Below are 144,179 nucleotides of genomic sequence, written 5' to 3'. Positions count from 1 at the left end.
AACTTTTTCACGTTCGATGTGAGACTAGCAGCCGAAAAAAAAAACCGGATGATCATTTGTCCGATATTCTCAATGTGTGTACGGGGTTTAAGCATATACACTGTAATATTTATTTTATTAGAAGTTGCGTTTGCCCATTTCCCCAACAATTACAGCACTTGCACAGGTGACCTTTTTAGATTTGATCATAATTTTCAAATGAGGCATTCTGGAGAGAGATCTTGGATCTTTTCAGCATTTGCACTGTATACTTTTGGCAGCAGTCTGCTCGGTGAACAATTCCTTTTTAGTTGTTGTTCCCTTATGACATCCTTAAACATTCAGCCTAGTTAATGATACAGGAAGTGGCACATTTAATCCATTAGTTTTCCTGTTACTGTAACAGGTGGTTATGAGTGTTATTCATCTCTCCACAGGTAGGAACAATGATCAAGTGGGATTATAGTATGGTTTCACCTGACATGGGTTGAGAGCTTCCTCTCTCACTGTAACACTACTAGTGGAAGTGCTCTAGACATCTGTTGTATGCTAGCTTTAGTGTGTATGCTGCTTATGTTCTCTGCAGCCATGAATCTTCTGCTAGATCGAAGTGCAGTGTCAAAGTAGGCATCACCTAGGGTTTTATTTATAGGAAAAACAATTGCTGTGAGAATGTCACAGCATTAACTCAAAAGTCACAAATGATAGCTGTATATGTAAAAAGGCAGTTTTAATTTGTTGCCTTTCTATTCTAGGAGAAAAATAGCCCTGAGGATATTCCACTAGAAGAGGTGAAGAATTTTTAGCAATTGAGAAAAAAAGCCTAATACTATAGGCTAAGAGCGCTCGACTAAAAGGGAAAATCTGAGGGAGCGGTCTACAGCGTAAACAAGGGGGTTGATTTATAACCCCTTGAAGACCTACTAACATACATATGCATTGCGGTTTGCAAAGGGTTTACTGGGGCTATGGCTGCAGCTATCAGCCATAGCCCTGGTATTAAAAATTTCACCTGTGATTATCTTTTTTCTAAAAGCAATCCATGTGTCTGATTTTAGGGTCATCCCCTGTTCCGTTGTTTACCGGTGTTTTTCAGGCTTACCCGTGGCAGCAAGAAGCTCAGACTACCATCTGGTGGTTTGCATGATTGGCCATAGAGATGAAGAGATACCAGATTGTCTGTGATCACCTTTATGATTTAGGTGGCTGGAAATGACATTGTGATGTCACTTCCCGTTTGACAAATACGAACATGTTATTTTGGGGGGTTTGCTTGAAACATCAGCCTGTGCTCGGTTGCATCAGATCAATTTTTTTTTTTTTTTTTTATCTGATGCTTTCAAGGGTAGAGTAGACATCTGGAGTCTTATAGATCTCAGATTTCAACATAAAGAGGACCTGGCATGCTTTTCTGTTGCCACAAGGGATGTTTACATTGCACCCACATATGTAAACTGTGTTCACACCAAACATGTGAGTTAGTACTGCTAACGTTCTAGCGAGAGCAATAATTCTAGCACTAAACTCCCTTTGTAACTCTAAACCGGTAACCTGTAAAAATGTTTAAAGCATCACTTATGGAGATTTTTAAGTACCGTAGTTTGGCACTATTCAATCGGCGTGCGCAATATGAAAGCTTGGCATGTTAGCTGTCTGTTTAGTTGGCATAACATCAGCTTTTATTTTTTACCAGAAAATTTGGTAATCTATTTTCTTGCATTAAAATTCATAAGTATATTTTTTTCCTAAAAAAATTGCATTTGAAAAACCGTGGTGCAAATATCGTGTGACAATAAAAATAGCAACAGCCACCGTTTTATTTTCTACGGCCTCTGCTAAAAAAATATGATTGGTTCCAAGTAATTTTCTAGCAAAAAAAAAAATGGTGATTTTTACTTGTAAACAAAAATTGTCATAATAGGCCAGGTCTTTAACTGGATAAAGAATTGACATAGCTATTTGATCTGTGGAAGTTCATGTTCATTTATTCTGTGCAAATGGGACAAAAAATAATCGTATATCCTGTGCTGTTTGAATGTAGATCATTAGTTGAAAATGGGGCAAATGCTGCATTTGGCCACTAGATAGAGCGAAGTATTCGTGTATAAACCTTTGTTTTTGTTTTTTTTCAGTCAAGGCGCCCTTTAAAATTATTTACACTTTCAGGGCACCCTATTCTGAAATGTGAAAAACGGCAAATATTTTTACATCAGCAGTAGCATCTGCACACATGGGTCTCTCAACATTAGTAAGTAACTAATTCTGCATCTTTGCAGACTGGTACTGTCTAGTATTCCAGCATTTCTCCTCTCCCTCACTTTATCCTGACCCCAGTGCTGACAGAGAGGGGCAAACAAGCATGCTATCAACTAATGATGTTGTTGGGATGTCAGTGGCTGGCTTGTGTGGTGCCTAAGATTGTAAAATGCTGCATAATACTAACCTGTGGCTGTTTGTAACAAAAAGGCAGGCTTGAACCGCTTGTTGGCTTGTTAATAGTTTTTACCCAGTTTTTAGTCATTTTGCCAAGGCACCCCTAAAGAACCCGGAAGGCAACCTGGTTGAAAAAAGCTGGTATAGACATTCCTGTGGTCACCAACACAGTGTAATGCATCAGCATTTGCACAGTTGACAGTTATATGGAATTGATAGGGTTGCAGAGACTAAATTTGTTTGACAAGTTTACGAGCTATAACTTTTTAGGCCTCTTGCACACTGCAGCTTGAAAAAGCTCAGCACAGCATTTTTTTGTTACTGATGTAAAATATAGCCCATTATTTTCAATGTGCCCTTGCACACAGACGTGTACTGTATTCTTCAGTAAAACAAAAAAAAAGGAAAATTTGCATTTCTGGTCAGTAATTTACGCCATGTTTGCGCATTTGTGCTTGAATATGCGTAAATACGTGCATATGAGCATAAATGTTTTTGCCTAAGAATATATTGTGCATGTATATGCGCACAAACATGCGAATACATGCATGAATACACGCAAAACAAATATCTGTAATTACGTCCAAAACAGCAGATTCTCAAACATCAGTACCGTGTGCTGGAGGCCTTGCAAATGGTAGAGAGTTCTGTGTCTGCAACATTGTAGCTGTTCACTTTACAGTAGCTGATTCATTAGGTCCCATATACACGGGACACTTCTAAGCAATGGAAACTGCTGGAAAACGTAGGTTAAAAAACATCTGTTTAGCCGCATTTGCATAACGCGTTTTGTGTGTTTACGCGTTTTTTAAAGATAAGGACAGGAGAACTTCCCGAATGCACTGAAAAGTGGTAAATTATTAACTATTTCAGACTGTTTCAGAGAAACACAGAGTAGAAGCAGAGACAGCAGTATGTCTTGAGATTAACTTAGGTGTGAGTTGCTCATTAATATTTTTTTTGTTTCCAAGGGTGGGAAAGGTGTCTGGTGGAGGGAGTCATTAAGGTCACCTGGCAGGGGGTCTGCATGAGGAATTTGAGGTGTGAATGGTCATTAACATATCTTTTGTTTCCAAGGGTGGGAGAGGTCTGAGGTGTGAATTGGTCATTACAATGCATGACAAGCTTGGTAGGAACATCCTGTGTTCAGTGTTTTGTCCATCTGAGTACCTTGAAAAACGCTTTGCATGCATTTTTCATGATGGGGGGGAAAAAAGGCTCTGGACAGCATCAGGAACTGGAAGAGTTGAAAAAAAAAAAAAATTTTAACCGCTTATAAACGCAATTTGCCATGTTTACAAGCGTTTTGCGTTTGAAACGCTGATAAAATCGACTGCTGAATGCAAGTTTTCTGCGTTCCAACAAAAAAATGTAAACTCAAATGCTTGTAAATGACTATAAACGAAGATGTGTACATGGACATATAGGAAAACATTAGGGAGAGTTCAGGGGCTGCTGAAAAAATGCTGAACAGCTCCTAAACATGAGTTTATCAGCTGCAGTGTACATGAGCCCTTCCTGTGTGGAAAGCACAGGAATCTCCGTACACTTTGAACATAGGGAAGAGGTCTCCCTTATAATAGTTTCTCATTTGAATGTTTTTAGCACATGGTGTTAAGAACATTCAACCAGTAGAAAAAATTGGTTAAGGCTTTTCACTTGAGATTGAATGTTTGGGAGCATTACAGTCTACCTGCAGAAGGTATCATATAGAAACTGGCATTTCACACATATTACAAACATTACATGTATTAATTTGTGACTTTTATGCAAATACAGAGTTATTTGAACAGCAAATTTATTTATATATATATATATATATATTAGACCCTCGTTGGACTGGGTAGATTGATTGATTTTTAAAGAGGAGCGGGTCAGTGGTGGGCTCTAAACATTTTACATTGGCATGATGACATGGTAAAATATATCCACATTGCTGCTAGTGATGTCCCTATCACAGCAGCTGTATATGATTAGTTCTTGTTGTGTCTTTTCTATTTGCATAGCGTAGATTGCTGTAGGGGTTATATAAGTTCTCAAGGCTGCACTGTTTATTCTTTTGGTTGGGGATCCTTTTGAACTGCAAAAATCTTAGGCTGTAAACTCCCAGGGATACTCTATAAACTTAGTAGCATGCTACAGGGGTAGCAGTTATCTGACACACAGAAGTATACAGATGCTGAAGAGAACCTTGGTATCTGTAGCTCTGCAAGGGAGTAACAAATGGTAATATGAATGGTAAGTACATTCTTTTACAAGCTGCTTTTGTGTGTGTATTTATTTTTTTCCTAGTGATATGGTCACTTTACGTTACATTTTTACTAAAAACTTTGCAACAGTATTTTTCTGAAGAGTCTACAAAGGGGGTAAATTCTCAAACCTGTGCTCAGTTGTATGTTTTGCAAATGTCTTTGCAAGAGCTCATCTAATTTTTATTCCATTTAGTCAGTCATAGTCCCCTTCCCTATTTTCTAGATGGGTAACCCATTAAACATATATGCTTGGGGAAGTCTGATACCTCATTCTCACATTTTCACAATCCATACACAATTAAGATGTATACTTGCCCTTTGGTTTGAAGGTTTTGGGGGGGGGGGGGGTTATGTTTAGTTTCTTATGTATAGCTTTTGGGGAGAATCCCTTTTAAATGTGCCTTGTCTTTCTCAGGCCCCGGCGTGGTGAATCTGGCCCTGGTCCTCGCAAACAGAAAGAGCTTCCTACAGACCCACCTTTCACAGCATACGTGGGTAATCTTCCATTCAATACTGTACAAGGAGACATAGATGCCATTTTTAAAGAGTTGAGTGTGAGGAGTGTTCGACTAGTCAGAGACAAGGAGACAGATAAGTTCAAAGGTAACCATATGCTTCCTTCATCTTCAGATATCTTTAAGATTTAGTTTTTGAAACGTATGTTGTGTTATTCCTTGATATTGAATGACATGCATTTATCCCCTTTTTATGCGGAAAAAACTCTAAAATGGATATTAACTATTTTTACGACTTGTTTACACTAGTAGTTGGGGAGCAGTAAAACCCTCTGGTTGAGCTACGTTTTTACCTTTTCCCCCTTTAGCTGCAGGGGCTGGGGGCGTGCATATGCTGTGGCTGCAATGCTTTTCTATAAATTGTGGCGTGTGCAATCTGAAGAGCAATCCGCGTTTAATAGCAAAGTTTTTGTACAAGAGCCCTCACTCTGTAATTCAGTTTGATCAAGCTTTCTGGCCTATTGACCTTAGAAGCACAGTGTCTAATCTTTTATAAAGAAAAAGCCTAGTTTATTTTTGATTTTAGAAGTAGACTTTTATAGTAATTGAGTCTAAGCTTCACTGCCCAGCATGTGGCAGTGAATGAGATGATGTAGAAGACCCTTTCACACTGTTGCACAGGTTTTTAACATGCATTGGTGTAATGAGGGGACACTCATTCCAAACAAATGAATAAGCTGCCTTAATACGTTGTGTAGTTTAATGTATGTGCACTTGGTCAGCACAACAGTATGATCAGGGCTTCAATTAAGTCCTTTTTATTCTTTAAATGAGAAGTTCTCCTTTTGGGAACATGTTACATGTTTCATCCGTTTTTAACATGGCAAATGTAACATGTTCCCACTCCTGCAGCCTCTCCACTATTTCCCCAACCCCCCCTGATTGTGACAGCCAGCTGTCACAATTTTGAAAAGCACAGGGCCGGGCTCCACCCATGCGGTCACATCATTCACAGAGATCTGTGCATGAATGAACTACAAGTACTAACAGCTTTTGTAGCTGATGGCTTTTAGTTCTCAATAAACTACCAGGGTGCCAGTGAGCACTCTAGCTGGTTCATTGAGTCTTCCTGTCATTTAGTAACTGCCCGCCTGTACGAGGAAGACAGCTTACACTGACAGTCTGTAGGAGCCTGCGTTGCACTTTTGATCTGCTGTGTTCTGCCAGCAGGGAGGGCTAACCACCAGCAGAACACAATGATCATATCCACCAGCAGTAACTGCATGAAAAAAAAGCTGATAGGCTGGTTGTACTGAAGTCTGTCAATGGATAGACTCCAGTACAACCAGCCTGTTCATAGATGGTTCGAGTATCAGCTGGTCCCTGCTGAACCGGCTGAGATTCAATCTTTTTGAGGCTGACTTAAGTGCTGCTGTACAAGAGGCTAATATCTATGTATTTTCATGTTCGTGCATTAGTTGCATTTGAAAAATAAATGTAAAAAAGTGATATTATTTTGGCAGCACAATGGCAGTGTACTGAATACAAGCAACTTTCCTTAAACTAATTTCCCGAATGATCTGTATACCGTATTTTCGCCGTATAAGACGCACCTGACCATAAGACGCACCTAGGTTTTAGAGGCAGAAAACAGGAAAAAAAAAATTCTGAACTACAAAAAAAAAATCTGTCGTGTCCCAGGTACCGCCTTACCATTCACAAAAAGCACCGCTTCTTGCGCATGCGCACTTGGCACTCGGCTGTCATGCCCAGTGCCCACACTACAGAAGCCAGGAAGACAGCACGCCGCTGGATAGAGGAACAGGTAAGGTCCCGCTGCAGAGCTGAGCAGCCGGCCCGGTATTCTGACACGGCCACGGTGGAAATACCGGACCGGCCGCTCCATATTCGCTCCATAAGACGCACTGACATTTCCCCCCCAGTTTTGGGGAAGAAAAAGTGCGTCTTATACGGCGAAAAATACGGTAATCTGTTCATCAATTTCCTTATACTGAATAGCATTATGCAATCATTTTATTTCACCTAAGAGTCATAGATTAAATCACATTTTACCAAAACATTGGTAAAATAGTATCCGGTAGTCCCATAGGGAGAGCTATGCCAGAGTTCACTTCTTGCGAGGGAAGAGTAATTTTTAGGATTCAATCAGGGAGGCATAAAGCAGCTAAATATACACTCAACAGAGGAGTTTTTTTTAGATATCTTATCTTTATGGCTAACGGTGGTACCACTGAACGTGTGTCATGTTCAAATAACTAAATTGCAATAAAGTCCCTGGAGTAGTTCCCTTTTTCAAAATACTCATAAATATTTTAGGAGTTTGCTTTTCTTTGCTGCTTCCTTTCATAGGTAAGAAGAAATTTAAATGAAGACTTAATGCGGAGATGTGCACTTTTTTTGTAGATCATTCCCCTATTGACTTTTTTTTTTTTTCTTTCTTAAATTAGGGTTTTGTTATGTAGAATTCGATGATCTGGAATCCCTTAAAGAAGCCTTGACATATGATGGTGCAGTAAGTTTCCTCTGTTATCATGTAGTTTTTATTTTATTTTTCTTTTAAATTTTGCTTACATTTTTTCTCCTTTTTACCATATAGCTTTTAGGTGACCGTTCCTTAAGAGTGGATATAGCAGAGGGCAGAAAACAAGATAAAGGTGGCTTTGGTTTCAGGAAAGGAGGGGCAGATGAGAGAGGTGATTTGTTTTGCTGAGTCTTTGAATTCTAATCTTAATCTGAGTTCTTTTCAGTCTTTTTAACATTTCTTAATTGTCGATTGGGATTGTTCAGAATGTATATCTTGTATTCTAAGTATAGCTCCACTTTTGTTTTGGGTTTTTTTTACACATGCAGGGCTGTAGATCATTTTCTAATTCATGCTCAAGAAATTTGAAATCAAGCAATAGTGTACTTCCGTAAGGCATGCTTATAGGAAATGGGTTTCTAAAGCCATTTAAAAAAACCTACCCTTTTGAGTTTGTGTGCAAATATTTCCAGAATAGTATCATTGTAATTTAAAATCCATTTAGGTACAGCATTTATATCAAACACTGACTTCATGTGTATTGCACAAACACATAGGAGGTGATTTTACTAAAACTAGTGCGCACAGAATTTGTTGCAGCTGTGCATAGTTACCAATCAGCATCTAGGTTTTATTGTCAAAGCTTAATTGACCAAGCTCAAATTAGCTAATCGGTTGCTAAGCACTTCTGTGCCAAATTCTCTGTGCACAGGTTTTAGTATATAATAAGAATATGCAAGCGAGCGCTAATTGAAAAATAGATGTAAGTATTAAAGTAGCTGCTAGCACTCAGGGTGTAGGCAACAATCCCAATGTAAACATGTATATATAAAAGTGCAGCGCTATAAACGCACAATCTGTAGATAAATAATGATACAGTAATATAAAATATTCTCTTTTATTAGGTCTCTTTGTGTAATCAAAGATATGTAAAGTAGAATAATGTGCCAAACGGTGCAATAAGTGAACGGCCACAATATTACTAGATATCAATCAGCAAACAATAACAATCGATAATAGTTCTTAAATCAATCGCAATGTATCCAAGTGCAAAAGTGCATGTGTCCACGAAGGGAATCCACCACCTTGGACAGATGGTTACACAGATTTTGTGCGTACTACCTCCAGGCCAGCTCTCCATATTTTTTTATTTTTTTTTCCCCTGCAAAGCAGCAATGAACAACAGCATGTGTTTCAAGGATACTCCGGTCCTCTTTATCAAGGCATGTCTGATATCCTGCATACCCTCAAAATGTGCATTGGTGATTGCTATTTTGCAGTAAAAGGTCTATGTTACATAGTGCTGTCATTTAGGGCTCGTTCACACTTGACTTTATTTCTAACTCTTGCCAAACGCCACTTTAGTGTTTGACAAACGTTAGACAGGGGTTTGTGAAGCGTTTTTAACGCTCCCAAAACGCCCTATGTGCGGTTTTGAGGCGGTTGATAGGCGTTTGCCGAGCGTTAAAACCACACCACAAACTCCTATAATGAAGTTTAAATGGTATTAACGCTCCGCAAATGCCTCGCAACCGCACCTCAAACGCCGGCCAGGCGTTTGCGGAGCGGCACCATAGACTTGAATGGGAGGCTTCAACTTCTCCTGACTCGACCAGAGGCGTCAGTTTTGCTGCAACACTTAACGCTTCCATGTGAACAGCACTGTGTGCTGGCATGTGCAAAATTTTCATAGGCGTTTGAGAAGTGTGAACGTAGCCTTATTTTTACTGTTCTTGATGATCTTTGTTTAGGAGAAGAACATGAGGTTTGTGCTACCTCTGTTCTGTCCAGTGCTAGGCTAGGTTCACATCTGTGCGGTAGAATGCGTGTAAATCGCACGCATTCCTGCAGCTGAACACAAAACACAGTTCATTAAAATAATGCATGAAGGTGCCATTAAGAGTTAATGGCACTCCCACGCACTGAAAAAGTGATTGTTTTCTGCACTTGAATACACATAGCACAAAAGCACCATGCGATTTCCTTGTGGCAACATTTCAAAAAGATGCAGGGAAATGAATGGATTGCCATGCCCATGCAAATGTGGCATGCAGAGCCGCATAAATGTTAACCTGGCTTTAGGGAAGATTTGAAACCTGGCGGATCTCTCATTGCATATTTGATGAGAGATCTGGCTGTGGTTAAAACATCTTAGATGCCACAATTTAGTTCAAGGTACATAACACCTGCCTTTTAGGGACACAATCCTCAAACCATTTTTCAGTGTCTCTAATTTACTGTGTAGTTTTTTTTTTTTAAGAAAAAGTTTAACCAAAGTTAGGTTTACCCCAAAAATCGGAACTTAGAAATGGCACTTAGAAACTGGAGTTGTTCTTTTTGGCAATTCTGAAGTGTATATTCTCTGGTTCCTGTCCTTCCACATTATTGTTGCATCAGTAAGAAAGTAAATCTACTTGGTATGTTGTATCAAAGCAAGCTTTCCTCCAAGAATTGGTTTACTTCACAGGTATTTGCATGGCAGAATTGTTACTTTTAAAAAGGTTACCTAACTAAAGTAAGGAGAGGTACTATTCTTGATGTGAGCACGTATTAGCAGGGGCAATGTTTTCTTTCTCTGACATTTTGTGTAATGGTTTTTAACGCAATGTTTTTATTGCTAATCATGGCAGAATGCCTACCCTTCTAAAATCTGTGGCCTTTTTATGTAGAATAAATAGTGAGCAATTTTTGTCTTTTTTTTTTTTTTATTTTTTTTTTCCAGTTGAAAATGTTTTGATGTGTTTTTTTATTTTGTGCTAACTTCTTTCACACTTGTTGGCTAACCGATGCAGTTGGGATTTGGCCTCCAATTCCGCTTTAAAAGATAAATAAATGCATAAATCTGCTTTTTCAGCATTAATTTCATTTCGATATTGCCTTGTTTTTTCAGGACCTGATAGTTTCGGCTCTAGAGGGGCTCCAAGAGATGACTTCAACTCTGGTAAAGGATACATTTGTACTTGCTGACAACCTTCACGCGTATCACTATGGTGGAAAATTCTGTTTGAGTACTGACCTTTTTATCTGATCTAACACTTTATTTTCCTATATCTCCTGGCTTTTAATTTTGTGGGTTTTTGTACTTCACGACCATTATTATCTTTACTTTCAAAACTATTTTTAAAATACTGTTTTCTGATCTTTAAACCTTCTAAGGGTAGATATTGTACCCTTTCTGGTGTTTGCTGGAATAAAACATAACCTTTCCTACTTTTTTGTTGTTGTTTCTGGTGGTGGACAAGGTATGTCTGGGTTTTAGTTCTGTGATCCAAATGTGGAACCCACCATACCCTGTCTGTGTAAATGCTTTGTTTTCCAATGGAGAAGATCTAAGGGTAAGAAACAAGCAAGCACTCTTAAGGTTGAAAACCCCTTGGTTACGCAGCAGTTTGACACAATCGGTGTTACTTAAAGCAGGTAATGTGGTGATGTTTGGAACTTTTGGACCCTTTTCACTTGTAACTGAGCAGAAGGTTTTTGGTGGAGTTCTACTTTATTATCTGCTTCTGTTTTGTGTTTTTTTTTTTTTTTTTTTTTCCTGTAATTTTACAGTAGTCAACTTTATATTAAATATTTTGTTTTGCATAGAAGTATGTAGAGGTAATAACATGTAAATGTACAACAAGTATATAGTCCATCTTCCACTCTGCAGAATTTCTATCTGCGGTTCTATCATCCATTTGTGGCTTACATGTATAACTTCTGATTACAATACTTAAAAACTGCAATGCTGAAGTGCTACAGTAGCATTGGCTGCTTATAAAGGCAGCAAGAACAGGTGCCTAAATTATTCAGTATAAAAATACAAACTGAAATCTGATTGCGATGTGCAATAGCTAGTGTTTAGTCATCTTTGCGTTGAGTTGTCTAAAGCTGTGGTAGCAAGAAAAAGAGAGGAAGGCGCCTCTAAGTGCAGTATTGACAATTTTTATTTAGTAAACAATGGATAAATTGCACTTACAAGATAAATAGTTAAAGACTCATCGTGTGGTAATTAGATCCAGGTGGGACATCAGCCATCCAGCAGCAAAATCTGTCTTTAGGATCAGGAAATAGAGTCCAGGATGTGCCTGTGCATCAAAATGAAGCTAGGAGAGCAGAGTCAGATGTAGGAGGTGAAGGGGGTGGTAATGCATTTCAGAGCATGCTCAATAGGCTCCTTATCCTACAGCTACAGAAGTTGGGCTCCAACAAGCACACCCTATATAATATATATTTAAAGTTGTGGTAGACCTTTTCTTTGGTAACCAAATCCAAACCAATCTAAAATATCTTAAAGTAAAACTATGGCCTTCCATGTAAAAAAAAAATGTTTTACATGCATCTGCACTTACTGTTTTCCCTTGGACTGCCTGCAAAATTTCATAACTGCTGAACTTGCCAAGGAAGATCACCTCACGCAGCTTCTTGTGGTAGAGAGACAACCCTCCTGCACTTAATAAATTGAAAGCATCATGCAGGCTGTGACTGCTTGTGCTTCAGTAAAAATGTTACAGGAGGCATGGATATCAGCATTGTCTTTGCTGATTCCAAAGTAAGCTGCAGAGTTTGCAATGGTGGGGGAGTGGTAAGGCATGTGAAACAAATTAAGGAAGATGTGGCAGATTCAAGGGAGGTAATTTAACTTTTAAATTTTTTTTGTTTTTTTTTTGTATCCATGAGGCTTTTTTGTCACTGTAATTAATAGTAATTTTAGCATAGTAATTAGATTTGAGACCTGTTTAGACACCTGGTTTTAGATTGCCATATAGGACTCTTTTAGATATACTTTAATGTTTGTTTTTTTCCAGATGCTCATAAAAAGTGTTTGAGAATTGAGATGGTCATTGGCTTATGTTGTTCACCTTTACTAACCTTTGCCTCAAACCTCATTATGCAGTGTTCTCAATCCATTAACATGCAGCATACCGGGGGGGGGGGGGGGCAATGAAATGAGGGGCTGAAAAAAATAAGCATTTTTGGTTTGTGGCAAAAGTCAGTAAATGTGAACTAACTTATGTGCTTTGAAAATGATAGTTAAAGGCGAACTAAACCCTCCTATCATTTTCAGCCAAGGAAGCTGCTGTCTGCTTGATCTTCAGCTGCCATGGTGCTGCACCCTGTGATCAGTTATGACACCAGCCATTTGATGGTTTGGTTGAGACCACAAGCAAATGTGACAGTTACATTTCTGGCACATGACCTAATTAGGGAGGTTCGCTCTCATTAATTGGCCTGATCACCAACTGGGAATGAAAGTGAGGCTAAATCTAAAGTTTGTGTTTGCCACAAGAACGGGTATTTAGGGGACTCCTTCCAGAGGGAGCACATGCTCTCCTGAGAACTGTTATAGATAGGGATGCACCGAAATTTCGACCACCAAAACATATCGGCCGAAAATAGCCCTATCAGCATTTGGCCAATAGGAAAAATTTAGATACATGAGACTGTGTGTACTGCAGATGTGAGGGGGTGGAGGGAATGGCTGAGAAAGGCAGGAGAGGAGCAGTGTATACAGTGACTGGCTGTCGCTATATGTCAGTGCCGATTTTTAAATGTAATTACCGCTTTTTTTTTTTTTTTTCATTATAGCTCACAGAATTAGCTGTCACTTTTCCCCCCCAGCTAAAAGAAACAAGTTTCCTTTTTAGTTTCTTTCCCCGAGTTAAAAGAAACAGTTTCCTTTAGCTCCAGGGAAAGTGACAGCTAATTCTGTGAGCTATAGTGAAGGAAAAAAAAAAAAGCTGGCAATTGCATTTAAAAACCGGCACCGACATAGTGACAGCCAGTGAGAGAGCCTCTCTATATACACTGCTCCTCTCCTTCCACACACTGCCCCCTACAATGAGGGCCTGTCACTCATATGCTGTCACATAGGGGACTATTGGTCCCCTATTTGATAGTAATAAAAGTTAAAAAAAAAGTACAAATATACATGAAAGTAGAAAAAAAAATAAAAAAAAAATTGGAGCCTCCCCACCCTCACATACGCAGACATTTTGGTTTGGTTTTTGGCTACATGCATTCTGAATTTTCGTTATCAGTTTCGGCACCAGAATTTTTATTTTTGGTGCACCACTAGTTGTAGACCTAGTTTACACTTGAGGATGGGGGCTGGTAAAAATAAGCAGTGTAGCTGTGTTTTAACTGCCCCTCTTAAGCTGCTAAAGCAGTCATATGGGGGTGTATATATGGTGTGATGCTTTTCTGATTGTTAGAAATGATCTCCCCTCTCTTGTTCAGCAGGCAGTACAGCTGCCATACCCCACATATTCAATTGAATGGGGCTGTGCTACAATCGCGAACCAAATGCTAGGGAAGTGGATGTGGCACATTGTTTCTATTAAAAAAAAAAAAAAAAAAAAAAATTGGCTGGAAAAAAAACGGGCACTCAGAGGGTGGCTATATTGCCTCTTTGAAAGACTGCCATTTGCCCCCTTGCTCTCTGAAAAGAGATCCACTGTGAATCACTTTTCACAGAAACGGCAAGGGTACACAAGCCCTTAGAGAGGATTCCTTGCACATTGCTTCCTGTTGAGTCTGCAATACAGTAAGTGGAGAGGAATCTCAATATCTTAAATGGATAAGAAAAAAAAATACTGACAACAGATTCATCCTGTTCTAGTCAAAATGATGGAGGGGGTGCTGGCTTTAGATTTATCTTTTTAACTTTTAAACTGCATTCATTTTTTAGTCATCCTGGACTTCAGCTTTAAACTGGTGGTCATATCTACTTGTTTTGTTCTCCATGTTTTTTTTTTGTTTTTGTTTTTTTCACTGAGGATAGGTTTAATGCATTTTGAACCATTCTTTGATGAAAGCTTGCTAGATTTTGAGATGTTACTTTTTTGTGTATGTAGTACTTACTGTCCTTACTGATTGTACAAAGTAAAACTATGTCTTTATTGTGGCAATGTAAATAGAAAAGTATGTTTTGAAAAGCAAATCTTACTAAAGTTTTATTTTGCTGACTACAGTAGTTTAGTATGTATTCTTCAAACCGGTGTCCACATTTAAGTTGTAAAGCTTCAGCAGGCTATAAATTGATTTCTTGTGTTCTTATTTTTGGTTTAGGCTTTGGGGGTGATGACTTTTTAGGAGGCAGAGGTAGAGGAGGTCGCAGTGCACCTGCTGACAGACGAGGGCCTCCACCTTCAGGATCTGGCCGTTACAGAGATGCACCACGTGCTGGCTCCATGGACTTCAGAGAACCCACAGAAGGTTGAAAAGCTGTCGTGTGTTTGTTTTGTTTTTAACAACTGTGTTCCTAATAAGAGGCCTATTTGTGAAGCAGCAGTATGGTCTTACTGTGTCCATACTGCTTCTTTATAAAAGACCATAGTTAAATTGAATAGAAAACAAAAACTACAAGCTGCAAAAAGTGCCCAGTCACATGACCTGTTGGTCACGTGACCAATCTCTTCACCAATTGTAAGTTGCTATCTGCTGTGTTTATGCAGAGAATACTCTGATGGGCTCCGTAGGCTACTCGCAGCATCCTGTGTTTAAGAATTGAACAGACAATATGGAAAATGTAATCTGCAGCATTATGCATGGAGCGGAGGTTCATGGCTGCTGTTCACATTGGGCAATGAGAAGAGCTATATCTTGTCTTGTTGATCCATTCACTGGACAATCCCAACCTGAATCAAAGCGATTCTAAAGGTTCATTTTTTTTTTTTTTTGTGTCAAATAACAAACATGTCTATATTTACCTGATGTGTGCAGTGGTTTTGCACAGAGCAGCCTGGACATGCAAACACTGATTTTGCGCATCTGTGCCGTCCTGTAGCAGTACTTCTGCAATAGGGTGGATGTCAAGTGGTTAAAACGTCACCTATGGATATTACAAATTTTTGCAATTTTAAAACCTGTCATGTTTGGTATACATTGACTCATCGTAACATCATCCTTTATATTTTATCAAACACTTGAGCAATATATTGTGTTTTTGTGCATTAACTGCTTCCCGTTCTATGTGAGTGTATAATGTTTGGGGGTTCAAAGTAATTTTTGAACAAAAAAAATGTTTTTCAAGTAAACCAGTGTCAGAAAAGGCTTGGTTTTCAAGTGGTTAGAAGAGCGGGTGATGTGTGACGTAAGCTTCTAATGTTAGCCCTGAAATGGCAGGATAGTAGAAGCACCCCCTCAAATAATCCCTTTTTGGAAAGTAGACACTCCATGGTATTTGCTAAGAGGCATGGTGAGTATTTTGCAGAGCTCATTTGTTGCCACGTGTTTTTGGAAAACAGAAGGAAAAAAACAAAAATATATATATTTTTTTTTCTTATTTTTCAAAACCCTGTGACAAAAATGATATCTGAAAAATATTTCCCATGCCTCTAATCAAATTTCCTTGGGTGTCTACTTTCCAAAAAGGGGTCATTGGGGGGGGGGGGGGGGTTTGTACTAGCACTTTTTTATATTTTTTATAAAACATTAGTACTATATTGCATTTGTCTGCTACAAAAAAAAAATGTACTTGCTACTGACATTTGCAATTGATAAACTGTTACGCTTATATGGGTCCAAAATTGGAACAAATTTTTTATTTATTTTGTTCTCCGGTGTCTGCTTTCAGAAATTTTTTTTTTTAATGTGCATAAAAAACACTGCGCTGGCATCAAAAAGGGTTTACCGTAAACCTGTTCCATTCTGCATTGTACTGGCTGGGTAATTTTTAACTGTTTGCAAGAATAACTATGATTTACTATATGGTCCACTGCTGCTAAAATGTAGGGAAATATTTCTACCCTATAGATGAGGATGTCCCCTTTTTTTTTTTTTTTTTTTTTCCCCCTCTTTAAGCTACCTGAGGTTTGTGTAGTGTAGTTGAGTGGTTTGAACTGCTATGACCATATTTGTTATTTCTCCCAGAAGAGAGAGCACAGAGGCCACGTCTCCAGCTTAAACCAAGGACGGTTGGAACTCCCCTCAATCAAGTAGCCAATCCAAACTCTGCAATCTTTGGTGGCGCCAAACCCAGAGAAGAAGCTGTAACAAAGGAAAAAGATTGAGATGAAGGTTGGGAGGGACAGAGGAGAGAGTAAGCTGGTCACTCTGGATCATCAACCCCGCAGTTACCATTCCTGCCTCCTGACATTCACTCCTCATTTCCCTCCTGTCTGAAACTGAACACTGAGCTTGTGAATGCATGTCAGCTGTTAACAAGTGGTTTTTAGTACGTTCTCTGCTTTTCTGTATCTAGTACCTGCATTGTGCTGTTTCCACCTCTATTCCTCTTGCTAGCTGCAGGATGCCATCCTGCAGGGAAGGATTCCTCTGAAAAATGAAATTCATTTTGGACTTGAGATGAATTGCAGTTTCTTCAGTACATTTTCCTTTTCTGTTTAATTTGGGGGCACATGTGTTATTATGCCAACACTCGAATTTGCTGCCCCTGAATTACCTAGTGCTTTGCTTCACTTCTAACCTGCATGTTTCGTTCTGTATTGCCAAGACTCTGTGAAATGGTAGAACCTGGCACGTTTATGTGCCATGGATTAAAGAGCCCGCCACCTGGTATCTTTTAAACTTGACATGACTACGTTTTTTGGCTTTAAGCCTTTACCACGAACACCTCCCTATTACTCTGTATACAGTGTACTATACACTTTTCCATGTGGAGAAGATTTGTCTAAATATCTTGTTTTATTTTTATTTAACTTGATAAATAGAATTTACTTATATATGGCTTAACCTATCACATGTGTCTAATTTACTCTGAAATGTATCTCACAATTAAATAGACACCGTGCTGTATTGTGATAACTATATATAAAATCAGCAAAGGCAATTTGTGGATTGGGTAAGAGTTGGAAAGAAAACTCGCACTAAAAATTTTCATAGGAAAGATTTTATGTTGCTGCTACTTAAGACTTTCTAACATACAGAAATAAAAGATATATATTTTTTTTTTATAGGTCTTCAGACGCTAAGTTAAGTTAAGCCTTAAGTATACTGCTTTTTTTTTTTTTTTTGTGCAGTTTGTCACTTTTACTCTGAATAGCATCCAGCACATTGCCAGGTCTTTACATCCTTTTGATTAATTTTTGGAGTCTGCATCGTTTCGGATCTACTACTAGCATTTGTGCTAGTTTGGACAACCTCCATAGCATTATGCACTCTGTACCCTTGCTGCTTGAGCTCCTGTTTGTAGAAGCTTTAAAGTGGACAAAAACTCCATAAAACATGCCAGCATTTACTGCTCTTCTTGTTACCCTATGCCCACAACAGCCAGGAACACCCTAGGGATACTTATCTGGTGAAATGACTGGACTCCCTCTGTGTACTAGGCTTGTGCTTCTTCCTGATTCTCTTTGGTTTACTTGTGGCCAGGGGTGGGATCACACTCCTTTTTGAGGAAGCAGTCTTACACAGACACTAAGGGGTTGATTTACTAAAACTGGAGAGTGCAAAATCTAGTGCAACTGCATAGAAACCAATCAGTTTCTAGGTTTTATGGTCAAAGCCTAATTGAAGAAGCTGAAGGTAGAAGTGGATTAGCTACCACGCAGAGCTGTACCAGATTTTGCACTCTCCAGTTTTAGTAAATCAACCCCTAAGCATATAAAGGGTCTTGTGGGCTGTTTTTTTAGTAAGATGCAGCAACAGGCATAGGGGAGGTTCTGTTTTAATGGGTTTAGTTCTGCTTTAAAATGGGGCATACAGCACGTGTTTGTAGTGCCTGCCAAGCACCCCCTGACTTCAGGGGTGAAAGGGTCAGCTCAGGTATGTAAACACTCAAATGATCCTTTGCTTTACACTGTGTCATGCTGCTACGAATGTTGCCTGCAATGCCTGGCCTGTATGATGATGCAGATCCAATGGCTTTCATCGTTCCAATGCTGTGGAGTGTTTAAAGGCCAGGTGACACACTACCCGAGGTTGTGCAGGCTTCTGCTTCTAGTGCCTATGTGAGCACGGCCTTAGAGCAGTTTCTTACCAAATTTGTTCCTTTGTTTTGTTGTATGAAGTGTGTTTTGGCAGCTTTTTTTTTTTTTACCCTCCTCTGGCCCTAAAAGTTAGCTTCTTAATACGAATTTAGCAATTGTGGCAGAGCTTAATGTTAGCATATTTTAAATATATAGACTCTCTTCACTGCCACTGGCAGCTGGAACATGCAGGTCACAGGCAGTAAGAGTTGAAACCAGTATTAAATAAAAAGACAATTAACATTTTACCTCCAGTGTCTCAGCAAACATGTTCTCTTTACTCTCCTTTCTTTTCTTCCATACATGCTCAGTGCTAATAAGAACCATTTGTCTAACACTAGTCTATAAAATAAGACATGCTTTGTTTGATATTCTAAAGATGAGAACCATCCCCTCAGATTTATTCTAGATTTATTTCAGTCTGCTGTGTGGGAAAGCTTAAGACAGAACAAACAGACAACTTCATAACTGGTCTATACATTTGACTATTTTTAAATGACAATTCCAAACACTCTACACATTCTGCTTCATGACAGAAAGTACATAAATGGACATGGTATTTTGTGGAAGATCTTTTAAATAAAAGAAAACCTTAATGAAGTAGTCTGTGCTTTTACATTTGTCTCTTACAATGCATATGTCCATTGCATTGCTGTGTAAAACGTTACTGTGATTAATTTGATGTGACAGAATACTTTTGATGATTAAATGTATTTTCATTAAAGATGACCTATATTGAGAGAAATGTGTATATAATAGGCTGCCATTGCTGACCTGAAATGTTAGGTGCCTGTCCTACTGCAAGTGGAAATAAATTCTACTGGGTGGGGGGCTCTTGCCATAATGTACAACTTTGATCAGCATACTTTCATGTTTTCCTCTGTGAACCCTCCAGTGGTTACAGGTCCGTGCTCCAGTCTCCACTTCTGTCTTCCACAATACTCCTGTTAGGCCAGGGTACAAAGGAAAACAGAAGGAGAATTGCACAGTCTATTTTGCGAAAGAACTCCAGCTCTATGCAGTTTTTAAGTAGAACTTTAGTTCTGCTTTCATTTGTGTCATCACCAACCGTTCTTGGTCATATGTGTATTTAAACTGAACATATAAAAGTGCAGCGCTGAGTGATCAATTAGAAATAAAGCATAATATAAACATAATGTGTGCTCATGGGGATATACAAGTCCCAAGTGACATGTTCTGGGTGAAACAGAAAACTCTTTAGTGATACGGTGTGATGACCAGTAATCAAAACAAATGTGCCATCCACGAGGGCAAACAAACCATCCGTGGCAGTCGTCATCCACCAATATGCACTCACCAGAAATAAGAGCAGAGAAATCCCTCCAGGAAATGTAAAGCTCCTCAGCCATAGGAATCTTATGGTGTACCAGAAGCGGAATGGAGCAAGCTCTAAACAGATCTTTCCAAGCCATAAATAGCTCCTCTGCTATAGAAATATCTAGTGTACCAGTAGTGGATCCGGGAAGAAGTGGAGGAATATTCCCAGGAAGAGAAGTAAAACGGTGAGGAGGATAACCAGAAGGAGGTTCTTCTATCTCTTCCAGAGGATGGACTTCGGTGTCTTGTATGTCTCTGGACTCATTCCCATTGCAGTGAAAAATGTTGGACTCCCCCGCACATCTTCATTCTCAGGGTGACAAGGAATGTGATTCTCTCCAGCAGGCGCACACACCGCAGCCCGGGCCAGGAGGAGGAGGACTGAGTTTGGGATGAAACTGCAGTGTGTGTGCCTGCTGGAGAGATTTACATTCTTGGTCACCCTGATAGTGAAGATGTGCAGGGGAGTCCACCATTTTTCACTGGAAGGTGAATAAAGGAGTCCAGAGACGTCTCCATACAAGACACTGAAGTCCATCCTCTGGAGGAGATATAAGAGCCTCCTGGTTATCCTCCCACGTTTTTTACTTCCTGGGAATATTCCTTCACTCCTTCCTGGCTCCACTACTGGTACACTAGATGAGATTTCTATAGTGGAGGAGCTATTTATTGGAAAGATCTCTTTTCAGAGCTTGTTCCATTCCACTTCTGGTACACCATAAGAGATTCCTATGGCTGAGGAGCTTTACGTTGCCTGGAGGGATTTCTCTGCTCTTAGTCTAATCTTTTATTTCTGGTGCATGCATAGTGGTGGAGGACTGCCACGGATGGTGGGTTTTTTTTTTGCCCTCACGGCACATTTGTTTTGATTACTGGTTATCACACCATACCACTGAAGATTTTTTCTGTTTCACGTAGGATATTTCACTTTCACATATATAGAAGTTATATATATATATTACCCATGAGCGCACGTTTTTATATTATGCTTTTATTTCTAATTAATCACTCAGCGCTGCACTTTTATATGTTCATTTTTTTTGTGGCTGAAGGGGTTCATCTCTTGTGCTAGCTGCTTTTTATTGGCTCACTTGTATTTATATTTATTTTTTGTGTATTTAAACTGTTGATTAGTGTGACAGTTGGGTAACTAATATTTTCAGATGGAGAGATCAGCTGTAGTATTTTCTTTGTACACATTCATATTTACACTTTGTTGCAATATATGCTAACCTTGAAAAAATTTTTAATTATCACAGTATCAGTATTACAGTATATCGATTTGAGTTGAACAACTCTCCTGTGTCATAGCCGATTGATGGCCATGGACAGAAACTCATCATCCCCACCATTTTTAAAATGGTAGGCTTCCTTAATCTGTTTCAATGGGGTTTTTTTTGTTGTTGTTTGCAACAGGATTGAAAGAGTAAGAATAATCGCCCCGTGTATAGCTGCATTTACTTTATATTTCTAAAACTATTACAAAGTAATGTCTCTGCGCAAGATATCTACATATTTTCAGACCAAATTCTTGTTTAGCACTATAGGAAGTTTTTAGTATTGAGTTTTTATCTGTTGCAAACCTAAAAACTTGCTTTGCCTTAAAAAGTTTATATGTGGCCGTGCCCATTCTGATAGCTCAAGGATTTAGGGTGAGCTGAGAACAAAAGATGACTGACTTTAGGGCTGCCTATATAATGGCATGCTAAAGAGCAGAACTACATTGGTGATTTTGGTACTTCAATTGTGCTACAAAAATCAATTGAGAAGAGCAGTGACTGAGCTGACACATGACTCTCCTTAGTGGAAGTAGCATGCAGTAATGATTAAACTTGCATAAATAAGTGCTCCGATTGTGTCCAAGTACAAATTAGTTCTACTGGTGTTGTTAACATGCTATCTGTTTAGTGATCACATGCTACTCCTAGTAATTTTGATATTGTAGTTCTAATTTAAATTTGATCATAGCCACATCATTTGGATGTGGCTTCAGGGAGACCACTGCTCCTGAATCAGTTATAATTAAAGGATAAGTTCACTTTTGGGGAGCAAGTTGCATGTTTTTAAGGTGGAACATGTAACCTATTCCCACTGCTGCAGCCTCTCCCTCACCTGCTGTCTCTGGGGCTCTTTTCCCTGAACTTTCGGTCACAAGAAAAAAAAAAAGGCCAGTGGGGCTCCGCCTACTCAGCCCCCTCATTCATTCAGAGTTCTGTGAGTGGGAAAACTACAAGTGCTGATGTCTTGTAGTTCTCGGTTATCTACCACCACACTGTTGAACTCTATAAGTAGTTTGTTTGTTCCTTTCCTTGTGTATTTGGCTGCCCATACAAGGAGATTGCTTACATGACAGGCTTCATGAATCTTGCATTAAATCTGTGATCTGCTGATTGCAGGCGTAATGCTTTGCAGGCTCCTAGTAAAAAAAATGTATTACAGGTACTTGCATAGTGCTATCAATTCATGCAGCATTTTATAGATGCATATCAGTCTCTAACCCTCAAGGAGCATGCAAGTGAAGATCCTTAACTCACATTCATACATGCACATACTAGGGCCAATTGACCTACCATGTCTGGAGTGTGGGAGGAAACGGGAGAACCTGGAGGCAACCCACACAGTCACATGGAGAACATGCAAACTCTATGGAGGTAGTGCTGTGGTTGGGATTCGAACCAGCGACCCAACTGCTGCCAAGTGAAAGTGCTAACCTCTTAGCCACTGCGCTGCAAAAAGATGTGCGTTTTTATTTACAAAGGTGAACTTAGACTTTAAAGCAGTATAAAGTTCAAGATCAAACCTTTATTATACTGCAACTTACCACTTCTTAGATATGGTAGCTCCATTAGGTCTCTGTTACTTTTACCTGATGATCTGACTAGTAAGTCTATTTTCCAACAGAACCAGCTGTGCAGCAGATGTAGCAGTTAGAGGGCTGAGATAAATCATTTGACAGTGCAGGGGTTGCTTCCATAAAAGCTGACCATTGTACAACCTTTATCCCAAAAGGAATAAAAAGTTGCTGTAACTGCCTTTAAAATTTGGCTTCAATTTGTTAGATGTATTTGCAAATTTACATACACGAACGCAACCCTCTCTTTAGATTAGCAGTGCTGCTTTCCAAAGGTGTCTCTTTGCTCCTCCAGCCAGAGTGGGGGAAAAAAATTAACTATAAAAGTTTACTAATACAGTTACCACATGTAATGATTGGTAAGCTGCAATATGTAAATTTTTTTTTTTTTTCCTGCTTTTGGGTTTAATACCATGTCAATGTGTTATACTGCCTTTGAAGATTGCAAGACAAAAGAATCAGTACCAAAACATTCTTTGCATTATGAACATATAGAATACTTGCGCGTGTTTTATCAATTTTACCACTTTTGTGCCAATGTGCATTTTTTTTTTTTTTGTAATGGTGGCACTGAATAAATATCTGAGGGGCTGGATAGCATGTGCACGCTGTGATTGATCATCACAGTAATCACATGGTCCTTCCCCTTCTCAAGAGCAATCAGACTGTATGGGCACAAAATGAATGAATCGGCGAACACCGTGTTCTTTTTATTTATTCCTTTTCTGACCACACATATACACTTAATATCTTTCATTCTGTGCCTAATGACCTGTATCCTGCCCATCTGCACATGAAACCCTTCACATCCATCTGACCAGTTTATTAATTTATCCAGGCTACCATTATCAAGCTCTGTTTTTAACATCCTCATTAATGACATACCTACTTAAAAAAAAAAAAAAAAAAAAAAAATGTGATTTGGGGTTTTTTTTGCTATTCTGGAATTTTTATGTTAAAAAGGTAAGGGAGATTTTTTTTTTTTTTAATAAAATTAAAAAATGATCAGTTGTTAATTCCCACCAAAAGGAAGCTCTGTCTTGTGGGGAGGGGTAAGGATTGTCAGTCCTGCCCACTTTCTCTTGCCAACCACTCAGACCTCAATCAAGAAAGTATGTTAAAGGTTCCTTTTAAATTGGGTGACTATCCACACCACTCAGACCCACTTACTTTCCCATCTGTGCAACATAAAGACTAATCATGCTGTAGCGCTAAGATAAGGGCCAAATACTCTCCTTAACCACTTGTCCTCCGGAGGATTTACACCCCCCCCCTTCCTGACCAGGCCATTGTTTGCAATACGGCGTTGCCTTTAAGTGAAGATTGCGCGTTCATGCAACACTGCACCCAAATTAAATTTATTACCTTTTTTTCCCACAAATGGAGCTTTCTTTAGGTGGTATTTGATTGCCTCTGCGGTTTTTTATTTTTTGCGCTATAAACATAAAAAGAGCAACAATTTTGAGAAAACTTTTTTAAAACCTGTTCAATAAAAAAATTTAGATTTAATTTCGTCACACATTTAGGCAAAAATCCCAATACATGTAAATGAATTGGTTTACATAAAAGTTGTAGCGTTTACAAATGGCAATATACTGAATTATTTATTTATTTTCTATACTAGTAATTTTGGCGATCAATGACTTATAGCGGTACTGCAGGGGGTAGTCTGATACTAGGGGGGAACTGACTGTCACTAATACAGTGATCAGTGCTAATAAAAAGCACTGTCGCTACTAATGGCACTGGGCAGGAAGGGGTTAACATCTGGGGCGATCAAAGGGTTAACTGTGCTGTTTTACTGTGTAAGTACATTGCTTTGTATTGTTCTGCTATGCAGAACAATACAAAGCAGTGTGCAGGAGTTGACACAGGAGAGTGTTGTTTATATACAGACCTCTGCCCCGTCAGTGATACTCGGTGATCGCCGGGTGGCGGGGCAAATCATCTGTCGGGACCCGGTGATCGACAGCTGAGGCCTCCAATGGTGATGTGGGTAGGACGCGTGGGCATCCCCTACCTGGAAATACAAAACGCACATATATATGTGATTTTGTGCCGCCCTGTAGCAGTATTTCTGCTATAGGGTGGTGGTTAAAGTGGTTCGAAAGCCTTAAGTTTTTTTTCACCTTAATGCTGCTGTCAATCATATGCTGGGGGGGGGCTGAGCCACGCGCTCTGTGTCAGTAGATGCAGAGGGTAGCTCTGAAGCAAACCTGCACAGGTGGTCCCATGGAAAGCGGCTTTCCATGAGGGCACCTGCTGCAGAGAAGGATCAGGGCTGCTCTGCAGAACCATTGCACAGAGCAGGTAAGTATAACATGTTTATTTTAATTAACAAAAAATCCGGAGCTTTGACGCTTTAAGGGCCAGTGATTTCTGTGCGTTTCCCATACCACATCACAGTTGGTGTTTATAAAGGGCCCTGCCAGGTGTGGTGTGCGATTTGAGCTATGTAAAGTTAATGGCTCAAATCACACTGCAAAATAATTGCAGTGTGATTTGAACAAGAATGCAGTATGATTCCCATCTGAATCGCATGCAGTTTCCTGCACTGCACCAGTGTGACTCAGCCCTAAAGCTAACCTCCATGTTTCTTTTAACATTAGTTTGTTTGGACCAAGCTGACTCAAATGAACTATTTACTTCATTAACAGTGCTGTGTAAACTGTATGTAGCCTTCGCTATATACAGTACTCAGCGCTGTGTTCCTACAGAATTTCCTGTCCTACTGGAAAAAGCTGAACTGGATGAATGATATTATGAATTCCAGCTCAGCCAGAGGACACTTTGTATTCATTCATAGAATTCTGAGTAGTGCTCAGCCCAACCCGCTTTTGTTGTGGAAGTGAGATGGGAAGTTCTCGTCCTGCCAGAACACAGTGCTGTATACTGTATGTAGAGGTTTTTTGTTTTGTTTTTTTTACTGATTTGAATTTATATGCTTTGTTGTCTATGGAGCGATTCTCAGTAAAGATCACTAATGCAACTAAGAGTACAGAGCTGTAAAACCAAAATAGAAAATTTACATTTGAGTGTGGTAACTTACTCAAATACACATGTTTACGGATGGCAATGAAGAAGAATTGTACTCGTCTATGGGCTTACATACCTTTATGCACAATTACTCGAAAAGGTCTTTAAAGAAAATTCCTGAGTAAACATCAGTACATTTTGACAACCATGTGCATGGGGCCTTCGTGAAGTAAATAGTTTGTTTGAAACAGCCTGGTTCAAACAAACTATTTAACATCAATGAAACCTGGAGATTCTCTTTAACCATTTGCAGACTACTCGCCCGCAATGAACTGTGGTTGGGTGTCCCGTACAGGCACAGCAACATACCTGTACACTGCTGCCTGTGTACAGGTACAGGGCGCATGCATGCTTGTACACAGTGGGAGTTTGTCAACAGGTCCTGGCCACTGATTCATGGCTGGGACCTGCTAATTGGCTGTGTCCTATCATAGCCCAGAACTCTGTGTTGACATTCAACACAGGGCTCTGTACAGAGAGAACAATCTCGCCATTTCTTCTCTCTTGCTCTCTCTATGACACCATTGTTTATAGACGCTATAACTTTCATGCAAAACAATCAATATACACTCTTTGGGATTTTTTTTGTTACCAAAAACTTGTCGCAGAATACATTTTGGCCTAAATTTATGAACAAATTTGATTTTTTTTTAAAAATGTTTATGGATATGTTGTATAGCAGAATGTAAAAAATATTGTTTTTTCCCCCAAAGTTTTGGTATTTTTTTTGTTTATACAATAAAAAAATAAACAACCCACTGATCAAATACCACCAATATAAAGCTTTATTTCTGTGAAAAAAATTATATAAATTTTGTTTGGGTACAGCACTGCATGACTGCAAATACCAGTTAAATTAGCACAGTGCTATATAGCAAAAAAGGCCTGGTCATAAAGGGGTTAAACCTTCCGAAGCCAAAGTGGTTAAAACAACACAGTAAGTGAGCACTAGATATAGGACAGATCTGAATTTCTGATAAGTGCAAAGCAATACCTGCTAATCATATCAGATAAAACAAAATTCTTTCAATAGTATATTTGACCAAATAGATAACTGTGGACTATATGTGCCACATCCCCATTTTACTAGAAAGAGTTAAACCCCATTTGACATAGTGGGACTTTCAAGGCACAACAAAAATTAGTTAAAAATATATGAAGTTTATATAATAAAAGTCTTTAAAAATCAATTTCCAATTACATACAAAGTAAAATCATAATAGAATATAATTTATCCCCACTTTGCATTCAATTTATTTTAACTTAGTATTACATATGTGCAGGCTAGCATAGTCAAATATTATTATTATTATACAGGATTTATATAGCACCAACAGTTTGCTCAGCGCTTTACAATATAATGGGAGACAATACAGCAATGATACAGTTCAATACAAGAGGGATAGGAGGGCCCTGCTCCTTGGAGCTTACAATCTAAGAGAGAGGGGCTGGTGGTACAAAAGGTAATAACTGTGGGGGATGAACTGATAGGAGGAATAGAAGATTCCGTTATTAGCTGAAGGCAGGATAGGCTTTTTTCAGAGATCGCCTAAAAGTGGGCAGAGTAGGCAATAGTTGGATAGATTGGGGTAGAGAGTTCCAGAGGATGGGGAAGGCTCTGGAGACTAGCATGGGAGGAGACAAGGGAGCTAGAGCGCAGGAGGTCGAGGGAGGAGCTGTGAAATATTGTTTTTCAGAAGCTCAACACATTTCCTGGAATGTATCCGCTTCATCAAGAGCTATAAACAGAATAGATGAAAATTTCTAGGTATAAAAGTACATAAAATTACAACATATTCATGAAATACATATATGTAGCAATACCTCAGTGCATGTCATATGGGGGTTTAGGTACTAAAGCTCGTTGACTCAGAATCTCGTGCACGTGTGCATAGTAACCAATCTAATGAGATTCTGAGTGAACCAGCTTTGGTAAATCTCAGAATCCCGTACATCTCTGCATGGTAGCCAATCAGCTTCTAACCTCAACTTGTTCAATTAAGCTTTAGCAATAAAACCTGGAAGTTAATTGGTTACTATGCAGAAGTGCACAAGATTCTAAGTGAACGTGCTTTAGTAAATAAACCCCATGCGTTTACAATTTACCTGAATATGCACCAAACAGAGAAAAACAACCAGAGACCCAAACAGGAGCAAAATCAGGGAGTGAGGTTCCACCCAGGGCACCACACATATGAGGATCCCATACAGGTCAGTTAGTTACAATTGGATGACACTGGCAGATTTTATGAAGGGACTTTGAGAGCAAAGTTGTCTGCTATAAAACAAGAGGGGAAAGAAAGAGGGAAGGCTTATAAGCAAGGTAAGTAGATAAGTATAATAGAGTATGCATAGAGATATAACAACACACCTACAAGTGGGAGCCCAGATTGAGGCTACCAGATTGGTCCTATTAAAGAATTGTCATCAAAATTTGTCCAAAAAGGCAATAAATTGTATCAGACTCTTATACTGATTGCTGGGAATCTATAATAAGAAAATGTGTGTATGTGTATATATGTGTGTGTGTGTATATATATATATATATATATATATATATATATACACACACACAGTTGTGTTCAAAATAATAGACATCACTTACCTGATCAATCACTGTTTTTGGTAGAAATGATATTTCTACATGGCAAATAATTTACTAGCAGGTGTAGTAGAGTAATAGAAATCCAACAGACCCAACAGTCATGACATGAATGCTGCGGATTCTGTGTAATGGAATCACTAATTGAAAGGGGCATGTTCAAAATAATAGCAGTATGGAGTTCTATTAGTGAGGTCATTCATTCTGTGAAAAACAGGTGGCAATTATTGCCCTTATTTAAGGAAGGAAGGCAGCAAATGTTGTACATGCTGGTTACAGTGCATTTCTCTCTGAAATTCTGAGGAAAATGGGTCGTTCCAGACATTGTTCAGAAGAACAGCGTACCTTGATTAAAAAGTTGATTGGAGAGGGGAAAACATATAAAGAAGTGCAGGAAATGATAGGCTGCTCAGCTAAAATGATCGCAAATGCTTTCAAATGGCAACCAAAACCTGAAAGACGTGGAAGAAAGCAAAAAACTACCATTCGAATGGATAGTGGAATAGCCAAAATGGCAAGGACTCAGCCAACAATCAGCTCCAGGAAGATCAAAGAAGGTGTAAAGTTACCTGTGAGTACTGTTACAATTAGTAGACGCCTATGTGAAGCCAAGCTATCTGCAAGAAGCCCCCGCAAAGTCCCACTGTTGAAAAAAAGATGTGCTGAAGAGGTTACAATTTGGCAAAGAGCACATTGACTGGCCTAAAGAGAAATGGTACAACATTTTGTGGACTGATGAAAGTAAGATTGTTCTTTTTTTTGGTCTAGTGGCTGGAGACAGTTTGTCAGACGACCCCCAAACACTGAATTCAAGCCACAGTACACTGTGAAGACAGTGAAGCATGGTTGCGCAAGCATCATGATATGGGGATGTTTCTCATACTACAGTGTTGGGCCTATTTATCGCATACCAGGGATCATGGATCAGTTTGAATACATCAGAATACTTGAAGAGGTCATGCTGCCTTATGCTGAAGAGGAAACGCCCTTGAAATGGGTGTTCCAACAAGACAACGACCCCAAACACACCAGTAAACGTGTAACATCTTGGTTCCAGACCAACAAGATTGACGTTATGGAGTGGCCTGCCCAATCCCCGGATCTTAATTCAATAGAAAACTTGTGGGGTGACATCAAAAATGCAGTTTGTGAGGCAAAACCAAGAAATAGAGAACTGTGGAATGGAGTCCAATCATCCTGGGCTGGAATACCTGTTCACAGGTGCCAGAAGTTGGTTGACTCCATGCAACACAGATGTACAGCAGTTCTCAGAAACAGTGCTTATACAACTAAATATTAATTATGTGATTCAAAGGAAAGCAAAATCTTCAAACATTTTTCAGTTTATATAGTGAATGTTTGAGTTTGTAATGAAGAATACAAACACTGCTATTTTTTTGAACAGTCTAATATTCACTTTTCTTCAATTTTTTTAGAGGAACAACACAAATTTGATCTACTTTTCTTCATGTTTTGATTTAGAATAGAATGTGTAGTGTTCCCAATGCATTTGTGTGTATGGAAATAAAAGCTATTAGAAGGATTTTGAGCGTTATTCACTTTTTTCAACACACTGCTATTATTTTGAACACAACTGTATATATATATATATATATATATGTGTGTAAAGGGAACTTCTAGACACTCCCATAAATATATGCATTGCCCTATCCATAGCCTTACATAAATTACCTGGTATAGCAAGCCTGGGGCTGCTGTTAGAAACCACGGGGCCCCATACAGCCAACCTAACAGGGCCCCCCTCAAATAAATACAGTTTACTACGCTTCAGTTAGACTGAACACAGTGAGCAATCAGTACCAATCCCTTGTGTTCATTCAGGAAAGGAAGAGGCTGGTAAATATGACATTTACTGCACCCTTGCCCCACTCTATCCTGAAGGATCCTATTGTGTGCTTGCATCTGCTGCTGGGAAGGAGGAGGGAAGCCAGCAGCAATGCGGGGGGTGGGGGCACACAGGGGCCCTGGGCAGTAAAGAGAAATGTATGGTGCACAGGGAGGGTGATTAGTGAGGTGGGGGGTGCAATTACCCCGATTCCCTGTATGGCTCTCTGCAGCAGCCAAAAGCCAGCAGGAGAGAAAGGAGAAAAAGCTAGCTTTCAACTGCTGCAGAGAGCCATACAGGGTTTGGTTCCAGCAATTGCCCCCACCGGCATGGCACTGCCATTGGCACAATCACCCAATCTGCCTGGGCCCCCCTGCTGACCTAGGCCCCGTACAATAGGACCGGTGGTACCCCCTTATCCACGGCCCTAAGCAAGCCTCCTCTCAAAGCTGCTTCCAAGAGCACACAAGCCAAAGCCTCTATAAGATATTCAAAAAATGAAAGAGGAAAACCTTTTAGCCATTTCATGGGGGTAGCTCATAAGAAAGTGCACCGTTTCATAAAAAGAGAAAGATGACACCTATCGCCTCAATCCCACCAAAAGGCTTCTGTTCCCATCTGATTACCTCAAAGTCTGTCTAGCTAGGAAATGTGACAGATCCAAGTTAAAAGGATGTACACAGGTGCACGTAGGTCTACATCTAACTGTCCATGCTCCGTTAACCCCTTCCCCTAGGGGGGAGGAAGGATCAGCAATCATATGGTTACTGTAATTAGCTGTCAATGTGGTCACAGGATTGGGATCCGGTCCTGCCCCTTCTTTGATAGCTTGGTCTATGTGCTATGAGCATGCTCTAAGCACAGAAATATCAACCGCCCAGTGACACACATGTACAGTGTAAGCCTTGAAGCCCGCCCCTTTTGCCACCACATGTGCAGACGGCAACAGGTTAAAGCGGAGTTCCACCTGAAAAAAAATAAAAGCAGCTACAAAAACTATCTGCTGACTTTTAAAATACAGACACTTACCTATCCCTCAGTCCAGCGGTGTCCTCACCACTGCTGGTTTCACCGGCCGTCTTCTCTCCCTGGTGCTGGCATCTTCTGTGTGGGCACCCGGCTGTGACAGCTTGTGGCTTCACAGCTGGGTGCCCACTGCGCACACGCCAGAAGTGCTGTGCTTTGTGAATGGCCCCGTAGTCTTCTGGGACTGATCACGTGTCGCAGAAGACTACGGGGTGGGAAGGAGGACAACTTCCGCTTCCGATCGCCTAGGAAGTGGGAGCAGGTACCTGTAAAATTCAGGTATCCACTCCCCAAATTATACACAAACACCCACAATCTCTCTTTGGAAACTATACATTTAAAAAAGGGCACACTCATAACAGTGGATTCAGAGACCAATATGGCTTTCCTAAAGTGCACCGCAAAATCTGTTTTCTCCTATGGGGCCCTTTGAAAGGAATCAGCGAATCACTGCTCTCGCTCTTTCACTTGTGTGTAAATTCAGACTCCGCTATTAAGAGATAAGGATTGCTTGAAAAATAAGAATAGAAGTCATTTTATTTTATTCCCGAGTCCTGATCAAAATAAAGGATATACATAAATACAAAGCACCTGCACATTCTGTTTGAACTGTTGTTACATAGTTTGTCTGGCTGAAAAAAGACAAAAGTCCATCCAGTTCAACCATTAAAAAAAAAAGTTATAATCCTATACCCACAGTTGTATTAGTGCAGCCTTTATTTCTCAGCGATAGCTGTGCTTCCTGTAATTCACTTATATTCTCTTCCTGTCAATCAGGCTAAAAGAACACCTGAAGGCTGATGCATTCTAGGGCTCATACCTAGGGTTAGCCATAAATTATACAATTTTCTTGTACAATTTTCTTTTACATTTACCAAAAACTATATAATATGAGGTCAGCCCTAAAAAACACTTTTAATGGTATCCAGTTAAGCAGGCCCTTGCACTAAATAGTTGAAGGTAAGTCTAAAGGAAATTGTAAAGCAAATTGTATAATGTATGGCCAGCCTTAGACAGTCTAGTGCACATTTTAATCAAATTGAACCTCTAGGCAAACATCTTTCCTGACGCCAACATGGCAGCATACATGTGATATAGCTCAGCCCTTATATCCACCCACAGGACCTGTGTAAATCTATAAAATCTGACTGAGAGCAACCTCCCCTATTCTTGTTTTGTCCTCAAGATCTACTCCTGCAAGACCGTGATGTTGCGTTAAGTCCCTACCTGCCAACTGAGTCGGAGTACGTTTGGGTTCAGCCTCTCCCAGGTGCAGTCCTGCACCACCTCAGGTTGCTAAATGCACCAAGTTGGGGAGCCCCTTCTGGTGGTCTTTTGGGGCTGAGGAGTTCTCTAACCAGAGATGTCAGAACCTCGTGTGCTGCACCGGAGCTGGTGGTTGTTTGCTGCACTCCATGCTGTGTGTGTTTCTCTGCACACCTGAGCAGAATCATGGTGCTGGAGTTAGTGCTGCCTTTTTCTTCTCTCCCACAGGTTAGTGCTATCCCTTTTCGTCTTCCTTCCTTGCCTCTACCTTCATTAGACTTCATAATTTTTCCTTTGTGAGAGTGATTTGAGGGGTTTTCTTTTGTCAGCAGTTTTTTCCTTTTACCTGTGACATTTCCTGTGACCAGCGTGGGTTTGTGGCTGTTTCCAGTCTCATGGCTGGCTATGGCATCCACACATACACTGTGCAGAGGGCCTCTTGTGGCGACCATCTTTGTTAAGGCATGTCCAGGCTCATGCATTTGCAAGGTGGGTTTGCACTGGAAACATCTGTTTTCCCTTGCTTATGCTGCAGAGGGGGGAGGGAAATTATTCAGGCACTTGTCTATGATCTGTTTGCTTCTTTCTATTTGATTCTTTCATTTTACTTTCTGCACAGTGCTGACATCCTTGCTCCAACATGAGCCTTCTGTCACATAACCAAGACCTCCATGTGCTCAGGTAGAGACTATAAGTGTGGTAAGAAGAGGAAAGAGAGTGCCTTTCCATGAGCGTGGTCTTCATCTTATGGTACAGCCTAGCCCGCTCTTGGTTAGGGGCAAGCTAAAATAGCATTGCCATGGCATGACCAGTCCAGTGGCTCTTCCATCCTGCAGGTATCACCCAGGATGCATATAACGTTCCCAGTGAGTGTTGACATTTCTGCATCCCTGAGCACAGTGACAAAGAGTAAAAAGTGCTGAGCCTGCGGCGTGGACCTAATACCAGACTAACATGTCTGTGGATATTGCTGCTGAAACCTCATTAAGGACAAAGGAGACAGGGAGCCAGCAAGTCCTGGTCCTTCATGGACAAATAGTGAATGATCCTCTGAGTTCTCCAACCACTTATGCCAGCAGACTCCAGGCACAAACTCAAGGATGCAGCCCTGCACAGGAGTACAGGGCACCGCAGTTAGCCCTCCTTACCAAGGAGGCCCCAAGCCCATCATAGCCATTTCTTTTCTTGGCTCTGGAGGCACCTTTATCCAAGCCATTCACATTTGCATTGCACCTGGCTTCACCAGAGGTAGAAGAAGGTCAATCATCCTCCTTGAAAAAGCTAAGCAGGGTTCAAGTGTCTTTTGGGTCCAGTCATTCATTAGGGTAGCGGGCCCAGAACGGGATGACCCAGATGACTGCCTTTCAAAGTCAGAACATCATGTTTTCAAAGCACAGCCTTCCATTCTCCCTTATGAATGGAAGGATGAAGAGGTTGTTTCAAGAGGTGTGGCAATAGTGGTATGAAACTTTTCATTAGTAAGCAGCTGCAAAATGATACCCTACCCAGGAGGAAAATGCCACTTCTCTGTTGAAGATGTGGACAATACTAAACTAATTGTTAAATGCCCTATGAAAGCGACCACGTGGGATCACTTTTCAATGGAGCAGCTATGTTATCTGCACATGCAAACAAGCCCTAATGCTCATGTTTGACAGGCAGCTCTGTATACCAATCAGCATCCCTATGCTGAGCACTACAGTTGCAAGAAAAAGTATGTGAACCCCTTGGGATTACGTGGAGTTTTGCATGAATTGGGCATAAAATGTGCTCTGAACGTCATCTAAGTCACAACAATAGAAGAACACAGTCTGCTCAACATAATACTACACAAACATTAGATGTTGCCATGGTTTAATTGCACATAACATGTAAACATTCACAGTGCAGGGAAGAAAAAGTATGTGAACCTTTGGACTTAATAACTGGTTGACCCTCCTTTGGCAGCAATAACCTCAACCAAACGTTTCCTGTAGTTGCAGATCAGACCTGCACAACAATCTGGAGTAATTTTGGACCACTCCTCTTCACAAAACTGTTTCAGTGTAGCAACATTCTTGGGATGTCTGGTGTGAATCGCTCTCTTAAGGTCATGCCACAGCATTTCAATTGGGTTGAGGTCAGGACTCTGACTGGGCCACTCCAGAAGGCGTATTCTGTGCTGTTGCAGCCATTGTTTTGTTGAATTACTTGTATGCTTTGGGTCATTGTCCTGTTGCATCACCCATCCTCTGCGGAGCTTCAGTTGGCGGACAGATGGTCGTACGTTTTCCTGCAAAATGTCTTGATAAACTCTGGAATTCATTTTCCCATCAATGACAACATCCGTCCAGGCCCTGAGGCAGCAAAGCAGCCCCAAACCATGATGCTCCCTCCGCCATGTTTTACAGTGGGGATGAGGTTTTGATGTTGGTGTGCTGTGCCTTTTTTTCTCCACACATAGTGTTGTGTGTTCTTCCCAAACAACTCAATCTTGGTTTCATCTGTCCACAGTATATTTTGCCAGTAGTGCTGTGGAACATCCAGGTGCTCTTTTGCAAACTTCAAACATGCTGCAATATTCTTTTTGGACAGCAATGGCTTCCTCCGTGGTGTCCTCCCATGTACTCCATTCTTGTTTAATGTTTTCCTTATTGTAAATGTGTCAACAAAAATGTTAGCATGTGCCAGAGATTTCTGTAGGTCTTTAGCTGACACTCCTGGATTCTTCTTTACCTCATGCAGCATTCTGCGCTGTGCTCTTGCAGTCATTTTTACAGGACGACCACGCCTAGGGAGAGTAGCAACAGTGCTAAACTTTCTCCATTTGTAGACAGTCTGTCTTACCGTGGACACATGAACATCTCCAAAGGCTTTTGGAGATACTTTAGTAACCCTTTCCAGCTTCATGCAAGTCAACAATTCTTGATTGTAGGTCTTCTGAGAGCTCTTTTCTGCGAGGCATGGTTCACATCAGACAGTGCTTCTTGAAACCATTAAACCCAAAACAGGTGTGTGTTTTTTAAGGGCAGGACAGCTGTCAGCAACACATCCAATATCATCACACTGATTGGAGTCAAGGTTGGCTCACTCCTGGCTCCAATTAGCTCTGGGAGAAGTCATTAAGCTAGGGCCTCACATACTTTTTCCTCCCTGCACTGTGATTGTTTACATGTTATGTGCAATTAAACCATGGCAACATCTAATGTTTGTGTATTATTATGTTCAGCAGACTGTGTTCTTCTATTGTTGTGACTTAGATGACGTTCAGAGCACATTTTATGCCCAATTCATGCAAAACTCCACGTAATCCCAAGGGGTTCACATACTTTTGCCTGCAACTGTATTTCAAGAGCTGTCAATGATTAGTCTGGCCGTCCTCTTCATAGGAGGTCAAAGCTCAGGTGAGCTCTCTCGGCTAGTTTGGCCCACTTTACATTTCAAGACTATTTTGCCAGAATGAGAAACTTCAAGAGCTGGTGGAAGAGTGTGCAAAGGCACCTTTCTGAAGAAAGAACAGCCATGGTCCATTTCGTTACTTTCAACCCCTACAGGAGTTTTGTTGAGAGGGCCCCCCAGGCTAGTGAGGCTGATTCGGCTCACAGATGGTAAAATCCATTTTTGGGATCCATGGGTGCCTTCTATGGTAAAAATTGGTTACTTTTGGTGATTCAGACATCGCCCTCTAGAATTATTCTTTATCCAAGCCAGAGTAACATTTTCTGCTTAAAAGGTGAATGTCCTCTTTCAGTACATCAATAATACGACTGCAAAGGGCATTGATTCTAAGTCATCCCTCGCAGACTTTTTTTTTTCTTCAGTGTCTGTACGAAGAAGACTGAAGATTCAACTGGTGTTGAGTTTAAAGAAACTGGGTCTCGGTTGGGGACTGACAATTCCAGTTTGCATACCTTCCTTCATGGCTCTCCACCTCACAGGTGACCTTTATGAAAGTCCTAATCTCTGTGTATCCCCTCTGAGAAAACTGGGTGCTTTGCATCCATCATTACTTGGATGGTATTTTACTGTTGGCCCAGGGCCCAGATCAGCTACTAGTTCAAAAGGGTATTCATCTGGCCAGCCTGAGAAGTTTTGGCTGGATTGGAGGTGCCAAAACAGTGGGAGCAGACACATCTAGTCATCAATACGGAAGCCCAGTTCAATGAGTACTTTTCTTGCTCCTTCTCAGAATAGGCCAAGGAGCAGGGAGCATCTTCGGAACGTAGTATCTCTGTCAGTTTTGTCAAGCTTCCCAATTCAGGCGTCTCCTGGAAACTATGATGTCTAGCATCCCTATGCTACCCTGGACACACTGCATTCTCTGCACATTCCAAAGCATTTCCTTTTTGCAACACAGAAGTCGGCACTTGAGCTGATTCAAAGTGCTTCTCCTCAGATGTGCAGGAGTCTCTGGTTATGGCTGTGACAGGGGATCACTCGATCCTGTATTGTAGGTTCATTATCTCGGACTATTGTCACCTTTGATGCTTGTGCTAGAGGGCGGTTCACCACCTGAAGTTACTATGTGCACTGTCACCTCGCATTCAGGCTTGACTGGTTAATCTGCATGATGTTAACACAGCAGCAGTGTCATGTGTTTAAAAATAAAGGAAACTCAACAGCAGGTTCCAATGGAAGTGGAACTATCATGTCAATGACCAAATGTAATTTTCAGGGGCTGCGGCCACCCAAGATGCCAAGAGGGGCTGTGGTTCCAGGTGTTTTTGGTTCCCAATTAAAGGGTCTTTAATTGAAAAGATGTTGCCCATATCACTCAAGTATGGGGCCTCCCTCAGTTGATCCTGTTTGCATCACCATCCTTTCACAAGGTGCCTCTCATGCTACCCTCACCCGTTGGTGGAGGAGGTGGACACTCTCACTCAGTCGAGGAATAGTTGCCTAGCAAATGCCTTTTCCTCTACTGCCTTTGGTCATGAAGTTCTAGGGGGACTGTTGTCCGAGAGTCTCACTGTGATAACACGCATGCCTGATTGGCCTGCAGGTCTGGGTTTTACCTTAGCCATGGAACAGGAGTCTGGACCAAGCACTTCAGCTACCAGTGTTTCCACAATACCTGGTCCAGGATGGATTGGAAATTGTAAGGGATGGATTGAAGAATTAGGGCCATCCTCTTTCAGTGGTAAATTCATCAGTGTTTCAGGAAGGATGCCAACAAATGCCATTTACTCCGAAGTCTGGTTCACAGTTCACAGTCTTTGCAGCTGAGCAGGAGTTTGATCCTAGCAACCCAGTGGTCGCCCAGTTGCTATAATTTCCTCACACAGATCTGGATTTGGGGCTCAGCCTAGTTCTGTAAGGGCTCAAATTTCAGCCATATCAGCTTCATCAGGGAATATGAGCATGTGAGCTACCAGGGGAGCATTGCAGGAGGTTGGCCGCGGGACTTTGCCCTGAGGAGGAAAAACGTTTCCCCTGTGGGATTTTATTCTGGCACTGAATTTCCTTGCCAGGACTCTGTTTGCACCAATTGAAAGGAGTCTTCATTAGGACATCACTCGAAAAACAGTGTCCCTTGATAACTTCAGGGGGCAGAGCTTTGGAACTGCAAGAGCTTCAAGCTACAGAGTCCATCTTCTTTCTTCTGAACAAGTAGGGGCCTATGCCCCTCGAGCACCTTGTCCCCAGGTGGCTTCAGTTTTCATCTTACAAATTGGTGATTCCATCCTTCCTGGTACAGATGGTACCTAACCTACACAAGCTGGATGTACCAGGTATCTAAGATGCTTATCTTCAAGCTACTTCCTAGTTTAAATCCTCTGGGAGGCTGTTCGTGTTTCCATCAGGAAAATTCAGAGGAGGAAGCTGCTGCAAACCTGGTCATCTTGACGTGTCAAGGTCATCCTAAAACCATAGTGTAGCCAGGCAAGAGCCTCCAGAAGTGGTAGAGGCTCATTCAGCCAGGTCCATCTCTACATTCGGGGCAGCGCATGCAAAGTGTCTATGAAGACTTTTGCAAAGCAGCAGGCTAGTTACCACAGTGCATACAAAAAGAGGGGGGGGGCTGTGAAAAGAGATTCACAAAAAAGTGGTTACATCATGGACAGAATGCGATACTCTAAATAGTTCCCAAAAATTATGCTTTATTACACAAAAATTATAGACAATAGGGTAAATACCCTGGTTCACCATCACCTCAGTATGAGATAATAATACAAAAAGACCTAAATTCAATAAAAACAACATCAAGACCGGTCTTTATCTTAAAGTGCTGCATATGTAATGACAGATATCTGTCTAGTACATTTGCAGCACCCACACATTGGTTACACCACCAGTAGGGGGTGTGTCAAAAAATTGTACCATCAGGTATATAATGTACTATACAATGCTATGCAATAATTGCTGATAACAGGCACCATATATTAATAACGTAATTTACCCATAGCCCAATCAAGGCAATGTGGGTGAAAAATTGAAAATATATGTGGGGATACAGACGCTCCTCTAATAACAGTGTAATAGCAATACAGCCCCTATTAGGGCATGAGTGAGTGGTGAATATATATCAATTTGCAGTGGACATGCCCATAAATATGGATGCAGAGTTACTCATTAAAAAAAGAAAAAAAAATCACTGTAGGTATCCTTATTGGAGTGATGATAAAGATGGCAGGGCCCTGCTTCAAGGGGTTTCTTCACCGCAACATGCAGGCTATAGACCACCTTAATATGGATGATAATATGAAACCTGCTGGGTCCACCGTCTCTTGCAATGTATAAATGGTGCCTTGCACCTGGATAGTGAATCATATTGTCCCCATCCTGCAATAAATTGGTGACAAATGGACAGTCAATCAATATGTATTCTTGTTGATGTATATATTGAATGGTAAGTAAAACGCCTTTTCATCTAGCTGTGTGACAATTCGCTCACCACCCCAGCCATAGGTGATACTTTCTGAAAGTTTCCTCCGTCTGGATTACCAGGCATAGTCCCGGGGACAGCCGCCACCATTGGGACTGTGACTGGCGGGCGTCAGTCACAGTCCCGTTTCTCACTCGGCTTCGTCAGGACCAATGAGACATCTGCCTTTCAGCTTCCTATTTATACTGGGCTCAGACCGCCCATATATGCAAATCCGTTGCTGGCAATCATTCTCAATGGGAAAAAAAGCTAATTACTTAGCAAAACAGCTGGTCATATAACTCAGTTAAAAGAATAGACACCTGGGCACACTGAGAGGAAGGAAACATTTCCCACTTATATCATCAAGAGGGATCAAGTGCTAGCTATGAAACCTCCCACAAGGTGGCGCTGCTAGTTTATAATTCTACACAATTAGCTATTTTTCTAAAAATACTTGGAGATCACACTCAATATTTAACCCTTTTGGAACTAGAGTATTAAGTTTATAAATCCAATATTTCTCACGTTTTTATAGTTCTCTATTAAAGTCACCTCTCCTCTGTGGGAAATTTAGTACATAGATACCTTTCACTTTTGTACCCTCTAATTTACCTCCATGGCATTTAGTATAATGCTGAGCTAAATTGCTTTTGGGGTCATTGGATCTAATATCTCTAAAATGTTCACCTATTCGTACCTTAAGTTGCCTTTTAGTCTTACCAATATACATTTTTTTTACATGGACAGGTCAACATATAAAGTACTCTGGCTGTGGAACAATTAATAAGGCTTTGAATTTTAAAGTGAGCTCCATTACTAAAATCAGAAAAACTATATCAGTGCGAGCAACAAATTTGCAAATTTGACACTTTCCACATCTATACATCCCTTTTGTGCGTGACTTCAGCCATGTTGATTGTTTTAATGGCTGATAGTCAGAATGGATAAGTAGGTCGCCCAAATTTGGTGCTCTTCTGGCTACCATTAGAGGACGTTCACCTACAATTTTACCAAGATTAGGGCACTGTGTAAGGATCTTCCAATGTTTTTCTAATATCTGTTTAACTTCCCCCCATTGTGCTCCAAACTGGGTTATCATCCTAACTGGTTGTATAGCTTGTTTCTCTTTCTCCTCCTTTTTCGGGGACAATAACATCTTTCAGTTAGTCTGATATGCCCATTTTCTAGCTTTCCTAATCTGAGAATGAGAATATCCCCGTTCTCTAAACCTTTTATAAAAGTCCTGTGCCTCTATCTTAAAGTCATTGATATTAGAACAATTCCTTCGACACCTCAGAAACGGTCCAACTGGAATCCCAGTAATCAATGAACGTGGATGATAGCTCCTGGCTTCTAATAGGGTATTGGCTGCAGTTGGTTTTCTGAACGTTTTTGTGAGGAGCCTGTTACCCTCAAGTCTAAGTTCAAGGTCAAGGAAGGAAATACACTTTTCATCGAAGACATATGTAAGTCTTATATTGAAGGAGTTTTGATTTAACTCCTCCAGAAAAAGTTTTAATTCCTCCAAAGACCCCCTCCACACGAGGAAAACATCGTCAATGTATCTCAACCAAATCTGAACATGTGCAAGAAATATTGGTAATCTATAGACAACCTGCTCCTCCCAGAAACCCAAGTGCAGACAGGCATAGGCCAGGGCCCTTGGTGCCTCCATGCTCGTGCCTCTGATTTGTTGGTAAAAGCTATTATTGAATTGAAAAAAATAGTGTTGCAAAGCAAATTTCAGTAGCTCACTTATAAACCCATTTTGTCCCCCCATATTGGGATATGTTTTGCTAAGTAATTAGCTTTTTTTTCCCATTGAGAATGATTGCCAGCAACTGATTTGCATATAAGGGCGGTTTGAGCCCAGTATAAATAGGAAGCTGAAAGGCAGATGTCTCATTGGTCCTGACGAAGCCGAGTGAGATACGCCCATCGGCGAAAGGCGTTGACGTCACACGTCAGATACGTCACTTCCGGTCACAAGCATTGGCGCCATACACGTTGACCAGCAGGGAAGCGGCCATATTTGTGGTCCACGAGCTGTGCAAGGCTGCACAGGCACCAAAGGAAGTACGGAACCCGCCAATTACAGTCCCGATGGTGGCGGCTGTCCCCGGGACTATGCCTGGTAATGCAGACGTAGGAAACTTTCAGAAAGTATCACCTATGGCTGGGGTGGTGAGTGAATTGTCACACAGCTAGACGAAAAGGCGTTTTACTCACCATTCAATATATACATCAACAAGAATACATATTGATTGACTGTCCATTTGTCACCAATTTATTGCAGGATGGGGACAATATGATTCATTATCCAGGTGCAAGGCACCATTTATACATTGCAAGAAATGGTGGACCCAGCAGGTTTCATATTATCATCCATATTAAGGTGGTCTATAACCCGCATGTTGCAGTGAAGAAACCCCTTGAAGCAGGGCCCTGCCATCTTTATCATCACTCCAATAAGGATACCTATAGTGACTTTTTTTTTTTATGACTGACTCTGCATCCATATTTATGGGCATGTCCACTGCAAATTGATATATATTCACCACTCACTCATGCCCTAATAGGGGCTGTATTGCTATTACACTGTTATTAGAGGAGCGTCTGTATCCCCACATATATTTTCAATTTTTCACCCACATTGCCTTGATTGGGCTATGGGTAAATTACGTTATTAATATATGGTGCCTGTTATCAGCAATTATTGCATAGCATTGTATAGTACATTATATACCTGATGGTACAATTTTTTGACACACCCCCTACTGGTGGTGTAACCAATGTGTGGGTGCTGCAAATGTACTAGACAGATATCTGTCATTACATATGCAGCACTTTAAGATAAAGACCTGTCTTGAAGTTGTTTTTATGTGATTTTAGGTCTTTTTGTATTATCTCATACTGAGGTGATCACATTCTGCCCATGATGTAACCACTTTTTTGTGAATCTCTTTTTACAGCCCCCCCTCTTTTTGTATGCATATGTTTTGGTTACTGGGCAGAAACCATATATTGGGTGATACAGTATATTTATGAACCTCTACCCTTTCTTATTCTTTGTGTAGTTACCACAGTGCACCTGCCTCAGGTTCTACAGGGAAGACCAGGGACTTATACGTCAATGCACTTCAACAGAATGGTAGTCTAGGCTTCCATGTCCCCTGTAATGCAGTTTGATTATACAGTTTAGCTAGTTATTTATCACATGTATGCTGCCATGTTGGCATCAGAAAAACAGAAAAGTGTACCATACTTATCGTATTTTTCCTTTCCCGACGCCAATCCATGGCAGCATATGAACCCTCTCTTGTTTGATCTTGATTGTACCGAGAATGGGGGAGGTTGCTCTCAGTCAGACTTTTTTAGATATACACAGGTCCTGTGGGTGGATATAGGGGTGGAGCTATGTCACATGTATGCTGCCATGGTTTGGCATCAGGAAAGGAAAAATATGGTAAGTATGATACAATTTTCCAATTTTGATGTAGTATCTCTTCAGAGCTGTAGTACTCCTGGGAGGTTCTCCGTTAAATGTTTGCCTCAGTTTCAACAGTGTCATTGCAGTCGTACCCTGAGCACATGGTATACATGCAACATATTAATTTTGAATGCCACCCCAGTCTGCCCTGTGATTTCAAAAGTAGTGCAGGTAAGTTTTTTTTTTAATGCACTGAGGCTTGTTAGTTGACTGCAAAAAAGGAATGGTTTTTCTTTACATGACGTATGTCAAAACATGAAAAATGCATATTAACCTATGTTTTATTGCAAAAGAAGAGTTGTGAATGGGCCCAAAGTGTTTGTGTAGGAGAAACAATTTGTTTATGGACATTTTTAAAAAATGTTCTGCCACACAGAGATCTTTATTCATTTAAATTAATAAATCCAGGACCCTGCATTCATGATCTTGTCTCCCACAGTACACAAAACATGGAAATGCAATTATTTTAGTAAATATAAACTACATATACTGTATAACTGCACAGTAATTCCCCACCATTTGAAATTCACTAAAAGCCCTATAATATCCAAGTGGGTCATATGCAGAAGGAGAGCTTGACTGCACACGTACATTATTATTATTAGTATACAGGATTTATATAGTGCCAACAGTTTGCTCAGCGCTTTACAATATAAAGGATAAATATGACATTTTTTTTCAAAACCTGGAACCCATGGATTCTATATACAGTATGAACTTGAAGTGTTACTAAACCCAGGACCCTGCATTCACTATACCTGGTCTCCCACAGTACACAGAACATAGAAATGCAATTATTTTAGTAAATATAAACTGCTAAATACCTTTTCTCATCAGCAGTTAGAGCAGTCTTGTGACTTCTATCAGTGTCTGGCTGAGCACTGGTTAATCTTGTAGCAGGAGTTATCATTCTGCTCTCATACTGGCCTATGAGACTGCATAACCCCTGACCCTCTGTCTGGACAGTGCTGATTGGCCCTGTGCCCCCCCCCCCACCACCACCACTTTCAGAGTGATTCCTAGAGCTCTGTACTATCAGCAGATGGTTTGGGGACAGTGGAAGAAGGGGAGGATCAGAGAAGACAGGATCAAACAGCCTTTTTACACAATGCAGAGGATTGACACCTTAGGTTCCACAGTGAGTATAACGAGCACTCTATAGTGAATATACAGACTTATTTTACTGTTGTGGGTTTAGTAACACTTTAAAGGTGGTATAAACATGACAGTGTACAAGTTCACCATTAAGCTCACAGTCCTGCTGAGTATTGGTTCTTTAAATACTACACTACCAAACATCCAAGAGTCCAAGTGAACGTCTACCCATACTGGGCATTCAAGTATTTTATAACAAGCAAGCCCTTCCTAACTGCTGGCAGTAGCTTCATATATTGTGCAGCAATTCATTCTAAAGCAGGGGTGGGCAAACGTTTTGACTTGAGGGCCGCAATGGGTTCATATATTGGACCCGGGGGCCGGACCAAGAGTAGATGAATGATGTGTATGTGTCATCCATAGTAAGTATAGTAATATTCCCCCATAGTAAGCATAGTAATTAATCCCCCATATAGTAATTCATCCCCCATAGTAATTCATCCCCCATATAGTAATTCATCCCCCATATAGTAATTCATCCCCCATAGTAATTCATCCCCCATATAGTAATTAATCCCCCATAGTAATTCATCCCCCATAGTAATTAATCCCCCATATAGTAATTCATCCCCCATAGTAATTCATCCCCCATATAGTAATTCATCCCCCATAGTAATTCATCCCCCATAGTAATTCATCCCCCATATAGTAATTCATCCCCCATATAGTAATTCATCCCCCATATAGTAATTCATCCCCCATAGTAATTCATCCCCCATATAGTAATTCATCCCCCATAGTAATTCATCCCCCATAGTAATTCATCCCCCATATAGTAATTCATCCCCCATATAGTAATTCATCCCCCATAGTAATTCATCCCCCATATAGTAATTCATCTCCCATATAGTAATTCATCCCCCATATAGTAATTCATCCCCCATAGTAATTCATCCCCCATAGTAATTCATCCCCCATATAGTAATTCGTCCCCCATATAGTAATTCATCCCCCATAGTAATTCATCCCCCATAGTAATTAATCCCCCATATAGTAATTCATCCCCCATAGTAATTCATTCCCCATATTAATTCATCCCCCATATTAATTCATCCCTCATACAGTATTTCATCCCCCATAGTACTATTCCCCCCCAAGTAGTAAGCCAAGTCCCCCCTGTGTCAATTCACTTACCTTTGCTCCACGCGTTCCTCTCGCCGTGTTCCCGCGCCGTTCCGGTCTTCAGGGCGGACTGTGAGAGGAGCCTAGCTCCCCTCACGTTCGTCACGCTGCCCCGCCTACACACATCCTGACAGCCCTGGCTGACAGCCCATGTTTGCCTGCCCTGGCTGCGGGCCGGATTAAAAGGTCTGCCGGGCCGTAGTTTGTCCATTGCTGTTCTAAAGGTTCAAACAAGAAAAGCTGAAATGGCAATCATTCTCTGAGCAGCTCATCTTATTCTGCTTTCCATTCCCAGCAATGACTAAGCAGCCTTGCGGCCTTCTAATCTTTAATGTAAATATATAGCAGGTGGAGGGTGGGGGTAACTAAAGCCGACCATAGATGGAGCAATTTTCTTTCCTGCAATCAGTCAGTGTTGATAGGGGAATCTCTCCCGCTGAACCATTGTGTTTGCCCAGCAGGGGGAGGGGGAGCTGTCCCCTCCAGGAGAACATAGTGATTACTGGCACTGCTATAGCCACTGGCAATATTCACATACAAAATCCAACAAGCTGGTTGAGCCCAAGTTGATTGATCGCCTGCTAGATCTTAGCTAGGGAAATATATTATTGGCTAGTGTTTGTGACAATAATAATGTCTATAAGGTTGCATGATGTTGTTGCTTACCTAGAGGTCTGTTTTTATTCACCAATAAACAGTGTTGATGGTAGAATACGACAAACTTATAGAGGAAACTGTCCCAACCACAAACCCAGTTAAAAGTAGACAGTAAGCACAATTGTAAACAACAAAATGTCTGCTACATATCTACTTGAATATGAAACAGAAAAAAACGAAATATACAACTGATCATAAGACCTGGGATGGAGATATTCAAACCTGCACCCCCCCCCCCCCCCATAGCATATGATGTTTATTAATTTTTGAATTACTTTTAGCACAAAGATAAACAAGGATATTCTGGGTGTTACACAACATTTAAGTGCTTGTAAACCCTTACATGTACCCAGTGAAGTGACTGGCCTCAGGTGATACACAGAGATTAAACAAATCCTCCTACATAAGTTGTACCTGTGTAGAAGAGTCTTCTCTTCTCTACATTCGTTCAAAGTTCAGAACTGCTAAAACTTCTCTGAGAGTTCAGAAAAAAGGGGGCGGGGAGCTGAAATTACACACTGTAGAGCTCAGTGAGGAGAGCTCTGAGAGCTGATTGGAGGGTAGAGACACCCTACACACACCCACCTCACAGGAACAGAGCAGAAGCTGTTAATCTGCTGGAGGTCCCTCCCCTGTCACTCTTTTTTTCCTGGTGTTAGGAAAATTTGCCTGAAGTGACTCATGCTGATAGCAGAGGAACAAAGCAGCAGATAGAAATGGCACTCATTGCTCTTAATTGAGGCAAATACACACTGTAGAATTATATGCTTTTGTTCATATTTCATGCCAGAGCTTTACAACTACTTTAATATTACTTGTAAGAATTTCTTATTGCTCAATGCTAGGTTCACACTTGTGCGGGTGGTTGTGAGTGCAGAACAGCGTGTAAATCGCACCTGTTTTGTACCCGCCACCACCCGCAGCCATACTGTGCTGCTCTTCTGCAGATGTGGGGTTGCCATTCATCCTTACAAGCACCCTTATGCATCTGAAAACACAGAGCGCTTTTGGTTGTGGTAAATTGATAGGTGCAAAGGCACCAAGCGATTTCCCTGCGGCTGTGTTTTAAAAATTGTGCAGGAACCTTTTTCCTCCATGAAGTGCAGGCACAGCAGCCCATTCAAATGAATGGGCTACCGCACCTTCTCAAACACATCTTGCAGAGCCACTTTGTTGTGAACCTAGCCTAAAGGAAAATGTAGGGAATACTAACATTCCAGTAAATGGAATTCTGTTACAGTGGAATTTAGCCTTAACCGTAGCTGATCTTAACCTGTGTAAAAAAGATGTATATACTTACTTATTTTCAGCCCACTCCAGTCACGTGATCTCACTGCCCTGTGTCAGCCAGTGCAGCTGCAGGGGAGAGGAGGGAACACCAACAACAGATGAGCCATTGAAGCCTCTGGGTGGCGTTACTACTTCAAGCTTTACTAGCCGTTGTTGGAAAGCTTGTAGACAGGAGGAACAAGTGATGTTGCTGTTGATGATCAGAAGTAGCTAGTGTAAACACAAAAACAAACAGGGTGCTGAATTCAGATTTTCAAAGGGTCATTTAAATCGTCACTGGGCACTGGGAACCAAGAACTGAGAATCCGCATACATGCAGTGTTTTCAGCGTGGCAAACAAACATCCAAGAGTCCAAAGTATATAATGATATGATTCATAAGAGAAAAAATCAATTGCGTTTCCAGGGCCAAACACAATCCCCTTTTATCAGGGCTTGGGAATTATGACTGTGTCCTTTGAAGCAATGCTGGCTTAACCTGCCCTCTTAACAATGCAGATCTGTTTGGTATCTGCTTACCTGAGTTCGTTTAAGCACAGTCATATTTCCCAAGCCCGATTGCAGATGACCTATGAGGGATAGTTTTTTGACATCCTGGAAGATGCATCCTCCTGGTTGGATACTCTGTGGTAAGCCTCAGCTGCTGTGCTCAGCGTTGTTTCTGGAGGAACCTCCTGCAGAGGCTCCATTTGCCCCTTCATTTGTTTTGCGATGCCAACAAGGACTCCTATCAGGACGCTGGATTTCTTCCTTATCCTAACCTGTAAGTGCCTGCTCATAGTGTATTCCTGGGACCTGTACTGCTGGGGCTTCTGTGAATGAGCCTCATACTTTGTTGTCCCACTTTGGCTGCTCTCTACAGTCCAGGTATATGACATTTTGCAGTTCCTCTCTTTCTGCCTCCCCCCTATTTGATGTTCGGTTTCTCTCCATGCTGTTTGATAAAGTCGTGTCTTTACACAAGCGTAGAACGATTATTTGTGGAAATTTTAATGCCATTCTAGACCCAAATGTCGATTCATCTAATCACAAGAGGGCATCAAGTGTGGGCTTCTAGGCCTGGGTGGATGTCCTTGGTCTCACTGATCTGTGGTGGTGGAAGCACCATGATGAGCAATACTCCTGTTTCTCCTCTTCCCATGCCTCAGCCTCTCATTTACAGCTAGCATTTGGCTGTCCTCTTATTCCCTTGCAGCAGACACCTTCCTTGGAGACTCCAGCTGGGCTGGCTGAAGGACACCACTGTGGAAGACTCGATTAGGCAACACATTATGAGGTTCTGGGAATTGAACAGGGGGACTGCAAGTTCCCAAGCTGAGTGGGATGCATTTAAAGAAGCCTCTGTTAGGGGTCTGTATATCTCTCTGATCAAAGGTGTGAGAGTTAATGATAATGCTGAGGCTCAGGAGCTGGAATCCTCCATTTGTTTGGCAGAGGAGGACTTCGGGTCTGATCTGTCCCCTTCCCATTTTCAGACTTTGGAGCACACCAGACTGGAACTCATGTTGCATGACATTTGGCAGGTACACCACTCATTTCGTAGGCTGCAGGAATTACTGTCCGCTGGAGGAGATAAAAATGGTAAACTTTTGGCTAATTTAGTGGTGAATTCCGATCACTCTACTGACATACCTTGTATTAGAGATGAGGCGGTTGACTGAACTGGCTGATGTCTTACAAACTTTTTTGCATTAGTAGGAAAGGCTGTATGTCCCTATCCCACCCTATGATACTTCAGCCATGATTTATGGATTGCTGCAGCTACCCCTATCCCTCCTCTCCGCTTCTCATAGGAAATTTTCTAGATGCCCCAATATCCCTGGATGAGGTTAAAATGACCATCCTATCCTTCCCTTATTGTAAGTCCATGGGACCCGATGGCATGCCAGCCAAATGGTATGAGCTCTATATTGATGAGTATGACCCCATTTTTTATTACTTCTGTGCTATGTTCCAGGAGGATGGGCTTCTCCCTGACAAGGTCAGCAAGGGGGAACTCTGCTGATCTTGATGTAAAGGAGAACTCTGCAAACCCTGATGTAAGGGGAAATGCTGCAGACTCTGGTGTAAGGAAGGATGCTAGGAACTCTGATGTGGGGGGGAGCTCTGGTGACTAGAGCATCTCTTACATCAGAATTTCCCTTTACCTCAGTGTCTGCAGCGCGAATACACTAAGGTAAAGGGGTTCACTGATGTAAGATGGGAGTGAGGACATTGATATAACCTTTAAATCAGTGTCCCCACTTACATCAGTGACCCCCCCCCCCCACAGTTTGACTAACTGACTGACTGCCCCACAGACTCTGTATGGCCTGGAGCTGTCACACACTGACCTCTTAATAGCACCCCCACACATCAGCACCTATGGCATATTTTATTGCATGCCAAACCACATAGTGCTGCAGCACCATGCGGCTTGGTGTGGTGCAGTTTTAAAAAAGGGTCAGGACTTCTTTCCCTGCATTCCATGAAGGTAGGGCAGCCCATTAAAATGAACAGGCTGCCCTACCCATGTAGTACGCGTGCAAATGTGCATTACTGATCTCAGCCGCCCCTCTATTAATGACCTCAGCCCCCCTTCTATTAATGTCCTTAGTTACCCCATTAATGTCCTCAGCCCCCAACCTCAATTAACATCCTCAGCTCCCCCATTAATGTCCTCAGCCCCCTCCATTAATGACCTCAGCCCCCCTCCATTAATGTTCTCAGCACCCCCTCCATCAACATGTTCAGCCCCCCCAATGAATGTCCTTAGCCCCTCCCTTCATTAATGATCTCAGCCCCCCCCCCCATTCATTTCTACAGCCCCTGCCCCATTAATTTCCTCAGCCCCCGCCCCATTAATGTCCTCAGCCCCCCTTTATTTAGGTCCTCATCCCCCTATTAATGTCCTCAGCCCCCCCACGTATGTCCTCAGCCTTCCCCATGAATGTCCTCAGCCCTCCCTCCATTAATGACTTCAGCCCCCTCCATTAATGTCCTCAGTTCCCCCATTAATGTCCTCAGCTCCTGCCTCCAATAATGACCTCAGTCCCACATCCTTGAATGTCCTCGGCTCCCCCCCTCCCAAAATGAATTATCTGAGCCCTTCCCCCATTAATGTCCTCAGACCCCCCAGTAATGTCCCAGCCCTCCCATTAATGTCCCCTCTTTTCCAATGAATGTTCTCAGCTCCCCAAATGAATGTCCTCAGCCCCCCCTCCATTAATGTCCTCAGCCTGCCTTCCTCAATGAACGACCGCAGCTCCCCCATTAATATCCTCCCCCCCCCCCTCTATTAATGACCTCAGCCCCTCCTCCCCCTCCATAACTCTGAACAGAGGGCTGGGCGGTGCAAGCTGGTTGCTAGGACTGCCTTGCATCCTAACAGCCAATCACATGCTTGTTAACATGGCCCCTGCCCTCCATGCAGAGCTGTCCTGCCTCCTGCAGACAGCTCTGAGAGAATGACAGCGGCTCCTAAGTAGCGGAACCACTGCCCTCTAAGATGCATGGCATAAAATTGTAATATGACAGGGAAGCCATTCGGGCCCCGTGGAACAAGGGCGGGGTTGCAAGGACAATCGCTGAGACCCCTGACGTTACGCATGTGCCTTAAAGTTAATTGGAACAAATCTCAGATTCTTCCTCATTCCACCTGCTGATAGAGATCCCTCTTTGCCCCTCCAGTGGGTTGAATAAAAGAAATATCTTGGTATTGAGTGATGAGTACAGTTGCAGACTTTGTATCCCTTAATTTTGCCCGCTTTTACAATTTGTGAAAACTAAATTTGACATCTGGAAAATGCTACAGCTGTCCCTGACTTGCAAAATTACCCTAATAGAAAAAAAAATGTATGTCCTTAGAAACACCCCCATTTGGATCCCTCTGTCATTGTTTAAACAACTCAATGTCTCTATTTTCTCCTTTCCGTGGAATAGTAGAGCACCATGTTTTAGTTTTGGCCACTCTCAAGCAACTCCCTGTCTTCAGAGGTTTGGCCTTACCTAACTTCTATCAATATTTTTTGGCTGGTCAATTGGTCCATGCTAATGACCGGCTTGCATTTCAGAAAGACAAGGTTTTGCAGTCCTTGTTATATTGAGGTTGTACCACCCCATATTCTTTTACTCGTACTATGAAGACCACCATTAGGGCATGAGACAAAACCTAAGTGCTTCCTCTTGCCTCCGCAAACTCTTGGTCAATCTCTCACTCCATTATGGAATAATCCAAATCTCGGCCACCTGCTCTAGCTCCCAGATCCTGCTCTCTGGGCATCTAAAGGTATTAAGGCCCTTCATGATGTGTTCTCTTTAGGCAAATTACCCTCCTTTGATGAATTAAAAGCCTGCTAGACCTTACCAAACTTTTTTTTTTTAGATACCTCCAGCTTTGCCAAGCCTGCTTTTTCCAGTTTGACTTCACCGCCTTTCACTTAGTGTCCATAGTTCTAGAGACCATACTGCAAGAGGAGGGTCTGTCTAAGGCCCACTCTATATTATATAAGGCTCTACAATCTCCGCCCTCCCTTGGTATCATTAAATGTAGGGAAATGTGGACATTAGACTTGCCTATTTTGGACAATGATAACTGAGATGACATATGGGAATACCCATTTAGTCATGTAATTTTTGCCAGAGATCACTTGGTATAATTTAAAATCATGCATAGAAATTACCTTACTCCTGCCAGGCTTAGTAAATATTCCACTGATCAGACTCCTGCCCAAATGCAGATTGTTTGGACATGTCGTGAAATAGGGCCCTATTGGTCCCAAGTCCTTCAAATTTATTCCTGCTGTGACAACTATTCCAGTGCCCCATGACATACTGTACTGCCTCTTGGGCCTTGTGGAGCCCTTATCTCCAAGAAAATAATCTAGAACCATGTTGGCCACCAAGTCCTATTGGCTCAACTTTGATAACTTTGATATGTTTGATATTATTTCCACTAATGTCACGGTTGCTCACTCTATTGTTATTACTTCTGAAAAATTTAATAAAATGAATTGAAAGAAAATAATCTAGAACAGTACTTGGAGTGTTGTTGTTCTGTGCTAGGAAAATGATTGTACAAAAATGGAAGTCTTCTGTGCCACCTACTCTAAGCAATTAGAGTTTGTTTCTTCCATAGGATAAGGCCACTTGATAAAGGTTGGTCAGCGTGGGTAGAAAGCCGTGAAACTGCCACAGGATTTTAATGCCCGTATCTCTTCTGGTGGGTTCACTTTGACCCTGTCATGGCTCTGGGGTTACCGTCTGCTGTCATGAGGCTTCTGATGCTTGCTGACTTTTTCTAATTTATTGTATTATAACTCTTGGCTTTGTGTCTTGGCACTTGTATTGCTGGCATGTACTTCTGTTCCTCATCTATTTCAATAAGCCATTCTGATTTATTGGTTTGTTAGACCTACTAAACACCTTTTTTGGGGGGGCGGGTTGAATTTTATGATTAAATTTTAAGATTAAAATTCTTGGACCCTTGGTCGTTTGTTTGGCACTCTCATTGGGCTGTATGTAAAAAGTAGACAGCGTGACTGTCTTAATGGTCAGGAAAAAACAGTGGCATTGCCTTTGTTGGACAAAATAGCTTATGGATAAGGACAGCAGAGGGCGCATCTCAGTGTAGCACTATAAAAACTAATTTTTTTCACACAATTGGCAACTTACTACACAATGTAGTGATCTAAGGAATATACTTGATATTTACATAGCTTTCTTTTCATTCACCTATTGCTACACACTTAGTCTGCTGCCTCCAATGGTGTCTCCTTTGCATTACAGCTATGGGTGCTGCAATCCCTCCCAAGGAAGCTCATCCTGTTCTGCAAAGGTCCATCCCTGGAAGCTGACCCTGAATGACATTTCATATTTATATACTTGATATCAATATCAATACATTGTCTTGTAAGTTGCCAGCTGTCATGTGAATAAATTACTTTTTATACTGCTAAACTCAAATGCGCCCTATGCAGTCCTTAGCTATTACCGTAGAGAATATTCAGTCTCTTAAGAGGTGCTGCACTACCAGGGGGGTGGACTGACCATTTGGAAACTCGGGCACTGCCCGAGGGCCCGGGGTCAGTAGGGGGCCCCATGAGATGCCCCTGGTACCTTTTACATAGGCTGTTTTGAGTTTGGGCAAGGACACAGGTGCCCCATGATCACCTATTGCCCGGGGGCCCCATGAGTTGTCTGTCCACCCCTGTGCACTACAGTATTATGGAATCACTCCACCACTTCACCTGAACCCCCCCAAGCCATGTCCTTCCAGTGTGTTTGTCACATAAATTTATGCACCATACAGTTCGGTCCATATATATTTGGACACAGGCATAATTTTCGTTTTTTTCAGGTATTTACCAAAACATATTCAAGCTATATTCATATAATGGAAATGGGCTGAAAGTTCACATTCTCAGGTTTAATTTGAGGGTATGTGCATCCACATTGGAGGAAGGGTTTAGGAATTACAGGAATTACTCTTTAGAGTAGCCATCCCCCCTTTTTCAAAGTACCAAAAGTAATTGGACAGTTGAATATAATCATAAATAAAATGTTCATTTTTAATATTATTTTGAGAATCCTTTACTGGCAATGACTGCCTGAAGTCTGGAACCCATGGACATTACCAAAGACTGGGTTTCCTCCTTTCTGATACTTTTCCAGGCTCTAACTGCAGCTGTCTTCAGTTGTTCTTTGTTTGTGGGTCTTTCTGCCTTTAGTTTTGCCTTCTGCAAATGAAATGCAGCTCAATTGGGTTGAGATCAGGTGATTGACTCGACCATTGCAGAATATTCTACTTATTTTCCTTCCAAAGCTCCTGGGTTGCTTTTGCAGTGTGTTTTGGATCATTGTCCATCTGTACTGTGGAAGGCTGTCCAATCAACTTTGCTGAATATGGCTGAATCTGGGCTGACAGTATATCTCTAAACACTGCAGAATTAATCTGGCTGCTTCTGTCTTCTGTCACATCATCAATATACACCAATGACCTAGTGCCACTGGAAGCCGCCATGCATGCTCATGCCATCACATTGCCTCCACCATGTTTTACAGATGATGTGTACTTTGGATCATGAGCTGTTCCAAGCCTTCTCCACACTTTTTTCTTCCCGTCATTCTGGTACAGATTACTCTTAGTTTCATCTGTCCAAAGAATGCTTTTTCAGAACTGGTCTGGCTTTTTTTAGATGTTTTTTGGCAAAGTCTAATCTGGCTTTTCTATTCTTCAGGTTTATGAATGGTTTACACCTTGTATTTGCTCTCATGAAGTCTTCTCTTGATTGTAGACTTTGACAATGATACGCCCACCTCCTGGAGAGTGTCCTTCACTTGTCTGGATGTTGTGAATGGGTTTTTCTTTACCATAGAAAGGATCCTGCGATCATCCACCACTGTTGTCTTCTGTGGACATCCATGCCTTTTTATGTTGCTGAGCTCACCAGTGCATTCTTCTTTCCTCAGAATGTACCAAACTGTTGATTTGGCCACTCCTATAGTTGCTGCTATCTCTCTGATGGATTTGTTTAGTTTTTTATACCTTACAATAGCCTGATTCACTTGCATGGGCAGCTTCTTTTGAATGCATGATGTAGGTTCACAGCAATAGATTCCAAATGCAAATACCGCACTTAGAATCAACTCCAGACCCTTTACCTGCTTAATTGATGAAGAAATAACGAAAGAATAGCCCACACCTGGCCATAAAAAAGGGGGAATGGCTACTGTTAAGAGCTGTAATTCCTAAATCCTTCCTCCAATTTGGATGTACATACCCTCAAATTAAGCCAGAGAGTGTGCACTTTCAGCACATTTCCATTATATAAATATAGCTTGAATATGTTTTGGTAAATACCTGAAAAAAACTAAAATTGTGCCTGTGCCAAATACAGTATCTCACGGAAGTGAGTGCACCCCTCACATTTTTGTAAATATTTTATTATATCTTTTCATGTGACAACACTGAAGAAATTACACTTTGCTACAATGTAAAGTAGTGAGTGTACAGCTTGTATAACATGTAAATTTGCTGTCCCCTCAAAATAACTCAACACACAGCCATTAATGTCTAAACCGCTGGCAACAAAAGTGAGTACACCCCTAAGTGAAAATGTCCAAATTGGGCTCAAAGTGTCAATATTTTGTGTGGCCACCATTATTTTCCAGCACTGCCTTAACCCTCTTGGACATGTAGTTCACCAGAGCTTCACAGGTTGCCACTGGAGTCCTCTTCCACTCCTTCATGATGACATCACGGAGCTGGTGGATGTTAGAGACTTTGCGATCCTCTACCTTCCGTTTGAGGATGAAACAGAGGATCAATAGGGTTAAGGTCTGGTGACATGCTTGGCCAGTCCATCACCTTTACTTTCAGCTTCTTTAGCAAGGCAGTGGTCATTTTGGAGGTGTGTTTGGGGTCGTTATGTTGGAATACTGCCCTGCGGCCCAGTCTCCGAAGGGAGGGGATCATGCTCTGCTTTAGTATGTCACAGTACATGTTGTCATTCATGGTTCCCTCAATGAACTGTAGCTCCCCAGTGCCAGCAGCACTCATGCAGCCCCAGACAATGACACTCCCACCACCATGCTTGACTGTAGGCGACAGACTTGTCTTTGTACTCCTCACCTGGTTGCCGCCACACACGCTTGACACCATCTGAACCAAATAAGTTTATCTTGGTCTCATCAGACCACAGGACATGGTTCCAGTAATCCATGCCCTTAGTCTGTCTTCAGTAAACTGTTTTCGGGCTTTCTTGTGCATCATTTTTAGCAGAGGCTTCCTTCTGGGATGACAACCATGCAGACCAATTTGATGCAGTGTGCGGCATATGGTCTCAGCACTGACAGGCTGACCCTCCACCCCTTCAACCTCTGCAACAATGCTGACAGCACTCATATGTTTATTTCCCAAAGACAACCTCTGGATATGACGCTGAGCATGTGAACTTCTTTTGTCGACCACGGTGAGGCCTGTTCTAAGTGGAACCTGTCCTGTTAAATCGCCATATGGTCTTGGCCACCGTGCTGCAGCTCACTTTCAGGGTCTTGGCAATCTTCTTATAGCCTAGTCCATCTTTATGTACAGCAACAATTCTTTTTTTCTGATCCTCAGAGAGTTATTTGCCATGAGGTGCCAGGTTGAACTTCCAGTGACCAGTATGAGAGAGTGAGAGTGATAACACCAAATTTAACACACCTGCTCCACATTCACACCTGAGACCTTGTAACACTAACGAGTCACATGATACCAGGGAGGGAAAATGGCTAATTGGGCCCAATTTGAACATTTTCACTTAGGGGTGTACTCACTATTGTTGCCAGCGGTTTAGACATTAATGGCTGCGTGTTGAGTTATTTTGAGGGGACCGCAAATTTACACTGTTATACAAGCTGTACAATCACTACATTGTAGTAAAGTGTCATTTCTTCAGTGTTGTCACATGAAAAGATATAATAAAATATTTACAAAAATGTGAGGGGTGTACTCACTTTTGTGAGATACTGTGTATATATGGACTTAACTCTCCACATACAAAATAGCTGATGGTACTGATCTTGGTGGTAAGAAATAAACAGTGGTGCTGTTCATGCTAGACTTAAAAAGCCACTGGTACGAAGTACAACTTTGCTATGGTTGCATCATGCTTGTAAGGTGCACAAAACCTCTTAGCGCCATCCATACTATAACTTAAGCAGATGGAGGTAGACATCTTAAACACATGCTTTCAAACTCATACCAAAAGATCAATGCTACTGCTGATGGTTTACAGAGAGTCAGTGGTACTTTCTTGTTGAACAGAGGCAGCTGGTGGTGATACCGTTCTTGGTGGACAAGGAGTTTCTGCCCCTGTTTGAAAGTGAGAATTGGTGTTTCTGCTTTGGAGCATATAGGAATGGCCAGGGCCATGGGTAAAGGGTACCACCAGTCCTCCTGTACAGGGCCCAGGCCAGCAGGGGGGCCTAAACAGCTGGGTGAATTAGATGTGGGCAGGGAGGTTTATCAGCACAGTGAGGGTCAATTACTGAAACTGATCCCCTGTATGGCCCTCTCTGCAGTAGCTGAAAGTTGGCTTCTTCTCCTCTCCCTTCCGCTGGCCTTCAGCTGCTGCAGAGAGGGCCATACGGAGGATTTGTTCCAATAATTGCCCTTCCTGTCACGCCAATCACCCACCCTTTGCACTATATATTTCCTCCTGCTGCCCAGGCCTCCATGTGTGCCCCCACTCCCACAGTGCTTAGGGTTTCCATCCTCTCATTCCCACTGGCAGCTGCAAGTAGGCAACAAGATCTTTCAGGTCCTTCAGAATTGGTACTGGTCACTCACTGTGTTCATTCATAGCTGAAGCATAGTAAACTGTTTTCTTTGGGAGAGGGGGGAGGGGCTGTCAGGCTGTATGAGGCCCTGTGGTTTTTAACAGCAGCCCTGGGAATGACTTTTGGTTCTGCTGCTTAGGTTCTACATTCTCCTTTACAGTGTTAATTTAGTTGGCAAAAATATTTTCATCATAGTTTTCTTCAGCTCCATGTTTTCAGTGATGAGAACTAAATGAAAATAAAAGTCAATTGACGAAAACTATGTCGCATATCAATTCCAATTTTTAGGTGGTCGACTAAAATCTAATGGGTTTAGGTAAATTGTAATGCATTATTTAAGCACGTCTCTAAAATTTCAAAACTCATTATATACTCCTGGAGTAAACATCTGATAACATTTTATTATTTATGGTAGTAAGGTTTGCACATGCACTACAGACACAGATTTAGCCGTTGTGACATATAACATCTTTATAAAAAAAAAAAAGAACCTAAAATATTGCTTTTTGACAAACAGAAGTGCAACTTTAAAATATATATTTAAAAATGTCAACTCTGTTGGCTGTAATGCCAGGCTGCAAGTGGGGATGGTTAAGTAAATAGGAGCGTACAGGACAGAGTGCATTATACTTTGGGGGTAGGGAGGTGACCTGGAAGTGGGGATGGGGAAGTAAATGGGAACGAGGAAGTGCACAGGGCAGGGTGCATTATACTTTGGGGGTAGGGAGGTGACCTGGAAGTGGGGATGGGGAAGTAAATAGGAACGAGGAAGTGCACAGGGCAGGGTGCATTATACTTTGGAGATGGGGAGGTGACCTGGAAGTGGGGATGGGGAAGTAAATGGGAATGAGGACAGAAGGGCAGAGAACAGGACGGTCCGGGGAGGCTGTTATTTTACACTACCTTGCTGGGAGAGGAAACGCTCACCACATCACATCCAGACAGATATGAATCTGACAGAGGGGTTCCTCTTCTGTGGTTTGCAGGGCATTTTTCTACAATTTCTAGATAGACAGAGGGAGCCGGTGTCTCTCAGCCAATACAGCTTGTCATTGGAGTACTGGAGATTTTAGTTGACTAAAAAAATTCAGATGACTAAGGCCTGGTTCACATTAGTGCAGGTCGTGCAGCCCAAGTTTGTGCAGGCTAGGCAGCCCATTAAGTTCACTCATAAAAAATGTGCATGCATTCAAAAGCACATCTGCAGAGAAACCGCATTGTCTTTTTGACCCACGATTGCGCTGCGAGTTGAGATTGCGTCTCGTAAGAGCAGCGCAAATCAGCTGTGGGTGGTTGCGGGTATGGGAAACAATGCAATTCCCACATCTGGAATGCACAGTGTGGGCAAGCGTGAACTTCCCTTAGATTGTAAGCTCTAACAAGCAGGGCCCTCTGTTTCCTCTTGTGCCAAATTGTATTGTAACTGTAGTGTCTACCTTCATGTAAAGTGCTGCGCAAACTATTGGTGCTATATAAATCCTGCATAATAATAATAGCCTCTAATACGACTAAAGCTAAAATGGCATTTTCATCAAAAGACTATGACTAAAATTAAATCAAAATTTGACGTCAAAATTAACATTGCTCCTCTTCATATCACTCACATCTTCCAGTGTAAGTGGATGATAGAATCAAAATTTATTGTAATGCAAGCATGCACCGAGTGGTAAAATAAATATTTGATCACCAAAAATAAACTATTTTTCTTACAGGGTTTTCTAGAAATAGATCAAATCCTAATACATTATAACAGAGTTAAACTGTCTACAATGTCTGTATAACATGCAATCGTGGGCTACTGAAAATATTACATTGTACACCTACCTTTTGGTTTGTTGTATTAATTATATATTTCCTTATAAATCCACAGTAACACTCAAACATTACTTTATGGCATCTGTAGCGTTGAAGAGACTTTCTGGGTCATTTTAATAATATTAAAAAAAAAATCTCCATCTGCAAAAGATGGTTGTTTATAATCACTTGGCCCTCTGTTCCTCAAATCTTCTTTCTATTGAGGCTGAAGCTGTAACTACTGGCAGAATTTTCACATCTGATACACTTACAGGTGTGCTGGATGTTTGGTTCCCCGCTGCATTCTCTGATTCTCCTGCTGGCCTCTACAAATCACTTGTTAATGAGATATACTATTGGTTAACCAAATGTCATTTCATACTTCAACTAAACAGCATTTTATATTACATCTTTATAATATTTTCTGCACAGGAAAATTGCAAAATACAACAATTATGGAAAAAAAATAAACAAGTCTTAACATTTCAAACTCACAAAAATGTCAGCTGTCAAATCGGCTTAATTGAGTCATGGGTATAATGTCCACTTGTAGACAGGATGTGGCTGACTGTCAGAGGTACAGGAAATCTTGGGCTTAACTTTTTTTTTTGTTACCAGATCAGCTATCAAACCTACACTCACGATGGGACATCAGTAAATTAAAGCTGAATAATAGCAAGTAAGTAATATACTAATACAATTTGTAGCAGTTAGAGTAAATTGCTTGCGGTGATTGTAGCCGTATTAGTGCATTTGCGACAGAAACAATTGAGTACTGTCCGTGATACTTTTTTTATATGCACGAACATGCAATTTTGTGGACAAGCTTTCGATTTGTAATAGTACTGCTTGGACTTTGAAGAAGGGGACATACCCCGAAAGCTTGTCCTCAAATTTGTATGTTAGTGCAAATAAAAAAAGTATCACGGACAGTACTCCGTTGTTTCTGTAGCAGTTAGAGTATAATATGCATAATTTTATAGTGTAGTATTAGAATAGGACAAAGTTTAAAGATAATTTTCCATGAGTATACTTAAACAATGTGCTAGTGATTATATACCTACTTTGTAATAATAGCAAAGTTATACCCTTTATTGGTTAAATTATGCAAGCTTTCAAAACACATCAGGTTTCTTCATTAGGTGTTTCTTTATTTCCAAACCTTTAAAAAAAGCTATGTCTTAAAAAAAAACATAACTAAAAAAGACATAACCTAAATGTTAAATTAAGCCTTGACCTAAGGATGCCTAATTATCCTGTTGTTGATTCATGTTTCATAGGACATGGAATTCCCATAATTACATAAAAACCAACTACTGTAACTTTTAGAAACTGTGGCTAATACTTATACCAATTTAAGGGGTTCCTTCTCCACTGAAAATTGATGTACTACAATGACCACCAATGTAACGGAGGTAATTTTCCACTGATCACAAACGTAGAGATGTTGCAGTTTACACTGTCTGGGTTTCTTTTCTGATCATTATTTTTTTTAATTTCATGATTACTACTAAAGATAGATTTCTCATATATAAAAAAACACCTTAGATGCCTCATTATAAAATATCTACTGTGACTCTCATGCCCAAGTTGACCCAGGCTGATTGCCTGTCTCTCTCAAACATCTTCGCCACCTTCCTACCCCTTTTTTACCCCTTCCCTATTTTCCCTACCTATTTACTGTGAAGTTAAGATTTAATTATTCTTCTTGTTTGATTTTACCAATGTTTACTGCTCAAATCTATCTCCAAGGCATGTAACCAGGAGCATAGCATTAACGTTTTCAATGCACAACTTATATACTAGGACTAAATGATTCCTCTGAAGAAGTTGGGACCATTTAGGCTATACAGTGTTGGTAATACCTGTCACACTCTTATTTTTATATATATATATATATATATATATATATATAACAGAATACCTTGTTAAGCATGTTCTTTGTCAGAATGTCAGATGTTCTATGTCAGTATATGAACTTAAGACATATAGGAGTAGATTTACTATAACTGGTGCATTCAGAATCTGGTGCACCTGTGCATTGTAGCCAATCTGCTTCTGACTTCAGCTTTTTCAATTAGGCTTTTGCAATAAAATCTGTATGCTGATTGGTTTCTTTGCAGAGTTGCTCCATATTTTGTACTCCAGTTTTAGTAAATAACCCCCACTTTGTTATGACTTTTGAAAACTTACTGACAAAAAAATACATTGAAACTAAAAAATGTTCCTCATTGGGTGTCAAATATCAGGTACGCCACTGTTTTTTTTATTTAGTGGTATGTAACATATACAATACAATCGGAACATCACAGAGCATATACTCTGTATGAAAAAGCATTTGCACATTCAAAGTACTGGTGCATCCAGCCAAGAATAAGTCACTTGGAGCAGTAGGTAAAAGATAAAACTATGAGTGGACAGGTAGCATTATCAGCTAGGCAACAAGTTTTAGGTGTAGAAACCCTACTAGGTGGGTTGTGTAGACACCAACCCTGCATGAAAAGAGTCCCTCTAACTTCTGCAAGAAGTTACTGGTATCTGGAGGGAAGTCTGATGCAAGGTGTCCAACTAAGGTCTGAGCATACCAATTTTTTATGTGAGAAAGTGGAAAAAGAAGGTAGAGGGAAGAAGTACGCCACTATGTTTATGATTTTATTTACACCAGTGGTGAGTTGTGGACAGACTCATTTCTAGCAAATGTTCCCTGAGACCTAACAAATATTTCAAGAGGTTTCCCAACTGTAAAAAGATTGAGGTTAATTTTAAAATATTTATTTATATACAGTTGTGTTCAAAATAATAGCAGTCAGACATCACTAACCTAATCAATCACTGTTTTTGGTAGAAATTATATTTCTACATGGCAAATAATTTACTAGCAGGTGTAGTAGAGTAGTAGAAATCCAACAGACCCAACAGTCATGACATGCATGCTGCTGATTCTGTGTAATTGAATCACTAATTGAAAGGGGCATGTTCAAAATAATAGCAGTGTGGAGTTCTATTAGTGAGGTCATTCATTCTTTGAAAAACAGGTGCCAATTGTTGCCCTTATTTAAGGAAGGAAGGCAGCAAATGTTGTACATGCTGGTTACAGTGCATTTCTCTCTGAAATTCTGAGGAAAATGGGTCGTTCCAGATATTGTTCAGAAGAACAGCGTACCTTGATTAAAAAGTTGATTGGAGAGCTGAAAACATATAAAGAAGTGCAGAAAATGATAGGCTGCTCAGCTAAAATGATCAAAAATGCTTAAAAATGGCAACCAAAACCTGAAAGACGTGGAAGAAAGCAAAAAACTACCATTCGAATGGCTAAAAGAATAGCCAAAATGGCAAGGACTCAGCCAACAATCAGCTCCAGGAAGATCAAAGAAGGTCTAAAGTTACCTGTGAGTACTGTTACAATTAGAAGACGCCTATGTGAAGCCAAGCTATCTGCAAGAAGCCCCCGCAAAGTCCCACTGTTGAAAAAAAGACGTGCTGAAGAGGTTACAATTTGCCAAAGAGCACATTGACTGGCCTAAAGAGAAATGGAGCAACATTTTGTGGACTGATGAAAGTAAGATTGGTCTTTTTGGGTCTAATGGCCGGAGACAGTTTGTCAGACGACCCCCAAACACTGAATTCAAGCCACAGTACACTGTGAAGACAGTGAAGCATGGTTGCACAAGCATCATGATATGGGGATGTTTCTCATACTACGGTGTTGGGCCTATTTATCGCATACCAGGGATCATGGATCAGTTTGAATACATCAGAATACTTGAAGAGGTCATGCTGCCTTATGCTGAAGAGGAAATGCCCTTAAAATGGGTGTTCCAACAAGACAACGACCCCAAACACACCAGTAAACGCGCAACATCTTGGTTCCAGACAAGATTGACGTTGTGGAGTGGCCAGCCCGATCCCCGGATCTTAATCCAATAGAAAACTTGTGGGGTGACATCAAAAATGCAGTTTCTGAGGCAAAACCAAGAAATAGAGAAGAACCGTGGAATGTAGTCCAATCATCCTGGGCTGAAATACCTGTTCACAGGTGCCAGAAGTTGGGTGACTCCATGCAACACAGATGTACAGCAGTTCTCAGAAACAGTGCTTATACAACTAAATATTCATTAAGTGATTCAAAGGAAAGCAAAATCTTCAAACATTTTTCAGTTTATATAGTGAATGTTTGAGTTTGTAAAGAAGAATACAAACACTGCTATTTTTTTGAACAGTCTAATATTCACTTTTCTTCAATTTTTTTAGAGGAACAACACAAATTTGATCTATTTTTCTTCATGTTTTGATTTGGAATAGAATGTGTAGTGTTCCCAATGCATTTGTGTGTATGGAATTAAAAGCTATTAGAAGGATTTTGAGCTTTATTCACTTTTTTCAACACACTGCTATTATTTTGAACACAACTGTACTTTCTTTATAATTTCAACTTGGTGAATGAAAGTGATAAATTCAGTTATGTGATCTTTATAAAAAATATATGAGTCACAACATCACCATTTTATTTTTCTAGTGTTTCTTTATTCCCATCTTTATTTTTTTTATTTTTATTTTTTTAGAATTACAGATGTAGGGCTTGTTTAGACATTTGTTGGCATCTCTGTCTCTCTCCTCTAACATTTTAGGAACAACTGGACAAGGGACAGATGGTAGATGGAAGTAGAGGATAGTAGAACAGCATAAGAAGCTGTTTCCTAAGCAATACTGGGCTCAATTCACAACACGGTATTTTGAAATAAAATAGTTTATAGCCTTTTACAAAATTTTCTTTGCAATTCACAAAAAAACACTACTAAAATAAGGAATGTGGTATTTCATTGAAATATGCAGCATTTATCTCATGAAACCATTCGGTATTTTATTTAATATTTTATCGGTATTTATGTCATATCCAGCGGGATGGATACAGTGGAGAAGAATTAGAACCCCTGTCAGTTTTTATTGCTAATAAAGATGTAAAATGGTTTAGGCCAGTGATGGCGAACCTTTTTGAGCCCGAGTGCCCAAACTGCAACCCAAAACCAACTTATTTCTTTCAAAGTGCCAACACTGCAATGAAACCTGAATATCGAGCTTTTGGTTTAGAAAAAACAACTCGTACAGTAGTGCAAACTAATTAACAGTACAGGGATGACCAGAGACTGCAGACACAGTACAGGGGATGACCAGAGACTGCAGACACAGTACAGGGATGACCAGAGACTGCAGACACAGTACAGGGGATGACCAGAGACTGCAGACACAGTACAGGAGATGACCAGAGACTGCAGGGACAGTACAGGGGATGACCAGAGACTGCGGACAGTACAGGGGATGACCAGAGACTGCGGACAGTACAGGAGATGACCAGAGACTGCGGAAAGCACAGGGATGACCAGAGACTGCGGACAGCACAGGGATGACCAGAGACTGCGGACACAGTACAGGGATTACCAGAGACTGCGGACAGTACAGGGATGACCAGAGACTGCGGACAGTACAGGAGATGACCAGAGACTGCGGAAAGCACAGGGATGACCAGAGACTGCGGACAGCACAGGGATGACCAGAGACTGCGGACACAGTACAGGGATGACCAGAGACTGCGGAAAGCACAGGGATGACCAGAGACTGCGGACAGCACAGGGATGACCAGAGACTGCGGACAGCACAGGGATGACCAGAGACTGCGGACACAGTACAGGGATGACCAGAGACTGCGGACAGTACAGGAGATGACCAGAGACTGCGGAAAGCACAGGGATGACCAGAGACTGCGGACAGCACAGGGATGACCAGAGACTGCGGACAGCACAGGGATGACCAGAGACTGCGGACACAGTACAGGGATGACCAGAGACTGCGGACAGTACAGGAGATGACCAGAGACTGCGGAAAGCACAGGGATGACCAGAGACTGCGGAAAGCACAGGGATGACCAGAGACTGCGGACAGTACAGATGACTGCTGACCTTTGGGGAGGGAGGGGGTGCGGGTACCTGAATTTGACAGGTACCCGCTCTTACTTCCGCAGTTTTTTTTTTATCTTACCTGTTCCTTTATCCAGCCGCGCGCTGTCTTCCCGGCTTCTGTAGTGTGGGCGCTCGTCGGACAGCCGGATGCCCAGTGTGCATGCGCGAGAAGCGCTGCGCTTTGTGATTGGTCCGGCGGCTTCTGGGTCTGTCATGTGTCCCAGGTACCGCCTTACCATTCACAAAGAGCACTGCTTCTTGCGCATGCGCACTTGGGACCCGGCTGTCACGCACACTACAGAAGCCGGGAAGACAGCGCGCCGCTGGATAGAGGGACAGGTACGGTCCCACTGCAGAGCTGAGCGGCCGGCCCGGTATTCTGACACGGCGGCGGTGGAAATACCGGACCGGCTGCTCTATATTCGCTCCATAAGACGCGCTGACATTTTCCCCCCTTTTTTGGGGGAAAAAAAGTGCGTCTTATGGAGCGAAAAATACTGTATTCTCCTGGCGTGCCCACAGATAAGGCTCGGCGTGCCGGCTGTGGCACGCGTGCCACGGGTTCGCCATCACTGGTTTAGGCCGTAGAAATATGCCAACTCACTAACATAATGAGTTCCCTGCAGCATATGTATTAATACAAAAGAAAAAAGGTGACTGGAATACCAGTCAAAGGGAAATTTAAATACAAACTATCTTTATAAATGTCAAATATTTAATGAAAATAGCATCACAAATCACACACCTATATAAATACCTTTCTTCCACCAATTAAAAAGAATACGTTGTGATGAAGACAATGAATAAGAACGTTTTGCCTTTAGTTACACTTTAAATTAATTTTTGCTGTGATATTTGGTGAAGTCATTGCCATTTCTTTGAGCAGGTCTGTTGTCTTGTTAGAGAATTGCCATTGTCATTCTCTGATGTTCTCGAAAGTGTCACTCTGGTATCCATCTGTCAAACTTTCAAATTGATGAGACCCCTCTCCTAACAGCTCACCGTTCCACACCTTTGTAAAAATACTTGGCTATTCCTAATCGGATTCCGTCTTGCAAATATTTGAGCCAAATATATTTCTAAAAATAATTGTGAAAAAGTAAAGTATTCCTATTACATTTGACATATGTTCTAACAAGGGATTAGACCATTGTGATATGCATGTACAATGCATTATGTTTGGAGAAACTGGGAGTTTTTTTGCAGCAAATGATGTATATGTTTGTATATACACAAAAACGTTTCTGAAAATCTGATGAAATGACAGGAGAAAATAGATATATTTTACTACATGTAATGGGGTGGATTTACTAAAGGCACATAGACTGAGCACTTTGGAAGTGCTGTTGCTCAAGAGCTTAGTAAATGAGGGGAGCTCTGCTGACTTTCATCATCCTATCATGTGCAAGCAAAAATGCTGTTTTATTTTTTCCTTGCACATGATTGGGTGTTCTTTGCACAGTTAAGCTGTACCTCATTTACTCAAGTCTAGAGCAACTTGCAAAGTACACAGGCTATTTGTCTTAAAGTAGAAGTATAGGCAAAACTTTTTTTTCTTTCATTTTGATTAGAGTAAGGGAGGGTTTTAACCCTTGTCAAATTTTGGGGATTAGAACACCTGTCAGTTTTTATTGCTGTTTGTGACCCTTTTAGGGAGATTCACCCTTTTTTTTGTCCTGTTTACCATTATCACTGAAAGTGAAAGTCAAAGAAAATCAAACATTTTGAGTTGTTCCCAGTAAAGTATTAGAGGGGAAATTTTCCAATGGGGACACTAGTTCTGGTGACCTGGGGGGGCCCAAGAAATTCAATTCATTTGCAGGGATTTCCTCTCACTTCCTGTTCTGGCTATGAAACAAGAAGTGAAGGTAAATCTCCCCAATGTGATGGAAATGGCAAAAAAATAAGCTGACAGGGGTTTTAACCATTCCATACTCTATTCCAGGGGTCTCCAAACTATGGCCCTCCAGGTGTTGAGGAAGTGCAAGTCCCATGAGGGCTTGCAAGACTGACAGCCACAAGCAAGACTCCCAGAGGCAGAGGCATGATGGGACTTGTAGTACTTCAACAGCTGGAGGGCCATAGTTTGGAGACCACTGCTTTTATTCAAAATTAAAACAAGGTTTTGCTCATAATTCTACTTCAAGTAAATCAACCCCAATGATTCAGTTTTTTTCCATATTTAGGTTTCTTTGCATAATTGTTGAGATAACTGATCCAAAAAGGTAGAGACTACACCAAATTTGCTATTATATCGTTACGTTTCGTAAATAACGTATTTAGCTTCTAGGAGCAGAACACATGCTGATAATAGCTTCTAGGAGCTTAAAGAAATGCTAGTATGCATGGAGCCTAACGCTGTTTTATGCGATATTCACTGAGCAGTTTTGTTTTTTGAGGTAATTACCACATTACATGAAATATTGGGGGAAAAATGTGTCAGATCACCTACTGTGAACACTAAATGCAATCTGCTTTAGTGAATGATGCCCACTGTATTTTGTCTTCAAAATGATCCCACCATAAATAAACATTGAAAATCCTAGGAAGACACATTATGAACAAAACAATTGCACAATTTTCTTCTCTTTGCTACTGTACTGCAAATCTCTAACTTGTTTTTCCTACTATCCAATTTGATAAGGGGAGACCAGACTGAGGATGGCCATAACAAAGCTAATAATTCAAGCATAAAGTGACACTGTTGCATGGAGTATGGCTGCCATTTTTACATGATTATGCAACTAACTTACATTGTATAGAGTGAAAAATAAGAGCATCAGAAAATTGACTAGTAGCCTATTGACCACTGTTAAATGAACAGAGATAAACATTTTACTCTCTACCGTTTACTCCTCCAGCATGAATGGAATATTAAAATGAGGTTGTCTTACCTCTCACAGGTACATGCTTCATGAAAGGCTTTTCATGAAACTTTCATTATCTTTGGTAACCACTGCTGTCATTATGCTCCAATGTGTCTACTGACCCAGGTTGGAAACTACACCTGTGTGCCAGTTACTTGCCCCTTTAGTAACATCAGACCAGGCAAGGACAAAGTTTCAAAATGCTTTACTGAAAAGTCTCAGCACAACAGTTTCAAAACAGTGCACAGTCTTTCCCTAATGTCCATAATCCCTAACTCAGGCTTTTGGCTGCCCCAGTGTACTTGCACAGGTAAGAGTCCATATATGGCATCTTCAGAGCAGACTAGGGATCCCAGCAGTCCTCCTACATGGGAGAAGGTTCCTAAAGCCAGGTGATCATCAGCAGGAATTCCAGATTCAGCATGACAGACAGGACTGGTCAAGAGCTCAGAGCAGGACTAGACTCAAGACTCAAGAGCCTCAGACCTGGACCCTTGTCTCTTTTTATATATTACAGGATCAGTTGGTCAGACCCAAAAAGTCTGCCAAAACAAAGACCCTGGAAACAGCAGCACAATGTTAACTCCCTCCCGGCCAGGGCAGTATCTAAACTAACTAGTAGTAGGCAACTTGCCTACACACCTCCCCTCCTTAAACGCAAGCCATCCTGGCTACATAACACACCCCAAAAACTTAACATTGGTAACAGGGAATAACAGTACAGAAGAACATCACAGCATAAGTCAGCACAGTGATAACTGGTCATGCACAGACTGGAGCAACAACAGTTTTAAACATAAAAGTCTGGATTGGGGAGATAGACTGGTTCTTCCAAAACGGGGTGGGATCCTCGGATTTGGTGAATCACTGAACTGGCCTTCCAGTTTGACGATTACTATTCGATCCATTATGTTATGCCTTCTGGTATTGTACAAATGGTACCGTAAGTGACACTCAGCTTCAATGTATTCATTCAGCTTTTGAAAGCTACGGAGATGTTCCAGTACATGGAGCTTTTCCCTGACTGCATGGCTGTATAACTTAGGTTTTTCTTCCTCCAGCTGGAGGAACAACTGTTCAGGTACATACATTTGCATAACATAGTGTTCCATGTACCTCTGTAGTTGGACCAAGCAGGTTATCCATTTCTTGTAGTGCACCAAGCCCTGGGGCAGGAAAGCATCCAGTGGTCAGAGATACTTTTATCTAGTCCTTTCCACCAGTGTTGACAAAGAACTTGGAAGTGCCCACTTGAGAAAGGGACAGGGCACACAGGGCTCCGGTGACCATGGCAGCTCCTCATCCAGGTCAAAGACTAGGCCCTCCCAGGAGATCCCCCTCGGGTAGTCACAGGCATGAGTAGTTTTCAACACCAATGGGGTCTCCTCAGGAGGAAAGCAATTAAGTAAAGGTGGTTGGGTGATGTCCGGCACAGTCCATGAGGGAGAAAGCAGTGCTGTCTGAAAAGTCTCTCTTGGGGAGGTCCAGGGCTGGAGGAGGCAACAGTTCCTCTAAGATTACCTCTAAAGGGCATCAAAGGTCTTCCTGGAAGGCAGTGGAGTCTGATGGACAGTTCCAGGACAGCAGCTCAACCCCTGGCCCGGCAGGGGAGGCCATCCTGGTAAAGTAGCTCTTAGGGCAGAGAATCTTCACCAGTGGCTCATTTGGACTGTTGTTTCTGGTGCTGACTGTCCTTGGGAGATCGTTCTCTAGGCAGCTCTTCCTCAAGCATTTTCTGGAATAGCAGGGTGTCACAGCTGTAGCAGCAGGCCTGAGGGGCGAGTATTGTCAGACGCCTTCAACAGGTAGGGCGGATGACTCAGAGTTCTTCTAGGGTGCCTGAGCAGCAGAGAGTAAACCCGTAAGCAGGCTGATACTGAACTGCGGGGTCGGTAAGTACAGGAATTCCCTTCCAGAGAAGCTGTTGGCTGGCCATAGTGTCTGATAGCAACACACCTGGAGCATTTGAGCATCTTTCCGGGTTTTGTTGCTATATATGCCCCTTATCAGGTCATCTGCCAATCCGGTAAGGGTACCTCATGCAGGAGTCAATCAGGAAGCAGACATGTTTAGCCACGTACATTATTGCTGGGCAAGCCTAGACAAGATCTAACTAGCTAGCTAATGCTATGGTCTTTTTAGAGGTAGTCTCCAGTCATATGCAGTAGGTGTAGCCCCACATTTGGCACTAAGTAGTAGGGCAGGTGGATTTCACTCTTCCACTGTTCCCCTCCTTGTTGGGTGCCAAGTGTTGGTCACATGAGAGGCCTACCTCAGGGTGGGTTTTTCTGGACTATGCTAGGCACCTTGCCCAATGCCCTGGGACAAGATAGGGGGTTGCCTTCAGGGATAGCTCAACCTTAAGGTGTACCTCCAACTCATAGATGGCTATACACTCTGTACACTTGAATAATAAATTGCCCTCCAGTTAACTCTCTTGTCCCCGTCTCATCGTATACCTTCACTGTAACTTGTTACATTTAGGAGGGATACACCAAGCCTTTGCCCTCTTCATCTGTCCAGTGTATTGCCACTACCTCACACCTAGAAATGTATTGGAGCCCCGACTAGCACCTAGCATGGGTTACACGCGTGCTCTATTAACTCTTTCTTTCAAACTTAGTGCACAAACTGGGGGCCTCTGAGCGCTGATCTGCTCCTATTGATATGGAAGACGGACCGCCAGGGGAAATAATGCTGACAACAACTCCTTCATTACAAGAGGCTGTCCCACTTCTCACAGGCACATGCTTCATGACAGGCTGCCTGTGAAACCTTCGTTATCCTTGGTAACCATTGCTGTCTTAATACAGCAATGTGTCTACAGACCCAGGTTGGAAGCTACATATGTGTGCTGGTTACTTGCATTCACCCCTTTAGTAACATCAGACTAGGCAGGGACAAGTTTCAAAAAGCTTTACTGAAAACTCTTAGCATAACAGTTTCAAAACAAAGTGCACAGTCCTTCCCTAATGTCCTTAATCCCTAACTCAGGCTTTTGGCTGGCCCAGAGTACCTGCACAGGTAAGAGTCTATGCTTGGTTGAGTTCATGTTGACAGTATCCAGGGCTGGCATCTTCAGGGTAGACTACTGATGCCAGCAGTCCCCCTATATTGGAGAAGGTGAATATTGGATAAATTATTGGAGAAAACAAAGGCCCAGGAAACAGCAGCACAATAATTACTCCATCCTTCTTGGCCAGGAAAGCATCTAAACAAACCAGTAGTAGGCAACCTGCCTACAGGAGAATTGACTAATTTTCTTTCTTTCCACCCATTGTGGAAGGAAAGAAAATTGCATAATATATGACCTGCTTTAACTCTTGGGCAATTCAGTGGTGTGACTTAAATAGGGTTCATTCAGATAGAGACCAGTGGAGTATCAAAAGGCCCTGTACTAGGTCCTGTACTAGTTAACCACTTGCCCTCCAGAGGATTTACACCCCTTAATGACCAGGCCTCTTTTTGCTACTGGGCGCTGCACTAATTCAACTGATAATTGCGCGGTCATGCAATGCTGCACCTAAACGAAATTTACGTCCTTTTTTTCACACAAATAGAGCTTTCTTTCGGTGGTATTTGATCACCTGTGCACTTTTTATTTTTCATGTTATAAACAAAAAAAAGACCAAAAATTTTGAAGAAAAACAATATTTTTTACTTTAAGCTATAAAAAATATATAGTAAACTCAAAGTTAGTTATAAATTTAGGCCAAAATGTATTCTGCTACATGTTTTTGGTAAAAAAAAATCCCAATAAGTGTATATTGATTGCTTTGTGTGAAAGTTATAGCGTCTACAAACTATGGTATAGATACTGCAATTTACGCCATTTGTTTGCTATACAGCGCTGCGCTAGTTTGACAGACAATTGAGCAGTCATGCAATACTGTACATAAATGAAAGTTACATCCTCTTTTTTCCCACAAATTGAGCTTTCTTTCGGTGGTATTTGATCGCCTGTGCGTTTTTTATTCTTTGTGCTATAAAAAAAAATGCTGACAATTTTGAGGGAAAAAAACAATATTTTGGACTTTTTGCTATAAAACATGTCCAGTAAAAAAAAATTTAAAAATCAAATTTAGTCATAAATTTCTGCCAAAATGCATTCTGCGACATGTTTTTGCTACAAAAAACCCCAATACGTATAAATTAATTAGTTTACGTGAAAGTTATAGCTTTTACAAATTGAAGGAAAGATACTGGGATTTTTTATTTTTTTTTATACTAATAATGGCGGCGATCAGCGACTTATGGCGGGACTGCGGCGGACATTCTGACACTGGGGGGGAACTGACTTGGGGTCACTTCCCCAATGACACCAATACAGTGATCAGTGCAAAAAAAAAAACACTGACACTGTACTAATGGCACTGGGGAGGAAGGGGTTAACTTTATTATTCAGTGAAAGGATTAACTGTGTGAGGGGAGTGTTTTACTAGGGGGCGGGGGTGTGTACTGCACAGAGACACACTGATCCGGACAGATAAACTCTTCTGTCCCGATCAGCATGTCAGGAGCTGTCAGGGAACTGACAGAAAGTACAGCTACTGCAGCTGTGCTATCTGTCACTGATTGCCGCTAATCGCCGGGACATAGCTGGTAACGACCGGCTGTGACCCGGCGACTGACATCCGCGGCCGTGATCGGTGGGACAGGTAGGGCGGCAGCGCGCCTCGCGCGCCTTCTACCTGTTTTGAAAACACACGTTTTAAAATGTGGTTTTGCCCAGCCGTGCCGCCGTGCCGCCCTGCCGCCGTATTTCTACAGTGGCTGGGCGGCATGTGGTTAATCTATTTAAAGAATGAGCATATATATATATTATATAAAGAAGGAGCAAATGACATAAGTGAACACACCCATGTGCATGAAACCTTATAGTTTCTTTTTATTTTGTTAAAAAAAACATTCATTAATGCTATTTCATATCCATTACAGTCAATCAACATTTGTCTGTTACTAAGATTCATACCATTATTGTTTTTCAGGAACAGTGCACAGAAGACAATGTCTAATGGTGAAATGTGGCTTGTCGTAGCCATTGTCGTAATGTTCATAAGTCTGGTGGCCTTAAGCATCTGTTGTCGGTTTTACATCAAAAGTCTGTATATCAATTCAGTGTGTTTATTTATCATCAGTCTCCTAACTAACATTGCTTATGTGGATTAACTGCTGTTAAGTGTTTAAAGTCATGTGGTTACATATGGTTAGGGCTTTTTTTTCAGCTGGAATTTAGTGGAACCCCCTGCTGCCTGCTTACCACTATCACTTGTAAACACAGAAGTCCGGCATCTGTGTTTAAAAGTGGCAGCTTGTCTCTGAACGGCTCCCATAGATCAGATCTCCTGAGCAGTTCCCACTGAGTGCAGGATGGTAACAAGGGAAATGAAGGTGCCCGGATGCCGTCATCACCACTGCATGATCTCCCTGCAAGTGAGAGAGGTAGAGCCAGGTACAGTGTGGGGGGAAGTATTACAGAAGAAGAGGGGTTAAAGTGAGATGTGGATGGGGAATGCAGAGATACATAAGCAGTTGTGGAGGAAGGCTGAACTCTGCAGTCTGTATGCAGCGCGCCCCCCCCTGAACTCTGCACCCCCGAACTCTGTGCGTAGCACAACTCTGGACTTTGTTTTTAACTGCTAGACTACAGGGCACTTATACCCCCTTCCTGCCCAGGCCAATTTCCAGCTCTCAGCGCTGTCACACTTTTAGTGACAATTGCGCAGTCATGCAACATTGTACCCATATGAAATTTTTATCATTTTTTTGGGACAGATAGAACTTTATTTTGGTGGTATTTAATCACCTCTGGGTTTTTTATTTTTTCTTAAACAAACCAAAAACCACTGAAAATTTTGAAAACAAAAACTTTTTTTCTTAGTTTTTGTTATAAAATTTGTAAATACGTGATTTTTCTCCTTCACTGATATGTGCTAATGAGGCTGCAGTGATGGGCACTGATAGGCTGCACTGATAGGTGGCACTGATGAGGAGGCACTGGTAGGTTGCACTGATGGGCATTGACAGGCATCACTGATGGGCACTGAAAGGCAGCACTAATACATGGCACTGATAGGCGGCACTGACTGGCACTGTTAGGCGGCACTGACTGGCACTGATAGGCGGCAATGATGCGCACTGATAGGCGGCACTGACTGGCACTGATAGGTGGCACTGATTGGCAGCACTGATAGGTGGCACTGATTGGCATTGATAGGTGGCACTGACTGGCACTGATGGGTGACACTGAAAGGCAGCTCAGATGGGCACTTATATGTGGCATTGATGTGCACTGGTACTCACTGATATGTGGCATTGATGTCGCACTGATGGGCACTGGCACGAGGCACTGATGAGCACTGACAGAAGGCACTGATGGACATTGACAGGCTGGGGCTACACTGATCATTAGGGCACACTGATCATCAGTGCCCTGATGATCAGTGTACATGTTCCCTCCGCGGAAAGCCGATTACCGTCTCTCCTCTCCTCTCAAGCTGTCAGCGTGACAGCTCGAGAGGAGAGAAATGCCGATAACCGGCATTTCCCTGATTACATGTGATCAGCTGTGATTGGACACAGCTGATCACATGACAGAGCCGACATCTTCAGCTCTTTCCATGATCGGTGATCCGCTGTGTCTGAGGGACACAGCGCACCACCGATCGCCGCGCTGCACGCTCCGTGAGCCACGCATGCGCGGTGAGAATGGGAAGACATCATATGACGTCCTCCCAGAATGAGAGAACCACCTTGTGTCCATCATATTACTATATGGTGGGTGGGGGACCCCCCCCCCCCTGAACTCAGGAAATATGGTATATTTCCTATCTATTTAATAATGCTAGCAGCATAATTATTTGAAATAATCAATGTTGATTGAAAGAGTGAAGTTTCACTCTAAATAGTTTTACTTCAAATATGCATGTGCAAGGAAAAAACAACATGAGAACATATCCTGCAGTGGACATAGGTTTATGCCAGCCCACTTCAACTAGTATTTCAGGTCCTGTTTGTCTGCTAACACAGGGATTTTTGCTGATTTTACTATGAAATGATCTAATCCTTCAGTTGTAATTACTGTTCACATTACCTAATATTTGCAAGAAAATAAATAATTGAAACAAGTAAAAAAAATGCATGAAAGTTACCCAAAGACATTAAAGTGTTACTACACAACACAACATTAAAATCAGTCTATATATGTAGTAAATCTTGCTTGGTATACTCAATGTAAGGGGGTCATCCTCTGCATTGTGTAAAAAGGCTGTTTGTCTCATCTTTTCTGATTCTCCCCTTCTTCCACAATCCCCAATCCATCTGCTGATAGAACAGAACCTGGAAGCTGTGCATGCTCAGTTTGGTGTGTATTGCTGGAGAGGTTTGGGTTTTTTTTTAATGGGAGAGTGCATGTGGTCAGCACAGGGCCAATAAGCACTGTCCAGATAGAGGATCAGGGGTCCTGTTGCCTCATAGGACAATCAGGGGAGAATGAAAACTCCTCCTACAAGCTTTAACCAGTGCTCTGCTGGACACTGATAGAAATCACAAGACCACTCTAACTGCTGATGAGAAAAGGTATTTAGCAGTTTACATTTACTAAAATAATTGCATTTCCATGTTTTGTGTACTGTGGGAGGCCAGATATAGTGAATGCAGGGTCCTGGGTTTAGTAACACTTTAAATGAAAATTGCCTGATACCTGCAATTTTAGAGGTTGTATAGGATGGCAACAAAATTCCCATTCACTGGAGAAAAAACACCTGAATGGAATTTACTGTGTAAAAGGTTTCCATGAGTTTAGAGCGGTGCCAGGGACTTGAGCAAACTGCTAAAACATGTAAACCCATTACATTAGAATGTGCACATTCATGAACATGTATGCAGATGATATACTCTTTTATATTTCAAACCCTAGGGTTACATTACCGGTTGCGTTAGAGGAGTTAAGGCGGTATGGGAAACTATGTAACTTTAAAATGAATACATCTAAGTCAGGGTTTCTGAATTTAACGGTGCTGCGGAAAGAGCAGCAGGCAATTCAGCCTCAGTTTTCTTTTGTCTTTTGTAAGAAGGAATTAGGGTATCTTGGAATTAAATTAACAACATCTTTGGAGGCCCTGAATAGGGCTAATTATTTTCCTCTACCTAACACGATCAACGAGAACTTAAACTCCTTGAGATATAGGCCCCTCTCTTGATTAGGTAGAATAAACACATTAAAAATGAATCTTTTGCCCAAGTTAATATATAAATTCCAAATGGTTCCAATCATTCTCCCTCAGGAATATTTTAGGAAAATTAGATCTATCGTACTAAAATATATATGTGCATGTAGGTGACCAAGGATATCTTATGCCATGTTGGCAAAAGAGAAGAAAGCAGGAGGGTTAGTGGTACCTGATTTTAAAAAGTATTATCAGACGGTCACTATTCCACAAATAGCTGATTGGATGCACAAAAAGGAAGGTAAAGGTTGGGTAGGGATAGAGCTTGCACAAAGGAAAGTAGATTTAGGTAGGATGGCCTGGATTCCAGGGGTGTATCAAGATTTACTCAGACTGGTACAAATACACTGAGAACAAATGTCTTTAGAATATGGGATGGCCTTTATAGGCATTATCACTAGGAGTATAATTCACCTTTTGTATTTCAATGGTTTTTATTAATTAATAACAATTAACACAGGAGCAACAAATCACGTCCATACAGGGGCTATCAATTGCACATAAAAGAAGTAGAAAATTAAAGAAATCAGTGCTCTAACACCAACAGGGCAAAAGATCGCCCACGCAGGAGCTATCAATGGCACTTAAATAACAAAACATAAATATAACACTGAGAATAACTCAGGCTAAAGGCAGCTATCCACTGCCACACCAAAAGCAAACAGAAAGAAAAAAAAAAAAAGGGGGGGGGGGGGAGGAAGGAGAAGTGGAGAAGTACGAAAGAAAAAAGTTAACCAAATAATTCACCTTTTAATATAAAAAATCCCGATCATGAGAGAATGGAGTTTAAAAATCCACCAGGTACAGTCTATTGAAGAGACAATGTATATAGGAGAGGATTCCTTAGAGAAATATTATGTTACCTGGTGGAAATAGTTGCAGTTCAAGAAATCAAGGAGGTATATGGATATGTTGGGTATATGAAATCAAGAATGGCCTGGGGCAACAACACTTTGCGTATATAGTGGATATGATTCTTGAGACGTTTAGGGAAGGAGTTGGGGTCCCTGAGGGAGGGGGATGTTTTGTTTTTGTTATTTGGGAAGTGGGGAATTAGAGGGCAAGGGTCATTAGATGGTTTAAGGTGTAAAGATTTTATAAAATGTGATTTGATGATTAAAAGCTTGTGTAATATATTTTTGTTCTAGGAAAAATGAAAAAGAGTAAACAAAGAAAAAAGAATGTGCATGTTCATAAATGAACCAAGAGAAAAAAAAACACTCCAATTAGTTTAAAAAATAAATCATAAATCTGGAAGCTACTGTATATTAAAGGGGGTTGATTTGCTAACAACAAATAGGTTGTTCCCTTTGCAAAGGAAGTTGCGCTGTGCAAGGGAATTTACTAGTGAATTAAGTGAAGTTCTGCCTTCTTCCATCATTTAATCATATGCAAGAAAAGATTTTTTTCTAATCTTCTTCTTTTTATGTAATTGCAAAGTGAAATTTCACCACATTCACTAAACTCTGGGGAAAATTCACTTCCAACTGACGCAAGGCACTATTCCTCCCACTGATATCAATGATGTGGCACTATTTCTTCTAATTCATCAACGACTGGGCACTATTCCTCCTACTGAAATCAATGATGCCACAGTATTCCTCCCACTAATGACAATGATGGGGCACTATTCCTCCCACTGATACCAATGATGGGACACTATTCCTTCCTCTGATACCAATGATGGGGCACTATTCCTCCCTCTGATACAAATGATGGGACACTATTCCTCCCTCTGATACCAATGATGGGGCACTATTCCTCCCTCTGATACAAATGATGGGACACTATTCCTTCCTCTGATACCAATGATAGGGCACTATTCCTCCCTCTGATACCAATGATGGGACACTATTCCTCCCTCTGATACCAATGATGGGGCACTATTCCTCCCTCTGATACAAATGATGGGACACTATTCCTCCCTCTGATACCAATGATGGGACACTATTCCTCCCTCTGATACCAATGATGGGACACTATTCCTCCCTCTGATACCAATGATGGGACACTATTCCTCCCACTGATACCAGTGATGGGGCACTATTCCTCCCACTGATACTAATGATGGGGCACTATTCCTCCCACTGATAGGGCACTATTCCTCCCACCAATGCCAATGATAGGGCATTATTCCTCCCACTGATAGGGCACTATTCCTCCCACCAATGCCAATGATAGGGCACTATTCCTCCCACTGATACCAATGATGGAGCACTATTCCTCCCACTAATGCCAATCATAGGGCACTATTCCTCCCACTGACACCAATGATGGAGCACTATTCCTCCGACTAATGCCAATGATATGGCACTATTCCTCCCACTGACACCAATGATGGGGCACTATTCCTCCCATTGGTACTAATGATGGGGCACTATTCCTCCCACTAATGCCAATGATAGGGCACTACTCCTCCCACTGACACCAATGATGGGGCACTATTCCTCCCACTGATACCAATGATGGGACACTATACCTTCCACTGACACAAATGATAGGGCACTATTCCTCCCACTGATACCAATGATGGGGCACTATTCCTCCCACTGATACCAATGATGGGACACTATACCTTCCACTGACACCAATGATAGGGCACTATTCCTCCCACTGACACCAGTGATAGGGCACTATTCCTCCCACTGACACCAGTGATAGGGCACTATTTCTCCCACTAATGCCAATGATGGGCCACTATTCCTCCCACTGTTACCAATGATGGGGCACTATTCCTTCCACGTATATCAATAATGGAGCACTCTTCCTTCCACTGATACCAATGCTGGAGCACTATACCTTCCATTCCAATGATACCAATGATGGAGCACTCTTCCTCCCACTGATACCAATGATGGAGCACTATTCCTCCCACCAATGCCAATGATAGGGCACTATTCCTCCCACTGACACCAATGATGGGGCACTATTCCTCCCACTGATACCAATGATGGAGCACTATTCCTCCCACTAATGCCAATGATAGGGCACTATTCCTCCCACTGACACCAATGATGGGGCACTATTCCTCCCACTGATACCAATGATGGAGCACTATTCCTCCCACTGATACCAATGATGGGGCACTATTCCTCCCACTGACACCAATGATGGGGCACTATTCCTCCCACTGATACCAATGATGGAGCACTATTCCTCCCACTAATGGCAATGATAGGGCACTACTACTCCCACTGACACCAATGATGGGGCACTATTCCTCCCACTGATACCAATGATGGGACACTATACCTTCCACTGACACCAATGATAGGGCACTATTCCTCCCACTGATACCAATGATGGGGCACTATTCCTCCCACTGACACCAGTGATGGGGCACTATTCCTCCCACTGATACCAATGACGGGACACTATTTCTCCCACTAATGCCAATGATGGGCCACTATTCCTCCCACTAATGCCAATGATAGGGCACTATTCCTCCCACTGATACCAATGATGGGGCACTATTCCTTCCACTGATACCAATGATGGGGCACTATTCCTCCCACTAATGCCAATGATAAGCCACTATTCCTCCCACTGTTACCAATGATGGGGCACTATTCCTTCCACTGATACTAATGATGGGGCACTATTCCTTCCACGTATACCAATGATGGAGCACTCTTCCTCCCACTGATACCAATGATGGAGCACTATACCTTCCAATGATACCAATGATGGGGCACTATACCTTCCAATGATACCAATGATGGAGCACTCTTCCTCCCACTGATACCAATGATGGAGCACTATTCCTCCCACTAATGCCAATGATAGGGCACTATTCCTCCCACTGACACCAATGATGGGGCACTATTCCTCCCACTGATACCAATGATGGGACACTATACCTTCCACTGACACCAATGATAGGGCACTATTCCTCCCACTGATACCAATGATGGGGCACTATTCCTCCCACTGATACCAATGATGGAGCACTATTCCTCCCACTAATGCCAATAATAGGGCACTACTCCTCCCACTGACACCAATGATGGGACACTATACTTTCCACTGACACCAATGATAGGGCACTATTCCTCCCACTGATACCAATGATTAGGCACTATTCCTCCCACTGACACCAGTGATAGGGCACTATTTCTCCCACTAATGCCAATGATGGGCCACTATTCCTCCCACTAATGCCAGTGATAGGGCACTATTCCTCCCACTGATACCAATGATGGGGCACTATTCCTTCCACTGATACCAATGATGGGGCACTATTCCTCCCACTGATACCAATGATGGGGCACTATTCCTCCCACTGACACCAATGATGGGGCACTATTCCTCCCACTAATGCCAATGATAAGCCACTATTCCTCCCACTGTTACCAATGATGGGGCACTATTCCTTCCACTGATACTAATGATGGGGCACTATTCCTTCCACGTATACCAATAATGGAGCACTCTTCCTCCCACTGATACCAATGATGGAGCACTATACCTTCCAATGATACCAATGATGGGGCACTATACCTTCCAATGATACCAATGATGGAGCACTATTCCTGCCACTAATGCCAATGATAGGGCACTATTCCTCCCACTGATACCAATGATGGGGCAATATTCTTCCTCTTATTGAACACAGATGCTAAGTAATACTTTTTTTCTCCCATTGACCACCAAATCTGGGACATTGTCTATTCCCACTGATGCAGGGCATTTTCTACTCCCACTGGTGACAGTCTGGCCCTCCTAAAGCTTAAAGGACAGTAAACTGGCCCTTTGTTTAGAACGTTTGGAGACCCCTGCTCTGTAAGACACTGAACTGGAACACGTAGCTATTAGAAGTTTTCTGACACTTCTGAGCATGAGCACTTCTGAGGTACCCCCATACCATCATGACAGGTGTATTTTAAGACATCAACACAGGTTGAAAAGATTGTTCACGCTGAGTCGCTCTCTTTCACGTGTACATTTAAAAACATGAAGCATCGTTTTTGTACTCAGGTGATATGTAAATGGTTTATGGTTCTAAAGTGGGAAGCTTTACATTGTGTCATCTAATGATATCTTAATGTAAAGAAAAGAACATTACTTAAAAAAAAATACAAGTCTGTGCTGAGACATGTCATTGATTTTATTTATTTTTACAGACAATTGGGTTTGTAAGAATGGAAGAAGCACCAGCACGTAAGTTTCATATTTAGTAGTGTATTCCACCTTTCGTCAGAATTTTTCAGCTTTAAAGCACTTGAGTTTGCTTCCTCCGCATGTAAAGGTTGCTGCAGGCAAGATTTAGCACTCAGTGTTGCAGCCCAGGTCAGGAAATCAGTCTAAGGCCACATGTTTCCTGTCAATATGTTGCTCTCTGGTCACTGACTGGAGGAGAGGGCCCCCGAACTTCTGTGCCTACACTACCTATAGCAGAAGAAACATGCACTGTGAGTGATATGTATCCAGCCCTGATACTTTATGAGTTATTGATACAGAACAAGAAAATGAAGTAAGAATTCTTCATCTGTATGACCTTTCTGGGCTAGCTCTGCAGAAATGTTGGAATCAATAAACATCATAGCAGTCAATTCACTAAAAACTATTGCATGCAATATTTGTGAAATATCATATGCAATAATATATTTCATCATAATAAAATACTGAATTTGAGGTACTCAATGAAGCTGGAGGAGAAGCAGTTCAAGCTTAAACTGCATAAGGGGTTCTTTACTGTCAGAGCGGTAAGGATGTGGAACTCCCACAATCGGTGGTGTCCATAATTAAAAAAAAACCCTGAGATGGGCATCTTAGCAAACACAATTTACAGGAATACGGGAAATAGTATTGACATATTCACACACCCAACCAGGTTGAACTGGATAGACTGTTGACTTTATTCAACCAACTATGTAACTATGAGGAAAAATTGCTAATTCAGTAAATACTGCAAAAAAAAGAGAATTAATTCACTAAAAAGCACATTTGTTATTTATCTCATGGTATAGGCAGTTGATATTTTAATCACTTCCCAACTGCCCTATGCAGAAGTTCTGCTACAGGGTGGCAGGGATGCGCAAAATCACGTATATATACGTGATTTTGTATTTCCGGGTAGGGGGCATGTGCACGCGCTCCCTACCCGTGCCGCTATTGGCTCCTCGGCATGTTATTCACCCGGTCTCATCCACCGATTTTCGGCCGAGACTCCGTGATCATCAGCGGAGCTGACAGAGGAGAGGTCTGTATGTAAACAGTACAGATCTCTCCGCTGTCAGCACAAACAGGGTGCTTTGTATTGCTCTGCACAGCAGAGTAATGCAAAGAAGCTTGTGCACACAGTAAAACACACACAGCACACAGTTAACCCTTTGATCGCCCCAGATATTAACCCCTTCCTGCCCAGTGTCATTAGTACAGTGTCAGTGCTTTTTATTAGCACCGATCACTGTATTAGTGTCTGTGGCAGTTAGTCAGTTCCCCCCCAGTGTCAGAATGCCCACTGCAGTCCCGCAGTCGGTGATCACCGCTATTTCTAGTAAAAAAAGAAAAAAAATTCCAGTATATATACCCCCATTTGTAAACATTATAACTTTCACACAAACCAATGAATTTACACGTATTGGGATTTTTTTTTCAAAATTGTAGGTAATTTTTTTGTTATAGTGCAAGTAGAAAATGCACAGGTGATCAAATACCACTGAAATAAAGCTCTACTTTTGGGGAAAAAAGGACATAAATTTCATTTATGTACAACGTTGCATGACCGCGCAATTGTCAGTTAAAGTAACACAGTGCATTATCACAAAAAATGGCCTGGTTAGGAAGGGGGGTATATCCCCTGGACGGCAAGTGGTTATTAATGTACAAAATAACATTTAGGAGAAATTTGCACTGGCCAGTAATTTAAAAAAAAGACAATGTATCAGTGTGGAAATGTTATGCCCTTAGTTCTGGAATGTAAAAAAGGCTTCATTCACACAGAAAGATTACATGTGTGAGTTTGCATGTTCTCCCTGTGCCTGTGTGAGTTTCCTCTGGGTACTCCGGTTTCCTCCCTCACTCCAAAGACATGCTGGTAGGTTAAAGCGGAGTTCCACTGACCCTGTCAAAAAATAAAAGTCAGCAACTACAATAACTGACTTAAAAAACAGCCACTTACCTGTCCCTCGGTCCCACGGTGTGTCCCCTGCAGCCCGTTTTACCAGCCGTCCTGGATTCCAGGAGGCCGGCATCTTCAGTTTGGGCACCCAGCTGTGATAGCTTGCGGCTTCACAGCTGGGTACCCATTGCGCAAGTAGTGCTGCGCTTCATGAATAGTCCTGTAGTCTTCTGGGACCTGTCACGTGTCCCAAAAGACTACAGGGAGGGAGGAAACCTCCCGCTTCCGATCGCCTAGGCGATCGGACCGGAAGTGGGAGCTGGTACCTGCCAAATTTGGTTACCCACTGCTTCCCCCCCCCCCCTCCGCCTCCCAAAGGTGCCAATTCTTACTATTTTTACTATAGTTACATAGTTAATCTGGTTGAAAAAAGTTCATCTAGTTTCTCAATTCTTTAAGGACCCGTAGGTGTATGCCATCCAGTCCAGGTGCTTTATTCACCTTTATTCTGTCTAAATCTTTTTGGATCATATCAATTGTGAGCCAATGTGGATCATCTGGAGCTGTGTCAATACCATGCCCATTATGGACAAGAGCTCCCCCATGCTCCTTTGTATACACAGAGCTGAAGAAGGGATTTAATAACTTTGCCTTCTCTTTGTCCCCAGTCACCCACTCTAGATTATTTTGTAAAGGGCCCACATGCTCGGACCGAACCTTTTTACTATTAATATATTTGAAGAATTTCTTTGAGTTTGTCTTACTTTCTTTTGCAATCTGTTGTTCGTTTGTATTTTTTGTGGCTTTAATTTCCTTTTCACATATTCTGTTATATTCCTTCTGTGATTAAAGGCAAATTAAGAATATTTGCATAGTTTCATAATATTTCACAATAGTGTCTTCATCCACAAAACAACATCACTCTGTTGCAGTGTTAGCCTATGAAAAAAAAAACATTTTGATAAAACAACATAAAAAACCCCACAGAATTTAAGTGATAAATATTGCAAAACATAAATATTTAACTTGTAACTTAACCGCTTTCCCGCCGCCCTATAGCAGATATACTGCTACAGGGTGGCAGGAGTGCGCAAAATCATGTGTATATATACGTGATCTTGCATTTCCGGGTAGGGGGCATGCACGAGCCGCGAGCGCGCCTTACCCGCGCCGCTGTTCACTGCTTCAGCTGTAATTTACCAAGTCCCAGCCAGTGATTACTCGCCAGCATCCGGTGACCGCTGAGTATTACCGACGGGGGGGAGAGAACTGTATGTAAACAATACAGTTCTCTCCCCTGTCACCTCATGCACACTGCTTTGTTTGGCTCTGCATAGCACAGCCATACAAAGCAGTGTGCTTGCAGTGAAAAGCACACACAGCCCACATAGTAAAACAGCACACAGTTAACCCTTTGATCGCCCCACATGTTAGCCCCTTCCTGCCCAGTGCCATTAATACAGTGTCAGTGTTTTTATTATCAGTCAGTGACACCAAGTGTGGGGATGTCAGTGACACCAAGTCAGTTCCCCCCTGTGTCAGAATGCCTGCCACAGTCCCACTATAAGTCGCTGATCACCACCATTACTAGTGAAAAAAAATCCAGTATCTATACCTCCATTTGTAAATGCTATAACTTTTACGTAAACCAATTAATTTACACGTATTGGGATTTTTTTTTTCAGCAAAGACATGTCGCAGAATACATTTTGGCCTAAATTTATGATGAAGTTTGATTTTTTTTTAATTTTTTTACTAATGGCACTGGGCAGGAAGGGGCTAACATGTGGCGCGATCAAAGGGTTAACTGTGTGCTGTTTTATTATGTGGGCTGTGTGTGCTTTACACCATAAGCACACTGCTTTGTATGGCTGTGCTATGCACAGCCAAACAAAGCAGTGTGCATGAGCTGACATGGGAGAGAACTATTTAATAGTAAAAAGTAAAAAATATAGTTTTTTTCCCAAATTGTCAGTCTTTTTTTTTATAACGCAAAAAATAAAAAACACATTTTGGCCTAAATTTATGATGAAATGTAATTTTTATATTTTTTTTACTGGACATTTTTAATAGCAAAAAAAGTCAAAAATATTGTTTTTTTCCCAAAATTGTCAGTCTTTTTTTTTATAGTGCAAAAAATAAAAAACGCACAGGTGATCAAATACCACCAAAAGAAAGCTCTGTTTATGGGGAAAAAAGGACATACATTTAATTTGGGTGCAGCATTGCATGACCGTGCAATTGTCAGTTAAAATAACACAGCACCATATCGCAAGATGGCCTGGTCAGAAAGGGGGGTAAATCCTCTGGATGGCAAGTGGTTAAATAGATTTTTTTTTTTTAGTAAGTTTACTGCTTTTGAGATAAGTACCACTTGAGTTATTTTAGGTAAAAATGTGGTTTTAACCTCTTAGTGAATTGACACGGCCAGGTAACTGATTTTCAGATGTCAGCAATGGCAACCTGTATGTGTTTTGTGTGTGTCTTCTCTGTACACCCCTGTTCTTTATAGCATTATCCAGTGTACTGAATCTCCTTTTGGTTTGTTGTGAACGTAGTTATTATAGAAATAAAAATCAGATATTAAAAGTAGTCCCTTCTGGAATGTACAATCTCAAAGGCAATATTATACTGTTTTACAGGTATGAAAATCCAGAAATATGTCATTCGGGTATGTTATAATTATATGTATATTATTTGAATGCATTTTTTAAGTTTTGAATGAAGTGGAGAGGGATTAGAACGCCTGACAGTTTTTACTGCTGTCTGTTCCCTTGTTTTGGAGATTCATCCTCTACTGTATATTTGTCCACTTTACTCTTATCCCTGAAAGTAAAAGAAAATCACAATTTTTTTGTTGTCACTAAAACAGTAATAGAGGGGAAATCTTCCAAAGAGAACACTAGAAGGGTGATCACTTCAGAGGGATTTCCTCTCACTTCCTGTTTTGGCTAGGGGACAGAAAGTGAAGGGAACTCTCCGCAATGGGACACAGGTGGCAAAAAAAATGGACTGGGGTTAAAACCTCTCCTTACTCTGTCTAAAATTAAAAAAAAGGTTTTGCCTGTAGTTCTACTTTAACACATGCAGTAATACGAAGTACATGGCTAAGTACGTATAGAAGATACAAGATGTCCTGGCTCCTCTTCTGTATAAAGTATGTATATTAGTGTTAAAGGAACACTCCGATGTGATCATTTTTCATTTACACTCATGTGGCAAAGTCTACTAGAAGAAGATATCAATTTTTCATCTTCTGCACTTAGCTGACCTACCTGCTTTCCAGAACTTAGAAGGATTTGCCCTCACATCCTGACATTTCAGGTTTTGCTCCCACAAAGCATACTTCAGCGTATGCCCATGAACAGCCATGTATACCCACCCAGGGATATAAAGGTGCTCCATGCATCCCCATGCAGGCAGTCCCATTGATGTCAATTGGGACACAATCAGGTTGATTTACTAAAGGCAAATAAACTGCGCACTTTTTAGCGCTCCTGCTCCATTACAAATGCAATATCACAGGCATGAGACTGCAGGCTTGGTTGGCTTAAATCAGGATTGGTCTCCACTGGCCACATCATTCATCCTGGTTTTGGTTGCAATATGATTGATATGGCCAGTGGAGACCAATCCTGATTTAAGCCAGCCAAGCCTGCAGTCTCATGCTTGTGATATTGCATTTGTAACATGTGCTCCAAGCCCCCTGTTTGTCTTCCCTGCCTGCTAGTCTGGATTTCTTTGTTGACAACCTCAGATAAGATATCAACTACTCTCTGAACTCTGCCTGCCTTTTGACTAGGGATTTGACCCTGACTATTCTGAACCTTGCCTGCCTTGTACCTGGATGTCATTGAACCACTTTGCCTGTCTGCCAAGCACAAGTACCTGTTTGCTGTGCTCGGCTTGTGCCTGCACTGGTGTGGTAGCCAGGCATTATAGCATTGTGTATAAATCCAGGGGGAAACTGAGTGCTGGTATGCCTGCTTGCTTTATGGGAAAGGGGGCTGTTATAGGTGAAGAATAAAAGGTTAAATAATTTCATTTGGTTAATTCGTTTTTGGAATGTTTTGTTTAATTTTTTAATTTGATTCAACTTGAATTACTTGAATTCAGTGTGACTGAATTCAGAAAATTCGAATCGGCATTCAGAATCGAATTCACATTCAAATTCTAATTTATTCTATTCAAAATTCTAATTTTCTGAAGATGGTTATATACTATTTTATTTTATTCTATTTAATTTTTTTTCTATTCTCTTATTTTCTATTCTTTTCTATTCTATTCTAATCTGAGCGAATTTGAATTTATTCTATTCAAAATTTTAATTTTGGAAGACAGTTATATTCTTTCTGTTTCATTCCATTCTATTGAATTGTATTCTGTTGTGCTTTCTATTCTATTCTATTTTAATCTATTCCATTCAAATTTGAATTTATTATATTCAAAATATAAATTTTGGAAGACTGTTGTATTCTTTCTATTTTATCCTATTCTATTGTTTTCTATTCTATTCTAATCTATTCCATTTGAATTTATTCTATTTGAAATTCAAATTTCGGAAGACATTTATATTCTTCCTATTTTATTCTATTCTATTGCTTTTTCTATTCTTTTCTTTTCTATTCTATTCTAATCTATTCTATTCAAATTTGAATTTATTCTATTCGAATTTCAGAAGACAGTTATATTCTATTTTATCTTATTGTATTGTCTATTCTATTCAAGCTTTTCTATTATATTAAAATTATATATATAAGCTAAAAAATATATATAGCCTATATCACAGCGCAAAAATGTGAGATAATTTATATCAATAACATAATATAATTCAAACTGTGATTGAAGCTGCTATTTTCAATAAATGCAAAATAAAAGAACATAAATAAGTGAAGACTACCATATACAGCACTCACTAATAAGATGCAATTCAATCCCCAAAATTGTGTGACATATAAAACAAAAGAAAATAATTATTTTATTGTTTATGTATTCATATTTATTTATTCATTTTCCATTGTTTTCTATTATATTCCATTCTTTTATATTATATTCTTTTATATTCTAATCTAATCTATTCTATTAAAATTTGAATTTATTCTATTCGAATTTTGGAAGTCAGTTATATTCTATTTTATTCTATTGTCTATTCTATTATTTTCAATTATATTCTATTCTTTTATATGGTACTCTAGTCTATTGTTTTTCTATTCTATTCTTTTCTATTCTATTCTATTCTTTTATGTTTTATTCCTGCTTTTAATATTCAAATTCGAGTTGAATTCGATTTGAATTTTGTTCAACCTTCGTTTTGTTATTTCAGATTCATTACTATTGTAATTCATTAATTCAGAGACATCCAATTGTCCGAATAACGACAAATTTCTCAGAATTTCGATTCGGAATGAAATGAACTGCACATTTTTACTCCTGAGCTCATGTCAATGGCTGTTTAGAAAGAGCAAGTGTGAACTTAGCCTTAAAGCACTGAGATCATACAACACCACCAGTTGCTGCTGGCCAAAAGCTTTCACAGTGTCTACCAATGCTGTTGTGTGCTCCATTCAATGCAAAAACTGATCTCTTTAACCACTTCAAGTCCGGACACTTTTACCCTCTTCCTGTCCAGGAGCTTTCAGTGCTGTCACACTTTGAATGACAATTGCGCGGTCATGCAATACTGTACCCATATGAATTTTTTAGCATTTTGTTGAGACAGATAAAACTTTAATTTGGTGGTATTTATTCACCACTGGGATTTTTATTTTTTTTGCTATACAAATGAAAAGATCCAAAACGTGTTTTTCTTATAAAATTTTGCAAATAAATAATCTTTCTTCATAGATCTTGGCCAAAATATATTCAACTATCGTTTTAGTAACAAATAAAACTCAAATTAGTTTATAACCAAAAATTATAATTTTTCTAAATTTTTATTTTTACATTTTTATTACATTTTTTTTATTATTGTTTTTTTTTTTAACATACTGTCACCCTAGCAGTACAGTCTCACCATAGTGACACTGTACTACTTGTGGGGGGTGATTAAGAATTTTTTTTTACACTGATTGCTTTTACACCCATAAAGGCTATAAAAGCAATAATTTCTCTTTCTTTCTGACTGCATTCTTGCAGCCATTGAGAAATACTGTGAGAGCTGTGATTGGTCACAGCTTGTCACATGGTCAATCACCAGGTCCTGGCTGGAGATTCCTCGCCGGCACTTTGCAATCGCCGAGTATCACTGACAGGGGAGAGACCTGTGTGTAAACAACGCAGGTTTCTCTTCTGCCAGCAGTAACATGCACAGGAGAGAAATACACAGCAGTAAGTCTTGGTAGTAAAACACATACAGCACATAATGAAAAACAGCACACAGCACACAGTTAACCCTTTGATTGCCGCAGATGTTAACCCCTCCCTGCCCAGTGTCATTAGTACAGTGTCAGTGCTTTTTATTAGCACTGATCACTGTAATGGGGATGTCAGTGACAGTTAGTCAGCCCCCCCCCCTCCAAGTCAGAATGCCCACTGTAGTCCTGCAGTTCCGCTATAAGTCGCTGATCGCTGCCATTACTAGTATAAAAAAAAAAATTCTAGTATATATATTGCCATTTGTAGATGCTATAACTTTCACGTAAACCAATTAATTTACACACATTGGGATTTTTTAGCAAAGATATGTAGCAGAATACATTTTGGCCTAAGTTTATGACGAACTTTGACTTTTGAAATTTTTTTACTGGACATGTTTTATAGCAAAAAGTCAAAAATATTGTGGGTTTTTTTTTTTCAAAATTGGCAGTCTTTTTTGTTTATAGTGCAAAAAATTAAAACTGCACAGGTGATCAAATACCACTGAAAGAAAGCTCTATTTGTTTGAAAAAAAGGACATAAATTTAATTTGGGTGCAGTGTTGCATGACTGCGCAATTGTCAGTTAAAGTAACACAGCGCCATATTGAAAAATGGCCTGTCAGGGAGGGGGGTATATTCTCTGGAGGGCAAGTGGGTTATTCACAAGGCAAATAACGTGAATATAAACACCTTATAAACAATGTTCAAAGTTCAAAGTCTGTAGATATAGGAACCAGGGGCGGACTGACAACTCTTGGGGCCCCCGGGCAATAGGGGATCATGGGGCCCCTGTGTCATCGCCCAAACACAAAAAAGCCTATGAAAAAGCCAATGAAAGGTACCAGTGGAATCTCATGGGGCCCCCTACTGACCCCGGCCCTCGGGCAATGCCCAAGAGCTCGAATGGTCCGTCCGCCCCTGATAGGAACCATTAAATATATTACACTCCACATAAAGTGAACAATTTCCAAGAATACCTTCACTAAAGCTGGCCATAGACATATCAAAATATGGCTGGTTTAGCAAGGAACAGCATAATTTCCATTAATTTGCGGCCATCCTTGCTCAACAGAAGTCGATCATTAGATTAACTTCTGTCAAACTAACAAGTTGGAAAATGTTTTTGATCAGCTGCTGCAGTCAATGATCAGTGTATTCTGACAGCTTTGGGTCCGCTGTCAGAACACAGTGTCCCAGTAGGGGGATTCCTTCATCCACCACATTTGTGTGGATGGAAGAATCTGCTCATTTTTGGCCAGGTTTAGGCATGCCACTGAATAGCATTTTATGTTATGTTTCAACATAAGAGAAGTTGTTTAATATAAGCTACCTAACTGTGTGTCTGTGTTACCAGTGTTCTGATTTTACTGTTTATCTGATTTTAGGTAGAGAGACAGCAAAAACAAATGAAAATCAAATGAAGTAAGTATATACAGTGATAGAAAAAATATTTTCAAAACAATTACATCCAAGGACTAGTTTCATGTATAATCAATATATAATATCATTATAATGGCACTTCTGAAAATGGAATACATTTAGCTTTACTGAACACTGATGTTTAGCTCAGTATACTTGTATAACTAATAAGACTTTTCAGCTGTTGACATAACGGTGGGCAGACAGTACCACATAGACTAGGCCTGCAGTGACAATTACATCTCTTTACTAATTAGAAAACCATTTGTTAGCAGTCATCTCTTTGTAGCACACTGAAATCAAAGTGCTGCTAATGAGATGATTGTCATCAAGTAGTGAAATCTCTCAGTAAAGCTGAATCAGCAATGTAGTCCTAGTGGTGGCCATACACCTAACAATCTGATCAAATTATTCTTTATAGAATCAGATAATATATAGACATGTGTGAGTTGTTTCATTACGAATCAAAATTCGGATGACGTTTTTTTGAAGATTTGGATGAATCTGAATGTCTGAATTACTATAGTAATGAATATCAAAAAATCCGAAATAAATGATAACAAGACAAATGATCCAAATTTGAAAATTTATTTGAAATGGAAACATACTGCAATAAATACAGTGGGATATAAAAGTGACATAAGCTGATTCCTACTTAGGGTGCCTTATAGAATAGAATAAAAAACAATAGAATATAACAGAGTAGAATAGAAAAAAATAAAATGAACAGAATGGAAAAGAAAGCAATAGAATAAGGAGCAGGGCCCTCCTTACCCTCTTGTATTGAATTGTATTGTTGTTGTATTGTCTCCCGTTATATTGTGAAGTGCTGAGCAAACTGTTGGCACTATATAAATCTTGTATAATAATAATAAAAAACAGAATAGAATAGAAAATACAGGAATAGAATAAAACAGAAAAAATAGAATAAAACTGACTAGAATAGAAGAAAAAAAGGAATAGAGTAGAATAGAAAATAAAGGATTACAATAGAATAGGAAAGATTAGAATAGAAAATAAAGGAATAGAATAGAAAATAAAAGAATAGAATACAATAGAAAAGAATAATAAGGATACAGCGAGCACTCAAATCAGAGTAAATTAATAGATAAATAAATAAAAAATGTAACCAGCTGCATATGCACCAACATAGGAACCCTAAAACCTAGTGAACAACAATCAATAAAAAGTGCAGCTCTGAAAATGCTTATAATGAGAAATGATGTCACCAATATAAATAAATATTAATCTGTAACATATAAATCCAAGTGAATGTGGCGTATCATCAAGCGCCAAATAAGAACGTGATAATATTAATAGTCTATAAATCAGAAAAGTGTTCAAAAATAGTGCAGGCTTGACACGGTCAGGTCAGCAAATTAGGAATAGAAAAGAATAGAATAGAAAAAAATGGGATGTATTAGAAAAATATTAAATAAAAAATGGGATAGATTAGAATGGAATAGAACAGAATAGAATAAACAACTATAGCCATCTTCCAAAATTTGGATTTTGAAATTCAAACTTCAAAATACAAATTTTAAATCTAGAAATACAAATTTCAAATTGATTTAAAAATAATGAACATACAAAACAAATTTGGACACATGAAACCAGTTCCAAAAATAAATCATTCTAACATAACAAATATGATAAAATGAAATTAACTTAAAGAACGAATCTGGAATAAAACGAAACTCGTTTTTCCATCATGCACATCTCTAATAATATGACCTGATCTACGAATTATCAAAAAGACATATACTTTCATCAGTCGATTTTGAGCAAACCCAATGGACTTAATCGAAATTATTCTGACCGGTCTGGATGTAAAATTCGATCATAGGAAAGTAACCAATTTGATATGATTGTTAAGCATGTGGCACGTCAAACAATCTGATTTTCTGTTCGTATTTCTGATCGGACAGTAAGTCTATTGAAAATACAATCATATATAAACTCATTTGGTTTATGGCCACCATTAGTTTAGAGAACAAGATAAAATGATTAGAATAGGATGTACTTTGTTTCACTATTTTTGCATAACAGCAACATTGTGACACTAACTGCACTAAGATCTGCATATCCCCTGTACTATGAACACTGCTCTCCATCATGCTGCTACTTCACCCTATTTTGCTTAAAGATACCCAATTCCCAGATTAATCATGTCAACAGCAAACCCCCCCTAAGATCATGGGAACATATTTAACATATTTTATGCATGTTATTTACCTGTAAAAGTCTACCTTTTGCAGATATCAAAAAGCCTGGAGACTGCTGCTAGGCTCCTCCATATTGGATGTTATGTCAGGAATCCATTTGAGCACAGATGACAATCATGTAAACAGCAAAGACAGTAATTAGACGCAGCACCAGAGGAGGAGAGGGCTATGACATGTAATGAGGGAAGGGGCTGTGCATTTATGGAAATCATTTCAAATTCTTGAGCTTTTACCTGCATTTTGTTAAGTGGGTGACAGATTCTCTTTAACCAATAGTGCCCTTCAGCTGTCATTCAATAAAATAGAGAAGAGCTAGGGGGCACAATAACTCTCATATTAAGTGCCTACAGGTAAATTGTCTGCCAGTTTATTCTTTTATTTCATTTATGGCATCGGTTAATATGAACTCTTTTGATTTACAGAAATGACTCACAACCCGTGGATACTAACTGTAAGTATATTTAACGGAAAACAGAGTGAGTGTATTTCCACCATAGACATTTTTTAATGATACTGTAAAAAGGGCAACAATATAGTCAGGGGCTCATATTGATGGTCATGGTAGTGAAATTGTGAACACCTCCCCTGTATTGGTGGTCATGTCAGTGAAAGTGTAAAGCCCTCCTTCCCCCTTGTGCTGGTAGACAGGATGGTGAAAGCGTTGACCAACCTCATCTGCCTCATATTGGTGGTCATGGCACACCCCTCTCCCCACGTATTTGGTGGTCATGGCACACCCCCCTCCCCACGTATTTGGTGGTCTTGGCACATCCCCCTCCCCATGTATTTGGTGGTCATGGCACACCCCCCTCCCCACGTATTTGGTGGTCATGGCAGTGAAAATGTTAACCTCCCCCCGTATTGATGGTCATGGCAGTGAAAGTGTTATCCTCATCATTGATCACACACTCTTGCATTGCTTTCTTTCTCTTTCCCCAAGATACTTCACTTGTACTGAGATAATTCAGCCCACAGTACAGTCTCTCCTTCAGTGTCGGGTGCTGGATCACAGAGAACATTTCAGTGCCTGGCACCCTGCTACCACTCTGTATTCTGATTGGTGCCCAGTAGCCCTTTGTGTTGGGAACCAGGGCTTTCAAAGGGTTTGTAAACCTAAAAATTAAAAGTAAATACATTGCCTCTCATGCACCCTGTAAGCCCCATTTACACATGTGAAAACAGCTGTTACATGTGGGAGACCCAGCGGGGGTTCCTGGCAATTAGCTGTGGTCAGCACCCCCAATTCAAGCAATAGGAGACTGACAGCTCCCACAGCTTATTGTGGCCGCTTGCATGTGATAATGAGTGAATACCTTTGATGATGTAATCAATAGCAGTCCCATTCCCAAATGTGAATGGAGCCTTACCCATAATAAAGCAACAATGGCAACGTCTGAAGTCAGTCTAAAACTAGAGAAAGAGAGGAACGGTGCACGTTGGAAGAGCAATATAAGTGTAGGCAGGTGCTTACAGGGTATAACTAAATGCTTTTAGCCCTGTCTGCTTTTTGGCTTTCCATGTTAAACTATGTATGCAGTGAGTGTACAGGTTGCCCAGGGAGCTAGGAAAGGGTTAAGGTAATTCATCGCTTTCCCAGGTGTTCATGGATCTGCCCATGACAATGAGGGGAAGGTCTGCTGCGCTATGTAGTTCCTTCTGGAGCATTTGAACCCTTATTGGTTCACCTTGTTGGGATTCTCCCTGGAAAAAGGACTCTACCAGTAATGGGCTGAGCTGAATGGATTTGACTTTTCTGAAAGGTATGCAATGGGCAGCCTGGGTTAGGTAGGACTGTGTATGGAGAACTGTGAGAGACTGTGTAGCATTAACTTGTATTAGCAAAGAAACTTCAATAAAGTTCTGTTAACTATGAATGCCTGGTCTGAAATTCATCAAAGGGTGCATTAAAGTATATGGTGTATTTAAAGAACTGGGCCTGTAACACACTAGGGGATGAAGAGAAGGCGATGGAGTGCCACCATGGAGGGGTTAACTATGCTGAGGAGTGAACGGAGAAGTGGCCACCCAGCCATTGCCATGAGTAACCAGAACTGGTGGCAATGTTATAGCAGCCAGCCAGCAGGAGAATGGTACCAGGCATAGGTTACGGTGCCCTCTGGTGATCGACATGATTGGTGTTCTGACTCCCCTAGCTGTCAGTGCCCCTAGAGTACCCTAGAGCAGCACAGAGAGTCAATGAACCTAGCTGGAGGTACTGGGGAGAGTCAAGGGTTAATGTGTTCTACAAGCAGAGGTCCACGCTTTCTGCACAGCGGGACCTTCACATTGTCACTAGGAGTAAGTGGCAATTAAAGCTGGGTGGTGGAGCGGGACACAGGCTCCGCGGTGCGCCCCCCCCCCCCTTAAAATGCTGCATTCAGGAAGACAAGGTACAGTGCCACGGAAAGAGTGTTTCACATTAACAGAGCCTCAAGTTTAATGTGTACAGTATCTGTGCAAGGTGAATGGCTCTCTTCTAAGTACAGGGTGCTGCCTTAATGATGATTCTTGCATGACCAAGGTCCCCGCCTGGTTCCTAAGCATTAGCAAGAGTTTTCATGAACAGTCCCCATGCAGGGCGAGCAGGCCTGGCACACATATCGAGCAATACATAAGCTCCCCAGCACATTTTGCAGGCAGGCAGCAAAAAAGAAATCTTATTTATGAATGGAGAGACACAAGAAAGATACATATATATATATATATATATATGTGTGTATACATATATATATATATATATATATATATATATGTATATGTATGCGTGTGTAACATCAGTGGTTTATATATACTATAGCTTAAGCCAGGTTATTTTCATATACAACCATGTTTCATTTCTAAAATGAAAGAAATGTTGTGTATGGTTCACATCAAAGACCTTTCCCATAAAGACATAATCAAATCGAAAACAAACCTGTGTCAATGTTCTGCCTTGTACAATAATTTTACTGATTTAATTTTATTTTATTTGGTTTTACAGATTTTATTTGCTATAGTTTGTTTTTTTAAAGCTTAACCTTACATCAACTTTAAGTAGGCTATTTAACCCTTTATGTTTGTTTTGTTGCACATATGGATCTGAACTATCTACCTTCATTGCCTTTTAGGTAACACAGAACCCAACTATGTGAATGACAGAAGTGAGTAAACATTAAATAATGGTGATTATTATGTTTTCTGCTTGTACTCACAGCATACCTAAACCATGGCAGCTTGCAGTGGAATGTGTGGTGACATTATTACATCACCATGCAGAGAAGCCCACGGTTTTAAATTCACTTTTTAAAGTATAATAGATCCATAGTGGAAGAATAGATCTATAGATTGTGAAGATATGAAGAAGTATCCAGATACTTATTACACTACAAGAATCAAATCTTAGATCCTTACAAGCTTTTGGGGTCCTGGTGCTAGACCCTATAATTGTACCAGTTTACCCAGTACAAGGCATGTGCTGGAATTAACCATCTGTACCAGCACCACTGTCTCCCAGAGGGACCTTACCAGTCACTCATTCTCTCCCCAAGCTGCTAGTTCCCTTCTTCTCTCCATGGACCCGACACCAACTTCCCCTTGCACAACATTCCCAGCAGCTAATATTCTCTATTTTTTTTCCTGCAGCTGGTTCTGCTTTTTCCCAAAGCACTTCACAGCACTGTTGCTCCCTCATAAGCCTGCTCCAATCCAATTGACAAATCACACCTCCCAATCTTCACTACTAAACTCTCTCACTGATATACTGTAGCACAACACCCGAGAAGGCCACTAGTTGCTGATTAAAGCACAATCACTACACTCCTCAGGCCTGAGAAGGCCTTTGGTTGATGATGATTAAAGCACAGTCACCACACTCCTTCTGCCTGAGAGGGTTGCTGGTTGATGATGATTAAAGCACAGTCACCACACTCCTTCTGCCTGAGAGGGCCGCTGGTTGATGATGATTAAAGCACAGTCACCACACTCCTTCAGCCTGAGAGGTCCACTAGTTGATGATGATTAAAGCACAGTCACCACACTTTTCCAGCCCAAGAGGGCTGCTGGCTGATGATGATTAAAGAACAGTCATCACACTCCTCCAGCCTGAGAGGGCCGCTGGTTGAGGATGATTAAAGTACAGTCACCACACTCCTTCGGCCTGAGAGGGCCGCTGGTTGATGATAATTAAAGCACAGTCACTACACTCCTCTGGACCAAGAGGGCTGCTGGTTGATGGTGATTAAAGCAGAGTCACCACACTCCTTCAGCCTAAAAGGGCCGCTGGTTGATGATGATTAAAGCACAGTCACCACACTTTTCCGGCCCAAGAGGGACGCTGGCTGATGATGATTAAAGTTCAGTCACCACACTCCTTTGGCCTGAGAGGGCCGCTGGTTGAGGATGATTAAAGCACAGTCACCACACTCCTACAGCCCAAGAGGGCCGCTCGCTAATGATGATTAAAGTACAGTCACCACACTCCTTCGGCCTGAGAGGCCTGCTGGTTGAGGATGATTAAAGCACAGTCACCACACTCCTTCAGCCTGAGAGGGCCACTGATTGAGGATGAGTAAAGTACAGTCACCACAGTCCTTTGGCCCGAGAGGGCCGCTGGTTGATGATGATTAAAGCACAGTCACTACACTCCTCTGGACCAAGAGGGCTGCTGGTTGATGGTGATTAAATGCAGAGTGAGTCACTACACTTCTCCAGCCTGAGAGGGTCGCTGGTTGATGATGATTAAAGCACAGCCACTACACTCCTCCTGAAAGCAGCAGCACAGATGATGACGACCAGAGTTCTCTGTCACCAATGCAGAGGTTGCCAGCACACACAGAGTACAATTCAGGCACATTGACACAATAAACAGTCTAGGGGATGCCTTTTTGTGATTTTATTGCTGAGAAACTTGGATGGGGTGTATGGGATACACCAGAATCACCAACAGAGACAGGAGGATGCACTTCAAGCTCAGAATATAATCCTCTCGTGACAGACTAGTATAGGCCAGAGGTATGTACCCTTCATGAGAGGAAATTAACTTAACTCCAGTTCAGAAGACAGTTGTCCCATGAGAAACTAGGGGAGGCTAACAGTATGAACCTCTCAGGAGAGGGACTACTTAGCTCAACGTCTTTCCACAAAACTAAAGGTGATTGCTCACTAAATACCTCTCAGGAGAGAAATGATGAAGCCCAGAAATCCCAATATTGCACAGTCACTAGGATCTTGCAATAAAGCAGTACTCACGAGGCCTGGGGAGAAGCTGTGCCCATTCAGCTACTTCCAGTCTCCCGGTGTCCAATACCCTCTCAGTTGTAGGCCTCCTGGCTCTGCCACAGCAAGGACTTGGATGAACAGCAACTTGAAACAGCAGAATGGCTGGAGGTAGGGGTATGTGGAATATGTGGAAGTCCATGGACAGGAAGACACTGCTGTTCTAAAGCTTAGGCTTTTAATGTGCTCCTCCACCTTCTGGGTACACATCCCCAGGGATTGGCTGCAGCACAATAAATATTCATGCTTCCTGTTGGCCTTACTCCACTCCTATTTTCCAGAACTTTCTAGAAGGCAAGGAAGAGCAATCAAACCTGCAGCCTGTGAAATCCAGAAATCAACAACTGCTCCAATCATTACAGAGGCACTAAAAAGAACTATATTTACCTAACATCCAAGGAACCTAACTAGGAGGGTGCTACACCACTTTCCCACAAGCTTGCAACATCCCATTTCCCTCTCCTTACATAGCCATTTCTCCATCTGCTCCACCAAAACCCTCTTTCATGCTCCCACGCAAGCACAGAGCAGTAGTACAGTGTACAGTTAATTTTGGATTGATAGAAATTCTGTGCATAGAATATATAATGACTTTTTATTTCCAGGATTCAGCTCAGATTCCAGTAGATGTTACATGTAAGTCAAACTTATTCTACGTTTATTTCAGACGAGTTTATATTTCTTCTACATTTTATCTACCTATTTATGAGCAACAAATCAGTGTTTAAATATCTCATTGTACACAATTAATATCATAGCTGGGAAATTTCAAAATCCAGTCCTTCAGGAAGGAGAGTAGCCCTGCACACTCTTTGGAGGAAAGTTTAGTATGTCCATACAAAAGAATGATACAAGCAGAAGTTTATAACTTCACAATAATAGACACAAGATTAAAAGCTTATAGTAAACAGTACAGTTGGCGTCGCTTTACAATGTACAGAAATAATTACAGAGAAAGTATAACCAAGTAATAACTAATTTTTACACCCTAGGAGAAACACACTCAGTTCTCAATTGCAGAGTAGTACCAGCAAAAACATCCCTACGTCTAAGGAAAGCTAATATTATAAAATTCCCATAATGGACTGTCCACCAAATAAAGTGTCTCTAAAATAATAACAGCCCACACCAGAGCCCTACTTCCACCTTGCTGGCGCCTGTGATGAAGTGGAGTTTTGTGCCCATTACTGATCCAGCCATAGGCCCATCCATATCAAGAGTCACTCTCATCTTATCAGTCCATAAAACCTTTGAAAAATCTGTCTTCAGATATGTCTTTACCCAGTCTTGCCATTGGCACTGGAGGATAATGGGTACTGATTGCTTCACATTTGATTTTTCTCAAATCTTTAGCAATTTGCGTCTTTTTTTTTTTTCTCAACACGTTTCTTGTGGCTCTGTTGACTATTTGCAACAAAACGATTGATGGTTCTGTGATCACGCCCCAATATCTTAGAAATTTCAAGAGTGCTGCATCCCTCTGAAAGACTTTTTACAATTTTTTACTTTTCAAAATCAGGTATATACTGTATCTTTTTTGCCCATTTTGCCTGAGGAAAAGAAGCTGCCTATTAATTAATAATTAAAAATCCACACCTTGATATAGAGAATTGATCTCCTTAGACTACACCCTACCTCATTACACAAATACATATCACCTGATTTGCTTAAATCCAATAAGCATTCAAGTTTATACAGCTTGGAGTTGGACAATATGCATAAAAAATGCATAAAAATACTTACTTGCCTAATAATTGTGCACACAGTGTAGTGTCCTCGAGGCATACTATAACACAGATTCAAATAGCAGTAAGGAAGAACCAGGGATTTTACCATAACAAAAAAGCATAGACAGTTCCACCCTGGGTTCCCCTCTATTACATTGTAATTGAGATAACAGCACCACGTAGCCACCCTACCAGAGGTCTCTAATATTGGGGTTGGAGGCACCATCGTCAGTATGCTTAATTTCAATATGACAGTTGAAACTCTGGGTTGAGAAAACATGTTTTTAAAATCAGAAATTCAATAACAGAGTACCTCCCCAAACATAGTTTTTTGTTGAAAAAAAAAGCCAAAATATTCCAAGAGAATGTAGAGACAACAACAGACCGGAGGCATTTTCCATGCAATTAGAAAGAATGAACCCTTTTAAAAGCTACTTAACATGTAAATCTAAAGCCAAATCTTTTTTTTTTCTGTTTTGGATAGAGTAGGGTCCCTTTGGGGAGATTTCCTTTTATGTCCTATCTTGTAGACCCAACAAGTGAGACAAATGCCCTCTTAAAACAGTTGTCTTTGTAACAAGTGTCCATATTGGAAGATTTCCTTTCTATTTATTGTCAAAATGTTGGATTTTTCCTTACTTTTAGTCACACTGACAATGGCCCTTCACAACAAACAGAGTCAGGTAATTCTGACAGCGATTCTTAGCCTATGCTATTCAAAACCAATATGACAAGTTTTGGCTTTAGCTACAAAATTAACAGAAACACAAACACGTACTATTTTCTGTGCAAGTATATCATGACAGTCTCTTAAATTGTATATACAGTGTAGGCTAAACTTTCTTTAGTTTTGGATAGACTAAAAAAGGGTAAAAACTATGTGAGTTTATTGTTTGTGATCTGTATATGTATACCACTGGGGAAATTTAGCTTCACTTCCTGTCCCAGAGACAAAACAAAAGTTAGAGTAAATCTCCCCAAATTATTTTAAATCCCCTACTTAGGCAGCTGTTTCCAAAACAGGTGTCTTCATTTGAATGACATTTATTTACTTCTTGCTCTATCTAGAGGCAACGCTAACATTTTGGGTTTCCCTCCACTCTCTTTAACAGTGACAATGATCAGTACAAATATAGGGGTGAATCTCCTGAACTGGGACACAGACAACAATATAAACTTTACTGGGGGTCTAATTCTTTCTCCCTCTATCCAAAATTTTAGTGAAGAGGTTTGGCATAGAGATGCAGTTTAAGGCATTTAAAGCAGAGTTCCACCTGAAAAAAAAGTCAGCAGCTGCAAAAACTGTTAAAATACAAGACACTTACCTGTCCCTCGCTCCAGCAGTGTCCTCTCCACCGCTGGTTTCACCGGTCGTCTTCTCTCCCTGGCGCCGGCATATTTAGTGTGGACACCCGGCTATGACAGCTTACGTCTTCACAGCCAGGTGCCCACTGCGCATGCGCAAGAAATGCTGCACTTTGTGAATGGCCCTGTAGTCTTCTGGAAGCTGTCACATGTCCCAGAAGACTACAGGGAGGGAGGGGGAGAACAGCTTCCGCTTCTGATCGCCTAGGCGATCGCAGCGTAAGTGGGAGCAGGTACCTGTCAAATTCGGGTACCACCTCCCACCCCCGCTCCCCAAAGGTGCCAATCTTTAATGGGGAGCGGGGGACAAAGGCTTAAAGCAGAATTTCCCCTTTTGGGTGGAGCTCCACTTTAAGTTATCTGCTGCGTCCTCTAGAACCTATTGTGCAAGGGTTAGTATAACAGGGCAATGGGGGATATGTAAAAACACACAACACCTATGTAAATATTTTCTTTAGTATAAATAAAAGCAATAAAAATAAAAAAAAGGACATTCTATACCAGGGGTCTCTAAACTTTCTAAGAAAAGGGCCAGTGTACTTTCCTTCAGAGTCTAGGAGGGCCAAACTGTGGCCAGTGGGAGTAGAATATTTCCTTGCGTCAATGAGGAGTAAACAATCCCACCTTTGGAATTAGGGGGAGGAATAGTGCCCCATCATTGGTCTGTGGAAGGAATAGTGCCCCATCATTGGTCTGTTGAAGGAATAGTGCCCCATCGTTGGTGTTAGTACAAGGAATAATGCCCCATCGTTGGTGTCAGTGACAGAAATTATCCTCTATTATTGGTGTCAGTGGCAGGAATAGTGTTCCAAGGGCCGGATAAAGGCAAAGAAAGGGGAGATTTTGGAGACCACAGTTCTATATGAAAATGTCATATTTAGATTTCTAGACAACAGGTGGAGCTCTACTCTTTTTACAGGCTGAACATGGTTGTTTGTTGATTAAAGTTTGTTTTCAGAGATCAGAAGCTAAAATGTAAACACACAGGCATACACATAACTGAATGAGTCAGAAGAGTCATTCAACCTTTCCTTCTCTCCTTACCTGTTCTCCTAAATTGGGAAATGAGTTTCAAGCAAAGTGAGGAAGGAAATGTATAATAGTTGTATTTCTATTTACACACCTTCCTCTGAAGTTTCAGCCAGACTTAAACGAACCCCAAAGAATTGAGTTACTGCTGTGTTGCCTCCTTAGCTAACTCATAGTGCTCTGGGAATTCTTTGCTGTACAAATAAACATTTAATATACAACAAAGACATAAAATACATATACCCAAATCCAATGGGTTTTACTCTTCATATAAAATCCTTATTTTATGAAGCAAAATATTTTTCTGATTTTCTTAATGAAACTCCATATGGCCATGTTTGAATAGAGTAGACAGGTAGTCACTCATTCAGTTGCGTGTCAGTTTCAGCTTGAGCTATTAAAGCAGTATTAAACCCAAAAGCAAACATTTATTATATTGCATCCTACCAATTCTTAGATGTGATAAATGCATTAGTTTTCTTTTTTATGCTTTCTTTCCTCTATTTTCATCTGGTGATCCAGCTAGCAAGTCTGTTGTTTTTCAAAAGCACAAGCTCTCCAGCAGAATGTATCCTTTTACATAGATGAAACCATTTAACACTGCCAGGGGTGCTTACAGTGGACAGCTTTTATTTATTCATGTAAAACCATTATCCCAAAAGGAAAAAAATGTTTGTTGTAACTGATTATAAACTGTGAGCTGGAGATCGGCTTCAATTTGTTAGTGTATTTAAATCTGCTAATACATTTAACACTCCCCTTTCTCCAGACTGATAATGTTGCTGTCTGCTGTGCCTCCTGTGCACCTTCATCCAGAGTAATGTCTCACTAATACAAGAGGTTTGTTATTGGCCAAATGATCAGGTGAAACCAGAGGGGAAAAGGCAAAATAAAAGAAAACAGCCACCACATTTAATGACTGGTAAGCTGCAATATAATACATTTTTGGTTTTGGGTTAAATCCCACTTTAAGCTTTGTACACAATTTATTGCCAGCAAATCAGGTAAACGCAGACTGGCAAATATAAAAAGGAGCATAGAGCTTCACCTGCTGGCTGGAAATCTTAACTTTAAAATATTTATAGGTGTGCAATAAGTTTCAGTGAACTATAGTTGTCAAGTTCAACATTTTTTTTTTCTTTTTAGTGTCCCTATAGCATCAGATTACTACAATTTTGGTAAGAAACTTCTTTGTAACTGTAGAGCAATCGTACAACATAAAATAAAATGTTATCCTTACTGTGTTATTTATCAGTTTAGCATTTTGTTTTCCTGTTTATATTTTCTAGCCGTCAGCCTTTGTTTGTATGTGCAAACCATAACTATATAAAGTGCACAGGTATAGTCTCCTAATAGTTCTTTGCAAACGCTATATATATGCAAATTATGTGCATAGAAAGGTCATAGAGGACTAAACTTATTGAGGGTCAGCTCATGCACATGGGTTTATTTACTAAAACTGGAGAGTGCAAAATCAGGCTCACTTCTGCGTAGAAACCAATCAGCTTCCAGTTTTTTTTTGCCAAAGCTTAATTGAACAAGCTGAGGTTAGGTGGATCCCCTTGAGACCGTGCGTGTGCACGAAACGCGTCAGTGAGGAGCCTACGTGCTGATATCACGCCACCATTGTCCACATGATGGTCCGGTGTCCAGCTTTGTAAGTACTTTTTATCCATTGATGATTTTATGCTCCACGTGGTTGCTATCTTTTAAAACATACTGTCTCCGGGCTCGGTCTATGAGCTTGTCCTCTAGGAAGAATCCCTTTCCTTTGTTCACCGTGGGCTGGAGACAGAGACTTGGCTACTCTACTTTTGATTGTTCATTTGGTGTATCACTGGCTTCTGGAGAGATCCCACCTTCAACTGGGTCACTGGCAGGAGGAACAAGCAGGAACACCCCTTAGCCCCGGTTCACATACAGTGGGGCAAAAAAGTATTTAGTCAGCCACCAATTGTGCAAGTTCTCCCACTTAAAAAGATGAGAGAGGCCTGTAATTGGCATCATAGGTAGACCTCAACTATGAGAGACAAAATGAGAAAACAAATTCAGACAATCACATTGGCTGATTTGGAAAGTATTTATTTGCAAATTATGGTGGAAAATAAGTATTTGGTCAATACCAAAAGTTCATCTCAATACTTTGATATATATCCTTTGTTGGCAATGACAGAGGTCAAACGTTTCCTGTAAGTCTTCACAAGGTTGGCACACACTGTTGCTGGTATGTTGGCCCATTCCTCCATGCAGATCTCCTCTAGAGCAGTGATGTTTTGGGGCTGTCGCTGGGCAACACAGACTTTCAACTCCCTGCAAAGGTCTTCTATGGGGTTGAGATCTGGAGACTGGCTTGGCCACTCCAGGACCTTGAAATGCTTCTTACAAAGCCACTCCTTCGTTGCCCGGGCAGTATGTTTGGGATCATTGTCAAGTCCCTGCACTTCTTCCAAAAACGCAACCTGCACAGGAACCTCGGTTCCTAGTATGGTTGCGTTTTCCAGTGCGGGCAGTGTGCCAGTAGAACTAATGGCACCCGCCCGGGGGTCTGCATTTTTCTGTGCAGGTGATGCGGCTGCATGGATTTTTGTGCGGATCCGCAGCAGCACCATTCCCACAGCACAGTAGCTTCCTTGCTACTTACTTCTGGTGAGTGCATTATGGTGTAGGTGCAGTGCAGAAGTCACAGAAGTCACTACATTTTGTTGATTTGATTACATTACTATTTTTGGGACTAATATGATATTTAGAGGACTTCTATATTTTCATTTGTTATACCGTCCATTTTGTTTCTTCATTGGAGTATTCACAATTCCCTATTTCTTTTTTATGATGTTTCCTTTCTTTTTTACAATCACACTGGTCATCATTGATTATAACACACATTTTTATTAGCGCTGCACATTGCTATTATAGTGAGGTTACAAGCTGATTGGTTTCTACTGTATGCAGAAGTGAGCCTGATTTTGCACTCTCCACTGATGGTGAAAATCCCTCCCGTGGAGCTATTGTGTTCTCCCAGCAAGGGGTCGGGGGGGGGGGGGGTCATGAGGAGCCATCCCCACCAACAGGGAACACAATGATTATTGCTAGTGGCTATAGCTGATGTCAATATTCACATGTAAAATTCCAACATGCTGGTTGTACCCAATTCATACAACAATGGAATTGGGCACAATAAGCCTGCCCATAGGTGGTTAGAATCTCGGCAAGTCCCTGCTGAAGTGGCCAAGATTCACACCATCTATGGCCAGCTTAAGTTACAAACTATTTACATAGTTACATAGTTAGTCTGTAAGCATGGTTAAATTTGCTCCTGCAGCGAAAAAAAATCCTTCCTATTCCCCTGAGAGATAATCGGATATTTCCTGGATCAACTTTACCTATAAATGTTAGTATCCAGTTATATTCTTTGTATCTAAGAAACAATCCAGGCCTTTTTTAAAGCAATCCACTAAGCTGGCGAGAGCCAACTCTTGAAGGACATAACATGAGGTGGTTTAGGTGCACACTCTTCTTGCATTATATTTTTTCCTGCTATGAAAAGTTGGTTCCAAGAATAGATGCTCAGTAATAGATGCTCAGTAACAAATAAATGCTCCATTTTAGCACCCCAAACTTCAAGAGGCCCTATCAACATAAAATTTAAAAACCCACAAAAGAAATGAAAACTCCAAAATATCACACGTGAAACCAAAGCCCACTTTTATTAAAGGGAAGCTTGCCAATGGAAAATAAATAAATGCCATTTAACATAAAATACAGGTCTTATCAACATACTGTAAATAAAAGCCTATATATACAGTTGCAAGAAAAAGTATGTGAACCCCTTGGGATTACGTGGAGTTTTGCATGAATTGGGCATAAAATGTGCTCTGAACGTCATCTAAGTCACAACAATAGAAGAAGACAGTCTGCTGAACATAATACTACACAAACATTAGATGTTGCTATGGTTTAATTGCACATAACATGTAAACATTCACAGTGCAGGGAGGAAAAAGTATGTGAACCTTTGGACTTAATAACTGGTTGACCCTCCTTTGGCAGCAATAACCTCAACCAAACGTTTCCTGTAGTTGCAGATCAAACCTGCACAACGATCTGGAGTAATTTTGGACCACTCCTCTTCACAAAACTGTTTCAGTGTAGCAATATTCTTGGGATGTCTGGTGTGAATCGCTCTCCTAAGGTCATGCCACAGCATTTCAATCGGGTTGAGGTCAGGACTCTGACTGGGCCACTCCAGAAGGCGTATTCTGTGCTGTTGCAGCCATTGTTCTGTTGAATTACTTGTATGCTTTGGGTCATTGTCCTGTTGCATCACCCATCCTCTGCGGAGCTTCAGTTGGCGGACAGATGGTCGTACGTATTCCTGCAAAATGTCTTGATAAACTCTGGAATTCATTTTCCCATCAATGACAACAATCCATCCAGGCCCTGAGGCAGCAAAGCAGCCCAAACCATGATGCTCCCTCCGCCATGTTTTACAGTGGGGATGAGGTTTTGATGTTGGTGTGCTGTGCCTTTTTTTCTCCACACATAGTGTTGTGTGTTCTTCCCAAACAACTCAATCTTGGTTTCATCTGTCCACAGTATATTTTGCCAGTAGTGCTGTGGAACATCCAGGTGCTCTTTTCCAAACTTCAAACGTGCTGCAATATTCTTTTTGGACAGCAATGGCTTCCTCTGTGGTGTCCTCCCATGTACTCCATTCTTGTTTAATGTTTTCCTTATTGTAGATGTGTCAACAAAAATGTTAGCATGTGCCAGAGATTTCTGTACGTCTTTAGCTGACACTCTGGGATTCTTCTTTACCTCATGCAGCATTCTGCGCTGTGCTCTTGCAGTCATTTTTACAGAACGACCACGCCTAGGGAGAGTAGCAACAGTGCTAAACTTTCTCCATTTGTAGACAGTCTGTCTTACCGTGGACGCATGAACATCAAGGCTTTTGGAGATACTTTTGTAACCCTTTCCAGCTTCATGCAAGTCAACAATTCTTGATCGTAGGTCTTTTGAGAGCTCTTTTCTGCGAGGCATGGTTCACATCCGACAGTGCTCCTTGAAACCAGTAAACCTAAAACAGGTGTGTGTTTTTTAAGGGCAGGACAGCTGTCAGCAACACATCCAATATCATCACACTGATTGGAGTCAAGGTTGGCTCACTCCTGGCTCCAATTAGCTCTGGGAGAAGTCATTAGGCTAGGGCCTCACATACTTTTTCCTCCCTGTACTGTGAATGTTTACATGTTATGTGCAATTAAACCATGGCAACATCTAAAGTTTGTGTAGTATTATGTTCAGCAGACTGTGTTCTTCCATTGTTGTGACTTAGATGACGTTCAGAGCACATTTTATGCCCAATTCATGCAAAACTCCACGTAATCCCAAGGGGTTCACATACTTTTTCTTGCAACTGTATATATAGAACCTGCGAAGTGGACTGGGAGTAGAGGTTATGATTCTGCAGGATGCTGCTAGTAGTACCACAAATGTGTAAGTGAAAATGTATAATATAAATGCTGTGCTACCACTTCAAATTCTTTTGGTACTAAATGATTTTAGCTGTGCCGCACTTCAATACGTGATCATATCCCACATTTAGACAAAATTAATTAAATAAAACCAATGTGTACCTAATACCATACAAACCATAGTGTACCTTATATGCATCCCTGTGCTAGGCACAGATGGACACAGGTGGGTGGCAGTGATGGGCACTGGTGGGTAGCACTGATGGGCACAGGTTTGTTGCAAAGGTGGGCAGCACTGCTGGACACTGATCATCAGGGCACTGATCATCAGTGCCGATCACTTCTCTGACAATTGTCAGTTATCGGCAGTACTTTCCTCACGCTGTGACAGCATGAGAAAAGTGCAGCCGATAACTGGCAACTGTATTTACCCGGTGATCTGCTGTGTCATTGGACACAGCTGATCACATTGTAAAAGGCTGCTATGATTGGCCGTTTACCGTATCACGTGATCAGCTGTGTCTGTAGGACACATAGATCGCTGGGGGTGAGCAGGGGGCGTGTTCTGGAATGACATCCATGGATGTCGTGCCAGAACTAGACAACCGCGCTGTAGCCATCTTTCGGCTATAGCTCGGTAGGGAAGAAGTTAAGCAGTTGTTTAGGAGTTGGACATATTTACAAGATTACAACTGCCACTTTCAGGATACTGTCATTGTCAAGACTTATAACGTATTATGAATCCTTAATATTATGCTGAATTTCTAAAGCTTTCTCTCATAGATTTCAACACAACGCCTACATATGGAAATGTCTTTAATTCTAAAAATCAGTGTGCTGAAGAAGGTAGGAATCGACTATGTAAATATTGTTTCTGTGTGACGAATATATATACTGTATGAAATTTGAACTCTTTCAAAAGACCATGTACAATGTCTCCTTAGGCTATGTAAAAAAAACTATTAACAAAATTGGAATTTTGTCCTGACCATAAAATCCTTTTCTTGAGGTCCACTGAGGAACACAGGAAGTCTTTAACCTTAGGGTTATACTGCCCCACCTACAGGAGAACTGTTCATTGGCAAACAAATTTGGATCCCAGAAAGTTACAGGGAAATTGATGGGGGGAGATACACAAAGGTATTAGAAAGTGAGAAGCCAACAGTTTCTGAAACAGAATAAAAAGGGCAGAAACCTGACTGACAGCCAGATACTGGTCCAGGCAAGTAGAATATTTGGTGCACTATGAGACGGAGTAAGGAGGTAGATGCAGCATACAATAGTATGTATAAGCATATAATCAATGGTGATGGAATTAGGGAAAATAAATCATGAACAATATACTGTAATAAATATACAAATAAAATGTCCTTAGAAAGAGTCCTATAGGTAATGCTGATGCACCATGGAGTGGAGGCAGCTGGCCAATAACGAGCTAGAGAGGCCCTGTGGAAGATCAGGAAGAAAGAGGCCCTCTAAGTGCAGTATAAAAGCTTTTTAATGAATAAAAAGTCTAGTAATACAGGCCACTCACAATGCATAAATAGGTTTGCGCTTGTAAATTAATAAGCATCCGCTGTAGTGAAGGAGTGTGAAGCCTCTGGATGGATGGTGGTCACCGGCATCTGGTGGTGTTGCTGGTGGCTTCCAGCATGTCCTGCTAGTTCCAGGATTCCCTCGGTTGAGACGTCACTTCCAGTCACTGGTCCAGACCTAGTTGTGGAAAGAAGAGAATTCTTTTCTCTGAGAAACTCCAGGGGTGGAAGCCCCAAGACTCACACCAACAAGGGATAGGAATCACAGACTCAGAAATTCCCCTATCCCCCAGAACCAGGGCTTCAACAGCCATGACATCGAAGCAAGTGACTGTGAAGCAGTCCTTGGGAAACAGATCTCGATGATTCTTTATTGCCAATGCAGCACCCACTAGGAGTCTTACAAGGTCAGCGCCTTACATTTGTTTGGGCAAGTCCTGAGTTCTGCTGCAGGAATTGAACAATACATTGATCCAGTAAATCCAAAATGGCTTGATGGAGAGCTGCTAATCTGTGTGGTGACACAGGAAGTTTGAAGATGAGAAACTGATGAAGGGAGCAAAACTACAGTTTTTAGACCCAGGATATCGCCTCCTGCACCCATGCTTCCTCAAAGGTTAGTAAACATTGCCCACTCTGGAAAGTATTGATGCACCTTCATGTATAGGAACTTTGTCTGAGGATTTGGCAGATTTTGAGTGCTAGACCTTATGGTGGACAAGAAGATAGGCTTGGGGGGTCTTGACAAGGGGGTTTAGGGAACAGAGAAACTAAAGGAATGCTTATCAACCGACAAGAATGGAGAAGTCTTTGTAGTCTTTTTCTTAGACTTGTGCTGAGAAAGATGGGGATTCTTGTCACTAGTAGCATTCCTAATGATACTGTCTAGAGCTGTTCCTCGATAGACATGCAGATCAAATATGTTTTATACAAGGGTTCCACATTCCAGCACTTTAACCAAAGTGCCCTATGCATATGAATGGAGATGAGACATATATGAGAAAAGAGAAGGAAGGCTTCCAGTAAACCGTCACAGCTGAAATTTAATACTACAGTCATCATCTTCACACATTCTATAAGCAAACGATAAATGTTAGCAGCAGTCAGGTCTCTTTACGGCAGTGTTTCTCAACTCCAGTCCTCATGGACCCCCAACAGGTCATGTTTTCAGGATTTCCATTATTTTGCACAGGTGATTTGATCAGTTTCACTGCCTTAGTAATTACCACAGCTGTTTCATCTGAGGGAAATCCTGAAAACATGACCTGTTGGGGGTCCATGAGGACTGGAGTTGAGAAACACTGCTTTACGGGATTTAGACCAGACATGGTTTGAGAAAAGTAGGTTGGCCCCTTAAAGACAGGCGCATCCTTTACTGGAATAGTATGCACTAGGGGCACTACCAGATCCACAGCGGGAATAAAGCACTTCTCCACACAATCCTTGCTAAGTGGATATAAGGATTAGGGTCTATTTATACGGGTGGCTTTACTGCAGACCCTGTGCAGGTCTGTGATTTCCTGGCACGGGGGAAGCACAAGGGTTGCGTGCAACCCTGTCCTGGCATCTCATTCATTTTTATTGGGACCTGTGGCTGCATGGACACAGCTGTTGTGTCCTAATCTGACATGCAGGTAAGAGAGGGAGGATGGAACACACTGTCACAGATGACATGAGTTCACACTGCAGATGTCAACACTGTTGGGAGGTGCTCTTCAGGCATCCCCAGAGCAGTTAGTAAAATGCAATCTGGGGACCTCCAAACAGCAGGACCATCCCACACCTCGTGTCTAGAATCAGACATGTTGTGACTGTGTGGTGGTATAGCAACGTAAAGGTTCAAGGTAGTGCCTCAAGTACTCATTAAACTCAGCCAGCTGGTAGCAGGTGAGGATCAGATGGTCAGGGGTGACCAAAATCACTGCAAGCAGGCAGGCAGGCAGCAAGGATGGTTCACATGGCTGTTTTCAAGCAGAAAGTACAGAAGGGAGATGCTACCTTGACATAGCATACAGAGCATACAGTGCATGCTTGTCACTTCAACCAGCGAATTATAGCAGCATTCAATCCCACACTGTTAACCTCTTCTGTCTCAAAACCAGCTGTGATGGTGAAAAAAGTGTCCAGTGACCCAAGTAATCTCAGGAGCTCCTGGTGTGTAGCCCGACTAGCCTATTCCATAAGTGAGTCTTCAAAGACTTGGCAAGCACTGAAGCAATGTCAATGGCTCTGGACTTGGAAAGTGCTCTGCAACTTTTACAAGAGCAAAGTCCTATGCGATACCCAATGGCCAAGGATCACGTCTAGACTATCCACACACATCTGTCCTGTCCAGTAGGGCTGGATGCACTTATCCAAAATTCAGGCTCTAGACCATTGCACTGGACAGCTGCAGTCAAAGAGATGAATGTCAAATAGCAGCATAGAAAATAGTCTTGGTTGAAGAAAAAAAGTTGTATAAGATAGGAGGTGCTAACAAAAAACTGAGTCCCAACATTGCAGAGTGGCAGAAAACGTTGCCCATCCTCCCAAGACACTAGAAAAACTGAAGCATGCTGGTAGTGGGAAGGGTTATCTTGGAATGGCCTACAGTTTTTCTTGTTTTCCGGTGTCCACTTTTCTTGTATGTGGCAGCATAACCCAAAGTTCAAAGAGTTTGTGTCCATCAACACTGCTAAAAAATACATACAATACAGTATATACAGATCTACATGCCAAAGGTTTTTGTCTCTGTATTCAGTCAACCTTGTGACCACTCCAATAATACTTGAGTTACTTTTACTTCTGCCTGGATCACCTTCCTGCAGTCTGTAGGTGATGATACTGGTTTAATGTTTTAAGGTCACAGCTGCAAAGGATGACATGCTGCACTGCTGAACCAAGAAATAAGGGTGAAATAAATAAACAGAATCTTGCGCGTTGCTGGATCACAAAACTAGTGCACGTGATAAAATCTATATAATACCCAAATCATAAAGTAGCTGCTAGGCACAAATACCCTCTCTCTCTTATCAGACCAAATAAAAAAATAGTGAAAAAAGTGCAGCCCTACATATCATAAAACTAAAAACAAAACATGATCATTCACAACACGATGAATAAATGTGAAAGTCCAAACACAATTCTTCTAAATAGAATTTTTCTTTCTGCCGTGATCACCAAGCGCTCCAACCAAAAAAGTGCTCAGTTCTTCCACCAGATGTCTGCTCACCTCCAGCAGTGTGATCTCACATATATGTTTGGTCTAACTGCACTTTTGGTCCCACAATGGACACTGAAGATCAACTTCATGAATAAATGGGTGTAGCTATCTCACTCCGAGTACATCCCTCTTCAGGCGTTGAAATGCCCAATCAGATCCCCTTGAAAAAGTCACGTGATCAGTGATGAAACGCGTCGGAGAGGAACTTTTGGATGACATCATGACGCAACTAGGAGCTGGCATTATCACAGCGGTGGCACGCATACTTTCATGCGGACAGAGACTGGAAGACACTCTGGTAATACACAAAGGGCCCTTGTGACAGTTGTGTCCCATGGTTTCTGTTTCAAATTATTCCATGATTGGAGGATACTCCGCTGATACATGTTAAATGTATTGAGCTGACTCCAGCGGCACAGCTTCTTGACATCGTGGAGGGTTAGTGTAGGCTTGTTACACTTGGTGCGGTCCGGCACCTGGCTCATGTTAGTGTGCATTCGGATATGCTATATTGTTAATAAAAGTTTTACATTTTTACACACTATGTGGAGCTCTTTTATTTATGAGCTATATTGCTGAAGAGGGATGTCTTCTTCGGTGTCTATTGTGGGGCCAAAAATCCAGTTAGTCCAAACATATTATATGTGAGGTCACACTGCTGGAGGTGAGCAGACATCTGGTAGAGGAATTGAGCAATTTTTTTGGTTGGAGCACTTGGTAATCAAAGCAGAAAGAAAAATTCTATTTAGAATTGTGTTTTGGACTTTCACATTTATTCTTCGTGTTGTCAATGATCATGTTTTGTTTATAGTTTTATTATATGTATCGCTGCACTTTTTTCACTATTTTTCAAGAAATAAGGGTGTCACCTACCTGGCTATGCAGTGTTGAAATCACAAAACTGGCTGTAAAAAACTGCAAATCCTTTGACAGGTAAAACATACATATATTTAAACTGCATACTTCCTTTTAGCTTGAAAATCTTCAAAAATTTGGTAAAAAATAAAGCCTACTGAAGGTAAATGTAATGTGTGTTGTTTTTATTAATCTTGCTAAATCCAATTACATTTGTTCCTTCAAGAATATGAAACAGCTGAATACCAGAATATCTGGAATGGCCCAGATTGTGGACATAAAAGGTAATTAAACAAGTATGTCATTGTGTGTACTCTATGGTATAGGCTTAGAGTTATGCTAGCACATTTGTATGTGGAAACCTTGTATGCTAATATATCACATGATCTGGTGTTGGACTTTTTACAGTTTATAGTGGAGCATCATTTATCTCACTTCAAAGGTGCCATCTACAGTTGTGCTCAAAAGTTTACATACCCTGGCAGAAATTGTGAAATTTTGGCATTGATATTGAAAATATGACTGATCATGCCAAAAAATGCTCTTTTATTGAAGGATGATGATCATATGAAGCCATTTATTATCAAATAGTTGTTTGGCTCCTTTTTAAATCATAATGATAACAGAAATCACCCAAATGGCCCGGATCAAAAGTTTACATACCCTGGAATGTTTGGCCTTGGTACAGACACACAAGGTGACACACATGGATTAAAATACCAATTAGTGGTTAATGTTCCACATATGTGGCTTTTTAATATTGCAATTAGTGTCAGTGTATAAATAGTCAGTGAGTTTGTTAGCTCTTACATGGAAGTACTGACTAGGCTAGATACTGAGCCATGGGGATCAGAATAGAGCTGTCAAACGTACTGTGTAACAAGGTAATGGAACTTTATAAAGATGGAAAAGGAAAATCTCTGCGAGCCCCCCCTCCTTGTCCCGGCGGGGGCAGCGTGGCCCCGAGGCTTCCCGCGCATGGCCGGAGTGAGGGGGGCGTGCCTCGTTGCCCCAGCAACACAGCGCTGGGCCAGCCGTTGCCGGGGCAACCCGGAAGCGTCCCGCACAGTTTAAAAAGGCCGGCGCGGGAGCCGGCCGGTCTCTTCCTTCCTGTACTGTCTGGCCGCTCTCCCTCGGCCTGCCGCCATCGCTGTCGTGGGAGGCCCGGGTGGCCATTCCCGCTGAGCACTCTACAGGAGCCCCCCCATCCAAAGGTCAGAACCATTACCCGCTGCCACTCTGCCAATACTCCAGGGCTGGGGGTGTCCCTGGAAGCTGTCCGTGTGAGTGTGCTTGTTCCTGCTCGAGACAAGGTGCTGTGCGGGGTCTGTGCTGAGGCCAGGCCCCACAGTCAAGACCCTGCCGAGCCCCTGCAAGCCTGCTGTGTCCCTGCCTGCTGACCGCTGTGTCCCTATAAGGGTGAGCACCGTGAGGGTCCCTGTCTGCTGATCACTGTGTCCCTGGGAAGCTGCCCCCTGTCTGCTGATCGCTGTGTCCCTAGAAAGCTGAGCACCGTGAGGGTCCCTGTCTGCTGATCGCTGGGTCCCTGGGAAACTGCCCCCTGTCTGCTAATCGCTGTGTCCCTGGGGAGCTGCCTGCTGCTGAGTGTCTGCAAGCCACCTATTGTTAGGGTCCTTTGGAAGCCGCCTGCTGCTGAGTGTCTGCAAGTTACCTATCGTGAGGGTCCCTGGAAGCCACCTGCTGCTGAGTGTCTGCAAGCCGCCTACCGTGAGTGTCCCTGGAAGCCACCTGCCGTGAGTGTCCCTACAAGCAGCATGTTGCGGAGTGCCCTGGACTGCCCCTATTGTGTGCTCAGACCACCCTTGTCATGAACTGTCCCTACTGTGTGCTCAGACCACCCTTGTCATGAACTGTCCCTATTGTGCGTTCAGACCACCCTTGTCATGAACTGCCCCTATTGTGCGCTCAGACCACCCTTGTCATGAACTGTCCCTACTGTGCACTCAGACCACCCTTGTCATGAACTGTCCCTATTGTGCGTTCAGACCACCCTTGTCATGAACTGCCCTTATTGTGTGCTCAGACCACCCGTGTCATGCACTGCCCCTATTGCGCGCTCAGATTACCTTTGTTTGAACCGCCCCATGGCGTGCCCGAAGTATAGCTACCTGGACTGCCCTCCTGAGTGCTTGAGCCATCGCTACCCGTTGAGTTCCCGCGAGGCTGCTATTGTCCCTAGAAATCCAGTTGAGTCCCCGTGAGGCTGCTGTTGTCCCTAGTAAGCTGTGTGGGAGCTGTGTTGAGACCAGACTCCACAGCCAAGGTCCTGTTGAGTCCCCGTGAGCCTGATGTTGTCCCTAGTAAGCTGTGTTGAGACCAGACTCCACAGCCAAGGTCCCGTTGAGTCCCCGTGAGCCTGATGTTATCCCTAGTAAGCTGTGTGAGAGCTGTGTTGAGGCCAGACTCCACAGCCAAAGTCCTGTTGAGTCCCCGTGAGTCTAATGTTGTCCCTAGAAAGCTGCGTGGGGGTTGTGCTGAGGTCAGACCCCATCGCCAAGGTCCCGTTGAGTCCCATGAGCCCGCTTACCGTGGGTGTACCTACAAGCTGCATGTTGTGGATGCCATGAACTGTCCTGATTGAGTGCCTTTCATAGTTCAATAAAGCTTTGTGTGTTCCCCATCTTCTTTGTGTGTTCTATCCTGCCTACGCTTCCATCACAATTGACCTATGGCAACAACTGTAATGTCTAATAATATTACTTTATAGGTATAAAGTACACCTATTTAATTACAGTATACTATTACAAATTGTATATGTTCTAGAGAGATTATCTAGAGCAAAAAAGAGAGAATGGATTTCTCTGTAAGAAGGAAGGTAAAGAAAATTGTTGAAACAAGTAAAGATATCAATTGAGGTCACACTCTAGAATGCTAGTTTCTAAGACAAGTAGGTTTGAGTTCATAGGCCAAAGGAGGGTAAAATCAGTCAGGGTGTTATCAGTCAATAAAAATAATCAATTTGATTGACTGTAGGTAATTATAAATCACAAGAAGATTTCTGCAGGAAACTTAAAAATAATAAAGCCAGTTTAATTGTTCAGTTAAGAAATATGTACAGTACACGTTGGTAAAGCAAGCCATTGCCAACCACATTGTTTACATCGAGGCTGTTTGCAGCCACATATACATTAACCAGTAATATCAACCAGGTTAATTTACAGAGGTTACTTTAACCAACTCGGTGTGCAGACTATGGACATAAAGTTTTTAGCAGTAAAAAAAACATTTAAAACAATCAATCACTGTAGCTGCATGTGCTGTGAAATAATTCATCCTTAAAGAGCTCAATAAAGACTCTGAAACTGGTCAGTTTTTAACTGCTTAGGGACACTCACTATGTGTTAACATCAGAAGGCTGCTAAGGCCACTTTTCTGGTGAAATAGTCCTGTGCCAAAATCCTTGCGACAGTCTTCAACATTTAAGCAGATTCATGTAGTTTCTTTGTGTCACTTTTCAATGTGTCACTATGGCTGTGATGAATTTAAAGTGGTTCTAAAGGATCAAGATTTTTTTTTACCTTCATGCATTTTAAGATCTCATGATTGTTACTGCATTTTCAATAAATAAATACATTTTTTATGCTCAGTATGACTGTACCCACATCGAAGAAAAATATATTTGAAATTTATTTTAAAAATATTCTTCCCAAATATTTTGCCATATTTGAAATGCTCCAATTTTGGCCATATTCAATATATTTAAAAATATATTTCAATAAATATATATATATATACTGCATGTTGAAATGCGTTTTTATTACAAAATATATGAAAAATAATTTTAAAAATACATTTCAAATATACCGTATGTCTTTAAAAATACAAATCTACATTTTTGGAATGCATTTACAATTATAAAAAAGTCATTTTAACATATATTTTTACATATATGTTAAAAAAATCTGAAGAATATATTTAAAAAAAAGAATTTTTTAAAATATTTTTTTAAATATATTATTTAGATTTGTTTTAACATATAAAAAAGTCATTTTAACATATATTTTTTACATATATTTGTAAATGCATGCCAAAAAATTTAGATTTATACTTTCAAAGACATACAGTATATTTGAAATGTATTATTAAAAATATTTTTCATATATTTTGTAATAAAAATGCATTTCAACATGCAGTGTGTGTGTATATATATATATATATAAATATATTGAATATGGCCAAAATTGTAGCATTTCAAATATTTGGCAATATATTTGGGAAGAATATTTTTAAAATATATTTCAAATATATTTTTCTTCCATATGGGTAGTAGGACAAAACAAACGATTCTTGCAAGCAGATCATACCACCAGTGTTCTTGGGTTATGAAGACATATTCATGTACTCCAACTTACTATCAACCATCATATGTGACCTATAACAAGCAATGTGTACCATATTCGGAGCTTTTACCTTGCAGAAAGATCAGTTCAGATCTATAGGAAACCATCACATGCTTGGATGCTGTTCTCAGAGGGGGAGCAATTCATACTGACAAGTTACTCTGCACCGGAAAATAGTATCACGTGCTGCACCTTTGGTGCACTGATTTCTATTTTACCATTTACGTCAATTAAAGGAATCTTTAAATAATTTAATGTATGTGGTATGAATAAGCCATTAGGGTTGGCCAACAATTGGCTCCTAAATCTACCAATCAGTGGGCATGGGCCAACATGTTTTACAACCTCTGTTCAAATATTTCAAAACCATATTTGTCACAAATACAAAGCCAGTGATTGGAGCTGCATTCATGCTAAGCTGATGTGACAAAACTGGTCTTCTATATGGTTTAAAAATGTTCCATGACAGTATAGGACTCAGTATTTACATAAATGCCGTGTTTGGTTTAACTTAATTAAATGGTCCTTTTCTGTATTTATAGGTTGTATAGGAAAGACGGGAAAAGATCGTCTGAGGAGAATGAAGTCAGATTTTCTGTAAAAAAATGAATTTTTTTGAGTCTATTTTCATATTCTTGTATTTATGTATTACTACAGACAGGACATTTATTGATGGTAAAATAAATAAATAAATACATACATACATACAAAAATGGCTTATTAATGACATTCAAGCCAAGTGCAGCAGCTGGCAAATAAAAAAAAAAGCCCTTGCTCACGACTTACAGACTGTTTCATATATGCACAATTTGTTATATTCGATTTTTGTAGCTTCTTCTCTACTATGGGTTATGATTATAATTTATTTTCCATTTCAAAACCACTTTAGCTCCAGAAGGTTTTACCCCCTTCATGACCAGGCCAATTTTTGCTATTTAGCACTGCGCCACTTTAACTGGTAATTGCATGATCATCCATGGCTGTACCCAAACAAAATTTATAGCATTTTTTTCACACAAATAGAGCTTTCTTTTGGTGGTAAAAAAATCCTAATAAGTAGATATTCATGGGTTTGCGTGATAGTTATAGCATCTACAAACTATGCTATATATACTGGAAATTTTTAATCCTGCTAATGGTGGTGATCAGAGACTTCTATTGGGACTGTGATAGTGCGGCGAGCAATCTTACACTAGCTGACTGGGTGGGAACTGACACTGACATCACCAGTGACAATAATACAGTGATCAGTGATAATACTACTATATCATTGATAATACTGTCTATACTATTGACAAGGCTGGGGAGTGTCACAATCATGCACACAGGGAGAGGTGCAGTTCTCCATTTTGCTCCAAATTTCTGCATTTTGATATTTCTCTTAAACTCCTATGCAAACACCTGAGGGGGGAGGGGTGCACACAGAGCCAGACACAGGCTCACTGTATTGAGAAGGCTTCATGTATCTTCTCATTACCCTCCCTCAGGAATGCAAGCAGCGTATGATGCTGAGCCCTGCCTAACAATTCTTTTGCCAAATAAGGTATTGGTTTGTCCATTGTGGGAAGAGATTTTGAGTAGAAGAAAGAAATGTTTCTTTTGTGTTCAGTCAGAGGAGTGAGGACTGTCGGCTCTGTACCATCTAGCTGACCAAGAGTCTTGTTAGACCATCGCAACTAAGTGCAAGACCAGAAATCCCTTCTTTAGCTCATCAGACTGGAAACTGCTTAACCCCAGGCATTTATTTCGCAAGTACTTATTTACCTAAACATCTTCCTATTCTCTGTTTGCTGTGCTGTTGTGCTCTGTATATTTTTATATATATATATATATATATATATATATATATATATATATATATATATATCATAGTTACATCTTTTCTGTAAATATTTTTATTGCACCTGTTTGACCTTTTAGTAATAAATCTTTCTTTCTGAAAGTGTTGAACTGTTTCTATAGCTCTGTATTGCAATTTATGAATTCCTGCCTCTAAAAGAACGCTACTATGAGTGTTTAAGCCTCTGTATAACCGGTCTGTAGAGATAGCGGTATACTGTCGATTAACCAATCATCCTAGTGTAGTGATGAGTTTCCTCTTTCTCTGTATAAAAAGGTGGTGGCAGTGTGAAGGGTTAATTGCGTAATTAACCTGACCCAGTAACAAGCGCATTCAGGCTGCCGGTACATCGATCTGTGGTCCATTAGCTGGAAAATCGTTGTGTAGGGTGCAGCTGAGTGTGGCATTGTTTTTCCCGTGACAGCGCGGTTTTAGATTGGCTAGTCCTTCGGTCAAGAGTTTGGTGAGAAGGGCTGGGGTCTGATTCCGTGTCCGTCACAGGGAGGGGTTAACATCTTGGGGTAATCCAGGGGCTAAATGTGTGCCTAACAAGTGTAATGTGTGTATTGTGTGCTGCTTTTTAGTAAATCTCTTTGTTCCTTCTCCCTGCTTTGCTTATATATAATCAGTAGATCTTTAATACATCTTTTATACATATGTATTTATTTTCTGGTATTATGGAAAATGAACTCTTCTTCCCACTTAGCCATATACAGATTGGCTATACTTGGGGCGAACTTGGTGCCCATTGCTACTCCTACTTGTAAAAAATATACATTGCTGTACCAGAAATAATTGTGATCTAAACAAAATTTCAAACATTTTAAAATAAACCTTTGATGTTTGCTTGGAATATTAGAATATTTATTTAGGGCCCACTTTGCAGCTTCTATAGCACCTTCATGGTTAATATATGTATATAACGAGGAGACATCTGCTGTACTTAAAATTGGATTTATATTTACATTTAAATTTTTAGTCAATTGTATGACATGCTTTGTGTCTCTGAGGTAGGCTGGTGTTTTTTCCACCAATGATTGTAAATAATTATCAATGTATTCACCTAAGCTAGATGTCAAAGAGTCTATACCATTGATAATTGGTCTACCCGGTGGATTGCTGCTATCTTCGTATATCTTCGTAACTGAATAAATTTTGGGTAATTTACAAACTGAAGGTACCAAATACTTTTCCTCTTTATTATTTAGAATTCCTTTTCTGCTCCCATACTGTATAAGTTTAGTTAATTATTTCTTGTAGGCTTTGGTAGGATTACTATTAAGTTTCTTGTACGTATCAACATCACTTAACATATTATTCATAGTAGACTCATAGTAGTCTTTGGATAATATCACTATGCCTCCTCCCTTATCTGCCGGGCGTATTACTATGTCTTTTCCGTTTTCTAAACTTTTAATCCCTTTTTTTCAAGATAATTTCTTCCTTATATTTTTTAATACTTAGGGCCTCTAAGTCTTCTATTACTTATCAATACCCATGAGGGCTCGTTCACACCAATAGGACACCAATATGCCTCCTCCCTTATCTAAATAGCATGTACATTGCTGGCAATGTTACAATACAATGTTGGAGACTTTTTTTATTGTAATTTTTTCATTATTCATTATGTTACGATGACCGCTGGTCTTCACTGGCATAGCTGACAACATACAATCATTAGGGGCAGGTTATGACAAAGAAGGTGTGTCCTTTAAAAACGCATCACCACCCCTCCCTCTCCTATCTTTCCAACAGTGTACAGAGATCCATGAGGCAGTGCTAGCGGTGTCAGCCATTAGCGGTCTCTGACATCCGCCAAAATTCAGTCCCTCGAAAGGCCAGCTGAGGGAGTTGAAACGGTTGTGTACTAAACACACTCAATGTTATTTCCATACGGAGATCTGTACCTGAGCAGCTTGCCAAGAACTTTACACGTAAGTGTACTAATTTTAATTGTTTCTATAAAATCACATATCACTGACGGAGATTTTGCGCTGCTGTTTCTTTTGTCTTTCCAATCTTTTTTGGATCTTCCTGGGTCTACTGGTAGCTGCAGGATCCTTTGGATGGGTTTATCTTGAGATTCACTTCCCCCATCCCCACAACAAACTGGATATTGGATTTGAAAAGCTGGGTTGTAAATTGTTTTAGCAGGATCTGCTTCCTCAGTGAAACCAGAAGTGGCACTGTTTTCTGCAGGTTCAAAGTTAGAATCAGAGATTTCTTCATGGATATCTGTCATACTAAGAGTAGATGTCTCCTGAACTATTTTTGGACATTTGTGCAGGAAAACCACAAAAAAAACTAAACAAAAATGGCAAACATTGATACAATGGGGTTATTCACTAGAACTGAAGAGGGCAAAATTTGGTACAATTCTGCATAGAAACCAATCAGCTTTCAGGTGTTATTGCCAAAGCTTATAGTGGTTGTAAAGGCTGAAGCTTTTTTTTTTTTTTACCTTTCCATGCACGAAGGTAAAAAAAAAACCTTCTCTGTACAGTATCCCCCCCTAATACTCATCTAAGCTCCCTCTGGATCCAGCATTGTGCACTGGAGCCTCAGCTATCTCAGGACTCCCTCTAATCATTGGCCGAGACAGCAGTGGGAACCATTGGCGCCCATTGCTGTCAATGACAGCCAGTGAGAAGAGTGGGGGCGAGACCGAGCCGCAGCTCCATGTGGATGAACAGATGGAGCAGCGGCACGGGAGCATGCCTTCTCAGGTGCCCCCATAGGAAGCTGCATGCTACGAGAGCACCCAATGGAAGGGAGGGGCCAGGAGCACAGGCAGGGGACCTGAGAAGAGGATCAGGGCTGCTCTGTGCAAAACCATTGCAGAGCAGGAAAGTATGACATGTTTGTTATAATTAAAAAAAAAAAAATTTTGCTTTTAGTATCACTTTAAAGTGGTTGAAAAAGCTGAAGGTCTTTTACCTTCATGCATGACGGTACAAAAACCTGTGTACTGCAGTGCCCCCAGTCCCCCTGAAACGTACATGATCCCCATCCTGATACAGTAATGCATTCTCCCTCATCATTGGCTGAGCCAGCAGCATTAGCCATTGGATGGTGCTTCTGTCAAATCACAGCCAATGAGGAGAAAGCAGGAGCAGGGCCGAGCTGCAGTGTGTGTGTACAAAGCAGCAGCTCAGGAGCAAGCCTACTCAGGTACCCCATAGCAAGCGGTTTCATATGGGTCACTAGGCAAGTGGGAAGGGTCTGGAGCATTGGCAGGGGAAGATGATTGGGGCTGCTCTGTGCAAAACCATTGCACAGAGCAGGTAAGTACGATATGTTTGTTACACACACACACACACACACACACACACACACACACACCTCTTTTAATAGCACTTTAATTGAACAAGCTGGAAGTTAGAAGCCGATTGGCTACTATGCACAGCTGCACCAGATTCAAAGTGCATCAGTTTTTCGTAAATCTCCCCCAATATATTACTGACAACTTTGGTAGCAGTTGCCCTCTCACTCTGACATGATCTAAGGCTTGGTTCACATATATGTAGTTTCCCCAACTGCTGCGTTTGTTCATACACAGTAGCCCACTCACTTGACTAGACTGCTGAAGCCACTGAAAAGCGCAAGGGGAAAAAAAAAAAAAAAAAAAAAAAAAAAAAAAAAAAGGTACCTGCCCCTTTTCAGAAAACATGGGTGCAGGTAAACCATTTAGTGCAGCATGGTTTCCAGTGAATGGTGTGCTATTAGGATGTTTTTCTCTGCAGGTGTTTGCGGAAACGGGTGCAGTCCTACAGCGACAACCACTAGCACAAGTGTGAACCTAGCCTAAGAGGAGAGAGGGACTGGTTGCACAGTACTACAATGTTGACACATGAGATCACTGTGATGAAGTGCGTCAGCCATTTTGTGATCTGAGGTGACTCAATCAGTGTGCACACTGGCTGCCCAAGGGTGTTTTCTGTAATTCTATTTGCAAACCCCTTTGCAGAAATAAATGTCCATCCTTCCGCTATTCATAAAATGTAGAGCAGCAGTAAAAGGGGGTAAACCGCAATAAAATGATAAAACCAGAACATATGGCACAAGTGCAGAGGGTGTAAAACACGGGGGGGGGGGGGGAAGAAACAAAAAAAACCGCACACATTTTTAGAGCTTAATAGATATCCTTTATCAAATAAGACATATAAAAAAAAATAACAAACAGGTATTTTTATGACATAACAGTAGTACATGTTAGCTTGTGGACACTGTGGTCTTCTGACACAGACGTGCAAGGAGTCCAGCCATTTGTAAAAGAGAATTTACACCCTCTGAAACTTTCATGTGTGTGTAGCCAATTTCCTGCAAAAAGTAAAATTTGTTAGTACCCTCAGAGAAAATCAGCCCCTTAGAAATTATGTGGTAATGATGTAGCAGTAAAGAGGATGCAGGCGATCAAAAGTGGGACTGCAAAAATGAAAAAAAAAAAAAAGTAAAATAGCATTTTCAAAAAGGAAAAAAAAATTACACACAGTTTATGATTCAGTGCTTCGGCAAACAAAAATGTCATCTAATTAGAATTTAGAACTATTTTAACCACCGCAAGTCTGGACACTTTCACCCCCTTCCTGTCCAGGCCAATTTTCAGCTTTCAGTGCTATCACACTTTGAATGACAATTGTGTGGTCATGCTACACTGTATGAATTTTTTTTTTCTCAAAAAAAATGCTAAACAAAAAAAAAAAAAAAAAAAAAAAAAAAAAAAAAAAAAACAACTTTATTTTGGTGGTATTTATTCACCACTGATTTTTATTGTTTGCTATAGAAAATGAAAAAGTCCAAACATTTTTCTTTTTGTTAAAAATGTGTTTCTTATAAAATTTTGCAAATAGTCTCTCTTCATAAATCTTGGCCAAAATGTATTCAGCTATCTTTTTAGTAAAAAAAACAAAAAACAAAATATAATAACCCAAAATTAGTTTATAACCAAAAATTAGAATTTAAAATTTTTTTTTATATTATTTATGTTTTCTTTTTTTAACATACTGTCACCCTAGCAGTACAGTGTCACCATAGTGACACCGTACCATTTGTGGGGGGGGGGGGGGGGGATGATTTTTTTTCTTTTTTTACACAGATTGCTTTTATACCCATAAAGGCTGTAAAAGGAATCATTTCTCTCTCTCTGGCTACATTCTTGCAGCCATTGAAAATACTGTGAGAGCTGTGATTGGTCACTGCTTGTCACATGGTACAAGGCTGTTGTGAATAGCCCTGTACCATGTGACCTCTGATCATTCACAGATTTTACTAGTAGCAAGCAATGATGTCAGGAAGTGACATCTTGTTTACTACTATACATGTGATGACTGATTCACCAATCAGTGATCACATGAATCAGGACCTCACACAGAGGTCCCGTATAGTGATCGCTGTTCCACTGTGTCCTCAAGACAGAGCAGACACTGGATCGTGGTGCCGCGCACTCCCAGGCAGTAAATGTGGGGGGGCCATTTATAAACGGCCACCACTTCGGCACTGCTCCCATCCGGCCGGTTATGTACATGGGCCGGATGGGAAATCTGTACCAAGATAAAATATGGAGGCAGCTACTGCTGACCATTATCCAATGGCTCCAATTGCTTTCTAAACCACTAACCCAGAAAAAAAACATGCACATCATTGACCTTACTCATTTTAATTATGGTTAGCAATTCCCAAATGTTATTAAACTGTAAAATGTAATCATTACAGCAACCGGCATAGCACTTACCTTGTATACTGCTTCATCTTATTTAAAATAAATATCACATGCCTTATTGAGCTGGTCCCATGATCACTGCTGCAGGGCTACAGTTTTAGGGTGACTCCACTGCCTTGCAGGTTCTTATGGAGCCACCCTTGCATGCACCCTCCTAGCCAATTGTCCCTGTACTGTATATGCCCACACAAACACACAGCCCGAAGCCTAAAGACAGCAATCCACTGACCTGCCCCCCCCAAGTTAATTGATTGGAAGCAGCTCAGGGATATGCAGTCTCTTGTGACTATAGCCAGGTGATACAGTAAGTGCATGCTCTCTCTGACAGGAAGTTCAGAAATTGCAGGACATGGCAGATTTGGCACAAATATAAAATACATCTACTAAGGGATGAAAATTTTTCATCAAAATGTAGTCTTCCTAAAATCTGAGGAGTTTAATACTACCCTAAAAATGGAAGCCACAGAAACCTAGGCAATGAGTATTTTCATAAGGAGTCCAATAATCGTAACCTTTTATTATTAGTCAGGATTAAATTAAAGCTTGGCCACCTCACCGCTGACCTTCAGAATTCTGTTTTTTTTTTTAATTAATCAGATCAACAAAAATTAACAAAATCATGCAACTGTGCAATGTGAGGATCTGTCAAAATAAGTAATCATGCTACAAAACCTTAGCTTACATTTAAAAAGACCCTTCTTTCTTATTATGTGCTAAGAGATGCTGATCCTGTAAGGTTAATGGATTCCACATCATAACGTTACTGAATTGCACTGGAGGACAGCGTGTTTGGTACAGACACTCCAGCCTCAGTTTCGTCTCTACTGCAACACCATAACTCACGGACCTTAGCTCAATTTGAAGACAGATTTTACTTTCAATGTATGCTAGAATTAATCCTGAAAATGAGATATCCTTCCCTGTATATAGAAGCTGTCAGGTAGGACTACCTTATGCTTAGAAAAGATTCTAGAGATTTTGCTGTACTCAGGCAACCACTGGCATCATATTGGTGTTGTCACACTTCTGGATTTTTTTTTTCACTCCCAACATAAGGAAATATGCTTGTGTTTTCTTCCTCACAAAAAAAAAAAAAAAAAAAAAAAAAAACACAAAATCACTTAATACCACCAGTTAAAATTTACCTTAATGAATTCCAGCTTGAGATATTCAGGCATCTGGAAAGTCTTGCACACACGAAAGATAATGCTGATGATGTCTTCTGGGGAGTAACCTAGTTTCCAGAGATGAGCCACTATCTGCAATAGTTAAAACCTTTAAAAATCACAAAATATATCCATGTTCTAACAAAAACAACAGATGCTGTTTCTATGTAACAGTAGACGAAGGCAGGCCATAGATGATGCAATCTTCTTTCCTGCAACCACAGGTAAAGAGAATCGCTTGATTACCCCCCATCAACATTGATAATGAATCCTTCCCACGCGCTATTGTGTTCTGCTAGAGGAGCCTTTCTTGCCGGCAGGACACCATGATTACTGCTAACGACTGTAGCAGATGTCAGTAAAAAAAACCAACAGGCCGGTTGTACTGAAGTCAAATCGATGGATCGACTTCAGTACAACCAGCCTGCCCATAGATGGATCGAATTTTGTCCAGTCCCTGCTGAACCATCTATGGCTGGCCCAATGCTAGACAAACATGAACATTCAGGATACAGGGGTTGGACATAAAAATGGAAACACTACACGATCTACAGGTGTGAAAGGGACGATATGTTTCGCATTGAAAGTGGAAGTGATGTAACGTTCTTTTGCTTCCGCTGTGTAATGAGACACCTAGCTAACAGGTAGGAAGCCTCACTTTCATCATTCAATGTGTCCGTGGCTAGTACTACGGAGTAATGTCAGAGCTTACTAAGCTTCAAAGAGGGCAAATTGTTGGTGCCTGCTTAGATGGCCTCTGACTGAAGTAGCCAGTTTTTATGCAGCATCACAAAATACAGTATCAAAGGTTATGACGGAATATATAGTTTCCAGGAAAATGTCGTCTGATAAGCATACTCAACATGGTGTACGAAAGACTAAAAAAGACATTGCACAGAATTATAACCTGGAATAAGAAAATAACTGTTGCAAAATTGACTGCAGAGCTGAATCTTAGTCTACACGGGACTAAGATAAATAATATCCATTTTTACTACGCTGCAGAGAGAAGACCAGATCTGTGTAGCTACATTTAGAAACGGAGACCAGAATAAATATAAAATTAAAAAAGTTAATGTATTGATATTAAGACATACCGGTACACACCAGAAAACAGGAAATGGGTGTTTTTTTAAAACATCTGTAGCTACAGTATTTGTAGCTGCTGACTTTTTAAATTTTTCTTTACAGGGTGAAAATATAACATGAACACATGTATTTAAATGACTTTCAAATTGTTATTACTGTCAATATTATTTGTTGTGCTTAAATAACACTAAAATTACACATTTACAAAACTGAAATAAAATTCTTCTCCCCCCCATATTGCTCTTTTCCCCCCCTAATAATACAAAAATAAAAAGTTTAAAAAAATTAATGGTTAGCAAGACAGAAACAAAAAATAAAATCAGCAAGAAAATATTTAAACAGAGAAGGGGAAGAGTTATTTAGGTCTGATTAGGGCATACGAAGCATTAATGGAGGGGTTAACTAGAGACAAAAAAAATAAATATATAAAAATACACATTTTTCACTTGTCAGATAACTGACATCTGCAGACTGAAGCCCTTTGATCTGCAGATAAATGAAACAGTAGATACACTTCCTTTGTATCTCCCCATATCATGTCTAAACAGTGTCAAATGTTTTTTTTTTTTTCTTGACAGAAGCAACTGCTAGAGCTGCTGTTACACAGAAACATCTGACTTTTTAAGAGCTGGGAATTACTGGCAAATGGAAAAGGAGGCACAGCAGAAGAACTCTACATGCTACACATCCTGTGCACATTAAAGTTGTTGTAAACCCTTACATATACCCAGTGATGTAACGAGCCTCAGGAAATACACAGAAATAAAAACAAAGTTGTACCTGCCTACCTGCAGTCTTCTCTTCAGCGGTTTAAACTCCAGAGATTATACAGCTTGTCTGAGCTTCCAGAAAGCAGGGGGTAGGGAGCTGAAGTTACACTCTGCAGAGCTTAGTGAGAGCTACTTGGAGGGAAGGGACACGCCCCCTCTTTATACAGCAACAAAACTTAGGCTATCAATCATAGGCTGTGTGCTAGAGATCCCTGCCTATCTCTTGGTGTCAGTAAAACCTGTCAGAAGTGACTCATACACAGATAGTGGAGTAACTAGGCAGCAGAAAAATAAAAAATATGACATTTAGTGCCCTGGATTGAGACAAGTATATACATGGATATGATTTGTTTATATTTCGTGTCTGAGGTTTACAAAACACAAGAAGTGTTTTTGTGTGTAGTGTCCCCAAGTGGTTAAGTAAAATAAGGAACATCTACAATACCAACCTTGTATGCTTCATCAATGTTTGCATTCACACAGTGCTGTAACATTTCTTTTACCAACAGTGGATGTGGTTCATCACAAACCTGAAAGATAAAAATCTTTTTTAGAGGCATGTTGCTACAGTACTAACATAAAAAAAAAAAAAAAAAAAAAAAAAAGTACTGAACAAAAATTACACACTTGCCTTAAACACATTGGTGCTGTTCACAAACTCAAAGCCAGCACATGTAGACTGCAAGTTATTCAAAGCCTGGGAGGGAAAGAAACAGCAAAGCAGTGTCAAAAGCAAGGGGTGCATTTTCAAAAATAAAACCGAAACAGACTGACATGAGCCTTTCTAAAAAGGTACATCTATAAAAAAAAAAAAAAAAAAAATTAATGAAGAAGTGCCCAACACTTTCTTTTCCTGAACTGGCCCAACTGGTACTTCCCACTGCAAGGATTTTCTACCAGGCTACACAAATCATTCTTCTTTCACTCTGATAATGAAGCTCGGTTAGACAAAAACAAAGAATGAGAGAAATCAAAATAAATGAATCACCACATTATCAAAGTCCGGCAACTACCTGTCTCATATCTCCTTGTGCTGTAAACACGATTGCTTCAAGACCATCATCTGTGCACTGAACATTCTCCTTCTCTACGACGGTCATTAGCCTTGCAAGAACCTGTGAATCAGTAAGCTTTGTATAGCGAAGCACAGCACATCGAGATTGGATGGGTTCTGGGGAATAGAGGAAGAAAAGAAAAATAAATAAATATCAGGAGTCCTTGAACCAGGTGAGGATCAAGTCTAGCCACTGAACGTAGCAAACAGACTGGACTAACCTATAATTTTATCAGAGGCATTGCAAGCCAAAGCAAATCGTGTTGTCTTTGAATAGATCTCCATAGTTCGTCTTAAAGCTTGTTGTGCTCCATCTGTCATGCTACAGAAAATTAAAATAGAACATTAAAAAAGTACACTCTGTATTCCCACTAGTGAGATTGACAATAGACTGCACTAACACCACAAATAAATCACTGCAATCTAGCTTAATTGGTAAAAGGACACTGGAATTATGACATTTGAAAACAAGGAATAAAAGTTTCAGATGGCATTTCATTTAGTAAAAAGGAAATCACCTGTCAGCTTCATCCAGTATTATGATCTTATGCCGGCCTTTCGGAAGTGTAACCTTTTGCTGTGCAAACATTTTGATCTTGTTCCTCACCACATCAATGCCTCTAAAAAAAAAAAAAATATAAAATTATATAAAAATATTATTATGACACACCTGTCATGCCTGCTAACACAAGAAATTTCAGATGGACAGTGAATTATAAATAAACTCAGAGAATCATGTTGCTTAAAGCTGAACTCATACCTTAACCTAAAAGTCCTGCACAATTATGAAGACTCATCTCCTGAAATTGCTTACTCTACACCAGGGCAGAGGACTGCTCAGTGGAGTACTGATGCAGTGTGCTGGACATAAAGCACCCTGACAGTCTCTCCCACCAGCCATGATCTGAATCACAGAGAAGAACAAACAGCCAGTGATATTAAAAAAAAAAAAAAAAAAAAAAAAAAAAATTATATATATATATATATATATATATATATATATATATATATATATATATATATATATATATGAAAAAATATTTTACTGAAGCATTTCATTGGTATATTGCTGAGGGGGAAAGGAATGAGCTAGGGAAGGCAAAGAAAAATTACCAGAAACACACACAGATCCATAGCTCCACTCAAGACTAGCCCATCGTATACATGGATATACTGGGTGCTGACCATTGTGACCACTGTAGTAAATCTCCACTTTCCATTAAGAATATGAAAGAAAGTCAGCTGCACTTCACTTAGCTCCTCTTGCAGTATTTAATATTCAATGAATTAACTACATACAGTAATGTCTCTCCCAAAAAAAACCTTCATTAGCATGTTTCCCCACTCATGGCTTGCACACAAGGATAGAGGAAGGACTAACTTCTAGTGCAGTGGTTCTCAACCTTTGGGTCGTGACCCCTTTGGGGGTCGAACAACCCTTTCACAGGGGTCCCCTAAGACCATCAGAAAACACATATTTCCGATGTGTAAAGAGCAGCTACTCTGTTAAAAGCAGCTACTGTGTTGAAAGCAGCAGTATTGGAGGTAAAACAACACTCATGAATTATAATTACTGGGTAAATAATTTTATGGTTGGGGGTCACCACAACATGAGGAACTGTATTAAAGGGTCACGGCATTAGGAAGGTTGAGAACCACTGTTCTAGTGTGTCAATTTTCTGGTTCCCAGCTGCACCCAGTGGCTTGACCAGTAAGACACATGATCTTTACGGAGTCCTGGAGGGATGTAGGGTTGGTGGAAGGAGTAACAGAGCACAGCAGGGAATCAGGAAGTGTCCAAATACTACAGGAACACCCTCACAAGAGGTTGAAGAGGGGAGTATTAAGTTTTCTTTTTTGCAGAAGACACCTTTTTCACAATTATGGCAATAGAAAAAAAAATCAGGCTATTCCACTGAATTCTATTCTTAATCATCATATTTCTAAAAGGTGCATAATACACTCAAAATATCTGCCAATCTATATACATAAATTTCTTCATGGCTCCAAAGGCCTTCAATCATCTGCATTTTACTTTGTATTGCATCCACACAATATATGTATTCCTCTGCTCGTATAGAGACTTTGGCTCCATTTAGAAAACATTTGTTGCGTGATTGTTAGAAGCAGTCATGCAAGCTGAATTATATGTCACCAAGATTTTTCTAAGATCAATGTCTATATTGTCATCTCCATCTAGCGGCCATTATGCTGTAGAGTTTTCTGAAATACCTCAATGAGAAAACTATACCGCATTTCGGCTTCTAGATGGAGCTGACGATACGGGCATTAATCGCTTAAAAAAAATGCAGACACATTTCATTCAGCCTTGCACAAATGCTTCTGAAATTCATGCAACAAATGTTTTACAAATAGACACCTTTATTTATATATCTTTCAATGATATACATCGCGTCACTGAAGTCATAGCTTCTGATAAGTGCACTTTGTATTATGTGATCATTCTACAGCATTGTTCAAATACTTCACAATATTGCAAGATTTTCATTTAGTACAAATGTATTTTAAAACTGTTGACTTGCAATGGTGCTGGTTTCCTTGCAGTTACTGTAAAAAATTCTGTAACTGTTCTATGTGCAAAACTGCATAATAAGTGGGACTGGAGGAAATCGCTACAAGTTGTTATAGGAATTTTTATTTTCTTACAAAGAATATTGCACCTTGCAGTTTTCATTCTGATGACCATTTTACAAAGCCAACTTACCGATCATTTGAAGCATTCAGTTCTAGGACAGCATCCTTGAGTGCAGGACCCAAAAGTGCACGAGCCAAGCACAAAATACTTGTGGTTTTACCAGTTCCTGGTGGACCCTGCAAGTGCGCGAACACTTAAGTTATTTAAACCTTTTTAGGGTAAGTTTTACTTTTAACACATACATTATTACCACTGATGTTATAAATAACACAGTGGGGTCATTTCTTAAACTTGGAGAAAGCAAAATCTGGTGTAGTTAGCTTTAGTAAATCTCGCCCAGTGCTTCTCTATACTAACCAGTAGTAACCAACGAGCCAGGAAAAAAAAAAAAAAAAAAAAGTATGTAAACCCGGACACTGAACTTCTCTTATTTGCCTATTGGTCTGTTAAATACAGTCATGGCCCAAAATATTGGCACCCCTGTATTTGTCACATAATGCACCACTTCACCTAGAAAATTGTTGCAATTACAAATGTTTACGCATCATGTTTAACTGATTGATTACTGATCTACCAGTGGTTGTGTGATCACTCCGTACTCGGCCTTGGAGCTGAAATAGAACTGATGCTGCAGCATAAAGGCGAGTATTTTAAATTTTATATTCTCCTTTAACTGCCTCCCCGCCACGCTATAGCAGATATACTGCTACAGGGTGGCAGGGGTGCGAAAAATCATGTATATATACACGTGATTTAGCATTTCTGGGCAGGGGGCATGCGCAAGCCCTACCCGCGCTGCCATTTGCAGCCATGGCTGTCAATCACCGGGTCTCAGCCGGTGATTACACGCCGGCGCCCGGTGATTACCAAGACTCTCCTACGGGGAGGAGGGCTGCTTTGTTTACTAGCAGTCCTCCTGCCTGTCTGCTTGGGCACACTGCTCTGGATGGCTGTGCACAGCCATCCAGAGCAGTGTGCATACAGTGAGGCACCAACACACCACCCCCTGTAAAACACTCCCAGCACACAGTTAGCCCTTTGATTGCCCCTCATGTTAACCCCTTCCTGCCCAGTGTCAGTGCTTTTTTTTTTTTTTTTTTTTTTTTTTTTAACACTGATCACTGTATTGGTGTCACTGGGGATGTCAGTGACACCAAGTCAGTTCACCCCAGTTTCAGAATGTCCGCTGCAGTCCCACTAAGTCGCTGAACGCTGCCATTATTAGTTAAATTAGGAAAAAAAAAAAAACAAAAAACACAACACTGCACAGGCGATCAAATACTACCGAAAGAAAGCTCAACTTGTGGAAAAAAAAACCCTGTAAATTTCATTTGGGTTTAGCGTTGCAGGACCACGCAACTGTCAGTTAAAGTAACGCAGTGCCATAAGAAATCCTCAGAAGGGCAAGTGGTTACTGTGCAGGATAATACCAGAGAAACATACTTACTGCAATTATGATATTTGGAACATTTCCCTCTCTTGCAAACACCTAAAACAGATATAAAGTAATCATGAGTTTTTCTACCACAGACACTAATAACATCCAGCATCAGTACAGACAGTCCCCGGTTTACATACATCCGACTTACATATGACTCATACTTACAAACAAAAGGGAGACAACAGGAAATCTACCCCTAGGAAGGGAAACTCACTCCTGTAAGAGTTATCAAGGGAAAAAGGTGTCTCCACTGAAGCTTTATCACCAATCCTTGTTTCCAAAACAACCCAAAATTTTCAAAATGTAAAAATGTCACAGGGACAGAAAGCAAGGTGAAATCTTCTGAACAGGGGCACAGACAGCAAAAACAAAAAAAAGTTACAGGGCTGTTGACCCTTACCTATGCTACAAAAAAAAAAAAAAAAAAAAAAAAAATTTACCTGTTCCAACTTACTTACAAATTCAACTTAGGAACCTTTTATTTGTAACCTGGCGACTGCCTGTATTGATTTTTATTGCATTGGATTCTCATAGTAAAAACCAAGTGAGTTGTACTGGCAGTAATGGATTTTGCCTTTGGGACCCCCAAGGAACAGCGCCCAATCTAAAGGCTGCCACACGCTGCTCGATTCTCTCTTGTTTAGCTTGCAGGCTAAATGAGAGAATCAATGAATTCCCCCATTATTACGAACAGTGTAGATGGAGGAATCTTCACTTCCAGTCATTGCACCCCGTGGCTGCTTGAGGACAGTGGCACTTTCAAACAGTGACTACCTCTGATTGGCTGCAATCACTGACTGATTCAACAGGCATCAGATGAAACTGAAGCCATCTATGAGGGCCTTTAGTTTTGTCGAGGAGGCTCCACCCACCGTTTCAATACTGGTACAGATTATCCAATTGCTCAGCTTGTGAGAGTCAAAATTAAAAGTTTTAAAAAGTAATGAAAAGAATTACCTCAAGTCGACTAACAGTTTCTTCATTACCGATGATTTCATTGAGCTTTATTGGTCTGTATTTCTCTACCCTACATAAAACAAAGCAGTCAATATACATGCGTGACAGAACAAGATCAGGTTTAAAACAGCTAAATACTTTCTAGATTCATCAAAAAGAAAGGTTTGCAGTCCAAGTAGAAAAAGCTGTCCCATCTGATGAGGAGGACCAATGCAAGGGGCCAGTCTGACAGGGGACGACTGATGCAAGGGGCCACCCTGATGGGGGTTACTTTAACAAAGACGACTGGCACGGGGATTACTTTGACAAAGATGACTGGCAAGGTGGGATCACTCTGACGGGACCACCTCTGACGAGGACAACTGACACAAGAAGGGCCACCTCTGATGGGGGCATTCTGATGAGAATGCCTGACGTGGGGGGGCGCACTCCGACAAAGATGCCTGATGCAAGGTAGGGGGGGCACTCCGACAAAGACGCCTGACGCAAGGTGTGGAGGACTCAGAAAAACACGACTGACACAAGGTAGGGGGGGCCAACTCTGACGGGGGACGAAAGACCCAAGGGGGCACTCTGATGGAGGCCATTTGTATCAGGAGTCTGACTAGGATCCGTGATATAAGAGGGCGCAGGCTGTTTAATTATTCTAATGTCAGCCTGTTCCCCCCCACACCCCCTCTGTACTAGCTGTCAGACATTACTCCCAGAGTACAGAAGGGCACTGGGTGATGAAGGAATACTAGCTCCCAGCTGACAATGACTCACACACAGTGCTGACTTTAGTTACTGCACCCCCAGGATCAGGCAGACTAGATGGGTCCCTCTGTGCACAGTTACATCACCTAATCCTAGTGATCAGTGAGTGCTGAGCCAGGTCCCATCTGCCCAATGACATGAGCACACTGTATTCCATGGATACTTCCTCCAGCCTAACAGGAGGCGGTACCTGTGTACAGACCAGCAGCTGGGATGTCACCGGCACAGGAGGCACAGCAGTGCACCTAGTACTGTCCAGCTGTGCAGCGTCCCATGCACACACTTGAGAAGTGCAGGTCTGTTATTGTGAATGTGAGCGCAGTGATCAGAGTCCATACCATACTCACCATGGCAACTCATAGGTCCCGGCCGGCCCCTTACTCCCCGAGGCCTGCTGCTCCTTACTCCCCTGCTCCCCGCTCGGGACATCCTCCATTTCCACCTCCATCTTTATTTCCCGCCAGAGCTACACTGCTCCGGACTACGTTATCAGGACGTCACTTTCCCGCGCCCAATCAGAGCCCGACCCAGCGAAGGCTCGTAGTGGCGGAGCCGTACCTAGGCCGGGAGTTCTTATCCTCCCTCATTCCGTGTGTGTAATCACCGGGACATATAGGAAATGTACATTATGGTGTACTGGGAGCACATGTGTGGACGGGTTACAGCCGGGAGACACTAGAGGGCGCGCGAGAGGTGTGCTAGCACTGGAACAAACATGGCTCGTTGTGAATGTGCAGAGAGGAGAGCAGGCCCTAGAGGGCGCTGTGCGGAGCTGAAGGCAGGGATGCAGGATGGCACTGCTGACCTCTTCTGAAAATCTTGCTGGTAACCTGGAAACCAAACTGGTCCAAAGGGAATTCTTCCAAGCCCCAGATTTGGAGCAAGGAGTTTAAACAACTATAGGCAAAACTTTTTTGTTTCCATTTTGAATAGAGTAAGGAAGGGCTATAAACACTGAAAGTTTTTTTGCCATCTGTATCTTATTGGGAAGATTTCCCTTCATTTCCTGTTCCATAGCCAAAACAGGAAGTGAGAGGAAAGTGAGGACCTCACTGGTTGTCACCAGTAGGGTTACCACCTCATCCCTTTAAAACTAAATACATATTAATTGCACAAGTTCTGTGGATGATTAAGGTGGTAATAAACTCATTTAGAGCCTTATCTCTAGTATATTAGCCTCAGAAGCTGTACAATGAATATGTGTTCGGTTTTGAAGGGATGAGATGGCAACCCTAGTCACCAGAACCAATGTCGCCATTGGAAGATTTCACCTCTTACTGTTCTGGGGACAATGTGGGATTTTCTTTCTTTCTTTCTCCCTTAGGGGTCGCATGGTTAAGGTGAGGAGGCACTTTAGCCACTTTTGGATTACGATATACACGTGTGGCATGCTAACACGCATCATGTTTGGAGTGAAGAATTGAAGCACTGACATTGCGGTGTTTGTTTGCACATGAAATGTCAAGCACTTTGTTATTGCACTTTATTGCGGATTTTACTTTTTACCAATATTCATACTCATACTGAGCACCTGTCACCTTCAGATAGAGTGTGCACTGTCGTGTATTATTTCACTGTGCATATATTGTATTTTGGCACGATCTAGTCAGCAAATGCATGACCTGTTTTGCACTTTTAGCACTTGGCACTTATATATTTTTTGGGGGGATTATTTAGCACTAGTTATCTATACCTTTCAATACAGTGTGGTCACTTTATATGTATTTTTATATCATTGCACCTACTTATTTAGTTTTTCATGTGAAGCACTTCACCAATATTGTTTTTTTATGTCATACATCCTGTGGTATTGGGTATAGGAGGTAGCAGCCTGCATATATTTGGGGTTGTGTTTGTTCTTACCAGTGGAGCGCAGGGGGATTATTTTTATATTTTTTAAACTTGTAACTTTGAGATTGTTCATGCTTTTCCACAATTTTTGTTCTCAAATCCTCAGACAATTCATTGCTGCTCTTTCTCTTCTCCATGCTCCATGTGGCAATTTTTCACCATTTTATTGCCAGTGTGATTTCTATATTATCAGCAATATTGTTAATTGATACAGGTGAGTTTAATCAAAAATTACAGGCGCATCATCAACTTGGAATGCAATTATTTCTTACAATTTTGAGAAAGTGACAATAATTTTGTCCAGTCCATTTTTGGGGTTATGCGTGGAATTTGGTAGATTTGCCTTTTTATTTCTCCATTTTTTTGTGCCATAGCAATACAAACAAACTAAATAAACACGAGAATGCCTAATCATTTGTACTTACAACAATCTTGTGGGAGAAGTGGTACATTATCTGACAGAAATGCAGGGTGCCAATATGTTTGGCCATGACTGTATATGTAAGAGCACTGTGTAAATTGAAGGTGCTATATAAGTGGCTGTAACAAATAAATAAAATACATTTTCATATCTTTCATTTACAAAACGTTTGGTTTAGCAGTGATTTCTTTTCTTTAAATATTCCTAATTTATTCTTATGTTAAATTGGTCAGGCGAATTACATACATGGCACATACATACTTACATTGGTCCAAGCTGGGTCAATATAACTATGCAAATATTGTCATGCCTGCAATTCAGCTTTATGTCTTGGCTTTAGTCATTTCTAAGTCAGGGACTCAGCATTTTTTGAAGCCAAAATATAAAAAGACAGCCAAGCAATAAGCATTTTTAGAAGGAGGTCAGTATGACAGCTAATATTCTTCTTCTGAGAGGCATCCTTTAAGCATCTTTGAAAGAAATGGCAGTCAGAACCAAATAATTACACTCCAGTGTGCATTGAAATGACCAGCAAAAGTTTTGCATAGTTATTACAGATGCCAAAGCTAGTAAGTGAGCTCTAGTCATATTACCACCCCATACCCATGGGAAATGTGCATTTCCTGTTTTCCAGTATTCTCCGGGATCTTGAATAAAATATTTGCTGTTCTCCTCCAGCCAAACAGAGAAGCAACCATTACCAGCTGGTGAACCTTGGACTGACTAATGTTGTGTTTGACATCTCCTCCCTCTTTGATATCCTAAAGCTGGGCTGCTATGGAAACATTTTGTAGCTCTGGACAATGTCAAAAGCATGAATGAATGACTCTTTCTTTGTAGAACACTTTAATTCCAGAGGGGGCTGTAACATTTCTGCAATTAATGTTTTAAAGTATTTCCTTCCCAGTTAATTTTCTACAATGGTTACTCGCATATTTTTCATTATTCTAGAGCTTGGTATATTTCATTATGTTAATGTAGTGGCTTTTTCACAGTTGATGGGATTTTAATCATTTGGAGTTCAACTTAATCCAATATGTTTTGGTTTTGGTTTTTTTCTGAATCTCTGTCAGGTTTTGTATGCTGGGACACTGTGTAGGTTTTTCTTTATCTTTTCCTACTGATGATTTTCACTAAGACCCCTTTCGCACGGGGTGGATACTGACTGCGATCTGCTTGCTCAGAAGGGGATCTGTCCACTGATCCCCACTAAGCAGGTGGATGACAGGTATGCAGAATGGACACGGACACAGCCCGCTTTCCTCTATGGCGGTCGGATATAAACGGACCACCTGTTCATTTACACCCGAATGCTATCTGAACGGCTGGATGGAAAGGGAACGTAGGCAGGTGTAAACAGACACATGTTCGCTCACTCCCCTTTGCGTAATAGAGGAGAATGGAGGTTCCGATCGGGTCTGCCTGAAAACGGACAGACGGACGTGATTGCAACTTTTGTAAGAAAGGGCGTAAGGTAGAAAGAGAAGAGATATTTTCCCATTGGGGATATATAGGTGAAACTCGAAAAATTAGAATATCGTGCAAAAGTTCATTTATTTCAGTAATGCAACTTAAAAGGTGAAACTAATATATGAGATAGACTCATTACATGCAAAGCAAGATAGTTCAAGCCGTGATTTGTCATAATTGTGATGATTATGGCTTACTGCTCATGAAAACCCCAAATCCACAATCTCAGAAAATTAGAATATTGTGAAAAGGTGCAATATTCTAGGCTCAAAGTGTCCCACTCTAATCGGCTAATTAAGCCATAACACCTGCAAAGGGTTCCTGAGCCTTTAAATGGCACATTAATAGAAAGTTATGTGGAAGGGAAAAATGTGGAAGAAAATGGTGCACAAGCAGCAGGGATGACCGCAGCCTGGAGAGGATTGTCAGGAAAAGGCCATTAAAAAGTGTTGGGGACTTTCACAAGGAGTGGACTGAGGCTGGAGTCAGTGCATCAAGAGCCACCACACACAGACTGATCCTGGACATGGGCTTCAAATGTCGTATTCCTCTTGTCAAGCCGCTCCTGAACAACAAACAACGTCAGAAGCGTCTTACCTGGGCTAAAGAAAAACAGACCTGGTCTGTTGCTCAGTGGTCCAAAGTCCTCTTTTCTGATGAGAGCAACTTTTGTTGCTTGAAGTCCAGTGTGACGTTTCCACAGTCTGTGTTGATTTGGGGAGCCATGTCATCTGCTGGTGTTGGTCCACTGTGCTTCATTAAGTCCAGGGTCAACGCAGCCTTCTACCAGGAGATTTTGGAGCACTTGATGCTTCCTTCTTCAGACAAGCTTTATGGGGATGCTGACTTCATTTTCCAGCAGGACTTGGCACCTGCCCACACTGCCAAAAGCACCAAAACCTGGTTCAAAGACCATGGAATTACTGTGCTTGATTGGCGAGCAAACTCACCTGACCTGAACCCCATAGAGAATCTATGGGGCATTTCCAAGAGAAAGATGAGAGACATGAGACTGAACAATGCAGAAGAGCTGAAGGCCCCTATTGAAGCATCCTGGTCTTTCATAACACCTCAGCAGTGCCACAGGGTGATAGCTTCCATGCCACGCCGCATTGAGGCAGTAATTGCTGCAAAAGGGGACCAAACCAAGTACTGAGTACATATGCATGCTTATACTTTTCAGAGGTCCGATATTGTTCTATGTACAATCCTTGTTTTATTGATTGCAGGTAATGTTCTAATTTTCTGAGATTGTGGATTTGGGGTTTTCATGAGCTGTAAGCCATAATCATCACAATTATTACAAATCACGGCTTGAACTATCTTGCTTTGCATGTAATGAGTCTATCTCATATATTAGTTTCACCTTTCAAGTTGCATTACTGAAATGAATGAACTTTTGCACGATATTCAAATTTTTTGAGTTTCAACTGTAGACAATATAAAAAACCTTAAGACATTTTATTCCGTCATTACTCTATTCTAAACTACTTTACAATTATACTTTAAAGTGGTTCTAAAAGCTGAAGGTTTTTTTCTTCATGCATTCTGTGCATGAAGGTAACAAAACCATCAGTGTGCATCAGCCCCTCTAATACAGCCCCCTAATACTTACCTAAGCCTGATCTTGGTGCAGCGATGTGCACAGGAGGGTCTCTCCAGGTAAATAGAACATGTTTGTCATTTTAAAAGAAATAAAAAAACAAGCCTTTGGTATCATTTTGATTAATTATCAATTATTGAAATTTTTTACATTTCAATTAGTGAAATTATGAGTTATTTAATTACTGAATATATACTTTGATACTGCAGCAGTTAAATAATGTTCATTTTTACTATTAGGGATCTGTAGCAGAGATGGCGTAGCGACCCTTAGAAACTGAGAGCAGACTATGTATAGTGAAGTAAATTTATTCATAGTAAGACAAAAGACATCCACACACCAGAAAACAGGAAATAAGCAAATGTGAAGATACAAGTGAACTACAAGCATATAAACCAAAATGCTTAACTAAGTAACAGGAAATGTAACAAACTATATACAGTATGTACAATACATACAAGATGGGGAGCACAGGTCACGGGGAATACCGAAGATGCAAGGAAGGAGGGAACCAGGACTGGGTACAGGAACAAAGGGAGCAAATATAAGGCAGGGGTGGAGCATTGGAATGCTGTTCAAAATCAATACACCACAACACTGTTCATGTATTGTGCTGCACTGACACTTGTCAAAACACACATTTTAACACACATTACCACAACGTTTAAGTGTTAGTATGCCCTAAAGTAAACCTGTACTTGCATCACAGCCTGGAAAATGTGAGATGTAGGCAGGCAACACTCTTTCCATGTTCCCCTCCTACTTGGGCGCCAAGCAAGAGTCACATGAGAGGCATACCAAAGGTTGGGTTCTTCTGAGCTATGCTAGGCATCTTGTACAGGGTCTCCATTTATTTCACACACATGGGGTATCTTTGCTTTGTGCCATTTCATCAATACTCTAGGACAAGGCTGAGGCTGCCATCAGGAAATACTCGACCTTAAGGCAGGCCTCTACTCTTAGTTGTTGAGTAAGTGTACATGGTGTACTTTTATCTCTGTTTCCCAGTTTACTCTCGGGTCACCATGTAAATGTACATCTTCCCACTGTAGTTTGCAATTAGGTGGGCCATGCCGAACACTGACCACAGCCACAGCAGTATTTCCTGCTATCGGTCCCAGTAGCAGCATGGATCACCACTGTGCACACAGCATGGGCCACACCATTCACTTGATTTTAACTCTTGAATTATTGTACCTTCGTACAGGATGGGGACCTCTGCATTGCAGTTCCGTTTCATTCCAGTTGCTGTGGGAACTTGAATGCAGCGTAAGAAGTGCTGACAACATCGCCCTCACGGCTAGAGGCAATTCCACCTATAATAGGTACACTCTTCGGACAGGCTGCTCACTGACTGTAACTCACATTGTTCATTTCAACCACATTTATAATTTGCTTTAATGACTCTCAGAATGTTAACTCTTCATACCCTATGTGCTAGTGACCCAAGCTGTAGACTAAGTGCAAAGCTGTGTCCGTTACTTGCATTACACCCCATTGAGTAACTTCAGACCAGGTAGGTGGCAAAATTTAAAAGCTTTACCGTATAAAATGCAAACAATACAAAGTTCAATGAACAGATAAAGCAGTCCACAGTACTTCCAGATAACAGACATTTTTGTAAGCCCCTAATCCCTACTCCTAACAAAGATATTTGCTATTCTGGCATACCTGCAGAGGGTAACTCTATGTATAAAAGTTCATTAGTCGCAGGCTCCAGTGGATGGAATATTTGAGGGAAACCCCCAAGTGTCGTGACTTTCACATCTCTTGGCTTTTCTGGTGGTTAGACGCTGACAGATCAGCACAGGACCAAGGGCAGGAACGCAAAGCTAAGACCCAGACTACGAGACATCAGACCTTCGGGCTCCGGACCACTGTCCCTTTCTATACTCACAGGAGCAGTGGGTTGGACCCAAGGATCCCGTCAAAATCAAGAACCCGGGAACTAAGTTAACTTAGCCTTTCTGTCTGGGACAGCTCCTAACTAGTTCCAACCTACTTATATGTACAGCAGGCATAATAATTCATAGTTACATAGTCTGGCTGACAAAAGACAAAAGCCCATCCAGTTCAGCCATTAAAAAAAAAAAGTTATAATCCTACACCCACAGTTGATTATTATTATTATACAGGATTTATATAGCGCCAACAGTTTTCTCAGCGCTTTACAATATAACGGGAGGCAATACAGCAACAATACAGTTCAATAAAAGAAGGAAAGGAGGGCCCTGCTCCTTGGAGCTTACAATCTAGGAGGGAGGGGCTAGTGGTACAAAAGGTAGTAACTGTGGGGAATGGACTGGTTGGAAGAGTAGAAGATTCCATTATTAGCTGAGGGCAGGATAGGCTTCCTTGAAGAGATAGGTTGTCAGAGATCGCCTAAAAGTGAGCAGAGTAGGCGATAGTCTGATAAATTGGGGTAGAGAGTTCGAAAGGATGGGGGAAGCTCTGGAAAAGTCCTGGAGATGAGCATGGGAGGAGGAGACAAGGGAGCTAGAGAGCAGGAGGTCTTGCGAGGAGCGGAGAGGACGGTTTGGGTGATATTTGGAGACAAGATCGATGATGTAATTTGGGTCAGAATTATAAATGGCTTTATACGTTATTGTTAATGTTTTAAATTTTATCCGTTGGGCAGACTGAAGAGGGGATAGCCTGCGATTCGGTAGGCCAATGAGGAGGGAGTTGCAATAGTCAAGGCGAGAGATAACAAGGGAGTGAATAAGTTGCTTAGTGGTTTCCGAGGTTAGGAACGGGGGTATCTTGGCGATGTGGCACAGGTGAAGTCTACAAGATTTGGACAGTGATTGGATTTGGGGCTGAAAGGACAGATGGGAGTCTAGGATTACACCTAGTACCCTGGCATGAGGGGAGGGACTGATGATTGTGTTATTGATCTTGATGGAGAAGTCGGGAGGGGGCATGGGATGGGGGGAATACTAAGAGTTCAGTTTTGGAAAGATTGAGTTTGAGGAAGTGAAGTGACATCCAAACAGCCGGATGCAGTGAGTCTCGAAAAAAGAGAAGGATAGAGAGGGAGGGTTATGGAGGACTTAAAAGGTGGTGAGTGGGGATAGAAGCAAACCAACCCCACCACCTTCCGACCACTGGGTTTGGGTGAGTGGGTCCAGATGAGGCCTCCATAGGAAAGTGCTGCGGGGGAAGCAGAATCTGCTGCTTGGAGCCAGGTTTCTGTAATTGCTAGTAGGTTGAGGGAGCGGGAGACAAAAAGGTCATGGACAGAGGTGAGCTTATTACAGACAGAACCGGCATTCCAG

The 144,179-nt window shown here is 41.0% G+C and overlaps 3 protein-coding genes and 1 long non-coding RNA gene across 6 annotated transcripts in view; 3 read left to right on the top strand and 1 right to left on the bottom strand.

Moving 5' to 3' along the window:
* The window catches only part of EIF4H (eukaryotic translation initiation factor 4H), a 26,118-nt gene extending 6,944 nt beyond the window's left edge, over positions 1-19,174 (top strand). Inside the window, exons 2-7 of one of the 3 annotated variants that reach the window (XM_089655400.1) lie at positions 5,080-5,267; positions 7,588-7,652; positions 7,737-7,833; positions 10,552-10,602; positions 14,715-14,861; positions 16,521-19,174. In XM_089655400.1, coding sequence (XP_089511526.1) covers positions 5,080-5,267; positions 7,588-7,652; positions 7,737-7,833; positions 10,552-10,602; positions 14,715-14,861; positions 16,521-16,657 — 685 coding nt within the window. In that variant the 3' untranslated portion in view covers positions 16,658-19,174. Of the gene's footprint in view, positions 1-5,079; positions 5,268-7,587; positions 7,653-7,736; positions 7,834-10,551; positions 10,603-14,714; positions 14,862-16,517 lie in introns of all 3 variants that reach the window. The other 2 variants (XM_089655399.1, XM_089655401.1) reach the window with 2 other exon arrangements.
* Positions 19,175-59,801: 40,627 nt separating this feature from the next.
* On the top strand, positions 59,802-118,889 carry LOC149443693 (uncharacterized). The gene is made up of 12 exons (XM_089655398.1): positions 59,802-59,874; positions 73,005-73,117; positions 81,368-81,404; positions 85,950-85,978; positions 91,049-91,085; positions 93,730-93,758; positions 96,415-96,447; positions 99,166-99,196; positions 103,828-103,859; positions 108,939-109,001; positions 113,974-114,031; positions 118,651-118,889. Exons 2-12 carry the CDS (start codon positions 73,024-73,026, stop codon positions 118,715-118,717), a joined length of 510 nt encoding a protein of 169 aa, XP_089511524.1. The 5' UTR covers positions 59,802-59,874; positions 73,005-73,023; the 3' UTR covers positions 118,718-118,889.
* Positions 118,890-121,694: 2,805 nt separating this feature from the next.
* Positions 121,695-128,706, top strand: LOC149443692 (uncharacterized). Its single transcript, XR_016306634.1, has 2 exons — positions 121,695-121,882; positions 128,501-128,706. It is a non-coding gene; the product is annotated as an uncharacterized LOC149443692 (long non-coding RNA).
* On the bottom strand, positions 124,071-136,193 carry RFC2 (replication factor C subunit 2). The gene is made up of 11 exons (XM_089655397.1): positions 135,904-136,193; positions 134,801-134,870; positions 133,850-133,891; positions 132,472-132,578; positions 130,265-130,366; positions 129,968-130,068; positions 129,706-129,863; positions 129,324-129,389; positions 129,142-129,222; positions 126,813-126,926; positions 124,071-124,268 (listed from the first exon to the last, which is right to left on the bottom strand). Exons 1-11 carry the CDS (start codon positions 136,002-136,004, stop codon positions 124,161-124,163), a joined length of 1,050 nt encoding a protein of 349 aa, XP_089511523.1. The 5' UTR covers positions 136,005-136,193; the 3' UTR covers positions 124,071-124,160.
* Positions 136,194-144,179: the final 7,986 nt, after the last annotated feature.

This window comes from Staurois parvus, unplaced genomic scaffold (genome assembly GCF_062004578.1).
Source record: "Staurois parvus isolate SC_StPar_1 unplaced genomic scaffold, SC_StPar_1.0 ptg000839l, whole genome shotgun sequence".
Lineage (NCBI taxonomy): Eukaryota > Metazoa > Chordata > Amphibia > Anura > Ranidae > Staurois > Staurois parvus.
The sequence above is the reverse complement of the archived record's forward strand: the minus strand, read 5'-3'. Positions and strand labels throughout refer to the sequence as shown.

Bases quoted from the DNA above. Each gene is read 5' to 3' on its own strand.
- RFC2 (XM_089655397.1), bottom strand. From the start codon at position 136,004: ATGGAGGTGGAAATGGAGGATGTCCCGAGCGGGGAGCAGGGGAGTAAG. The intron at 134,871-135,903 runs GTGAGTATGGTA...TGTTTTATGTAG, and splicing joins GGGACCTATGAGTTGCCATG to GGTAGAGAAATACAGACCAA. The intron at 129,390-129,705 runs GTAGTTGCCGGA...TTTCCCTCCCAG, and splicing joins CACAAGGAGATATGAGACAG to GCTTTGAATAACTTGCAGTC.
- LOC149443693 (XM_089655398.1), top strand. From the start codon at position 73,024: ATGTCTAATGGTGAAATGTGGCTTGTCGTAGCCATTGTCGTAATGTTC. The intron at 93,759-96,414 runs GTAAGTATATTT...ATTGCCTTTTAG, and splicing joins ACAACCCGTGGATACTAACT to GTAACACAGAACCCAACTAT. The intron at 96,448-99,165 runs GTGAGTAAACAT...TTTTATTTCCAG, and splicing joins CAACTATGTGAATGACAGAA to GATTCAGCTCAGATTCCAGT.